Genomic DNA, 137,636 nt, shown 5'->3' with positions numbered 1-137,636 from the left:
ACCAGCACGGTCTCTTCATCTGGTTTTGCCTGGAGAGCTTGGTAAAAAAAAAAATAGATAACTGGGAGCAGATTGTTCTCCTGTTTCTGTAAAAACTGGTGTTGCCACCAACATGTCCTGTTGACTTACAGATGCTGCATCTGTGGTACCCAGTGACCATCTGCAAAACAGCTTCATTTCTGTAGACCTGTCAGCAAAGATTCTCGTTTAGAAGCACTTAGGACATATTTCCTGTGCAACCTGCTCTAGGTGGACCTGCTTTGGCAGCGGGGTTGGACGAGATGATCTCCAGAGGTCCCTTCCAACCTCAAATCATTCTGTGATTCTGTGGTGTTTCTAAAAGTATTTGTGCCAAAACAGGAAAACACCAAAGAAAAGAATTTCTTGATGTTAAATTCAGATATTGATATGGTGACTCTTTTCTTGTCTTCTCTCTTAATCGTATTTCCTTTCTTGTGGTAAATGTTTTTCTCCAATACAATTTGGGGAGGGAAGAGTGGATTAATCTTGAACGCCAAAATGATAAACGAGGAGACTTTAAATAGTGCTCTGCTTCCAAAAAAGTTGAAACTGCAGCAGTTAACGTGACTTCTTATCTCTCCATTCTCTGCCTGTCTTTTCTCCTTACGTGCGGTATGAGTTGGGTATTTCTAAATACTTCTGAGAACTGGAGGGTGTAGGTTTTATTCTGTCCAGTTTTTTTAAAAGCAGTATTCTTCTTCTTTAGCTGTGGGGCTCAAATAGCAAAGCCTGAGATGAAAGCTTTAGTAAGCTGGTACGATTTGAAGGTGTTTTTATACCTGCTTAGTCACTGGCTGCGATTAGCTATTTTTGTTTTTTAAACTTAATGAAAAAGAGGTGTTATTTATAGTGGCTCCCTGGGTCAGAGCCTGTAACTGCGTCACCGTAATGCTGGGAGAGCCAGGAGGAACTAATGGCTCCTCTTTTTCCCTTCAGATCCACGCGTACAACCTTGAAACCAACACCTGGGAGGAAATTGCCACAAAACCTCATGAAAAAGTTGGTGAGTCTGGAATTTCCTGTGTCTTTCCCTGTAAAGAAGAGTGGCCAAGATGCTCGAAGACACAGTTTTTCATAACCTTGTTGTACAGCGTGTGAATTAATGCTGGCTTCGAGGTCCTGCTTGTTTAGAGCTTTAACCCATCTGAAGCATATTTAGCAGTTTGGCTTCTTTCCCTCCCTGGGTGGCAAAGATGATAGGGGCTGGCTCTCCTCCCAGGAGAAGACATGCATCATCTCTGCTCCCTCTGAGGGACCACGTGCTGGCTTGGTTACCAGCAGGGGTTTCCCTGAAACCTTGGAGGCCCTTGGCTGCTGCTTTTCACTGAGCCAGAGGTGAGAGCTGGAGTCTGTGGGGAATGAGATTCCAGCACATTTCTTCCTTCCCTGGAGTACTGTGTCCAGCTCTGAAGTCCTCAGCACAGGAAGGACAGGGACCTGTTGGAGCGGGGCCAGAGGAGGCCCCGGAGATACTGGGAGGGCTGGAGCCCCTCTGCTGTGAGGACAGGCTGAGAGAGTTGGGGGGGTTCAGCCTGGAGAAGAGAAGGCTCCGGGAAGACCTTAGAGCCCCTTCCAGTCGCTAAGAGGGCTCCAGGAAAGTTGGTGAGGGACTCTGGATCAGGGAGGGGAGCCACAGGAGGAGGGGGAAGGGTTTGACACTGAAAGAGGGGAGATTGAGATGAGATGTGGGGAAGAACTTCTTTGGTGTGAGGGTGGTGAGAGCCTGGCCCAGGTTGCCCAGAGAAGCTGTGGCTGCCCCATCCCTGGAGGGGTTCAAGGGATGGTTGGAGGGGGCTTTGAGCAACCTGGTCTGGTGGGAGGTGTCCCTGCTCATGGCAGGGGGTTGGAACTTGATGATCTTTAAGGTTCCTTCCAACACAAACCATTCTATGATTCTGTCATTCTATAAACCTGAAAGAGCTGGTTGCTAGATTAGAGGTGTTAAACCTGTGATTGTAGGAAAGCAGAAGCCCTTTAGAAGTGAATATGTTGAGATATAATCACCACTTGCCCAAGCACTTAAAACAACTATAGTTGATACCCTATTTTTCGTTCTCCTCAGGTTTCCCAGCAGCCAGAAGATGCCATAGCTGCGTTCAGATAAAAAATGGTAAGATCTGCCTCTTGAAAATTGATGTATCTTACACAACCTCACAATGACAAGTCCATCCTTCCAGCCCGAGAGCTGCTGGCCTCCAACATGTGTTTGAGAGAACTGCAGGGCAAGCATGTCTTTTCTGGAAGAGGATTTCTCTCTTGTTAAGGGGCCTTAAGCTGCCCAGTTGGCACCACTTTTCATATGAGGGATCTTGCTGCTCTAGGCAAATTTTCTTCCGCACTGCACAGTACTGTCGCTCTCTCAAATTGTGCGATATTTTATGCAACACCTACATCTCCTTTGGATGTGTGGCCATTTCAGTGTAAAATACCACCTATTTTAGCCACAAGTGTCCGTGGTACTTTGTAACTTATTGGTTGCAAGCTCAGAAACAGGTATGAATGATGCTACTTCTACAGCTTGGTGACTGTCCTTTTAGCTTCACAGTCTGCTGTGAAAAGCAAAGTGGGGCCAAGTCCTGGAAGCTGAATTCTTTAGAGACAAGATGGTTCAGGGTTTTCTTTAATAGTGGGTCCTTTTTGTGGTGTTGTAAATCCAAGATGCTCATATGGAGTGGATTATGAAGCAGTAGCATAAGAGTTAGCACCTGAGTCTTTCCATTGAGGGCTGGTTTTATGTTAGAAGCTGTACGGGGCTTAGTAGAGTCTTTTGTTCTTCACTTTGATCCTCCAAATGTTTGCTGTAAATCACTTGTGCAGCGCTGTTTGAGGCTCAGTTTAGACAGGGCTCTGCATGTGCGAGCCCTGTTCAGTTACCCACAATTTTGAACGGTAGAGTGTGCCTTCAACTAGTTTTGAGCTTCTCCTGTAACCTCATTGTCCACCAAAAACACCTTCCCCCAAACTTGATACAAACCAAATTGTTCATAACGGACTGAAGAAGCAGTTATAATATTGATCCTTCTTTTCAAAACTTTTCCCTATCCCTGGAAGTGTTTAACGCCAGGCTGGATGGGGCTTTGAGCAACCTGCTCTAGTGGAGGTGTCCCTGCCCGTGGCAGGGGGGTTGGAACTCGATGACCTTTAAGATCCCTTCCACCTCTAACCATTCTATGATTCTATGATTCTATAACTCCTCAGATCAATGACTGAATGCTATATATTAAAGGATGCCGAGCCATGCAGAAGAGCGGTACACCAGATTATGTTTTTTAGGAGTGCTAATTGTGCCAGTAAAAGTAAGGGGGGAGCTGGAAGATGTTTCCAGTCACCTTCATCAGCAGTATTTTGCTGCAGTGCAAGCCTCTGAGTTGTGAACTTGGGCAAAGCTGGGAGCAAGGACCTGCTTCTGGCAGGCAGCAGGACGAGGAGCCGGGGCTGTGGCTGCTCCCTGTGGCTTTAAAACCACTAGAATCTGATCAAAGCTGTGAACTCAGGTTAACTAGGGCTTAATGCAGCTTCTTAAAGCGAGACTTGCTTCTCAATGGCATTTAGCTCTGAATGTGCTTTGGTAGGGCTGTGGTCACAGGCAGGCTGGGAAGTGGATATGAGCCACCAACATGTGCTGGTAGCCCAGAAAGCCCCCTGCATCCTGGGCTGCATCCCCAGCAGCGTGGCCAGCAGGGTGAGGGGGGGAATTCTTCCCCTCTGTTCCGCTCTGGGGAGACCCCCCCTCCCCAGTGCTGCCTCCAGCTCTGGGGCCTCAGCACAGGAGAGACATGGAGCTGTTGGAGCGGGGCCAGAGGAGGCCCCGGAGATGCTGGGAGGGCTGGAGCCCCTCTGCTGTGAGGACAGGCTGAGAGAGTTGGAGAGGTTCAGCCTGGAGAAGAGAAGGCTCCGGGGGGACCTTATTGTGATGTTTCAATATATAAAGAAGGCTAATAAGAAAGATTGACTGAGTTTTTTTACCAAGGCCTGTAGTGACAGGACAAGGAGCAATAGTTTTAAACTGCAAGAGGGGAGATTGAGATGAGATCTGGGGAAGAACTTCTTTGGTGTGAGGGTGGTGAGACCCTGGCCCAGGTTGCCCAGAGAAGCTGTGGCTGCCCCATCCCTGGAGGGGTTCAAGGCCAGGTTGGACGGGGCTCCGAGCAATCTGATCTAGCTGAAGATGTCCCTGTCCATGGCAAGGTGGCTGGACTAGATGATCTTAAGAAGTCCCTTCCCACCCGAGCCATTCTGTGATTCACATAAGCGGCCTCCGTGGGTCTGAACAGTGGGCTGGAACTGATCTGGGAGGTACCGAGAGCTTGTGTTGAGGTAAAATAAGTGTTGGTCCTAAAACCATTTTGCAAAGGTGACGGTTGACTTCGGTCCCCACACGTTCTGCTGTTGCTGAGTGAAGGATGGCAGGGCCTGTAAGCACCACGGGTTTCCTCTCTTACAGAGGTGTTCGTTTGCGGAGGCTATAACGGAGAAGTGATTCTGGGAGACGTTTGGAAGCTGAATCTGCAAACTTTCCAGTGGGTCAAGCTCCCAGCCGCCATGCCGGAACCGGTGTATTTTCACTGTGCTGCTGTCACACCAGTAAGTGACTCATTTCTTTCCTGCGTAGCTGAAGTTCAGGTCGTTTGTCCAAGCGCTCTGACATTCGTGTGGGCTGTAAATAGAGCTGAGCCGATGTTACCAAGGAGGTGACCTCCGCTGGATGCGGTGTCTTGATGGAGGCTGAGAGCTGCTGTGAGGTCACTGCGTTGACTCCTTCCACTCCTGCTGTTGTTTGAGGAGCAGCAGCACTTGGGTCGTTCCGCTTTCTAAAAGCAGCGATGCGGAATTTTAGCTTTTAAATTGCATCGGCTCCTAGGAGTAATTCCGTGTGTGAATTTCCCGTTTGCAAAAGGGAAAAAAGCACAAATAGCCCGCCAGGTTAAACTGGTTTTAGCCCACTGAGAACAGCCTGGGTAGAGAGATGAGCAGCCCTCTTTGGAAACCACTCCTAACGCAAAGGTTGGTATTGGTAGAGCTTTTTTGCCTTAACTAGAAGCGTAGAGGCCCGTGGTTGATAAGCAGCAGGCAGCAAAAAAATGCATTTAGCTCTGGCTTCAGCCTCCTTCAGCTGATCACCACCTTTGGGCAGCTCATGAGGGCAGAGATTGGGGTTCTTTGGCTATAAGAGCAGGTGTCACCTAGTTTGAAGATCGTTAACTCTTTCTTTTTGGAGATTTTTTTTTTCTTTTTGGAGATTACAACTCTTTCTGGGAAACTGTAGGCCTGCTAAAGGTGTTTCCCAGGCGGGTGGGTGACTGGACAGCAGGAATGCCTCTTCTTTTCCTGTATCCTAAAGAAACGCCTCTCTCAAAAGAGGCCAGCAGCTGAGCTTTCCGTGTTCATGTGATTCCTGGAGCAGGGTTATGCTGAGCGAGCAGAATGCAACATGTCTTTGTATGGTGTGGGTTTAGTTTTAAAAAAATTTTAGCTGAAAACTAAGTATGGTTCTATACTAATCTAGTAACGCTTTGCCCTACTCCTAAAATTGATTGATTGGGGTAGAATTCATGTAAAATTCATGTAAAAGCACTCTAAGATATGTGTTTTTGGATAAGACGTGTCCTTCAGCAGCGCGCCTTCCTCCCCTTGGCTATGAGGAGCGTGGGTGACTGGCTCAGGCGGTGACACTTCTGTTACCAGCTCCATCTCACTCTCTGATTCTCCAGCTGGGAATCTGGACAGTCAAATCCCAGTTTTCCTGGCAGTGTCACTCCTCAGCACCTTCTGGTGTTCCAGTTTAATCCACGCCCTACATAACTCCCCTCTTCCCCTTTTCTCATCCAGGCCGGCTGCATGTACGTTCACGGAGGGGTGGTCAACATCCACGAAAACAAACGGACTGGCTCTCTTTTTAAAATGTGGCTGGTGGTACCCAGCTTGCTGGAACTGTCATGGGAGAAGCTCCTGGAATATTTCCCTCATCTAGCAACCCTCTCCCGATCTCAGCTTTTGCACCTTGGACTGACGCAGGGACTTGTTGAGCGGCTAAAATGAGAACATCTCATGCTTCTGTCCAAGACACACTACGTTCAAGAAGCCCCCTCCTGCCCCCCTATTTATGGATACCATTGGATGGTCTTGCTAAGAACATGGAGGAACCTGCTCAACGCCTTACTCAGCTAATACATCGATGCCTTTCTAGAAATTTTTATTTTTAAGTTGTTGAAAATCCACTTTTTATTTATGGATCTCTAAATCACACCATTAATCAAATCTACTCTCTGGGACTAATCCCTAACATCCAGCCATCAAACCTGTCATCAGCACATGCTTGCGACTTAATTGGGGAGGGTGGGGAGCCTAACGAATGTCTGAGCCCACGCTTACACGTGGCGCCTTCAACTTAGTATTTTCACAAGATGTATCTTAACGGAGGACGCTCAGTGCAGAGCCACAGCCAACCTGGCCTTTTGCTTTGGACACCACTCATCCCCCCTGATGCCCAGCTGAGCTCTCCTTCCATAAAACCGACAACTCCCGCTGCTTTGAAGGCTTCGCATGTGTTTCAGGGGCATGTTCCCATCTCTTTGAGCTTCAGAAGACAGCTGGAACGTCGCACGGGGGGGGCGGCGGGTGAAGCTTTGCCTGTGCAGCTTTTCTGGTGCCGTGTTGCAGTGATTTGAAACAACCCCCCCCCGTGTCTGTGTTCCTCACCTTTTCATATTGAAAGGTTTGCTTAGGAGACTGGTTAAAAGTTGCCGCTTAATGGACTACTGTGTAGTTTACTTGGGGTGGTGAGGGGAGGGAAAAGGTTTTGCCAAATCTTTTTTTAACCCTTTCTGCTCATGTTGCACCCAGAAGGAGGTAACTGCAGAAACTCACCCCATAGATTTCAGAGCTGTCTTCGACCCTGCAGCGTGTTCTACCCCGTGCTCAGTCCTGGTTATCAACCTCTGACTCTAATATCTCCCCCTAAGCTTTTTGTTTCCTTCCTCCCACACACCATGCCCTTGGCCTTTCTCTAGTTTGCTTCATATTCCTCCAGGATGGGGGATGTTATTGCTGCCTGCGGTTTTCATGTGGATCCTCGGAAACTCCTGGATCACTCGTCCCAGGAGCCAGAGCATCAAAAGAAGGGGAGAGGGAGCATCTCTCCCTCTTGCTAGGAGCAGCGGTCACCTCTGCAAGGCAGGAGGGGAAGGGGTGTCTGTCTCTTGTCTCCTTGTGCTCCATATTCTGTGAAGTTGGCTCTAGAGACCATGTGCAGGTGACCATTGAACTCCAAGCAGCTCCCCTTGGCTGGCATCAGGTTTGGGCAAAGTCCTTTTCATTTGAAGACCATTTTTAAGTGCCTTTTTTTTTTTTTTTTTTTTTTTTTTTTCAAATCAGCTTTTCCCCATCCGTCATGAAAGGCAAAGGCTAGACTCTGGGGTTTTAGTTTCTTTTTAAGAGATTGCATTTATGTTTAAATAAACTATAGCATTGTCTTCATGGTGTTAATCTGAACAGCCCTGGCTGATCGAGTCACTGCCACCCTTCTTATGAAGTACCTACCCAGATGTTCAGCTGAAGTGTTACCACCCACCCCAATGTTAAGCTTCCCCTGTTCTTGGGGATAGATTTTTCCCCCCCCTTCTGTAGTGCCAGTTGCTGCTTTTTCCCCAAGCCCCGGAAAAATAAAAGGGCATTACACCTGAAGTGTTCTCTGGTGCTTTGGACCACAGAAGGTGGTGGCAGCTGCATGTAGCTCTGTTGTATCCGTCCCTTTTGTAGGGCATGGAGCTCACAGGGCAGAGCTAGGTTTCACAATCTCATCATCCCATTTTAACCCCTTCCAAGCCCCTCGCTGGCTGCTTGGTGCAGGATCCCACTGCTCCCAGCTCAGGGGCTGACCCCAGATCCTGCTGCCACCTGTGGGCGGGGTACCTGCTCTGCTGCCCCTGGTTCATGGTGTCCTCTTCTGCAAGACCACTTCAGGCCAACAGGCCTTTTCCCCAGCTCCCTCTGCTGACCTGAACTCAGTGGCTCTTGCCTCTTTCTTGCAGAGGCCGAATGTCTGCACTTACTGTTTGCCTCCTGGCCTCCAGTTCTGCTGGGACCTTTGTACTGGAAGAGCCTGGTCATAGCAAGTGCTGGTTCTTCCCTTACCTACTTTAAAGAACATCATCTCCCATCATCACCAAGGCAATATTAGGACCATCCAAGCCTGGATCCCTGATGAAGTAGATTCCTTAAGCTCTTATGTCTTCCTTGCTCTGACAGCCTTATGGGGGCAGCCAGGAGCTTTTCCCCAGGGAAGGTGGTGAGTGTTGATCTGGAGCACATCTGGCCTCAGTCTGGCTCCATACTGACACTGTCACTTAACCTTACCTTCAAATCTTGACGTGGAACACGTTCAGCCACCCAGTCCTTGATGTCCCTGTGACACACCAACACACTGCTGGCCAGCCCAAGCCTCTTCCGCTGGCTGGACCACTGAAGATGCAAGCCCAGAGCCCACCTGTGCCCTCCAGTGGTGGCCTAGAGCTGGTTTCACCCCTCTTACAGAGCTGTGCTGCTACGCCAGCACACAGGACTTACAGGAGCGTGGCCAAGAGAGCTACAGAATAAGGGACCAGGGACTTGCTTTTGCTGATAAAAGCAGATAGAAGCATTGTCCAGGGGCCTCTCCTCTCCCAGGAACCTGGGGCGGCTGCTGCACAATGGGAACAAGATCCTGGAGGCTGCTCTGCTGCTCTTCCTAAAGAAATGGCTTAAGCACTGCAAAGCTCACAGCTCCCTTCTGAGGGTTTGCTCGCGTTGCTGCTCGTCTACTGCATGTTGAGTCTTTGAATGATGGAAGCTGCTTGCTGGCTTACTGTGGCAGAAGCTTCGCTCTGGGATGTGGCTTGAAGGATATATGGCTCCAGGCTTTTCATACTTCATCTCCTGCTTGTCTTCACCTTCATCTCCAGCCCAGCCCAAGTACTGGTTCCTCCATTTTAAGGACAAGTTAACTCCCTCCATGCAATTCCATGCATGAAAGCAAAAGAGCAGAGTGTTACCAGCTCTGCCAGGGCAGGGCCAGTTCCCCAAGGGAGAAGGAAAGGATTCAGCATCTGCAACAACTGATGGAGCGAGAGGAGTTACAAACATCCACGATAATGCCCAGGATGGGGATAGGACACACCGAGACAGAGAAAGGCATCTCAGAACAGGGTTTTGTGGGACAGCCCTGCTGCCTTCACCCCACTACTTAGCCCAGCACCAAGCAGAGCAGCTGGAGGCCATGTGGGACCTCTTCATGGGATTCATGCAGCCACCAGCAGCTCCTGCTGGGTTTGCACTGGGAAAGGGACCTGCTGTGTACCCGGTTTCCCAAACACAAAGTCTGGATCCACCTCCAGGAGAAGTCCCAAGCATCCCTCAGCCCAAGGTAGATGCTTTCAGCTTAGCCTCAGCTGAGCTGTAGGAGAACCTGCTTGGTACCATCATCTTTTGCCCTCCCATCCCACACTTCTTCCGTCTCTTACTGCCCTGTGTCCATCTGCTGCCATCACCCAACTCTGGATGTCACCCAGGAACCTTCCCAGACATCCATATTAACGGCAGCAGGATTGTCTATACGGATTCTCTGCTAGGAGAACAAAAAAAGCTTGATAAGGCAGCATCATTAATTGCTAATGAGCAGCTGCCCTCCTTTGGGAAGGGGAAGGATCCCAGGCTACTGCCCACTGCCTTACTCTGGGATGTTTGAGGTCTAGTCCTGTTTCTCCCTTGACTATGGGACCTACAGCACCCCCCCCCCCCCCCCCCCCCGGTTTTTATGCTGAAGCAGGTCCCCAAGGGGCTGGGGAGGGAGATGGGGCACAGGAGCCACATTGCCTGTGTTTATGTATCTGTCAGTGTTTTGATTTTGGGTTTTGTTTTTTAAAGCTCTGCTAATAAATCAGTCCAAGCCACCTGCTTTGTCCTCTCACCTCACCCACTAGCATTTCCCTTCGCAGAGGGAGATGAGCAGGTCCCCGGCATGTCACACTTCATACCCTGCGTCAGCACCAGGAGCATCCCTGACCTTTCTCAGGAGCCTGTTAAAGACCTCTGAGCAAAGGTGATCCAGGACAATCGGGCAAGAGCAGGCTGGAAACAAGAGCTGGAGCTTAGGAAGGGTCACAGAGAAAGCTGGAGCCCACAGAGCTGGCTCTATCCCCGTGGCATGGTGGTGGATCTCCCCTGCCACCTGCTCTGGTGCTGTGACAAAGGACATTGCTGTCCTGCTCCACTCCCAGGGATGCTGGCTCCGGCTGTGCCATTGCTGGTGCCCAACACCCACCACATTGAGAGCCATCCTTTGTGGGCACCAAGCAGCCATCACCCCAAGACCATCACTAACCTGGGTGGTGGGCACAGAGGGGCCCAGACAGGCGACCAAAGGCTCGTTTAAGGAGAAACAAGCTTGTTTCTGATTTGTACAAAACTGCTTTAATGACAAAACAGCTGAAAAATACTTTTTGGTGCATTTCTAGTACCATCAAGAAGCCCTGTGTGATCCCCAGACCCGAATCCCTTTGAGGCCAGGGACCACCTACTACCTGGAAGGTCAAGAAGCTCTTCTCAGGCACTTTCTCCCAGTGCAACGTATCCCAAGGGGAGGGGGTCTGTCCTCGAGACCACACAGAAATCCCCTTCAAGACCCTCCACTAGGGACAATTTTCCTTCCAACCACACAAGCGTGGGCTAGAAATACCTCTGTGAAGTGCTCTGGTGTTGAGGCTCCTTCTTGGTTCAGGAGTGCTTCCATCGCCACCACCTTTCCCATCACTGAAGCTCCACTGGCACCCCACTGGGGGAGCCAGGCAGCAGCAGGAGCTTCAGCAAATGATGCTTCCAGACTGGATCCAGCCCAGCCGAATCCCTGAGACACCAGATAATGCCTTGATGGGCACTGAGCCCAACAAGAAGGTTGAAGAAAGCAGAGTCCAAACCTCAGCAGCCACTGGGCGATGGGGCGAAGAAATACACAGCCAGGAGGATGAAGTAGACCATCACCAGCACCGTGCCTAGGGCAGACAGAGCAGGTTGGAGGAGGTTACTCCCTGGAGCAAGGAGGAAGGTTGGTCTTAAGACCTTCTGGTGTGGTCCAGACTATCCCACTGTAGAGGACTTTCATGGTCCTCAGCAAAAATATCAATCATCAGAAGGGGTTTAGAACTCCCTCGTAAGGGTGAAAAGGGAGTGATCCCCCTCGGAGCTGCTGCAGGGTGGCAGCTCCAGCACCTCCCAGATGGTCAACCAAGACCCCAGAATTGCTCAAGCCACCACATGCCCAAGAGCCGCAGCAAGCAGATGACCCCATGGCTGTCTCCAGGAGCTCCCCCACCCCATCAGCACAGGGAAGGTGGGTACACCAAGTCCCACAGCAGCCTCACAGGTGGGCAGTCACCTTGGAAGTAGTCACATTTGCCATCCATGAAGATGTAGTTCATGAGCACCACGCTGAACATGCTGGCATAAACATGGAGGTCACTGAAGACAAGCGTGAAGTTGGTGGGCTGCGAGGCAGAGAAGATTTGGGGTTTATGGCCAATCAGGACATCCCCACACTGACTGGGGACTTGCATGTCACCCCTTAAATCCCTTCTGCCACATGTCCCTAGGGCTGGGGACAGCACCAGCCGAGGTAGGAGACATCTGACCCTGCTTTCCCCTGCACTGAGCAGAGGAGACACTGCGGCTGTGCCCTTGCCACCATGTTTTATGGAGTGCTGTGTGTCCCCAACCCCACTGCAGGAGATCACCAAGGGACTGTTCTGGGTCTACTCACATAGAAGATGGTGAAGAGCACCAGGATGGGGATCTGGAGCATGCAGACCTGGACAGCAATGCAGTTCCCAATCTCAATGCTAGAGAGGACAGAGGACTTCAGAGCTGCTGAACTCCAGGCCTCCAGCAGCCCTTGGGTTGCTCAGCTCAGGGTGAGAACCGCCCCCCCCCCGGGGAACCAAATCATGCAGCCCAACCTGGTTCTGGCCCCATTTTTTGGGTGGGTTTAGGTCTTCTTGAGGGCAAGGTGGCAGGGATCTGACCCGCCAGTGGCATGAAGCTGGGCAGCCCATCACTGGCACCAAGGTACAGCTATGGGACTGGGACAGGGACCACGCTGGAGGAGGACACCCCAAAACCCATCCTTTGAGCCGTCTCACCTCAAGCTGAGGTTGTTCTGCAGGGCAAACTGGATGCCGTTGACTATCTCTGGCAGCTCAGGCACCATCGCCAGCACAGTGACACCGATGAAATACTGCAGGAGAAGAGGTGACATCAGCACATGCATGTGACCTGATCCTGACCACATCCAAGCTGTGGGCAACCAAGCTCCTCAGCCCTTTGAGCATCTCAGTGTCTTTCCCCCAGCTTTTGGAACTCACAAAGGCAGGTTCTCATCCCTGCAGGGCACATCTTGGTCCCCTGGGTCACCCTAAGCCTGGTTCACCACTGTCCCACACTCACCTGTGAGATGGTGGAGTTGGTGAGGATGGGGCTGATGTGCTCCGTGGCCAGGTCAGCACAGGCTGACATGCAGAGGGTGGAAAGCAGGAGGATAACCAGGGCCCGCCAGCGAGACCAGTGGACCACAGCGCTGTGGTGGTGGCCAGGCACTGGGGGAAGAGCAGAGACATGGCAGGACATCCCAGGGAGGTGAGAAGAGCCAGCCCTGCAGCTGGTGCAGCCCATGGTTTGGGGACACTCACTGTGACAGCCGCTGATGTGGATGTCGTAGATGTGCGAGTGAGTTTTCAGGGTGAAGAAGAGGCCAATGAGGTAGGCGGCAGGGAGAAGGAGGGACACGGTGTACACCAGGGGTCTGTGGGACATGGGTGACATGTTCAGTACCATCAGGATCTGGCATGGAGACCCCAGAGGGGTTCCCTGCACCATTTGGGGATGAAGGAGAGGAGATGGGGGTGCAGGATTTGAGCCCTTCAGGGTGACAAAGAGGGGGACCTGGGAGGAATGAGGGGCCACAGCCCAACCTGGGAGGTGCCACCCTACTGTGGGGACAATGCTGTCCCCACCCCGGCAGACACTCACTGGACGTGACTGTAGTAGAGGGTGCCGTTGTTCTCCATCTGCAGAGAGAGAGCCTGTCAACGGGGATGCAGGGGACAAGGGACAGCCCCACTGCTACCACCAAGAGCAGGAGCCAGGTGGGCTTGGAGCACCCCTGACCCCAAACTCCATCAGAAGACCATGTCCCCGCTCACCAGGTCAAAGTGACAGTTGTGGCAGAGGTAGTGGCCCAGCGGGTTCTGGGTGACGTTGTGGCACTCGCCGCAGACCAGCTTCCCGTACACCTTGGAGAAGAGCGTCGGGGCAAAGACACCTGTGGGGATGGAGGGACATAGGGTGGGTGTCCATGCTGGTGGGACACACACACCCTACACTCCCCTCCCCCCAAACCTGGGGACACATCTGTCCCCAACTCACCTCCCACAGAGAGGAAGAGCAGGGCCGAGCTGACACCCGCCGAGCGGCTGTTGAACCGTTGCTCCTGGTGCCGGATGCCCCCAATGACCATGCACAGACCCTTGGGGATGGAGAAAGCCCCCCCCCAGGAAATCTCCATCAGCATCTCTGCTTGCAGCATCCTCCCAGGTCTCTGCAGAGACCAGGCACCTTCATGCCATGAACGTGCCACCCCATGGCTCACCGGGACGAAGAGAACACAGCCCACCAGTGTCCCCGTCAACGCTGACTTGACAATCTCAGCATAGCAGCGGTTGCCTTCACGTGTCCCCTTGATGAGGGCCGTGATGTAGAAGGTGAGCTCCGTGATGGAGCCAAACGTGGCGTTCACCACAGCTCCCACCGCAAAGTTACTCTGGGCCGAGATGCTGGAGGAAGAGGAGGGTGTCAGCAGGGCTGGCATGTGTCCCCACCTTGCCACCAAGCGTCCCCCCATCATCACCGCTCACCTGGCGATGGCCATCCCGATGTAGTAGGAGAGGGGCATGATGGAGAGCAGAGCCAACGTGAACTTGACAGGGGAGCTGGTCAGGTGGTTGTGGCTGTCCACGTAGCCCAGCACCAGTGTCACCAGCACCAACGGCAGCAGGTCTGGGGTGGCAGGTCAAGGAGATGACCGAGGTGGATGGGATTTGGGGCCAGCCCCCCAACCCCATTCCCCTGCAGCCCATGGAAGGATACTGACAGCGAAGACGTTGATGCCATCCACGGCGTATTTGTAGTAGTAGGGATTGATGGCGCGGTAGCAACAGAGAATCACCTCTCCCTCCAGTGGCACCTCCGTCTGTGGAGGGACAAGTGGGTGACACTGCTCCAAGCGCTGTCCCCACCCCAAAAAATCCGCCCTGGAGCAGGGTGCGGGACCCCAGCACAAAGGCACCCACCATCCTCAGGCGCCGGACGAGCACCCGCTCCGGAGGCAGGAGCAGGACACGGGTGGCGGTGCGGGCACTCAGCTTGGCCACGGGGATGAGGACGACAAGGAGCCACGCGGTGACACACACTAGTCCATGGGCCAGCACCAACACCGGGTAGCCCAGGCACAGCCACGCCACGGTGCCAGCACGCTGCTGTGAATTGGTAGTCACCTTTAGGGTTTGCCCAGCCCAAAACACCCACCCCAGGGGAGCAGAGGCACCCATGGGTGCCACCCCGACTGTGATGGGGAGCTCCCGGGGTCCCCACACCCAGGAAAAGGGTGTCACCGTGTCCAGCGCAGGGCTCACCCAGTGTCCACCGTCTGCCCAGCACCACGGGCGCCAGCGGCGTGGCACGGGACCACCGAGCAGGGCTGAGGTCTCCCCCGCACCACTCGCCTCCACACCAGCCTCGCACGCACCCAGCGCCCGGCGGGATTTGGGGACCTGGGGGAGATGAGGGGTGTCAGGGTGCAGTGTGGGGCACCCCAACCACACCCCCCCCCCATGGGGTCCCGATTTGGGGCACGCCGTTACCTCCACCTTCTGGATCACTTTGCCAAAGGGCCAGAGGAAATACCCAGCCAGGTCCCAGCAGAGCCGCCCTGTGGGGACACGAGCATCAGCTCTGTTGGGGACACGCATGTCCCCTCCAGCTACAGGGCCACCCTGCAGGGAAGGGACCCAGAAGGCTCCAGCACCCATCGGTGCCATTTTGGGCTCAGCCAGGAGACAGACAGCTCACCCAGAGGTCCCAAATTTGGGACTCACCATAAGGAGCCCCCACAACGGTGATGAACATCATGGCAGCTGTGAGGACATAGAGGAACGAGAGCCACCAGCCGAAGAGCAGCAGGTAGAGGACGTTCCCACATGTCACCGTGGACCCTGCAGGACGGGAGGCACCAGATGGGACCATTGTCACCTGCACCATCCCAAATCCACACTGCCAGCACACAGGGTGTCCCCGAGGCCACCCACCTCCAGAACCCCGGATGACGTTGAGGTCAGAGTAGAGCTCCTTGACGATCTCCGATCGGTCCTCCCAGGGCCGTGCCGTCACGTGGCTCTTCCATTTCTTGAAGCCAAACTGCAGAGAGATTGTTTTGGACGGAAGAGGAAGAGAAAACCTGTTACAGCCACCCAGGAGCACCCATGGGTGCCCCCAACCACACCGAGGACACCCACCTTGTAGTTGTTGGAGAGCTTGTTGGCCTCCACAACGTTTTCAGCCGTCAGGGTGGTTTTCACCACGCAGCTCTCACAGACCTCTTCGGAGTGCTGCTGGCAGCAGCACTGTGGGGACATGGCTGCGGGCGAGATGAGGGGGTGTCAGTGGGTGTAGGAGCGTGTCCCCCCCCCCCCAGGAGCCCCATACTCAGCCCATCCCATGGCCAACCTACCTGGGGGGACACGGGGACGGTGCAGGTGGCAGCCCAGGTCACTCAAGTCGCTCTGCACGTTGTTGATGGCGGCGCAGTGTCGGTCGCAGAGGGAACCCCGGCGGGGACCATCGCTGTCGCCCCGGGGCTCAGTGGCCTTGGGGACATCTGCGGGGGGGGGAGGGGGAGTCACACTGGGGACATATCCTGCCAGGTGCTGCTGCACTGGGGTGTCACCCTCATCCTCAAACCCCACAAGGGGGGACACAGGGCTCCCTGGGTGGTATCCACAGGTGATGCTTGGGATGGAGGGTTCCCCACCGGTGCCCAGGGTTGGGGGGGGGGGGATATGACACCCCCAATGCTCGGTGTGATGCTCAGGACGGGGTGGGGAGGAGGAGGGGGAAACACCTCAGTGGCCGGGGTGAGGATAACCCCCCCCCCCGCTGCCTGGTGTGATGCTCAGGATGGGGGGGGGAGCCTCCTGGTGCCTGGGATGGCAGGACACCCCCCCCACACACACACACACACACACCCCCCTCCGGGATCCGAGGTGATGCTCGAGAAGGGGCAGGGGGACCCCCCCGGTGTGATGCTCGGGAGGGGAGTGGGGAACCCCCAGGTGCCCGGGACGGCGAGACCACCCCCCCCCCGGGACCCAGTGCGATGCTCGGGAAGGGGACACACACACACACACACCCCCACCCCCCCCCGGTGCCCACCTTTCCCCGGAGACACCCCCCCCAGCTCACCCGGCGCATCCTGCGTGCAGCAGCGGCGGCGGCGGCCGGGCTCACCCTCGCTGGCCATGGCGGGGGCAGCGGCGGTTCCGGGGACGGCGGTCCCGGTCCGTCCCGACCCGCCGGTATTTAACGGGAGGTGCCGGGCATGCGCGGGGAGCGCCCCCGGGACCGCCCGCCCCCCCGCCCACCCCCCCCACTTCCCACCGGGAGGGGCCGGGGTCGACCCGCCTCCCCCGGGGGCTGGGATGCGCTGGGCTGGGGAGGGGGGAGGGTTAAAGTGGGGGGGGGGGGGACGCGGAGTAGCGGGGTGCGGAGGGAACAGGGTGCGCGGTATATGGGGGTGCACAGGGACGGGGATCCAGGGTGCGTGGGAGTCGGGCTGCGCGGTTTATCGGGGTGCACGGGGATGCGGGGCCGGGGGGCGTGGGAACGGGGGGGCGGGGTATATCGGGGTGCACGGGGACCAGGGTGCACGGTATATGGGGGTGCACAGGGAGGGAGATGCACAGGGAGCCGGGGTGCGTGGGGATCGGGGTGTGCGGGGATGTGGGGTGCGCGGTGTATCGGGGTGAACGGAGACCAGGGTGGGCTGTATATGGGAGCGTACAGGGACGGGGCTGCACAGGGATCCGGGGTGCGCCGTGTATCAGGGTACGCGGGGCTGGGGGCTGTGGGAACGGGGGGGGGGGGGGGGCGTGGTATATCGGGGTGCACAGGGACCAGGGTGCACGGTGTATGGGGGTGCACAGGACAACCAGGGTGGGCGGTATACGGGGGTGCACAGAGACGGGGACGCACAGGGATCCGGGGTGTGCGGGGATCGGGCTGAGCGGTTTATCAGGGTGCGCAGGGCTGGGGGGGGGCGTGGGAACAGGGAGGGGGGCGTGGTATATCGGGGTGCACGGGGACCAGGGTGCACGGTGTATTGGGGTGCACAGGGATCTGGGATGTCCAGTGTGTGTGGTATATTGGGGTGCATGGGGGTACGCAGGAACCAGGGACAGGGATCGGGGTGCACGGGGACCAGGGCACGTGGTGTATTGGGGTACACGGGGACAGGGGTGCACGGGGACCAGTGAATGTGGTGTATTGGGGTACACAGGGACCAGGGTACGTGGTGTATTGGGGTACACCAGGCCAGGGGTGTATTGGGGTACACAGGGACGGAGGTGCACAGGGACCAGGGTAGGTGGTGTATTGGGGTACACCAGGCCAGGGGTGTATTGGGGTACACCAGGACAGGGGTGCACGGGGACCAGGGCATGTGGTGTATTGGGGTACATGGGGATGGGGGTACACGGGGACCAGGGTACGTGGTGTATTGGGGTACACCAGGCCAGGGGTGCATTGGGGTACACAGGGACGGGGGTGCATGGGGACCAGGGCATGTGGTGTATTGGGGTACACCAGGCCAGGGGTGTATTGGGGTACACAGGGATGGGAGTGCATGGGGACCAGGGTAGGTGGTGTATTGGGGTACACAGGGACCAGGGTACGTAGTATATTGGGGTACACCAGGTCAGGGGTGCATTGGGGTACACAGGGACAGGAGTGCACAGGGACCAGGGTAGGTGGTGTATTGGGGTACACCAGGCCAGGGGTGTATTGGGGTACACCAGGACAGGGGTGCACGGGGACCAGGGTATATGGTGTATTGGGGTACATGGGGATGGGGGTGCACGGGGACCAGGGCACGTGGTGTATTGGGGTACACAGGGACGGAGGTGCACAGGGACCAGGGTACGTGGTGTATTGGGGTACACAGGGACGGGGGTGCATGGGGACCAGGGCATGTGGTGTATTGGGGTACACCAGGCCAGGGGTGCATTGGGGTACACAGGGACGGGAGTGCATGGGGACCAGGGTAGGTGGTGTATTGGGGTACATGGGGACCAGGGCATGTGGTGTATTGGGGTACACGGGGACGGGAGTACACGGGGACCAGGGTACGTGGTGTATTGGGGTACACAGGGACCAGGGTACATGGTGTATTGGGGTACACCGGGACAGGGGTACACAGGGACCAGCGTGCAAGGTGTATCAGTGCAAACAGAGTTCGAGGTGCACAGCGAATCAGGGTGCACAAGGACCGGGGTACACAAGAATTTGGGGTGCACAGGGGACCGGGGTTCACGCTGTACCGGGGCACGCGGGGCTCTGCGCTGGGACCGGGGTGCACAGGGTGCAGAGGGACCAGGGGGCACGGCAACAGGGACCCAGGAGAATCTGGGGTGCACAGGGAGGGGAGTGCACAGTGTATTGGGGTGCACAGGGAGCAGGGGGCACGGAATATGGGGGCGCACAGGGACTGGGGCGCAGGACGGACTGGGGTACGCAGGGAGCAGGGCACGTGGTTTATGGGGGTTCCCGGGGAGTGGGATGGATGGGGACCGGGGGTGCACGGTATTATCGGGGTGCAGTTTATCGGGGTGCAGGGCCCTGAGGCTGCGCAGGATCCTGGGGGTTCACAGAGAGCAGGGGGTGGGCTGCGGGAGGGGTTCTCCTCCGGAAACACCCATTTTTGGGGCAAAGAAGAAAATTTCTGCACTTAAAGAACCTTTAGCACCCCGGAATAACGGGGCTCCTGGGGCAAAAAGCAACGGGGCCAGCCCCGGGGTTGACGAGATTTGGGGTAAAACCCGGCTAAATCCGGTGTCCTTGAACGTCCCTCCTCGGCACGTCGCTGGATTCCGCGACGCTGAAGCCCAGGAAAAAAAAAAAAAAATAAAAAAAAAAAGACAAACCAACCCAACCCAAACAAGAAGTTGATAAAATTCATTTAATTCTGGGAAGCAAAGGAGCCGTTTTCGTTATCAGTCCCTCGGAAAAACCCTGCGCCTCCCGGAGTCACCAGAAACAGTCGGTTCACACCAAAAAAAACCACCACCAACAACAACAAAAAAAAAAAACAACCCCAGCAGATTCCCCTCCTCCAGAGATAAAAAAAACCGAGCGCGGCCGTTCCCGGCAAAGCACAAATTCCTCTTTTCCCTCCCGCGGGTGCGTGCCCGAGGCCGGCAATAAAAAAACATACGGTACAAAAGAAATGCCTATTATCATAAGAAAACACACGGTTGTTCTCACACACACACACACACACACACACACACCCCGGTGCCAAACGGGTGAAATTCCCACGTCTTTTATGGACGAGGGTTTCAAGGGTTTGTTGTTGTTGGGGTTTTTTTTTTTGGGGCGGGGGGCGGTTTCTAAGGAGGGGAACAAGGCGACACCCTCGTCTTGTAATCGCAGAGATCTTCATCAACTCAGGGCTTAGGATTTTTTTTTTACCCCCCTTTTAAAAAAAACAAACAAACCAACCAACCCTACTAAAACTAACCCTACACGCTCCTAAAAAGCTCCTTTTCGCCGAATTTCCAACAGATTCTCCCTCCCGTCCCCCCTCCCTTCGGCAAATAACGAACAACCCCTTCTTTGAAATAACTCCAAGGGTTTGGGTTTTTTTTCCCCAAAAGGTTCATTCCCCGAAAGCGAGGATTTTAAAAAGTCTGGGGGTTTGTAGGGCCTTGAAGGCACGTGCTGGTCCTTACGGCTCCCAAAATGAGAGGAAACCGGCCCAAAAAAGCTGCCGGGAGCCGTAAAAATAAATGAAAAGGCGAAGGCGGGGTGAGGCCGTGGTTTTACTGAAGGGATGTGGGATTTCAGAGCTCGCGAGCCCTCGGCGAGGAGGGAATGCTTATATTGTTCAAAAAAAATAATAATAAAATATCTTATTTACTGAAATGGGCGAGTTAAACACGGTTTTCTCCTCCCCTCCCACCCCCGTTAACGAGCGAACCCCGTTACACCAACAGCGATTAAAAAAACCTCATGTTTTTCTTATCGTACGTAATAAAATGAACCAAAAATGAGTCTAAACTTGGCTTTTCTGGTGCCTGTCTGGAATTCCTTGGATCCTGAAGTTGGCCGAATCGCTGGATCTTCCCAAGCGGCTCTGGCTTCCCCCGGGGGGGGACGGTCCGGCCCGTGGAGGGGTCACAGCTGAGTCCTGGGACCAGTTAAGCCCAGTTGAGGGGTGACGGCATCGATGGACGCGGGAAGGAGAACCAAGAAACGGCTTTTTGAAGAGGATGCGTTCAGGCGAGGAGGCGGAAAGAGAAACCCTGTCTGTCCTTCACAGGCGGGAGCGTTTCGACGGTGAAATGTTTTAAATAAGATCTTCAAACCCGCACAGGAATTACAAAAGGCTTCCCCTCGGCCCAGGAAGCGGAGCCGAAATTATCCCCTTCCGGAGTTCAGTGCGTGTTGAAGTCAACGCGTCGCGCCAGAGGAGCATCCTTAGTCTCCGAAAATCCACAGGACATTGACTCCCGATAAACCAAGATTTACACGTCTGCAAAAAGCAAAAAGTTGTCATAAGAAACGGTAAGGAAATTAAAGCGTCTGTTTGAAAACGTTGACCAAAAACCTGTCAATTCCCCTCCAGGGATGGGGCAGCCACAGCTTCTCTGGGCAACCTGGGCCAGGCTCTCACCACCCTCACAGCAAAGAAGTTCTTCCCCACATCTCAGCTCCATCTCCCCTCTTTCAGTGGCAAACCCTTCCCCCTCCTCCTAGGGCTCCCCTCCCTCATCCAGAGTCCCTCCCCAGCTTTCCTGGAGCCCCCCCTTTAGGGACTGGAAGGGGCTCCAAGGTCTCCCCGGAGCCTTCTCTTCTCCAGGCTGAACCCCCCCAACTCTCTCAGCCTGTCCATGCCTCAGCATTTTGAGGTGCAGGTGGGTGTCCTGCTTTGCCGTGAATCGAGCGCAGCTCCTTCAGAATGCCGGGGAATCTGGACATGGCTTTTATTGCTCATACAGGTAAGATTTCTCCAATTTTATAAAAAAGCTGCTGCTGTTTCAGATGAGAAGATGATTTTAACACCATTAATCATGGAATGGTTTGGGTTGGAAGGGACCTGAAAGATCACCCAGTTCCAACCCCCTGCCCTGGGCAGGGACACCTCCCACCAGAGCAGGTTGCTCCAAGCCCCATCCAGCCTGGCCTTGAACCCCTCCAGGGATGGGGCAGCCACAGCTTCTCTGGGCAACCTGGGCCAGGCTCTCACCACCCTCACACCAAAGAAGTTCTTCCCCACATCTCAGCTCCATCTCCCCTCTTTCAGTGTCAAACCCTTCCCCCTCCTCCTAGGGCTCCCCTCCCTCATCAAGAGTCCCTTCCCAGCTTTCCTGGAGCCCCTTTAGGGACTGGAAGGGGCTCCAAGGTCTCCCCGGAGCCTTCTCTTCTCCAGGCCGAACCCCCCCAACTCTCTCAGCCTGTCCTCCCAGCAGAGGGGCTCCAGCCCTCCCAGCATCTCCGGGGCCTCCTCTGGCCCCGCTCCAAGAGGTCATACGATTTGATGTCATCCCGCTGGAGATTTCAGTTTGAAACGCCTTCAGACAAGGTGCTCTGAAACGGGACGCTCCATTCACATCTCGTACGGAGCGCGATGACGCATATCCTCGGATACTCACCCCAGCATCCCGGATTCTTTTGTCTTGATGATGTACAGAAACATAAGCAAGGTGTGGAACATGTTGTTTCTGCCCTGAATCCATAAAAGAAGGAAAAGAACTTAGAAATAATGTCACTGATCAGAAACCACAGCAATATTTCAGGTAGAAGAAGCGATCAGAAGAAGCTTCCCCAGCGCTACAGGCTTGGGGAAGTGTGGCTGGAAAGCTGCCTGGAAGAAAGAGACCTGGGGGTTCTAATTGACAAGCGGCTGAATATGAGCCGGCAGCGTGCCCAGGTGGCCAAGAAAGCCAACGGCATCCTGGCTTGTATTAGAAATAGCGTGGCCAGCAGAAGCAGGGAGGTGATTGTGCCCCTGTACTCAGCACTGGTGAGGCCACACCTGGAGTATCGTGTCCAGTTTTGGGCACCTCAATCCAAGAGAGATATCGAGGTGCTGGAGCGAGTGCAGAGGAGGGCAACGAAGCTGGTGAAGGGCCTGGAAAACAAATCCTATGAAGAGCGGTTGAAGGAGCTGGGACTGTTTAGTATGAGGAAGAGGAGGCTGAGGGGAGACCTCATCACTCTCTACAACTACTTGAAAGGACACTGTAGAGAGGTTGGTGCTGGTCTCTTCGCACAGGTAATTAATGACAGAACGAGAGGGAATGGCTTCAAGCTCCAGCAGGGTAGGTTTAGACTGAACATTAGGAAAGAATTTTTCACAGAAAGAGTGGTCAGGCATTGGAACAGGCTGCCCAGGGAGGGGGTTGAGTCACCATCCCTGGATGTGTTTAAGAGCCGTTTAGATGTGGTGTTGGGGGATATGGTGTAGGGGAGAACTTTGCAGTGTAGGGTAGATGGTTGGACTCGATGATCCCGAGGGTCTCTTCCAACCTGGATGATTCTATGATTCTATGATCATAAAGACATCATGAAACGTCACTCTGGGGAGGGTTGTCGGGCTTTTTGCCTTAATTCTTTACTTTTTTTTTTTTTTTTTTTTTTTCTTCTATCTGGTAAATACCAGAAAAAGACCAGACATGAGTTTTGGCTGGATTATCATCTCCAAATACTTTAAATGCCGGAGCTTTTCGGAAAGCAGATTCAGCAACAGCCAGGGATCAATAAAAAAATGAAAATTCACAGGAGAATTTCACTGTTTGAAGACCGGAAGCTTCCCCCCCAAATTCTTACGGACAAGCATGGGGTGGGGGTCTTAAGGGGTGACAACACACGTGACGTGGTGTTTTAAAAGAAATTGTCCAAAAATAAACAAGAGGAAGCTACTAGCTAGGGATTTATGTAACTTAAATTGATATTAAAGCTATTATTTAGTAGCAGAGTAAGTACCATGTCAAAGACCGAGCTAACGTTTACTTCCTGCGGATAAACAGTCAATAAAAGTGGCCAATTCCTGAAAAAAATACCCCAAATCAGAGCTGTCAGTGATTTCCTGGCAGCAGGAGAACGTTCCCACCACCACCACCACCGTACCTTGGGCAGGTTGTAGACGTGGCGTTGGTAGATGAGCTCGTAGTGGGGCGGGTTGATGCTGCTCTGGTAGATGCAAAACACGTTTTCATTCGAAGTGTCTGCAAACGAAAAGTTTAAAAAATGAGGGGGGAGGAGGGGGGGCATTTCAAGGGTGACCCCCTTGACGTGATCCAAGAGGAGCTAAACGCGAGCGCCGGTACCTGGTTTATCCGGTGTTTGAATGAAGTGTTGGGAAGTGAAGGTTTTGCCGTCGGGATACTTGGGGTGAGGGGGCAGCCTGGAGTCGAGGTAAGTGCAGAAGACGTGCATGATGATCTGGGCAAAGAAAAAACAATCTCCCTTTAGCGTCCTTAAAAACACACCAGAATTTGGCCAAGTCACAGATCGAGGGGGGAGTCACAGAATCGAGGGGATCGAGTGCACCCTCAGAAAGTTTGCAAATGACACCAAGTTGGGTGGGAGTGTCGACCTGCTGGAGGGTAGAAAGGCTTTGCAGAGGGATCTGGACAGGCTGGATGGATGGGCTGAGGCCAATGGGATGAGGTTCACCGAGGCCAAGTGCTGGGTCCTGCCCTTGGGTCACACCAACCCCATGCAGCGCTACAGGCTGGGGGCAGAGTGGCTGAAGCTGCCTGGCAGAAAAGGACCTGGGGGTGTTGGTCAACTGTTGGCTGAACACGAGCCAGCAGTGTGCCCAGGTGGCCAAGAAGGCCAACAGCATCCTGGCCTGCGTCAGGACCAGTGTGGCCAGCAGGACTGGGGCAGTGACTGTCCCCCTGTACTGGGCACTGGTGAGGCCCCACCTTGAGTGCTGTGTCCAGTTTTGGGCCCCTAACCACAAAAAAGACATTGAGGTGCTGGAGCGGGTCCAGAGAAGGGCAACGGAGCTGGTGAGGGGTCTGGAGCACAAGTCTTGTGAGGAGAGGCTGAGGGAGCTGGGGGTGTTCAGCCTGGAGAAAAGGAGGCTGAGGGGAGACCTTCTCGCTCTCTACAATTCCCTGAAAGGAGGGTGTAGCCAGGGGGGGTCCATCTCTTCTCCCAAGGAACAGGCGATGGGACAAGAGGAAATGGCCTCAAGTTGCCCAGGGGAGGTTCAGGTTGGATATTAGGAAAAATGTTTACACTGAAAGGGTTATTAAGCCTTGGAATGGGCTGCCCAGGGAAGGGGTTGACGCACCATCCCTGGAGGGATTTAAAAGACGGGTTGACATAGTGCTTAGAGACATGGTTTAGTGATAGGTTTTATCAGAGTTAGGTTGATGGTTGGACAGGATGATCTTAAAGGTCCCTTCCAACCTGGACAATTCTATGATTCTATCTTATTTAGCGTATCCGGGCCGTGAACTCCAAACCATCTGTTTTAGCGATGGGTTCTGTACGAGCTGCGAGGGTTTGGCCAAGAAGGGCAGATTGAAATCAAATTATGGCTTCACCGACCCATCAGGAAAATTTTTCCTTTCTCCTCACAAAAGGCAAAATAAACACCGCTGGAAAAAACCGTAAGTCTTAATAAGAATGCCAAAATTATTGAAATAAAGTCCTAGAATAAGGATCCAGAAAACCACACCCCAACCTGCTGGGTGTGTTTTAACCCTTCCTGGAGAGTTCTCAACATTTTAATGTGGGCAACGTCACCAAATCAGCTGTAAGCTGGTACTTTCAGTGTCGGTTATGTACAGCATCATCTGCTTCACAGACAAAACAAAAGAGCTTCTCTGGGCTAAACGCCCCAAATCTCCAGAAGTCTGGGAGATGGACCTTGGAAATCACAGCTTCGTATTACCTGTAGCGTGATTTTAATGAAAAATCGTGGGTTTTTTTTTTTTAACAGTCATTGTCTTGAGTAAATTAATGTCAAACCTTCACAGCAAGGGTTTATTTTAATCTCTTATATCGGAATTTCTTTCCCAGAATTCTTAAAAAGTTTAACATCCTGCCCAACACCACCTCTTCCAGCGGGTTTTGATAAAAGGCTGCATTCTAGGGTGCGTTACTCTCGTCTCATGATCTTTAAAAACACCGTCGAGCTGTTCCCCTGCTGCCTGTCAGGATGTGAAGAGTTGCTCCGCGGCCAGTCACCGCTAAGTATTTCATCACCCTCACAAACAGAAAATCAAATCCTATTTCAAGACTGAATTTTGTACAATTTCAGCTTCCAGCAACCGGATGTCATTAAATCTTCGTCAGCAAAGCTGCGAAGCTCTGACGTTCAGATCTCCTGGGTTTTATTCTCCCAAGTAACCGAAAATCTATTTAAAGAGGGGAAAAAAAACAATAAAGCACCCTAACTCTACTTTCAGATGGAGCTGAACAGAAGGCTCACGCTGTAAAGCCTGTTTTCTACTCCCTGAATTGTTCCGTGGTCTTCCTTTTAATTATTTTAATGGCCTCAGTTGAATTTTCAAGTCATTGTTTTACACCGGGGTGCTGTTCCTCCCAACTTTTCAGATTAAGGGACTAAGCATCACTCCAAGTCTTCTCTCGAGTAGGACACAAAACAGGAGAGCCGGAGAGGGACTCTTTGTCAGGAGATGTAGTGACAGGACAAGGGGTAATGGTTTTAAATTGGAAGAGGGGAGATTTAGGTTAGATATTAGGAGGAAATTCTTTCCTGTGAGGGTGGTGAAGCACTGGAACAGGTTGCCCAGGGAAGTTGTGGCTGCCCCATCCCTGGAAGTGTTTAAGGCCAGGTTGGAGGGGGCTTTGAGCAACCTGCTCTGGTGGGAGGTGTCCCTGCCCATGGCAGGGGGGTTGGAACTCGATGATCTTTAAGGTCCCTTCCAACTCTAACCATTCTATGATTCTATGATCTTCAGATTTTTCCCCAAATATTACCAAATTAAACAGTTTAATCCGCCTTTTTCCCCTCTGTCCATTATAGCAAAGGAAAACGAGACTGATAGACACTTCAGAGGAGTCTAAGGAAGAGCCCGGCCCAAGACTAAGATACGCAGTTGCATTTTTGTGATCTACACAATGTCCAATCCCATTTACATTATTCCCTATGGAATCTCACCGACTGCTACGGGATTATCAGTGCGACGCAAACAGGATTTTCATCAAAGGATTTACTGGCTACTCCCTCCAAAACCTACGCGGAAAGACAACCCGCTTTAAGCCATCGTATCAAGATATCTTCGAAAACTTACAGAGGAGTCAGTGGGCAAGTCGGTGTCCCACTTGCGGCCTTTGAAATCCCCTCCTCTGTTCCATCGGAACGAACTCATGCACCCTCCCTGCGAAAGCTCTGAAAGCAATGAGATTTATGCAGTTACTGGGGGTTGGAAGTATAGGAAAGAGGTGTTTTATGCTAATTTCAGGGGTTTCGTACAGGTTTCCGGTGTACAAAATAGGAAAAGATCATATGAGGAGGGAAATTTACAGGATAATTTTTATTTCTAGTTAATGAAGAGATTAAATCCAGCGCTTTGCACCCCGAGCACGCAGGAGGAAAATGAGAAATAAAGCTTTTAAAACCATTCCCGAAGTTACATCCAAGTCCTGCATCATTACATGACTGTAAAAAGGGAAAGTTGGGAAGAAACATCTCTCCTGCTTAAAAGCAGCTCCCGTTGCTGCTATGTCTCCTCAGAGATCTCCACCGAAGGAACGTCTGATACCACCAAAGCTTGACTGCGGTAACAGAAGGGTTTTAAAGCCAGTACGGTGACACCACGTACCTTTGATCCTTTCGACCAAATACTCCTGGTTTGGTGTAAGATCCAAATACTGCACAATGGTGTTCAGAGTTGGGATGAGCGGAGCTTTAACGAGCGCTGCCTGCTTCAGGCTGCTGATGCTGGCTTCTGCAACACAAGGAGAGACAGCACAGGTCACCCGTGGCCACCACAAATCTCCAAACAGCCTCCCTTACCAGGCATCCCTACAAAGAGCTTTCCTTTTTGGTGCACCATTTAACATCCCAGAAACATTTAACGTGTGACACCACCCCAAACACTCATTCCAATTCCACTGAAGTAGCAGAAATCTGCTTTGTATCACACAATATAAAAGCTACAAGGAACCAACGTCTACTTTGAAGAGGAGAGGGAGTGACGAGGTGGGGACGATCAGTTTTTCCACAGGCATCACAACGGATGCGGCTCTTGAGGAGACGCTACAAGAAACAGCTGGCAAAAGGGAGATTTAATTTAAATGCAGCACATCAAATCCACTTCTTGGTTAGGAGGACATAGGTCTGAAGCAACAAGAGAAGCAGGTCCTTCAGGTTTGTATCATGACATGAAAAACAGAACACTCCATCAGAATTTAAAAAAAATAATTCTTCTGGAAAGCAGCTGATTTTAAGGAAAAGTTTGGAAAACCACATAGGACTCGAGACACTGAGAGTTTATAGGGAGATGCTGACAGTTTATAGCACATCTGTCCTTGAAATGTTTTCTGACAGTTTAATATGAAATAATCAATGATAATTTCATAGAATTGTACAATGGTCTGGGTTGGAAGGGACCTTAAAGATCATCCAGTTCCCTGGGCGGGGACACCTTCCCCTAGACCAGGTTGCTCAAAGCCCCACCCATTTAAGCCTGTAATTTCCCAGCTGTAAGTTTAGGGAAGGAAAAAAAAAAAACAGAAAAAAAAGAGAAAAGAGAGTTTTATGAATTTTGCACAAGTAAAATTTTACATCAGTGTGATTCCATCAGTATTTTCAGGAGTCTTATGAAGAACCTTTCCAGCTTAATGGAATGATGGGGAACAAAGGCCGCACCAATACAGACTGGAATCGGAATAGTAATATTTAACAGACCTGATTTATGTAAGGCCTCCCCAATGCCCCAGCTACGGAGCGGCCGGCATTAACCACGGGGAACCCCAAAGCCTCATCCCTACCTCCGATTTGCAGCTCGGGACACCCCATTCTCCTCAGCTGAGTGCTCACAGACTCGATCTCCTGGACAAGAGGCACTAGAATCGTCTCGTTAATCCACTAGGAAAGAAAAAATGTGAAAATTCAAGAGGTCAGAAGCAACAAAAATGTTAAAGAGTCCCCAACCTTTAGCTTACATCCTACTAATTATCACCACTATGATCACGACGAAGCTTAACAACAGAAACACTGAAGCCAACCAAGGAGGAAAAGTAATTAAGTTAGAATATCAAGTTAGGCAGAGTTTAAATGCCTCTCTAATACCTTCTAAAACGCCAGCAAATTCAATATAAAGGAGTCAGGAAAACAAATCTCTAGAAAGCATCAGATAAAGCTTTTCCGAACAATGAGGAGAGGGGAATTATGAAGCACAGCCCTCCCTCCATAAAGATAATTTCTACTTTGAGGGTTCACTCCCTCTCACATTTGTTTCAGGAAACCAAGGAGCTGACAAACACCACGTGTGGGATTTGTACGTGACAGGATTTGGGAGCTGAAACAAGCTGGCCCCAGGTTTAGGAACAGATGCTTAGGAATCTGGCGTGGATCTTATCCTAACCTTTGCTTTTCACCAATCTTACTACTTAAAAAAAACCCCACAAAACACACAAGCACAACTACATACTGGATAGCTGCTACGACTGAAGGGGCAATTCAAAGTTAGATTTATTAACTATTTTGCCACCGTGTGGAATTAAGTCCCCTCTGCTACAGCAATTCCTATTGATAAAATCAAGGTTTTGCTTTTTGCTTTTTATCACGCTGCTCAGGATTGTCAGAAATTCAGGGTCAGCCTTTGGGTTGGAATTTTCCGTGCTTTGAGCGCAGGAGGATGAGTTAGAAATACTGCATGGAATCATGGAATTGTCAGAGTTGGAAGGGACCTCTAGAGATATCTAGTCCAACTCCCCTGCCAAAGCAGGATTGCCCAGAGCACATCACTCAGGGCTGCATCCAGGCGGGACTTGAAGATCTCCAGAGAAGGGGACTTCACACCCTCCCTGGGCAGCCTGTTCCAGGGCTCTGGCACCCTCACCGGAAAGAGGTTTTTCCTCATACTTGAATGGAACTTCCCATGTTTCAGCTTGTGCCCGTTGCCCCTCGTCCTGTCACTGGGAACCACTGAAAAGAGTCCGGCTCCATCCTCCCTCAACCCACCCTTTAGACACTTGTAAGCATTAATAAGGTCTCCCCTCAGCCTTCTCTTCTCCAGGCTAAAGAGTCCCAGCTCTCTCAGCCTTTCCTCATAAGGGAGATGCTCCAGTCCCTCAATCATCTTTGTTGCCCTACGCTGGACTCTCTCCCGTAGTTCCCTGTCTCTCTTGAACTGGGGAGCCCAGAACTGGACACAGTATTCCAGCCATGGCCTCACCAGTGGAGAGTAGAGGGGGGAAAACAGAAACATCAATTTAGCAGAAACATCAAACAGAAACATCAATTTAGCAGAAGCATCAATTTAGCAATCTGAGTTACAGCAAGGAAAACCAAATCTTGTCATATCCGAGATGCATCCAAAGGTGGATGAAGTTTACACCTGAAGTTTTCAGAAAACAAATCACTGACGTCAGAGCAAAAATGCATCTCAGTGGTCCTTTCTTAAATCATGCCGTGTTTTTATCTCCTCGTGCCAGCCCACCCCGATCCTCAGACACTGCAATTTTTCCCACCCCTTGGGTATCCAGAGCACACGGAGGGGATTTTCCACTCTGCTGCATTTGTTCCTAAAAACCCTGTCTCTAAGCAGCCCTTAAAGATGGGTCTTACGTTTCTGAACTTAGCGGTCCAGGAGTCCATGTGATCAAGGAGCTGTCGGTTCATTGTCACCCGTGCCCAAACCTATGGAATATTTATTAAGTACAGAGAAGAATTTAAGAGAACACCAAGAGGTTTCAGGGTGAGTAACAATTTCTGATATTAACTACAGCACGTAACTCAAATTTGAATTTTACCCAAAAATGTTCTTATGACATCTGCTGGCTTTATCACGTGACTTCCACAGCAGCTTCACATAAGACATTCCCACTCTCTATTCACGGTACAATCATTTTGTGTGAGCCCAAATTCAGTTTTAAGCTTTCTGCTCTAGTAGGATAACACTGGCTGGAATTGTAGGATTGATTTAAGAGGCATGTGAATGGGAAACTTCATTAGGTTAATGCAGGAAAATTGATTGAATTTAATTGAAGGCACATGAATTGTATTCCTTTGCACCAGGCACAAGCGTAAAGGCTTTATGCTCAATATCCTTCAGCTGTTCCACTGGGTTAAACACGGATCAATTTCAACTCAATTTTTACGTCACAAATATATTTTATCCAGAGTACGCCTTGCTCTTTGAGGGAGAAACCATTTTCCAACTAAAATTCGGAATTTGAATAGTCTTAGAGTGAAGCTGTATGAAGATGGGTAAATGCTAGAGGATTTCTCTCTAAAAAATTTTTGATACAGCTCAAATCTAAGCTTTTGCACAAAGCTTTTTATTTTAGAGGCCTGTTTTTCCCTCTCAACCACTTTGCTCCTGAATTTACCTCTTCTGCAGCCTGTTTCGAGCTCAGATCAGCATCGTCTTTGTGTGCTGACGGAGCCTGGGACCTGCAAGCCGGCTGATACTGGAATTTTCTCAGCATCTGTGCGTTGTCTGCCATGGAACGGCTATAGTTCCAAAAAGTTGGACTGGTGGAAGGAGAGCTGGAGTCTGAACTCCCTGAAACGATTCATTCATTAAACAAACACGTATGATTATTGACGAATAATTCTGGAAGTAACAGCACAGGCAACACAGAATCACAGAATCACGTGGGGTTGGAAGGGACCTCTGGAGATCATCTAGTCCAACCCCCTGCCAAATCAGGTTCACCCAGAGCAGGTCCCACAGGAACGTGTCATGGGGGGTTTTGAATGGCTCCAGAGATGGAGACTCCACCACCTCTCTGGGCAGCCTCTTCCAGGGCTCTGCCACCCTCAAAGTAAAGAAGTTCCTCCTCATGTTTAGATGGAACTTCTAATATACAAGTTTGTGCCCATTACCTCTTGTCCTGTCACTGGGAACCACTGAAAAAAGACTGGCCCCATCCTCCTGACACCCACCCTTTAAGTATTTACAGGTGTTGATGAGATCCCCCTCAGTCTTCTCCAGACTAAAAAGACCCAAGTCCCTCAGCCCTTCCTCATAAGAGAGATGTTCTAGTCCCCTCATCATCTTTGTGGTCCTCTGCTGTACCCTCTCCAGCAGTTCCCTGTTGAACTGGGGAGCTCAGAACTGGACACAGCGCTCCAGGTGTGGCCTCCCCAGGGCAGAGCAGAGGGGGAGGATGACCTCCCTCGACCTTCTGGCCACACTCTTCCTGATGCACCCCAGGATGCCATTGGTCTTCTTGGCCACAAGGGCACATTGCAGGCTCATGGTCATCCTGTTGTCCACCAGGACTCCCAGGTCTTTCTCCTCAGAGCTGCTCTCCAGCAGGTCAGCCCCCAACCTGTGCTGGTGCAGGGGGTTATTCCTCCCCAGGTGCAGCACCCTGCACTTGCCCTTGTTGAACTTCATCAGGTTCCTCTCTGCCCAACTCTGTCTGCTTGGTCTCCTGTCCAGGTCTTGCTGGATGGTGGCACAGCCTTACATCAGTATATTAAGGCTTTGACAAGCAACACAAACACCAAAGTCAGACTGCATAGACACTGATTTCACCCCTGATTGTATACACAGGACAAAACTGCCTGCAGGTAATTCACCCCCTTTATCTGAAACGCCTTTTCCACAAGCCATCCCTCTCATTAAGGTGATAAAAGCTCATCATCTTATCATGGTCAACCAACCACGCCACAGAGATAATCTATCAGCACATATATCCCATCCAAAGGAATACTCTGGAGGAAAACTTTCTGAAGCTCCCAAGACATGGAGATGTGTGGAAACAACGGTGTTCTACCTCACGTCCTAATTACTTGGTAATTATTAGCACAAGTCCACTGGAATCCTTTGCAATTTTTCTAACCCAAAAAAGCCAATCTCAAATAAAACCAACCCCTTCTCCTTCACCAAGCTTTTCCGATCAAATCAGTTTATTTACCTAGCTGAACTCTGTAGTGTTTCTCTTCTTCGTTTCGAAGGAAGGTGTCCAGTGATTTGAGGTCTGTCATATAGTCTTCTTTGCCAGTCGGAGAATTATAGGGAATGGGTGAAGAGCGGTAACGAGACCGTAGCCCACCGCTTTCCACTGGTCCAATACTGGCTGGGTACGGTGACCCACTGGGAGAGGGGCTGAAGCTAGAGACCTTGGGTGAATGAAAATGGTTATGTCATTTGAGGACAGAATTCCACCTTGATTTGTAAACGACATGAATATAAAAGAGTTGGGGTTGTTTTTATTCTTCTCCTTTATATTTACATTTTGGTTTCTTATTTTTGCTTTGTCCTGGAACAAAGCAGCCACTCAAAAACAGGGGAATTGACACTGGGGAAAAAGGACAAATCCCGATTTGATGAATTTCCATCTACTTTGCAAAGGCTCTGCTGGCGCTGCTCACCTTCAATGGCACATGGGACAACACTTGGGAGCTGTCTTGGTCCTTACCTTATTGTAGCTGCTGCTTGGCGAATAGGTTACAGCGCCACCGTAAGAAGCGCTGCTGCTTGACAGAGCCTGTAGCTGAGGGCTGTACCCTGCGATACAACTGGTAGTGAACTTCGGACTGGCACTGGGGGAGCGGGATGGGCTGTAGCTCAGCACACTTTGACCCTGGATCGGAGGAGAAGGTGTAGAAGACGGGACTTTCTTTGCTGCCAGCTCACGCGGTGGAGTTGTTTGTACCGCTGCAATAAGGAAAAGCAGAATTAGCATTGTGGATACAGCAGCCCCTGACTCTCCTCCCCACTTTCAACACACACAGAATACTATCTTAAGGCAATTTTATAAAGATGATAGAAGGGACATGAGAAAAATCTGGCCCCTACAGAACTCAGCAGTTCATCCACTGACAGGACAAAAAGAGAAGACTGAGACACAACCACAACGCAGTACAAATCCTACAGCTTCAGATTTCGGTTAAGTGTTACCAGGCGCCTCGCATAACCCCGGGGCGCTTCTCTAAACTATTGTATCAGCTGCTCTACCTGCCTGTTTCATGCAGCCATAGCACGTTGAATGTCTTAATTTATCTGTGCGAATAAACATATAAGATCCTTGAACTTTGGTGAATCAGCATTACTCCTGTCTGACTCCCATTTTCTAGGGGCAGACTAGCTGTGTGTAATATTACTGCGCTAACATTTTGCTTTTGGTTTCCTTACCGTGTCAGGTTCTGCTGCACGTTAAAACTCTGCTTTGATGCTCAAAAGCTTTCTGAGCGACTGCTCTCCAGGCTGTCATTTTCAGACTTCACATCAAGGTCTGTCCATCCCTCTAATTCGGTTCTCAATACTCAGTGTCATATTAGTAGGATATCAAAACTGTATCTATAAACCCGCACTCTCTGCCTTGCTCCCAATCCCACGTACAGGTTACCGATTCCTTGTTCAGCCTCACAATGTTCGAGTCCCTCACTGTCCTTCAGCAGCCGCTGTCACCCTGTCCTTTTTCACCGCGTGTGTTTGTTTCCCCTCCAGTTCTCCACTTCTTTTGATGCAGCCCAGGGTGCGGGGGGCTTTCTGGGCTGCCAGTGCATGTTGCCGGCTCATGTTGAGCTTCTCATCCACCAACGCCCTCAAGTCCTTCTCCTCAGGGCTGCTCTCCAGCCATTCTCTGCCCAACGTGTGTTTGTGCCTGGGATTGCCACGTGCCAGGTGCAGGACCCTGCACTTGGCCTGGCTGAACTTCATGAGGTTTGCACGAGCCCACCTCTCCAGCCTGTCCAGGTCCCTCTGGATGGCATCCCTTCCCTCCAGCATGTCGACAGCTGCACACAGCTTGGTGTCGTCGGCAAACTTGCTGAGGGTGCACTCTATCCCACTGTCCATGTCTCCGACAAAGATGATGAACAGCACTGGTCCCAGTACCGACCCCTGAGGAACATCACTTGTCACTGGCTGCCACTTGGACATTGAGCTGTTGACCGCAACCCTTTTGAGTGGGGCCATTCAGCCAGTTCCTTATCCACCGAGTGGCCCATCCATCAAATCCATGACTTTTCAATTCTGAGACCAGGATGTCGTGCAGGACAGTGTCGAATGCTTTGCGTATGTCCAGGTAGATGATGTCTGTTGCTCTGCCCTTGTCTACCAAGGCTGTGGCAATAGTTAAAGGCCACCAAATTTGTCGGGCATATCCTGACATTCCTGCCATTGAGCAAGATACCATCTCGACACAAAAAAAAAAAAGAATAAAAAAAGATTGCCAGTGATATTTATTGCACCCACCTGCGTTCTGCAACCCCAGCAGGGTCTGCTGGCCAGGACTCATGACCAAGCTCGTCGGTGCCACTGTGTATTTGAAGTACATCCAGAAATCAAACAAGGCATTCAGGCTGAACAGAGATGCAAGTGCAAGTTCTAGAAGAAACAAAAACACACAAGTTTTTACCACAGCTTGAGCATGGGGTATAATAAAAGTATATTAGCTGCAAAACCAGGCATATCAGAATCAGAATCAGAATCGTAGTGGTTGGAAGGGACCTCAGAGATCATCGAGTCCAACCAACAGTAAAAAAAAAAACCCAAACCCCCCCCAAAAAAACAAACAAACAAACAAAAAAAAAAAAACCACCACAAACAAAACCACCACCCACCACCTGAACACACAACAACAACAACCAAACCAAAAACCATCACCCACCCACACAGCACCCCACTACAAACCAGTAATCTTGGACACTAGAGCATGCCCTGAAGAACCATGTCTACACGTTTCTTAAATACCTCCAGGGATGGTGACTCCACCACCTCCCTGGGCAGCCCATTCCAATGCCTGATAACCCTTTCAGTAAAGAAATGTTTCCTAATATCCAACCTGAACTTCCCCTGGCGCAACTTGAAGCCATTACCCCTTGTCCTATCATCTGTGACTTGGGAGAAGAGACCGACCCCCGTCTCTCTACAGCCTCCTTTCAGGTACTTGTACAGAACAATAAGGTCTCCCCTCAGTCTCCTCTTCCCCAGACTGAACAACCCCAGCTCCCTCAGCCTCTCCTCGTAAGACTTGTGCTCCAGACCCCTCACCAGCTTCGTTGCCCTTCTCTGGACCCGCTCCAGCACCTCAATGTCCCTCTTGTGGTAGGGGGCCCAAAACTGGACACAGTACTCGAGGTGGGGTCTCACCAGTGCCGAGTACAGGGGGACGATCAAAAAATAGGTCATTATTACTGCTATAAATAGGTACCAATTTGGGGAATTATCCAAGATTTCTTCACCTTCTTATGCAAGAACCATTAGAGATAATTTTCCTTGCTATATTGAGACTACTTTATATCACTAAAATTGATTTTTTTTTTTAAATGGACAGTTATCTTCCAAAAAGGACATAAACTACTGCAATGAAGTTTCACGGTATTTCTCAAAAATCATCTTCCATCAAATCATGTCATTCATCTCATGATTTTTTCCCCCTCTCGCTTCATCCTCTAATATTTGATAGGGCCAGCTTAGAGTCTATTCATCCGAGACCTTCAGCCTGCCATCTCACTTGAAGTGGGAGATGCTGTAAATACTGTAACAAAGGCATGGTCTTGCAGAGAGGGACCAAGATCCCCTGAGACAATAGGGGACAGAAGTGTATTTGGCACAAAACATGTTGGGGGATCAGTGGAGTGCCCCTCTAAGAAGGAGACACAGCCAGCAGACCGACTAAAGTGTCTCTACACCAACGCACGCAGCATGGGAAACAAACAGGAAGAGTTGGAAGGCATCCTGCTACAGGAAAGCTACGACACAGTAGCAATTACGGAAACTTGGTGGGACGAGTCCTACGACTGGAGTGTGGCCATTGATGGCTACAAACTATTCAGAAGGGACAGGAGAGGAAGAAGGGGTGGAGGTGTTGCCCTCTATGTGAAGAAATGGCTAGAGTGTGAAGAGTTGTTGCGAAAGAATAGCCATGAGCAGGTAGAAAGCTTGTGGGTAGGAATTAGAGATCGGGACAACAAAGGGAACCTTGTGGTAGGAGTCTACTACAGGCCCCCTGACCAGGCAGAGCCTGTCGACGATGCCTTCTTACTCCAGCTGAAAGAGGCATCACGATCACAGGCTCTCATCCTGCTGGGTGACATTAACCACCCTGACATCTGTTGGAAAAGCAACACGGCTGGCTGCAGGCACTCCAGGAAGCTTCTAGAGTGCCTAGACGACAACTTCTTGAGACAAGAAATCACCAGCCCTACTTGAGGAGATGCATTGTTGGACCTGTTGGTCACAAATGCAAGTGAGGCCATCAGGGATATCAAAGTTGAAGGCAGTCTGGGCTGCAGTGATCATGCTCTAGTGCAGTTCACTCTCTTAAGAAGTTTGAAGCCCAAGAGGAACACCATCAGGACGCTAAATTTTAAGAAGGCGAACTTCCAACTCTTCAAGGAGTTAGTAAATAGGACCCCATGGGAAACTGCCCTTAGGGACAAGGGAGCAGAACAAAGCTGGCAGATCTTTAAGGATGCTCTCCATAGAGCACAAAAGATCTCAATCCCAACATGTAGGAAATTGGGTAAGGAAGGCAAGAAACCACCATGGTTGAGCCAGGACCTGCTGGTCAAACTAAGGCGTAAGATGGGGCTACACAGGAAATGGAAGAAGGGACAGGCAACCTGGGAAGAGTACAGGGATGTTGCCCGGCTGTGTAGGGATGAGGTCAGGGAGGCCAAGGCACAGCTAGAATTGGACTTGGCAAGGGACATAAAGAAAAACAAGAAAGGCTTCTACAGGTACATTAATCAGAAAAGGAAGGTTAAAGAAAATGTACCCCCCCTAATGAGCAGCAGTGGGGAACTTGTATCAACCGAGGAAGAGAAGGCGGAAGTTCTCAATAATTTTTTTGCCTCAGTCTTCACTGGCAACCCCTCTCCTCCTAGCTCTTGTGTTGATGGCCCACAAGTTGAGGATCCAGGTGACAAAGTCCGTCCCACTATAACTGAAGGCATGGTACGTGATCACCTAAGGAATCTAAAGATATACAAGTCCATGGGACCTGATGAAATCCATCCCAGAGTCCTGAAGGAACTGGCTGATGAAGTTGCAAAGCCACTTTCCATGATATTCGAAAAGTCATGGCAGTCAGGTGAAGTCCCTGCAGACTGGAAGAAAGGAAACATCACACCCATTTTTAAAAAGGGTAGAAAGGAGGACCCTGGGAACTACCAACCTGCCAGCCTCACCTCTGTGCCTGGGAAGATCATGGAGCAGATCCTTCTGGACGCCATGCTTGGGCACATGGAGGACAGGGGGATGATTCAGGACAGCCAACATGGCTTTACTAGGGGCAAGTCCTGCCTGACTAACCTAGTGGCCTTCTATGATGAAGTGACTAGGTCAGTAGACAAGGGGCGACCTATGGATGTGATCTATCTGGACTTCTGTAAGGCCTTTGACACAGTTCCTCACAACATCCTGCTTGCCAAATTGGAGGGATACGGATTTGATGGGTGGACGGTTCAATGGATAAGGAATTGGCTGAATGGTCGCACCCAGGGGGTGGTACTCAATGGCTTGAAGTCCAGATGGAGAGCAGTGACAAGTGGTGTCCCTCAAGGGTCCGTGCTGGGACCAGTACTGTTTAACATTTTTATCAAAGACAGACAGAGGGATTGAGAGCACCATCAGCAAGTTTGCAGATGACACCAAGCTGTGTGGTGTTGTCGATACACCGGAGGGACGGGATGTCATTCAGAGGGACCTGGACAGGCTGGAGAGGTGGGCCCAGATGAACCTCATGAGGTTCAACAAAAGCAAGTGCAGGATTCTGCACCTGGGAAGAAACAATCCTCAGTATAAATACAGCCTGGGGGATGAGGTATTAGAAAGCAGCCCTGAGGAAAGGGACTTGGGGGTGCTGATTGACGGGAAGCTGGACATGAGCAGGCAATGTGCTCTCGCAGCCCAGAAGGCCAATCACATCCTGGGCTGCATCAAAAGAAGTGTTGCCAGCAGATCCAGAGAGGTGATTCTGCCACTTTACTCTGCTCTGGTGAGACCTCCCCTGGAGCACTGTGTGCAGGTCTGGAGCCCTCGATATACAAAGGACATGGACCTGATGGAGCGGGTCCAGAGGTGGGCCACCAAAATGATCAGGGGGCTGGAGCACCTCTCCTATGAGGACAGACTGAGGGAGCTGGGGTTGTTCAGCTTGGAGAAAAGGAGGCTTCGGGGAGACCTCATAGCGGCCTTCCAGTACCTGAGGGGGGCTACAGGAAGGCTTGGGAGGGTCTGTTTACAAAGGCCTGCAGTGACAGGACGAGGGGCAATGGCTTTAAGCTGGAGAAGGGGAGATTTAGATTGGATATTAGGAAAAAGTTCTTTACCATGAGGGTGGTGGAACACTGGAACAGGTTGCCCAGGGAGGTGGTTGAGGCCCCTTCCCTTGAGATATGCAAGGTGAAGCTCGACGAGGCCCTGGGCAACCTGGTCTAGTTGGGGGTGTCCCTGCTGACTGCGGGGAGGTCGGACTAGATGACCTTTGGAGGTCCCTTCCGGCCTGGACCTATCTATGAATCTATGAAACAAACTTTAATTACCATGAAATGCCATCCACACCCACACAGTACAACACAGGAGTAAAACCTGCAGTGTTCTCCACACATGAAACAGATTTAATGCACCAAACAAGTTCCTCATGCCCTTTCGTGATATATCTAAGAAAGCTGTTAACACTCCTTACCTGTCACTAAAAAGGATGAAATTCCAACGGTTTCAAGGCACATAACAGAAAGCAAAACAAAGTTTCGGTTTAAATTAAAAAAAAAAGGAGAACAAAAAAGGCTCGCTTAAAAATGACCTCCCCAGCAATAAAACTGACAAGTGAAAAAAGAAAAGAACCTTGGAAATTAATTGAAATGCTGCAGCGACTCACCAATGTACCAGAGTGGCCAGTACGTGATGTTGTAATATGAGCTTATGAGTTTTCCAGTCCTGAAAAGAAAACCAAGAAGTCATCATTTTGCAACTATTCAGTCCCGGGAAATATCACAGAATCACAGAATCACAGAATCTTAGTGGTTGGAAGGGACCTTTGAGATCATCGAGTCCAACCACATTAAAAAAAAAAAAAAAAAAAAAAAAAGCAAGCAGCATCCATCAACTAAACCCCACACACAACACCCCACCACAAACCAACAATCCCGGGCACTAGATCATGCCCTGAAGAGCCACGTCTACACGTTTCTTAAATACCTCCAGGGATGGTGACTCCACCACCTCCCTGGGCAGGCTGTTCCAGTGCTTGACCACTCTCTCAGTAAAGTAATTCTTCCTAATATCTAATCTAAACCTCCCCTGCCGCAACTTCAGACCATTTCCTCTGGTCCTGTCGTTATTCCCTTGGGAGAAGAGGCCAACCCCCGCCTCTCTACAGTTTCCTTTCAGGGAGTTGTAGAGGGCAATGAGGTCTCCCCTCAGCCTCCTCTTCTCCAAACTAAACATGCCCAGTTCCCTCAGCCTCTCCTCATAGGACTTGTTCTCCAGACCCCTCACCAGCTTGGTGGCTCTCCTCTGGACCTCTCTCCCTAAATATTTAGGGATACACAAAGTAGGATGCTTTGCTTGTTTGAATCAGATGTAAGATTTAACGTACATTTCAGTATATATCATGCCTGCAATAGACACGTTAAGGAGTCCCCAGGCCCAGACCACTTTCCGGGCTTCAGTCTCCTTCTTCATCTTGATGGTCCTGTCGATGAGGGAAGTCGCTGGACTCTGTTCTGGTGTCATTGTCTCTAATAACAAACACAGAAGACATAATATCTGTCAACTTTTATACAGGAAGATTCTCAGTCAGAAAGACATGAAAGAAAACACAGTAATCCTAAATGAACGATATAAACGTTCTTTACCTTTAGCCACTGAGTCATGTTTACATGTTTTAAAAAAAGCAGATTCTTTTTACCAGTAAAAATAGGTAATGTTTCTTCAGTGAACTCTACTGTCAGCACTGTCACCTCATTACCGAGGAACAGTGCCGATCTCTTCCAGTGAGGTGCAGATAAGAGGACACAGACCAATTCCAACCCCATTTTTGAAAAATAACATCCTTCAGATCACTTCCTTTTCTCTGAACTGAGGGGAAAAAATGATATAGTTTGCACTAATCATAAAGAACAGATGCAAAATCCCAGTGCTGAGATGTGAGAAACTGTGGTGCAAATATATTGGTGATTCAGGAGAAATGGTGAGTTTAACAAATATATTCCACAAGCTGGAACATGGGAAGTTCCATTTAAATACGAGGCAAAACTTCTTTCCGGTGAGGGTGCCAGAGCCCTGGAACAGGCTGCCCAGGGAGGTCGTGGAGTCCCCTTCTCTGGAGATCTTCAAGACCCGCCTTGATGCAGTCCTGAGTGATGTGCTAAAGGAAATCCTGCTTCAGCAGGGGAGTTGGACTAGATGATCTCTAGAGGTCCCTTCCAACTCTGACAATTCCGTGATTCTGTGATTCAGAAGCGAAAGAAAAGAAAAGAACTGGGAGTCCTGGTGGACAACAGGATGACCATGAGCCTGCAATGTGCACTTGTGGCCAAGAAGGCTAATGGCATCCTGGGGGGCATCAGGAAGAGTGTGGCCAGAAGGTCGAGGGAGGTCATCCTCCCCCTCTGCTCTGCCCTGGGGAGGCCACACCTGGAGTACTGTGTCCAGTTCTGGGCTCCCCAGTTCAAGAAGGACAGGGAACTGCCGGAGAGGGTACAGCAGAGGACCACAAAGATGATGAGGGGACTAGAACATCTCTCTTAGGAGGAAAGGCTAAGGGACTTGGGTCTTTTTAGTCTGGAGAAGACTGAGGGGGATCTCATCAACACCTATAAATACTTAAAGGGTGGGTGTCAAGAGGATGGGGCCAGTCTTTTTTTCAGTGGTTCCCAGTGACAGGACAAGAGGTAATGGGCACAAACTTGAATATAAGAAGTTCCATCTAAACATGAGGAGGAACTTCTTTCCTGTGAGGGTGGCAGAGCCCTGGAAGAGGCTGCCCAGAGAGGTGGTGGAGTTTCCGTCACTGGAGACATTCAAACCTTCCTGGACACGTTCCTGTGCAACCTGATTTGGCAGGGGGTTGGACTAGATGATCTCCAGAGGTCCCTTCCAACCCCATATCATTCTGTGATTCTGCGAGAGCCAAAGCTCCTGTTTTCTCCAGGCAAAGGAAACCAGAGGAAGGAAAGGCCTTACATGGCTCTGCAGTTTTCCTACTGAAAATTCCCACTCACTTCAGTTGGTAACAGAGTATTTTCGGTCTGTACAGCCACCTCCTGTGGGTTCAGTATATCTGAAAGGTAGCTACCTTTACCCCCAGTAACACCTCACGTGAAAGAAATAACCCTGGGGACTTTTTCTGCTACTCCCATCACCAAAATACGCTACAGTTCTTTCCTGCCATTCGCTTAAAAACTTGTCACCTGATTCTTCACTAGATGGGAACATAAATAATTTGCTTTTTGGGACAAATACTTCCAACTGTACATTGCTACCTTAAAAAAAATATAAAAATACAAAACCCAAATCAGACTACCCGCTTCTTACTGGTACAATGATTCAAAGGTGAAACAGTTAACATGAGAATTACTGGAAGAATTATAAAAGAACACATTGCCTGGTTTGGTTTTTTTTTGACAAGTTTTTCATCCAGTTTGAGCCCCAAGACTTCCCTTCCCACACTGACAAATATAGCAGCCCTAAGCAGAGATCCTCTCCCCCATCCTCACACTCCCAACCTCTATCCCTGAACCATGTCCTCCTGCAGAAGTTGTACTGTTAGGGCACTGAAATAAAAGTGAGATTTGGTGCTATTCTACTCACTTAGGAGGGATGGGTGTGAGGTTTTCACCTCCAGACTTTAATATGTCCTCACATACTCCCTTGCCCTCTTTTACTAAGGCACAGTAATGAGGGAAGGCATCACATTGACAATCCATAAGGCACTGACCCCAGTGCCACACATGGAAGTCCCCCACACCTCCCCTTGCCACAAAACCCTCAGCTTCCTCCACATGCCCCTCTGCCACACACAGCCCCAGCATCCCTTTCCCAAGACCCCACAGCACCCTCCACCCAGATCTCACTGTCATGCCCCAAGAACCCCCACAGCTTCCCCTGCCACACACAGAGACCCTCAGGGCTCCCCCTACCCACACCCCACCGTCAAAGGCAGGCAGCCACCACATCTCCCCCCCCAGCCAACACCCCAATGCCACCCCGGGGCGTCTCCATAACTCCCCAGATTCCATTGCGTTACACACAGGCAGCCCCACAGCTCGCACTGCCCACACCCCTGTCACACAGAAAAGGCCTGACATCTGCGCCCTCCCTCCGCCCCCATCCTGTCCCCTGACACAATGAGGCGGCCCCACAGTCCTGTCACACACGCCTGGCTGCCACACACGGCCCACTCGCAGCCTCCCCTCAGAGCCAACCCCCGTGCAGGCCCGAGGAGGAGCCAGGCGCTGCTGGGGGGGGGACAGTCACAGTACCTGCCGCCGGGCTGAGGGTCAGGGGACGTGAGGTGACACACAATTCCCCTCAAGGAGGACAGGGACACCCCCTTTCCTCAGCCGGGGGTGTAGGGGGGGAGGAACGCACGGCAGAGCGCTCCCCTCACACACCGCCCGCGCCGCTACGGCCGCCCGTCTGCGCCTGCGCGGGCGCCGGTGTAGCGCGTCACCAACTGCGCCGTACGGAGAGGGCGGGGGGAGCGGGGCCCGTTGCTATGGGGACAGCGGGGGCGCTCGCGCCGCGGGTGTTTAGGCGGGAAGGAGCGCGTGAGGCGGGCGCCGGGGCGGCCATGTTGGGCGCCATGTTGGCTGTGGGAGGTGGGGCGTGAAGATGCAGGAGAGGGTTTGACTGGCTGACTTTCTGTCCCGTACGGCGTTGTAGTGGTGCAGAGCCACGCATTGCCGCGTTTCCCCCAGTTATAGCTAAATTGATTGATTACACACAGTAGTCTGACCACACCTTGCCAAGGCCAACAGTTAAAACTAAGATATTTTGGGTCTGTTTGCATGCTGTACAGGTGTAACTTCATATTTCTTTTCTGAAATGCCATAAATTATAGAATCATGGAATGGTTTGGGTTGGAAGGGGCCTTAAAAGATGCTCTAGTTCCAATCCCGTGCCCTGGGCAGGGACATCTCCCACCAGACCAGGTTGCTCAAAGCCCCATCCAACCTGGCCTTGAACTCCTCCAGGGATGGGGCAGCCACAGCTTCTCTGGGCAACCTGGGCCAGGGTCTCACCAACCTCACAGCAAAGTTCTTCCCCGGATCTCATCTAAGTCTCCCTTCTTTCAGGTGATGGACCTTGCACTTGGACTTGTTGAACCTCGGACCCACCTCTCAAGCCTACTAAGGGCCCTCTGAATGGCTTCCCTCCCCTCCAGCACGTCAGCCCCTCCACACAGCTTGATGTATGAATTTCATACTAAATCGGTATATCTAGAAGGTATTACCTGAGGTAAAGATGGTCCAAATTGACTTGGTGGCTTTGGGTGACGTGCTTCTCTCATTAAATCTGGATGGTGAATCATGCAGCATTCTCAGTGTGGTGATACACTGATTTATCTGAGTGTCATTTTCATGTGAGACATCCTTTCGAGTCAAGAAGAGCAGGGTATGTCAGCAGACGGGAAGAATCAGGAGGCAGCAAAGCGAGAGGAGCTGGATAGAGAAACCGGACCTGGAGGGGGAGGCACATTGAGCTGAGGTGGCTGCAACAGCTCATACAAGACAGGGGCAGCAGCTTTGCAAAAGAAAAATTATCTGAGATACCTGGATTATCTGGGATATTCAGCCTACTTCTTAATTTTCCCCACTGTGGGAAAACACACTGTTTTCCCCACTGTTTGGGTACAAACAATAACTTTCAAGTTGTCCCAGTGTCAAGGCTGTTGGAAAGTGTTACTCTGTTATAAAAAGCCGGTTATAGGGAACATATGGTCATAAAAAATCCAGTTGGAGAAAGGGAGGAGAAAAATTTAAACAGGACGGAAGTTGCTTCGGTAGACCCTCGCCAATGGGTGATTTCAGTTGGTTTGAAAGATCTCTTGACTTTGACTCATTTCCTAACCAAGAGAATGAGAGCAAGAAAAGTATGAAATGGAGATAATATTGAAGGACTGTTAAAGGCCTAATTTGGCCTTCCAGTATCCAACAGATGTTTGAGGATGGGGTGAATTGCCCCTTTTCAGGTACACAGGAAAAAGAGCCTTGTTTTGGTGCGATTCCCAGCTTTGGCACAGCTGGAGTGAGAGGAGATGAATCCCACCCAACATCCCCCAAGCACTACGGACCAACAAGACTTGAGGGCGCTCCAGCCTTCCCCAAATCACAGCCGAAGCACTTTAATGGGCAGAGAAGAGGCCACTTTGCCATGCTGTCATCCCTGTGACTCCTTCGGGTGCTGTTGGCCGAAGTGTTGGGGCTTCCTGAGATGGTTGGCTGGACAATGGGTTGCCGAGGGGCTGTTCCCAATGCAGAAATCCTCGCCCCACATCCAGTGCTGAGCCTCCATGGGATACCCTTTTTCCTCTCTTTGGTGGCATTACTGGCAGAATGACCCCTTGCTCTCTGGCGCTGCTCAGAAACCAGATGAAGGGGAATATGATGAGGATGAGGAAGGCTTTAGGGGGGTTCAGAGAGAAAATCCTGCACTGGCATTTTGATTATCCGTCTTGTCTGCTGTGCTAGAGTCAAGCTATTATTTAATTCTGTGTTTTCTGCTGACACCTACTGGCCCTTAGCAGAAGGTTATTGCCTTCCTGCCTAAAAGGCTTTCACAACCTCGGAAGTTGTTATTATTTATAACTACCTGATGGGATGATGTCACTGTTAGAACCAGTCTTTAATCTCCAACTATAGGTAATTGATTGTATCTCTCCCAGCACCCTTCCCATCCCCTTCTTGTTATTACCAGTTACAGTTCATCCATGAGCTTGCTGTCCTAAAATGCAAAGCTGCGGCACAATCCGGTGGAGCGCGTGGTGCAGTGTAAACTGCTCCATGACTCAGACAGTTGAAATCTGGGGGAAATCCTGGAAACTTGAGGGTCTTGATGTCCTAATTTAAGGAAATTTGAGTTGGAAATAAGTAGTTCCACTGCAGTTGGTGTTACTACACTGGTATATAGCTGCAGATTTTCCAGAGAGATCAAAATGAGGGTTCTGCTCCTGAAATGATGCCATTCACATCCACAAGTGGTGAGCCACATGCTGAAATCCCTACTCATTCTTTATCTGGGGCATTCCTAAAGTGCCCTGCAGATTAGGGACGTGGAAATAATCCATTACTTACAGAAATAATAGTTCTCTCACCACTAATCCAAAATGAATGACGTTACAGCCAATTAACTTTGTGCATCTGGGAGACAGAGCCCTTCGCCATGTTGGTGTTACTGGTGTAGCTCGAGAAGATGAGAAAAGAAGGATTTTTATCCCCGGCTGAAAAGTGTATGGGATTTCTGAGGAATTTGGGCTTGTTGAGGGTCTCGGCAGAAATGGTGAGGGCATTTTCCTGGGGCTGGGGCTGTAGCTGTGCGAGGGCCAGTCAGCCTCGTGCCCCAGAGCCTCACGTACACTGTGAGAATTAGCATTAAATAAGGAATTAACATTTATATGTTGTTCTAAGCAACATTACGTGTACAACCTTACTTCCCTGGAACAGGTCCTCCAGGAAGCCCAAGATAAAAGGTTATGTTCTGACAGAAGGGAGAGCAACTCAAAAGGTAAATATGAGTTTTGTGAGTTACATGTAGGGTTCAAAAAAGCATTTTAGGAAATGCCCAAGACCCTGTGAGAGAGCAGGATGCGATGCAGAACAGATGTGGAGAGGGCGGAGGGGACAAATGAGGGACCGGGAGGACAAGGAAGGGCTCATCTCCCCTCTCCTCCCCTTTCCTACTGAATTGCCAAACACTGATTTTGAGAAGATGGGAGATGAGGGGGACCACAAGCCATGGGCTTTCTTACCCTTCCAATGTGATGGGAGAGACCACTATGCTGTGTCTTGGTTGCAAGAACCCTTTTTAGATAAGGAGCAACAACAGAGGGTCCAGACTTTACAGAAAAGGAGTTACTCCACCTAAATTTGATGACTTTTGAGGCCTTCCTAGTTGGAAGGGGGGGTCGTATCCACTCTGTCCCTCTGTCAATGACAGAACAGGCAAATTGTCTATATATTAAGGCAATTTTAAGCAACGAGACAAAGATTGGTTAGATGACATTAATTTAGCCCTCCACTTCTTAACGCGTCACCAGGGTGTTCACACGTGTGTTATTCACAGCGTGATACCACATCCTCTTCAGACAGGGCAGAGGGTACGTCCCACCCTGCCCACGTTAGTGTGCCAGGGCCCTGAGCGCGCTAATTGGGACTAATGGGGGGTTCCCACCCACACACCCTCCACCCCTTGGTGTGGGAGCTGCATTTAAGCTGAGGCCATTTGGTTTTTTGGTCCTTGTTTGAGTTGCGGTGGGTGCACGTCGGACTTGGGCTTGTGGCTCTTGACATCCTGGCTGTGGACCTGCTGCATGACTGTGGACTTATCTGAGGACCTGGACTGAGGCTGTCCCTGGTCAGTGCCACCAGACCTGCTCTGCTCCTCTCTGTTTGGGTCCCGTGGGGCCGTGCTGCTTGTGGTGAGCTCTTCACTCCCACATTGCCTTGCTGTCACCTTTGGCTTCTGGCTTGCTGGGTTGTGCACCCCTGCTCTTGCAGCTCCCTAATTTTCTCAGGTGTTTTGGGCCCTGAGCACTACAGAGGATGACTTTCAGCCTGTGCAGGACTTCATCCGTAGGTTACCCTCCGGTTTAAGGCTGATCTCCAAGCTCTGTAGGACCTTATGGACCTACATAGGACCTTATAGGCCTACAAACCCTGTAGGACCTATGGGAGGTCACAGTGCTGCTGGATTCTGTAGCCCCTACAGTGGGGATTAGGAGTGAGTACAAAGATTAAACGCAGCTCCTTAAATGCAATGGGTGGAGGCCCCAGATGAGGTTGGTCAGGGCACTCAGAGCTTGTTGGTGTACTTAAGACCTTGACATCATGTTTGGCGGGATCTCCTGGCAGCCTTTAAGTCCATGCAGGGTGTAGCATGAGTAATGAGGCAAGCTGTAATTTTGCCCTGAGCTAAGTCCCTTCTTCCTGTTTTCAAAGAGCATGTCCACCGGAGGTGGTGTGGACAGTCTGTCGGTTCTTTATGAAACGTCAAAGGCTGTAAGCTACAGGTGGGATTTGACTTCCACCAGAATTACTGTAGCTCTAGAAGCAGGAAATTCTCGTGATAGTTCCTGTCTCTCACGATAAAGTCGCGTTATCTGATTTACGTTGAGGGGAGATCCGCTTGTTTCCCAAGAACTGGGTTAGGTTAAATGTCAGAGACCTGGAGACTCGCAGGAATGTACCTTATCTCCTTGTAGAGCATATGTTCTCCACAGTATGGCCCCAAGTTACAACAGTCGCAGGATGACTAATTCCTCTGTGTCAAAACAGGCAGAATCCCTGCCTGAGGCTGCCCTTGTTCCCAAAAACATGAGACTTGGCCGTACAAAAGTCTGGCTTGGACTCTGCTGTGAACCCATGACGAGAAGCCACTGCCCTGGCTGTGGAGGGGTATGGTGGGAGTGGAGATTGGGGCAGTCTCCTCGGGGAGTTGCTGACAGATGTTGAGAGCGGTACAGGTGAGATCTTCTGGTGATTGTCAGAGAATTCTGAGACTGACTGCAGAGTAGCTGAACCATTTCCCTCTGTCCTGTGTTGGTTCCCAGGAACCCCACCTGCAGGGTCAGCACCTGGCTCTTCCTCGGTAACATTTCATAGAATCACAAAATGGTTTGGGTTGGAAGGGGACCTTAAAGATCATCTTGTTCCACGCCCCCTGCCACGGGCAGGGACACCTCCCACCAGAGCAGATTGCTCCAAGCCCCCTCCAACCGTCCCTTGAACCCCTCCAGGGATGGGGCAGCTGCAGCTTCTCTGGGCAACCTGGGCCAGGCTCTCACCACCCTCACACCAAAGAAGTTCTTCCCCAGATCTCAGCTCAATCTCCCCTCTTTCAGTTTAAAACCATTCCCCTCCTCCTATGGCTCCCCTCCCTGATCCAGAGTCCCTCCCCAGCTTTCCTGGAGCCCCTTTAGGGACTGGAAGGGGCTCTAAGGTCTCCCCGGAGCCTTCTCTTCTCCAGGCCGAACCCCCCCAACTCTCTCAGCCTGTCCTCACAGCAGAGGGGCTCCAGCCCTCCCAGCATCTCCGTGGCCTCCTCTGGCCCCGCTCCAACAGGTCTCTGTCCTTCCTGTGCTGAGGACTCCAAAGCTGGACACAGTGCTCCAGGTGGGGTAATGGGACAAATGAAAAGCTTATCCAGCTCTGCCTGTCATTCTGGGAAAACCGCAGCTGCGTGTTCCCACAACCAAAGGAGAGCCAGATGGTTCCCAAAGCTTAGCCAGGAGAGCGCCCGTCGCCATTACTCCTTCAGTGTAGATAATGACACCTCAGATATCTGGGCACCTAGGGAAGGTGATGAACGAGAGGGAGGCTATTCCAGCACTTCTTCAAACCCGTGTCACCTTTTCCTGAGAAGGATACTTCCTTAGCAGAGGATTCCTAGGAGAAGGGTTTACCTGCACAACTGAGCTCTGAAGGTCTTGTCCACCCAAGGCTTTTTTCTCCTCCTGCTCTACAACTTGCTTTCATGTGGATCTTGCTGCAGCCTTGCTTTGTTTGAAGCACCGGCTGGCTGGATCTGTGTGAAACCATCCCAACTGAAGATCAGAGGGATGCTAGTAATTTCAATAAATAAGATATTTAAACTATCTGGCTTATATCTAGAAGTGTGTAACATATATAAGAGGGATTTTCTAGCATGGCCTTGGCCTAGTCTATCAGAGAGAACTTGTTGCATAGCAGGCAGGACCCAGAGCATGCATGCTATCCCCGGAGTGATTATTTCACCCAATTATTTCAATTATTTCTTCAAAATAATCACTCAGATTGAGTATTTCTGCCGGAGTGAGATCTTTCTGCTGGCTGCCTCTTTGTAACAAGGAGCGGGCTACTAAAAATCTATCGGAGGAAAACCCGTGACCGAGAGTCAACTGGTAGAGCTCCTCACCCCCAGTGAGAGCTGGGACGACGTTCGGTCTGACTCTGTTTTCCTCTACCTAGAAAAATGTGTAAAAGGACACCAAGGAGCTTTGTGGACAAAGCTTAGAAAACAGCTCCTCCCTTACGGGTTTGAAGGTGTCAGCGGAAAATATTTTTTTGGAGGTGAAGTTGGCCTCCTATCTCTTGGTTGCCTTGAAAGCTCTGATAAATGTGAGAACTTCGTCACATGGGTTCCAGATACGCTTTATCTGAAAAAAAAAAAAGGGTTTCTTACCACGTCCTGTATAAATTCGCCTTTGCCAGGCTGAACTGAACTTCGTGTCAACCATGAAGCTGATTTTGATCTTCAGTGCCCTCATCGGGGCTTCCTTGTGCCTGGAAACCTTTGTTAGGTGAGTTATGCTTTTGGGGAAGACCTTTAATTTAAGGCTGTGTTTTCCAGTTGTTGTTTTTCACGATCTTAACTTCACAAAATGGCCTTGGGGTGCAATTCTTTGCTTCTTATGGCTGACTTGTCTTGCTCTTTGGTACTGCGGTATTTGAAGGACCCCCTCTCTTTAGTTTCATTTGGGTTTTCCAAGGAGAAGGGGCTATCTGAAGAGCTGAGCTCCTCAATTTATGTTCACCCAAGGCTTTGTTTTGGCTCTGACTGTACCTAGGGAGCAGCCTCGAGCCTTGATCTGGAGCTGAACCTCGCTGCAGAGCTCGAGTGTTCAGCTTGACAGATCTGGCCCCAGCACAAAGCAGAGCAAAAAGACCAAGAACCTGGCTTCAGATCGGAAAGGTCACTAGTTTCCCTTTGCTTTTGAAGTTTCTTACTTCTCTGTAAATGCTTAATCTTCTTCAGAGCCTTTCTAAGCAATTTGAGTTCTTATTTCTAACCGTTATCTGTATGTTGCATTGCAAAATTATCTCCTGGCGTATTTCCTCAGTCTGCCTGACTGTGTAAGAAGATGATAGACAGAACAGAAGATGATAAAAAACATGATAGAAACTTCCTGAGATGTAGTAACTGAGCACTAGATTCTACTGAGTAAGTCTGTATATGAAGACGTAAAGGATTAAGAATAAGAAATTATATACATAATTTACTAAAACTCTAGGATTTGTAAAGCCAGGAGAAGCTATTTTGAGCATTTAATCTGGGCTCTGGCATAACATAGGCTGGATTCTTGGGAATTGATTCCTCGGTCACATCCAGTAGCTGTGGTTAACGAGCCTCATCTCTTCACAGAAGAATCCAATCCAGAAATAAAGCTGGTGGTGGTGGATAATCCAATACTAAGTTATTAGTGTGGTAAAGTGCCTTCAGTGTTGATTTAACTTGGTCTATCGAAAGAATCTATACCTTAATTGGCCAGACTGAGGAACCTGGTGTTAATGAGTGTCCCTTCTCAGCCGCTGAGGCCACGGTAGTAAATAAGCACACAGATAACTGGGCTCCCACGCTGAGTCCCTTGTTTACCCTCTCTTAAGACGTGTTTTCCAATTCTGCAGTTACTCACCTCGATTCGCTCTGAGTCATCTCCCTTTTTCAGCGCTGCTTGCAGCGGGTGCCAGAAGAGCAGCTGGGCCAGCTCAGGATATGGAATTCTGTGGACTTTTTTCCCGTCTCCCACAGTAGCCAAAGGCAGATGCCTCGGGAAGAGAATGCAAACAAACACACCAAATATTTTAACCACCAAATGCCATTTGCAAATGTAGCATTAACGCTGGGCTCACTTGCAGTAATCCCCAGGCTCTACAGCTAAGGAGCACGTCTGTACTTTTGGCTACAGCATTGATCCTGGCCTGTACTTCCAGTTGCTAATTCATTACGGCTTCCCGAATTCCTTCAGAATCCTCCCTGTTTCTCCAGAATAGGATCAGGCTGCCCAGGGAAGTGGCGGAGTCACCATCCCTGGAGGTATTTAAAAGCCGGGCAGTCGCGGTGCTGAGGGACATGGTTTAGTGGTGGATTTTGTCAGTGTTAGGTTGATGGTTGGACTCGATGATCTTAAAGGTCCCTTCCAGCTAGATGGTTCTACGATTCTATGATCTTCTGTCCCCCAGCTGTAGCATACACTTGTTGTTCGTAGATCCTTTTGTCATTTCATAAAAGCCGTTGGTGAAAGGGACCTCCAGAAATCTTTAGTCCTCCCTCCTGCTCAGAGCAGGGCATGGAGCTGTTTCCCCTTATCATCGTCTGCCCCTACTAGAAGAGTTTGTCATTTTTTTTATGACTCCCCTTCAAGTTGTCGTAGCCTGTAATTAGATCAGCCTGGACAAGCCTGGGTTCATCAGCCTCTCCTCATGGTACTGTTTGCTTGTACCTATTTTACCAGGCAGCCTGGAACATTGTGTTTTCATAGAATCATAGAATCATAGAATCGTCCAGGTTGGAAGAGACCCTTGGGATCATCGAGTCCAACCATCTACCCTACACTACAAAGTTCTCCCCTATGCCATATCCCTCAACACCACATCTAAACGTCTCTTAATTTTGCTGCTGGAGCTACAGTAGCCTCTGGAAAAGTGCAAATATTACCACAGCTTTGCAAAAGTGGGATTTTAAGACAAGAATCAAAACACACCGTGACATGATATGCTTGATGTTTCCCTGTAAACTGGAGAGTATACACATTATTACACCATGTAGTCTCCGTTCATGGAAGATCCCAAATCTGTTTTCTCTGAAATATTAAGACTATATAAACACCTTGGTAGACTGCAAGGACTTTCTTCTTTCCCTCCCTCCCATAAAATACTATTTATGGGTAACACCACCTCTTAGCTTCAACCAGCAGCACATCCCACGATGATGACAGGAGGGAAATAAAGAAGTCCTCTACCCACCCTCATTTCAGAGACCAAGGAGCCCAGCTCCTTGTTTGTGTTTATGTTGCTCAGAAGAGTAAAACAACTTTTACTGCGACACTCGGGTCCAAGCAGACGCCGTTTGAATTTTTGCCTACAGAAGATTCTACGAAAACAGGCATGGTATCAGGGAATTTGGACAAATTAATCATACTTAAAGAGTAATCAGAACTTTCCACTGGTTGAATGCAGCTTTCTCTGAATTTGTCTTTGGTGGATTTGTACGGAAAAGCAGACTCAGAAATATTGTGCAATCCCTCTCCATTAATTATGCAACTGGAAAACAAGCCCGTTCCCTGTGAACTGTTCTTCCCTATATCATATCCCCCAACGCCACATCTAAACGGCTCTTAAACACATCCAGGGATGTGTTTGCTTGTACCTATTTTACCAGGCAGCCTGGAACATTGTGTTTTAGTGATCTACAAACCACGTAGAGACCGTACACTGAGATCACTAGTGCAGTCTAAGTTAATCACTGAGGTTACCCGTGGAGTGAGGTACTTCCAGACGGTGATTCATTCCAGCTGGAATGGTGCAGGCGACCTTCTGATGGTATCAGCTTCCGACAACACAGGGAAGTTTGTCCAAACTGAAGAAAGGTGAAATTAATCCCATATTTAGCGTTTGGTTTGCTTTTTTATATAGTGCTCCCGAAACATTTGATCATTTGCAAACTCAGCCAGAGGTTGTTTTTTTCAAGTTGTTGACAAAAAATAACTAATAGGTGCAAGAGTGATCCCTGTAAGCAATTAAAACCCCAGACACTTGATGTCTTGTCATAAAAATTACCGTTTAAGTAGTTACTAATCTAGTACACGTGTAGGGGGCTGGCCCTGCAGGTTGTTGGTTGAACTCTTGGGTGACACTAAGTCAACTGCATTAAAGAAGTCCGTATCGGCTGGTAGCACGCAAATAACTACCCAGCAAATTAATAATAACAAGCGAGTTCCAGACCCCCTTTTTGAGGCTGTTTCTGAAAACTTACTGATTTATTTCAGGGACCAGGTTCTCCGAATCAAGACAAGAAATGAGGAGGAGGTTAAGCAGTTGCAGCTTTTGGAATCGCTGGAACACCTTGAGGTATGTTATTACCACAGAGGCGTTTTTTAATGTTTCAGGCTGGGGTAGGACTTACCAGGGCAGGACTTTACATCATGTTTGGAAGGTTCTTACCTTACTGTGGCAGCTGCCATAAATAAATTTACTGTCTCGATATTTGGTGTTTGATCTGCAAGTCCTAGTACCAGCTTGGTATTCAGGAGTGCCTGCATTTATACATTCTTCCTACTGGGTTTACAATCATATTTGAATTGATCTGCTCTTAATCTTAGTATCAAAAAGCTTGTTTTTAAAGTAGAGATACTAATGTTTTTATACTTATCTATGTTGTGGGAGGAATTTATTAGTTTGAGTCTACACTGTATAGAAACAGGAAAACACAGTATAAAATTCTAGGTTATTACTGTTCTTATTGCCTTTGGTGAGAATTTTTATTATTGCTTTCTTTAAAAATATTGATTTAAATAGTGTAGAAACTAGAATTTAGAAAAGCCCCACCAAAGGAGAAATAAAAACAATGGGTTTCATATTAGCTATAACTGTGATATGGAGATTTTTTGGTAACTATTTCTAGTAAAAGGGAAAATAGTAAAATCATCATAGAAGACTAAAATTCCATCTTGCTTATATGACTGAAGCTCTGAAGTCAGTGAAAATGCTGACTTTAGCCTCCTGCAGATCTTTTTTTATCATTAACGGATACAAGGTTGTGGTGAGGCCAAGCTAAAGAATGGAGCGTGCTCTAAGCATGATGGGGAGCCGTTCAATTTGGGAGAAACCAGCGTTTCTAAAGCTTTAGAAGAGCTGTTTGCAGAATGCTTTCCCCAAACCAAATCCATTTTCCTTTCTCTTTTCAGCTTGATTTCTGGATAAATCCCTCCACTGCCACCCTCCCTGTGGATGTGCGAATCCCTGCTAACAATGTCCAAGCAGTCAAAGCCTTCCTGGAGTCCCAGGGGATTGAGTACTCCATCCTGATCGAAGACCTGCAGGTAGGCACATGATTAGCTTTTAAATCCTGTGGAAAACAAACAGTGGTTCCCAATCATTCATTAATTCACGGACTCTTCTATACTCTGCTTTCCATGGGGTCCTCCCCTTATTTTTGTAGTCTGTGGATTAATTTCTCGAAGACAATCTGTGGGTCACTGCTGCTACCTGGAACCATGTAGAATAGTGACATCAATAAACTCATGGGCTCCATGGGGCTCTTCTTCTAACCTCTGAGGAATTTTGTGTGGTCTTTTGGCCTCAGACATTTGGAAATCAGAACACTCTAGTTACTTATAATTCAGAAAACTGTGTTAAGAGCAGCTTTGGATCATAATCCGAAAGAACTGTACCCCACTGTGTGAGTTAACTCACCCCTTTGGGCACTAATCTGACATTTCTTCATGAGCAGTTACCCCAAAATGACACTAAAATAACATTAACACTAAAAATGTGCCTTTTTTCTCCCCCCCCCCCAAGCTTTTCAGTGCTATTCTTGTTCATCTTAACAAGCATTTAAAAATTAATACTGACAATTTAAACACTGGTTCTCACGTCCAGTTTCTCACACCCACTTCACTAGGGATACATTCAGCAGAAACATCCCTTTGCTCCTGGGGCTGGGGCTGGAGCCAACGAGTGACGCCATGATGTTGTTATTATTAATTAAGCAGGTGTTTTTTCTCAACATTTGAATGGCTTCTTTTAGGCTGTTCTCGATAAAGAAAAGCAAGAGATGGCCTACAGTCAACAGAGGGAGCGCAGCAGCAACAGCTTCAACTATGGAACTTACCACACTCTGGATGACGTGAGTACCTCAGCTTTGGGAGAAGAGGATTCTTTTTTCCTGCTGTCTTCAATTAAACATCCTATATTAGGGTGTAAAGTGTCTTTCCAGCTTCTTTTGGCGTGTGGCTTTGTTTTTAAATGGATTAATTTTGTGGTCAGCGCCATGAGCCAGTGCTTTCCCTGATGGAGTGTTGGAACAGAGAAGTGTTGATCGTAGTTTTTCATAAACTCTTCTGCAGAGTTCTATTAAAACCCTTCCTTCTGACAGTCAAAAGAGATTGAGAAATAAATTAATCTCAAAATAGGGAAATACAGGAAGCTGATAGCCATCAAGCAGAGCAGAGTGTAAGGTATTTTTTTAAGAACCAGAAGTTGTTAAAGAGGGTTTTGAACTTATTCCTGAAATAAGTAGATCTTGACAGTATAGCAGTGCTGCTTTCTACTTTGTTAGGAAGAGCATTGACCACACGGACGTAGGGTGAGATGGGGCTTTGGAGAGGTCGTAGTACTGAAGCCAAAAGGAGAAAAAAGTAGATTTCATGGGGTCCTACAATTGTTCTGGGCAGTGCTATACATAAATCTAATGTAAATGCCATCATATCTTTTCATTTCAGATTTATGCAGAACTTGATCATCTTGCATCCGAGTACAGCAGCTTTGTCAGCAAGCACCAGATCGGGGAATCCTATGAAAAGCGGCCTTTGTATGTGCTGAAGGTACATATATCTGACATATAGCACAGAACGTGTGCATACGTATGTGTATACACATTATAGATACAGCACAATCCAGTCCAAAGCATCCCCAGTCTATACGGGATGGGCTTTTGTCTAAAAGGTGTCAGTGAGAGTTTTAAAACTTTCTGGTTTGTTTTGACAGTTCAGCACCGGAGGAAGCAACCGTCCCGCGATCTGGCTGGATGCCGGGATCCATTCCCGAGAGTGGGTTACTCAAGCCAGCGCCATATGGATAGCTAAAAAGGTTATCTCAGCAGTGATGGATTTTGGTTTTAATTTATTTTGGGAATGCCTCTGACTGTTTAAAAGTGTACCACACCTGTATGTGTTGAGCCAGCTCTGCTCGCTCTCCTTCACCCCTTTTAAAACACAACCGACTCCAAAGAGATTATGGCAGCTGCTTAGACAAAGAATTGAAAAATGCTGTGTATTGTTAGAGCAGCTGGGAGAAGGTTAGGTAGACAAAACGTAGTAGCTCAGGTGAAATTGTTGAGGACTGCATGGTTGATAGTTGTACAAATGGAGAGAATGGGTGGAGAGCAGCCCTGAGAAGGACTTAGGGGTGTTGGGTGATGAGAAGCTCAACACGAGCCGGCAACATGTGATGGCAGCCCAGAAAGCACCCCCGCACCCTGGGCTGCATCCCCAGCAGCGTGGCCAGCAGAGCCGGGGTGGAGGGGGGCATTCTGCCTGGAATGGCGTGTCCAGCTTTGGAGTCCCCAACATAAGAAGGACACGGATCTGTTGGAGCGGGGCCAGAGGAGGCCAGGGAGATGCTGGGAGGGCTGGAGCCCCTCTGCTGTGAGGACAGGCTGAGAGAGTTGGGGGGGTTCAGCCTGGAGAAGAGAAGGCTCCAGGAGGCCTTAGCGCCCCTTCCAGTCCCTAAAGGGGGGGGCTCCAGGAAAGCTGGGGAGGGACTCTGGATCAGGGAGGGGAGTCATAGGATGAGGGGGAAGGGTTTGACACTGAAAGAGGGGAGATTGAGCCGAGATGTGGGGAAGAACTTCTTTGCTGTGAGGGTGGTGAGAGCCTGGCCCAGGTTGCCCAGAGAAGCTGTGGCTGCCCCATCCCTGGAGGGGTTCAAGGCCAGGTTGGAGGGGGCTTTGAGCAACCTGGTCTGGTGGGAGGTGTCCCTGCCCATGGCAGGGGGTTGGAACAAGATGATCTTTAACGTCTCTTCCAACTCAAACAATTCTATGATTCTATGAAATAACCAAGAACTTTTTGAAGATGAGTTTGCTGCTTTGGTCTGCAGACACAGAAGAACACCGTGTTGTTGGATACCTTCCACAAAAGGGAAAAAGCTTCCAGCTTGATCTAAACAAGCATTTAAATTCTGCTGAAAATGATTAAGCCACCAGAGAAGGGCAGCACCGTTGTGTTTTCCCAGCCTGGCTAATCCGTCTCAATCTTAGTGCCAGCCTTGGCCCGTTCTTGGGGACAGGCAGGAGAAAATTTTTGGGCCCTTTTCCATAAACTTCCTGTCCTCAGAGTAAAATAGTAGAAGGTTCATTGCTGTCTGCAAGCTCCAAGTCTGACGAGGAACAGTTATGGCCGTCAAATAATGGTTCTTGTTCGCCTGCCCCGAAAGCCAAACTTGCCTCTGCACGTAGCTGGTAGAACCTACACGGGAAAGAAATATGTCAATAATCACAACGTACCGTATTGTCTCTGCTTAGATTGCCTCAGACTATGGGAACGATCCTTCCGTCACCTCTCTGCTGAACAAAATGGACATTTTCCTGCTGACCGTCTCCAACCCTGATGGATACGTGTTCACTCACACCACGGTGAGTAAGCAGGCTGCGTGTCTAAGCTGATTTAGGAAGCTGTCGTGCTCTTGCAAGTGAATAATAAACGCGAGGGACGTAGGCTCTGAAAAGTCCATTTCTTCACGCTGTAAAAAGGAGTTACAAAAGAGCTGGGCAGCCAAAGATACTAATTACTTGTTGAACCCGTCTTAACCCTCCGTAAATTCACCAGCCCTTCCATTTTTGTCCATTGGCCCATCTTGGCATCAGCCCATGAAAAATAATCTTAGGATTGTGCCTGGGATGGCTTCCTGGTGAACAGCAGCTATTTCTGGGTGGCGGTTTTAATGCAAAGACCCAGATTTGCTCTGTTTTGAAGCCGTCGTGTTTCTTTGCTTTAGAACCGCATGTGGCGGAAGACCCGCTCCAGGAACGCCGGCAGCTTTTGTGTTGGAGTTGATCCAAACAGGAACTGGGATGCCGGTTTTGGAGGTAGGAATAAAGTTTCTGGATTCTGGCTGTCACTAAGAAGAAAAATTCCCGGATCCTGTTACACGGGACAAGCAAGTGCCTTAATATAAGGCATCCAGAAAGAAAATGGTCCAATGGGATGGAAGCTGTGTTTTATAAAGATAATTTGGCATTGATTAATTGCCAGTGAGCACAGGATGAAGGTGGCAATCTGTATCATCGAGAAGTATGTCCCTTGATTCATGCTCCATGGCTGCGGTTTGAGCATTTGTCAGTATTTAAGGCCTTGCCCTTGGCTGAAGGCCTGTTCTTGGGAAAACCCGGCTTTGTGCTGGTTTGCTTTGACCTTTCACGAATGCCAGTTCTTACAGGTTTGCCTTTGTTCCCCCGTTTGCACCTGACAGGTCCTGGAGCCAGTAGCAATCCCTGCTCTGACTCTTACCGTGGGCCCAGTGCCAACTCCGAGGTGGAAGTCAGATCTGTGGTCAACTTTATTAAGAATCACGGAAACATCCAGGCCTTCCTCACCCTCCACAGTTACTCTCAGCTCCTGATGTATCCCTACGGCTATAAATGCACTCAACCGGCCGACTACGCCGAGCTGGTGAGATGACATGACTTGGTTTTAGCTTCCTCTCTTCTGTCCAGCTGCCTTTCTCTCCTCGAGTATTTACCGTGAGATACCAGGATAAAAACGAGAGGCTGAACTCTGCCGTCCGTAACAGTAACCGTCCGGGACAACGACCCAAAACCCGGCGCAATGCCTTTTAAAAGAGGAATCTTGGTCATATGCGAACACGTGCCATCCCCACCCCTTCTCAGCCCTCTCTGCTCATCCGCGTTTCCTTCTTTCTGCTTTAAAGACAGCATCGCAGCTGTGACAATATCTTTGAGGAGATACGGCTCTCGCAATCATCATTCAAATGGAAAAGACCCCTTGGAGGTCTCCACTCTGACCCTCTGCTGAAAGCTGGCAGGCTTTGGAGTCACAGCCAATTCCAAGGTTGCCTTGGGTTGCTTAGGGCCTTGCCCAGCTGTCTTTGGATTGTTTTGATATTTCTAAAGACAAATTCCACAGCTTATTCAAGCCCGTCCCAAAGTTTCCCCATCGCCGTTGGGGATTTTCTTCTTTCCTAAGTGCAATTTTCCTAAATGCAATTTTCCCAAATGCAATTTTCCCCCGTGGCAATTCGTTTGCTGCCGCCCATCCTTTTGCCCTGCTCCAAGAAGAGCCTGGCGCTGTTTTCTCCGCAAAGTTGAAGCCAGCACAAAGCTGACCACTGAGTCCTGGGAGATCTCATAGGTTCATAGGTTCATAGATTCATAGATTGGTCCAGGCCGGAAGGGACCTCCAAAGGTCATCTAGTCCGACCTCCCCGCAGTCAGCAGGGACACCCCCAACTAGACCAGGTTGCCCAGGGCCTCGTTGAGCTTCACCTTGCATATCTCAAGGGAAGGGGCCTCAACCACCTCCCTGGGCAACCTGTTCCAGTGTTCCACCACCCTCATAGTAAAGAACTTTTTCCTAATATCCAATCTAAATCTCCCCTTCTCCAACTTAAAGCCATTGCCCCTCGTCCTGTCACTGCAGGCCTTTGTAAACAGACCCTCCCCAGCCTTCCTGTAGGCCCCCCTCAGGTACTGGAAGGCCGCTATGAGGTCTCCCCGGAGCCTCCTTTTCTCCAAGCTGAACAACCCCAGCTCCCTCAGTCTGTCCTCATAGGAGAGGTGCTCCAGCCCCCTGATCATTTTGGTGGCCCTCCTCTGGACCCGCTCCATCAGGTCCATGTCCTTTCTATATGGAGGGCTCCAGACCTGCACACAGTACTCCAGGGGAGGTCTCACCAGAGCAGAGCAAAGTGGCAGAATCACCTCTCTGGATCTGCTGGCAACACTTCTTTTGATGCAGCCCAGGATGCGATTGGCCTTCTGGGCTGCGAGAGCACATTGCCTGCTCATGTCCAGCTTCTCCTCCATCAGCACCCCCAATCTCCTACAGCCTTGGGGTTTTCTGGTATCTCTTGAAGCTTCTCTTGGCGAGACAGTTGGTGAGATGAAACCTTGGATGATCAGATACAGAACCTGCTACAATTTCATTCACCCCCAATGTCACCTCCCAAAAATACTGTGGAAGTTGTGGGTGCTGTCACTAGAATAAGTGATTAAGAAATTGATTGATTTGGCCCCAGTTTATTGGGGGGATGTGAAAGATTGGAGATTTTGTGAAAAATTGTGGAGATTTCCCTGAGTGTGGTTCAGGCTGGTGAAATCTTAATGTTTAATCTCATTAATTGTGGCTACTTTCTGACTCGTCATTCATTTCCTCTTCTCCAGGATGCTTTGGGAAGAGCTGCTGCCAGTTCCATCCGGTCCCTGTACGGCACCACCTTTACGGTGGGGAGCATCTGCTCTACAATTTGTGAGTATTTTGCTTATCTGAGCTTTTACGGGCTGTCCCAGGGCAACAGTCTCTGTCCACCCCCTCAAGGTTTCTCCCTCTTGGCGATAGTGATGCTTCTGCAGAGTGACACCACCTCCGTCAAACATCAGAACTGAGCGACAGCATAAAAACCTAATACTTTTCACAGAATCACAGAATGATACGGTGTTGGAAGGGACCTCTGGAGATCATCTAGTCCAACCCCCTGCCAGAGCAGGGTCACCCAGAGCAGGTCACACGGGAATGTGTCCAGACGGGTTTTGAATGTCTCCAGAGAAGACATTCTCCAGACAGTCTCCAGACTCCACCACCTCTCTGGGCAGCCTCTTCCAGGGCTCTGACACCCTCACAGGAAAGAAGTTCCTCCTCATGTTGAGATGGTACTTCTTATGTTCAAGTTTGTGCCTGTTTCCTCTTGTCCTGTCCCTGGGCACCACTGAAAAAAGACTGGCCCCATCCTCCTGACACCCACCCTTGAAGTATTTATAGACGTTGATGAGATCCCCCTTCAGTCTTCTCTTCTCCAGACTAAAATGACTCAAGTCCCTCAGCCTTTCCCCATCAGAGAGATGCTCCAGGCCCCTCATCATTTTGATAGCCCTTTGCTGTGCCCTCTCCAGCAGTTCCCTGTCCTTCTGGAACCGGGGAGGCCAGAACTGGACCCAGTCCCTCACAAATACACAAAGTAGGAGGGTGGAACTCAAACCAACCCTCTCTTCACCCCTCCGGCTCTTCTCCCTTTCTCTTTCAGACCAAGCCAGTGGAGGCAGCATCGACTGGAGCTACGATTATGGCATCAAATACTCTTTTGCCTTTGAGCTGCGTGACACCGGTCGCTACGGCTTCGTCCTGCCAGCCAGCCAAATTATCCCCACCGCGGAGGAGACCTGGCTGGGCCTGAAAAAAATCATGGAGCACGTGCGAGACAATTCCTACTAAAAGCCGGGGTGGGATTTTATGAGGGTGAGCAGCGAGCTCGTAAATCCTCTTCCCTCGGTGTTGCTTGTGACATCCCTAACGATGTGGCACCTGGCTGAATAAAAACCCCGTGCACGTTCCTCCTACGGCAACACGTGTCTGCCTGTGACAAAAGCTTTTAGGGCTTGTCTTCTTCACTGCAACTCCGTGCGCGTGGGAGACCCCTTTAGAAGATTTCTTTTAGGACACGGTTGTGGTCCACCTCGATGAGACGCAGGAGGAGCAGTGACAAGAGGAGGATGGAAGGTGTGGTGGGAAAGGAGGAGATGCTCGTCCCCAAGGTGCATACTGTCCTGCCTGGTGCCCTCTGTGGCTCCGTCACTGTTAGTAAATCCAAAATATGTTTGCTCCGAGCAACGTGAGCCCTTAGCGGTGCGTTGGAACCTCTGCAAACCTCCCTGTCCTCACAGCAGCCCCCTCCTCACAACCAGCCCTGTCCCCCCGGCAGAAACTGGCTCCCAAGGGAATGAGGGTGTGGGATATTTAAAATATTTCTGAAATTTGTGGATTGAAAGCAGTGTGAGCTCTTCAGAGCTGCCGAAGCACTTGAATGATCATCTAGATCATCTAGAAAGTTAATTGCTCTGCTACTGGGGTGCAACTACAGCTGGGGGGATTACCTGAGCCGGCTTTATTGTCTGCTCCAGTAGCGTCCAGTGGCTGTTTTGGAGGGGACAGGGAAGAATTTAGGGCCACGGAGATGCTGGGAGGGCTGGAGCCCCTCTGCTGGGAGGACAGGCTGAGAGAGTTGGGGGGGTTCAGCCTGGAGAAGAGAAGGCTCCAGGGAGACCTTGGAGCCCCTTCCAGTCCCTAAAGGGGCTCCAGGAAAGCTGGGGAGGGACTCTGGATGAGGGAGGGGAGCCCTAGGAGGAGGGGGAAGGGTTTGACACTGAAAGAGGGGAGATTGAGCTGAGATGTGGGGAAGAACTTCTTTGGTGTGAGGGTGGTGAGAGCCTGGCCCAGGTTGCCCAGAGAAGCTGTGGCTGCCCCATCCCTGGAGGGGTTCAAGGCCAGGTTGGAGGGGGCTTTGAGCAACCTGCTCTGGTGGGAGGTGTCCCTGGTTGGAACTGGATGGTCTTTAAGGTCCCTTCCAACCCGACCCATTCTATGATTCTATGAACTTGGGTTTTTTTTGTGCAAAACAACTCCGTGTTGCTGCTCTTGTGAACTTGGGGGCTGCAGCAGCGCTGGCTTCTGGGGGCAGAACGGGCTCGTGCAGGGGGCCCTGATGTTAAAGCAGCGTAATCCAGGCTGTGAGACTAATTAAAGGAATTTAATTTCCTTTATCGAGCCTCAGGACGCCGCCAGGCCACTGATCGCTGGTGGGAACGGGGGGGGTCTCCTGGCTTAATGTTCCCATATATTTGTCCTGCCCCTTTTTCCCCCTCCTAGATTTGCCCAGTGGGCACAGTTGGGGGGTGGAGGTGGGAGAATGCCCACTTTCACCCAGCATGGCCAGTCGGCCGGTCCTTCAGGTAGCCCACCTCCTTCCTTCTGTTGTTCAACCTGCTAATTTCTTGGGGATTAGGAGCAAACGGCTCAGGGCCATCCGAGGGATGGGAGATTAGCAATCCCTGCTGCTGTTGCGGGTGATTATCGAGTCTAACAGGTTTATCTCCCTGTCCTGTGACACTCCCCCCCCCCGCCCCGGGCCAGCAGCTGGCTAGTTACTCACCACCCCCCCGCCGTGGGTTGGCAGGAGATGGAGGACCCGGGTGAAATGTCAGTTCAGACCCAAAGGACACACGGCTCTTGGCAGGGGAAAGGGAGGTGAAGGTGCAGCTGAGGCATCGGGAAGCACCACGTGGGGTTGGTTTTGGGTGAAGAGCAGCACTACTGAGGAGAAGGATCTGGGAGTCCTGGGGGATAGCAAACTATCCATGAGCCAGCAACGTGCCCTTGTTGGCCCCAAGAGGGCCAGTGGGATCCTGGGCTGCATAGGGAAGAGTGCGGCCAGTAGGTAGAGGGAGGTCATTCTCCCCCTCTGCTCTGCACTGGTGAGGCCACAACTGGAATACTGCGTCCAGTTCTGGGCTCCCCAGTTCAAGAGAGACAGGGAACTACTGGAGAGAGTCCAGCGTAGGGCAACAAAGATGATTGAGGGATTGGAGCATCTCCCTTATGAGGAAAGGCTGAGAGAGCTGGGACTCTTTAGCCTGGAGAAGAGAAGGCTGAGGGGAGACCTTATCTATGTTTACAAGTACCTAGAGGGTGGGTTGAAGGAGGATGGAGCCGGACTCTTTTCAGTGGTTCCCAGCGACAGGACGAGGGGCAACGGGCACAAGCTGGAACATGGGAAGTTCCATTCAAATATGAGGAAAAACTTCTTCCCGGTGAGGGTGCCAGAGCCCTGGAACAGGCTGCCCAGGGAGGGTGTGGAGTCCCCTTCTCTGGAGATCTTCAAGCCCCGCCTGGGTGCAGCCCTGAGTGATGTGCTCTGGGCAACCCTGCTTTGGCAGGGGAGTTGGACTAGATGATCTCTAGAGGTCCCTTCCAACTCTGACAATTCCGTGATTCCATTTTGGAAAGCAAACCCAAGCACCGGGCAGCTGGCGCTCCCTGCCTGTGTCCCCGTCCCCTCTGCTCATGGCCACAGCTGGTGGCACCTGCTTCCCAAACTGACCCAACCCTTCCAGAATCCCATCCTCTAGCCAACAATAAAAACATCCCTGGTAAAACCCTGCTGATGGGAAGGGCCCTGGACACACAGTTGGCTCTTGGACACGGCCAATCTTTCTGCCACCAGAGCAGGGACCTTGTGGCAGGCGGTGGGCAGGAGCTGCAGAGCTGAGGAGCCTCAGCTGGGGTTGTAGACCTGTGGCCTCACCCTGGCTCTGAACCTCATTCCAACCATCCAGGTCTTGAGACCACCTGGCCCCTCTTCTTCTAAGTGCGTTGCTTGATGACAAGTACATCCAGTTTTTGGACCCCTGGCACCAAAGAGACCTGAAGCAAGACCGATGGAGGACACCACGATGTGTCCCATGATGGGATGCTGAGGGAGATGGGCTGGTTTGGCCTGGAGATGAGACAGCTTTGGGGTGGGGTGATGTAATGGGGACCCTCCCATCCCCATGAAGAGGTTATTGAGAAACCAGAGCCAAGTTCTTCACCATAAAGAGACACGGCGGCACCAGCTGAAAACAAGAGACAGCCGCGCTGGACATGGGGAGATGCTTTTTCACCAGGAGGACAGTCCAGCAGTGGGACACATCACCCAGAGGAGCTGCACAGGGACTCCCAAGACCCAACACGGAGGGACCTGGTCTGCCCCCAGAACTGACCTTGCTTTGTCCAGGAGGTTGGATACAGACCTCCTGTGATCCTCCTCAACTACCCCATGATCCTGCCTCGATGAGGACCTCCACCCTGGCTCCACCACCCAGGAGCAGCTCACCCAACGTCACCGGTTCCGCATTATGAAGCCGTAACGGAGCCCCGACCGCGGCACCTTCCCTGCCCCGCACCCTGCTGTGGGCGCAACCAGAGAGACGACCTGGTTTTAGTGAGGGGGGACAAAAAAAAAAACCCCAAACAACCACAGATAGAAGATTTCTGCTTAAATAGTGACGGGAGATGGTGTTTGCCAACCTGGGAACCCGGCCCGGGAACCCGGAGCATCCTTGACGAGCGCAGGTGGGAGCTCGGGGACATCGTAGATAAGGGCGCAACAAAGACGCTGCTGTAACCTGGGGAACAAAGACGCTGCTATAACCCACGGAACAAAGGGACCACTATGAGGAACTGACCTCCTGAGACGGCAGAAATCAGCAAGGGCTGCTCCAGGAGCTGCTGTCCCGCACCCACCCCTGTCCCTACACTAAAGACATAAAAAAATAACTCCCTTTCTACCCAAAACCGAGCCCCTCTTTCTCTCTCTCTCTCTTTCTCTGAGCGTTACCCTCAGGTGAACGTACGTCCCCGTGCGGCCCCTCGGATCCTCGCCTGGCTCCGGCCTCCGTGACACCCATCCTCTTCGAAACGGGACTTCATCCATCATCAACTGGCCCCTCTCCTGGCAGCGGTTTGGTGAGCGGCACCGGTAATAATTTGAACGATATAATTTGAATTTTAAAGATAGATAGACAGGTGTGCATAGAAGTCATTAATCATAAACATATATTTTTATACATACTTACTTTCCTGCTGGCACTTTTGTAGCAGCTTGTAACATGCGCTTGTTTACTAATCATCATTATACTTTCCTAAGATTAACCCGTAATAAAGGACATTGATGGAAACAACGCGCCGTGTCCTTGTGTACCACGGGGTCCTACGACCCCACCGTCCCCACGCCCGGGGGGGTTGGGTGGTGACTGTGACCGTTGACACCTCCTCGCACCGAAGCCGGGTGCGCGGGCGCGCGTCCTGCTGGAAGACGTTGTTAGATCCTCCCTAATTTGGCTGCTCTTCTATCGCCTTCGCCAAATCAAGCAAACATTTGGGCTCCCGGGAGCCGTTTCCTGGCTTAATCTCTTTGTCGCTGCCGGCTCCGCAGGGACAGCAGATGTGGCCTTGGTGAGAAGGTCCAGGAGTGCCCCCCCCAAGAACATTATATAGGGGGGCTGTAGATGCCCTCGGAGGAGGGGAGCGCTGAGGCTCCTCTGCATCCACTCGCCATGAAGATCCTCCTGGTCTTTGCCGCCCTCGTGGCAGCCGCCGGCACCGAGCAGCTCTTCGTGGGGTGAGTCCTGCTGAAAGCAGGGGGCCATGGGGCACCCTGGGTGGGGACGGGGATCGGGGTAAGAGATGCCCGGCCCCATCTTGCCCTGTTTTGGGTTCAATGAGAAGGGTGACATCCCTAAGGAGGGAAATCTGGCAGCTTTTGCCGCGTGGACAAACCAGGAAAGATGTGGTTTCACCCCGGCTTTGGAAGGAGGTTTTGAGCACCCCCCTGGCTGCTGTGGAGGGTGGAAATTAGGGGATGCTGAATCCTGGGAGCATCATCCTAAGCTTTTCCAAGGGAAGGACTGAACTGAGAGGGGGAAACTTTGCTGCTGGGGAAGGAGAGTACTTCCTTCTCTGCTGGGGACTGCACCCATCCCCAGGGCAGCCCAGCCGGGCTGGAGCAGAGGCTCTGTTAGGAAATGTCTATAGTAGATATTTCCTAACATTTTTGGGAGCTCTCGTGATCAAAGGAAGGATGGAGACCACCATGGGCTCTCCGGCACTTGCTCTTTTTCCCATCACGGCTGTTCTGAACCTGCATTTTCCATTCTTGACCCCAAACCTCCAACAACTGATGCCCTTTCCAACCCACCGAGCCGGTGTGGACCTTTCACAGCCTCCACCCAGCCCGTGATGGGGGCCACGTCAGCGCTGGAGGCTCAGCTCCTTCCCCTCCCTGCCTCGTCCTGTGATCCCTCCCGCATGCCCTGATGGCTCTGCCTCCCTGCAGGGACCAGGTCCTCCGCATCACGGCCAGCGACGAGAAGCAGATCGCCCTGCTCAGGGTGCTGGGCGAGGGGGCAGAGCTGCAGGTGAGCTGTGACGGGGGGCCCTGAGCATCCCCCAGCGTAAAACGGAGACCCCGTCGACATCCAGGGCTTCCTCCTCTTTTTGACCTCGCATCCAATTTTCCTTCCCATTTTGGATACGTGTAATTTATAACGATGTAAATACCATATTTATCTTGGGGCACCTTGAGCCCTCCTGTTTCAGAAGAAGCAGAAACCCCCCGGCCACTGCAGCATCCTTGTTCCCAGGCTGAATATTCAGGTTGAAAATGTCATTGCAATATTTTTTTTTGGCTTGAATTACGATGTAACTCTGCTCCCGCCGCGTTTTCCCTGGTGGCTTCGGTGGGGGGTGAATCCCAGCGAACAACTTAAGCGGTGGGAGCAGCAGGAGAGAGGTGGGTGGTGGAGAACAGCTTCTGCGCTGCAAAGCTGACGTAGGGAGATACCTCTCTCAAATTAAAGAGCGAAAACAAGAACACAGTGACCCTGGTGTCTCTTCGTGTCTGCTCAAACCACAAGGATTCACCGTTCAAAGGGACATTTGCAGCCAACAGGCAACTTGGGCTGAAAGATGTTTCCGTAGAAGATCCATTGAGTGAGGCAAAGGGATTCTGACCCATCCTGGTGCCCATGTGTGTCCCAAAACTCATCCAAAGACCTTTTTAAATCCTTCAGTGGAAACTCTTATGAGACCCTTTTGGTGCCAGGGAGCTGAATGGATGAGCACAGCTGTGGGATGGGGCTGAGCTCTCTCCTCTCCTCCACACCAGGTTGACTTTTGGCGTGACCCCACCAGCCCTGGCCACCCGGCCGACCTCCGGGCGCCCTTCCCCAGCCTCCAAGCAGTCAAGATCTTCCTGGAGTCCCACAATATTTCCTACAGCGTCATGATTGAGGATGTGCAGGTAAGGGCTGCTGCATGAGCTCCCAAGGCTTGGTCCCAACAGAAGGCCCAAAAAGTTGGAAACCATGAGATGGAAGAAAAACCCAATCCCCAGTTCCTTCCAGCCTGTTGGTGTTTGGTTGGGTTTTTTTTCTCCTCCTAAACAGGAATTGCTGGATGAGGAAAAGAAAAACATGATGAAGTCCAGGAGGACAGAGAGAAGCACCAGCACCTTCGATTTTGCCTCCTACCACACGATAGAGGAGGTACTTTGCTCTTCAGAGCATTCGCTTTGTCTTGCTGGGGGTGACGCTCAGCTCGTGCCATGGTTGCATCCATGTGGTGAAGTTCATGGTGGCAGTGAGACCCCTCCCAGGACACATCTCTCCTCCTTGGGTGGAGGTTTTAGCTGAGCTGGGAGACCAGGCACCCCTCCACATGCAGCATGGCCTCTCCTGACATCTCCTCACCTTGCTGGAAGACATCTTCAACTTCATTTTGGGGGTCAAACCCTGTGCTTGGAGCCCAGTGGGTGGCTGATGGAGGCTGTGATGGTATTGGGGCATCTCAGAGCTTTTTTCCCCACATCGTTCATTCTGCTTTTGCAAAAGCCTTTGCGATGTGTACCTCCCTGCTTGCACAGAGGTCCCAAGCACCTGGTCTTCTCCAGGGAAGCTCTGCATGATGCACCTGGTGCTGGATACCCTAAAAACCAAAAGGAAAGCCAGAGTGAGCCTCATGACCCAGCAACTCCTTTCAGATCTACGACTGGATGGACATGTTGGTGGAAGATCATCCCAGCCTCGTTAGCAAGATCCAGATTGGGCAGAGCTACGAGAAGAGATCCCTGTACGTGCTGAAGGTGGGTACCAGGGGTACCCTCACCTTGTCCAGCCCTGGGAGGGCACGGGGCTGAATCTCTCCCCTCTCTCTACAGTTCAGCACCGGGGGATCGAATCGGCCGGCCATCTGGCTGGACACCGGCATCCACTCACGGGAATGGATCACCCAAGCCACCGGTGTCTGGACGGCCAACAAGGTAACCACGTACCCTGGGACCCCAATTCTTACCCCCGCCCCCCCCAGCCCTTCTTTAACACAGAATCACAGAATGATATAGGGTTGGAAGGGACCTCTGGAGATCATCTAGTCCAACCCCCTGCCAAAGCAGGTCCACCTACAGCAGGTCCCACAGGAACATGTCCAGGTGGGTTTTGAACATCTCCAGAGAAGGAGACTCCACCACCTCTCTGGGCAGCCTGTTCCAGGGCTCTGCCACCCTCACAGGAAAGAAGTTCCTCCTCATGTTTAGATGGAACTTCCTGTGTTCAAGTTTGTGCCCGTTATCTCTTGTCCTGTCACTGGGCACCACTGAAAAAAGACTGGCCCCATCCTCCTGACACCCACCCTTTAAGTATTTAGAGGCGTTGATCAGATCCCCCCTCCGTCTGCTCTTCTCCAGACTAAACAGACCCAAGTCCCTCACCTTTCCTCATAAGAGAGATGTTCTAGTCCCATCATCATCTTTGTAGCCCTCTGCTGTACCCTCTCCAGCAGTTCCCTGTCCTTCTGGAACTGGGGAGCTCAGAACTGGACCCAGTGCTCCAGCTGTGGCCTCGCCAGGGCAGAGTAGAGGGGGAGGATGACCTCCCTGTGGTGCAGCTCGGTCACATCCCTCATCCCCGCGGGGCACCGAGGCACCTCCCACTCCCCTCTCCACATAGATTGTTAAGGAGTATGGCCAGGACCCCTCTGTCACCGCCATCCTGGACAGCATGGACATCTTCTTCGAGATCATCACCAACCCTGATGGCTTTGTCTTCACCCACAACTCTGTGAGTGTGGGGACACTGCAGGGGAACACGCTTGGCAAAAACTGTGGCTGGCCATGTTTTTTGTGTAGGGAGGTGGTTTCCACCCATCCCTGGAGATGCTTGGGCAGGAGGGCATCATCTGTCCCCCAGGGCTGGGGGATTGTGACAATCTTGCCCCCATCTGCTCCTAGAACCGCCTGTGGCGCAAGACAAGGTCCATCAACGCCGGCTCCCCCTGCGTCGGTGTTGACCCCAACCGAAACTGGGACGCGGGCTTTGGAGGTGAGAGCTGGGCCGCTGGGTCCCCATGGCAAGCATCGCTCATGCCTCAAGCATGAAGCTTCTTGCTAGAGGGGAGAAACCTAGGGGATAAAGACCTTTCCCCAGGGCAGTCTCCCTGCATGGTGCCGCCTCCACCATGTCCCAGGATCTGGCTCCAGCAGTGACCCCTGCTCCGAGACCTACCGTGGCCCCCACGCCCACTCCGAGAGTGAAGTGAAAGCCATCGTGGACTTCATCCGTGGCCATGGGAATGTGAAATCGGTCATCTCTATCCATAGCTACTCTCAGATGCTGCTTTTCCCCTATGGCTACAAGAGAGTTCCTGCAGCCCACCACCAGGAACTGGTGAGATGGCCCCAAAACGTAGACATGGGGCTGCAACCTCCAGCCCTGCTGGAAGAGTCAGGTTGGATCATTCCAGGACCCTCCTTTCTCTTCTCGTTAGGTGGAATCTGCACATTGAAACCCATCACCTGGTTCTCAGAGAGAGGGTGATTGCAAGATGTCTGTCAAAAATTAGGGGGGGGTTATTGGAGGGGTATCTAGACCACTCTGCCCCAGGTTTTCTGCTGCCCCAAGGTTTTGGTCCACCAGGTCTCACCACTTTTGGGCTCTCCCTTGCAGAATGAGTTGGCTAAAAAGGCGGTGAGCGACTTGGCTGCCATGTACGGGACAAAATACACGTATGGCAGCATCGCGGACACCATCTGTGAGTGTCCCTTCTCCTTCCTCCGGCGTCGTGTCCACCATGAACACTCAGCGTTGGGGTCATATCTTCCCTCCTGTCCCCGCAGACTTGGCAGACGGCACCACCGTCGACTGGGCCTACGACAACGGGGTGAAATATTCCTTCACCTTCGAGCTGAGGGACACGGGACGTTACGGCTTCCTCCTGCCCAGCACCCAGATCATCCCCACCGCTACCGAGACCTGGCCAGCGCTGCTGGACATCATGGTCCACGTCCTGGAGCACCCATACTGAGGCTGGTGACTGCCACGGCATTCCCTCATCTCAATAAATAATCCTGGAAACTGTTTATGGTTTAAAGCTGGCACCTTTCTTTTTTGTTAGACTTCAAAAAAAACGGTGAAAGAGGATTCCCAGCCCTGCAGGTGTCTAATTCCCCCCTCGTGGCTTTGGCCCTACAAGTCCCCATCCCTTGGGGCCAACAGCCCTGAAGAACTTGGGAAGGGATGAGTGTCTTTTTGGGCAACCAAACCCAAATTTGTGGTTTTTTTGGGCAGCGTTGCTCAATTGTCCCTTCCCCAGGGGCTGGGAGGGGGGACTCTGGGCACCCCCAGGTCCATCGCTGGGTGCAAAGTGCTTTCCGGTATTTGCTGTTCTGTGTTTTTTTCCACCTGGGGTGACCTTCACCTGCTCTGACTTCTGTCCTGTGCCAAACTTTAAACCAATTTCATCACCACCACCCCAAAAGTGGCCATGGTTTAGGTCCCCAGCTTGCTGAGCCCCACCCCCCCCATCCCAAAATCCACATCTTGCACTTTCTTGACCCAATTTTGCCCTTTTCCTCCCCGCAGCTCCGAGCCGGAGCCGTGGGTGGTGGGATTTTGGCACCTCCCTGTCTTTCGCCCTGCCGGCGGGTGACTCACCGACGGCTCTGGCCGGTTCCCGGGACGGGTTTGGCTGGGACAGGGAACGCGGCAGAGGGGGGACGGCAGTGCCCAACCTTGGCTGGAGCCAGCCGGAGCCTTCCCACGGCCCCGGGAAAGGGGACAGCTGGAGGGGACGGGCTGGAGGCCACCATCCTGATGGGATTTAAGAGGTCCCGGGGTGCCGTCAGGACACAGGACAGGCTCCTTCGGCTGACGATGAGGGCCCTCGTGCTGTTGGCTGCCCTGGTGGCAGTGACCGCTGGCACCGAGACTTTTATTGGGTAGGGGGTCCGGCTGGCGGGGGGGTGATCGGAATGGGGATGGTGGCACCGGTTGGGGCAGGAAGAGCTGGTTCAGCCCCAAGGGGACACAGACAACCCCGAGAAAAGGCTCAGTGTAAATCCCCAGGGTGGGGGGATGGATGGGGTCGGGGATAGGCTGGACCCACGGGGGGTCAGAGCTTGGTCCTGTGCCCCCCAGCACCCCTTGACCCCACAGGCACCAGGTGCTGCGCATCGTCCCTACCAATGATGAGGAGCTGCAGAAGGTGCAGGAGCTGCAGGACCTTGAGGAGCTGCAGGTACCAGGGGCAGCGGTGGGGGCGGCTTTTGGGGAGACCCCCCCCCAGCCCGTGTCCTGTACATTGCACCCCCCAGGACACACTGTAGAGCAGGAATGCGGCTGGGGTGTGCTGGATATGGGATAAAGGGGCTGGATATGGGATGATAGGGACCAGCTGGTGAGAGGCTGGTACAGGGGGGGCAGCTCAAGGCTGGATTCAACCCCCGCATCTTATTTCCCCCCCCTCCAGCTGGATTTCTGGCTGTCACCCCGTGGCCTCGGGCACCCAGTCGATGTCCGCGTGCCCTTCCCCAGCCTGCAGCCCCTCAAAGCCCACCTGGAGTCCAACGGCATCTCCTACTCCATCATGATCGAGGACGTGCAGGTCAGCAGTGGCAGAGGGTGGAACTCGGGGGCTCGGTGTGGTGGAGGATGAGGTCTCATCTGGCCCCGTGTCCCCCAGGCGTTGGTGGACCATGAGCAGATGGAGATGCTTCGTGGCCGCCGTGGGCTGCCGCTCTCCACCAACACCTTCGACTATGCCACGTACCACAACCTGGATGAGGTGAGAAAGCGCAAGATTCGGGACATTTTGAGGGGAGAAATCACATCCTGGAATTGCTCTTGCAAAGCCCTTTGCTCCATGTGCAACAAGGGCAGGGGATAAGCCAGGCATGACCCCCCCCAATCCCTCTCCCTCACCTCCAGATCTACGCCTTCATGGACCTGCTGGTGGCCGAAAACCCCACCCTGGTCAGCAAGCTTGAGATCGGTCGTTCGACAGAGAACCGCCCCCTCTACGTGCTCAAGGTCAGAATTTGGGGTTCATGGGGTGACTGGAGGGGGGAAGCAGGGCCAGGGTCAAAGCTGACACACACACCCCACCCCGTCTCTGCTCTTCCAGTTCAGCAAAGGGGGGACAAACCGCCCGGCCATCTGGATCGACACCGGCATCCACTCCCGTGAATGGGTGACGCAAGCCAGTGGTGTCTGGTTTGCCAAGAAGGTACAGACACCTCTGGACACGTCCTACGTCCCCAAAGGGCCACAAGGTCCTTCAGCCACTGTGGCTGACCTCATGGAGAGGACGGTGCTCCAGCACCACCAGGGAACGTCAAACCACCATTCTCTCTAGATTGTCCAAGATCATGAGAATGATGAAGGTCTGGCCTCCATCCTGGACAAGATGGACATCTTCCTGGAGATTGTCACCAACCCTGATGGCTTTGTCTTCACCCAAACCCAGGTACTGCCCCATATTTCCTCCCTCCAGGTCCTACAGCCATGCTGGATGGGGCTGGGGAGCTGGATTGGGTGGCTGAAAGGTCAAAACCTCCCTGTCCACATTTCCATGGGACGGGAAGGGGACAACCATGACCCATTAGCCCCGCTAGATTTCAGCCCCTCCCCGTTTGCTTAAGGCTGGTGGAGCTCCAGCCCTGGACACCAGCTGAGATGGCTCTGCCCTTCCAGAATCGCATGTGGCGCAAGACCAGGTCCAAGCATTCGAACTCCATTTGCATCGGTGTGGACCCCAACCGCAACTGGGACGCAGGTTTTGGAGGTCAGAGCTCTCCCCTTAACCCTATGGGAGAATTTCCATCCTCCAGGTGGAGATTCTGAGGACGTTTCTGGCTCATAAAGATCCATTGATGTCCCGTGGTGAAGATATGGGATTTGCTCTCCATGGCAGAAATGTGGGTTTGGGCTCCACCAGGGCTTTGGTGTCCCCTAGTGACTAGCATGGTGGTGACCACAAATGAAAGTCATCATACAAATGCTTAGGAGGAGCTACAAAGAGCTTTCCTTGCTGGCCACTAAGCAGCTGAGGGGTGGAAAAAGCTCTTGGGCTTGGAAATGGAAAAGGCCCTTCACCCTTGTGACTCTCCAAGCCACCCAACGGCCACCAAAGTCACCAAACACCCACACTGTGTTTTCACTTCTCCCCAGGGTCTGGGGCCAGTGGGAACCCCTGCTCTGAGACCTACCATGGACCCTATGCCAACTCGGAGCCCGAGGTGAAATCCATCGTGGACTTTGTGAAGAGCCATGGGAACATCAAGGCTTTCATCTCCATCCACAGCTACTCTCAGCTCCTGCTCTACCCCTACGGCTACACCACCACCCCAGCGCCTGACCAGAAGGAACTGGTAGGGCTGATGCGGAGGTTTTCAGGGGGGCTGGGATGATGCGAGGGTGCTCTCCTCCTTCTCCAAGGAGGAGCAACTTCCATCCTGCCACCATGAAGGGGGCACTGGGAAGTTGGGAAGAAGCCCTGGCTCTTCTGTCAGCCCCTGGGGACTCACCCAGGCTAAAACTATTATGCTTTGGCATCCTTTTTGCCTGCACCATGAGCAAAAAAAACTTCTCCTGAAGGCTATATCCCACAGGATTTCCCCTTTTCTGGCTCATCTTTCTCTCTTTTGTGTATTCCCAGCACGAGATTTCCGAGAAGGCGGTGGCAGCTCTGTCTTCTCTGTACGGCACCAGCTACGAGTACGGCAGCATCATCACCACCATCTGTAAGTAACCGGGGTGGGGGGTAGCAGCGGTGCCCCCAAAATAAACCAAAAATCATCCCTCACACCTCAGCTTAGACAAAAGGTCCCATGAAAAAAATCCATATGATACAGAGCGACTAACGTTTTGCAATCCCTCCTTTTTCCCCCGCCCAGATAAAGCGAGCGGAGCAACCGTCGACTGGACCTACAACCAGGGCATTAAATACTCCTTCACCTTCGAGCTGAGGGACACGGGGCGCTACGGGTTCCTCCTCCCCGCCAAACAGATCATCCCGACCGCCGAGGAGACGTGGCTGGCGCTGAAGGTCATCATGCAGCACGCGTCGGACCATCCCTACTAACCGGGGCCGAGCGAGGGTTGAATGAGCTGAAAGGGAAAAAGAACGCAATAAATAAACGTAAAGAAGGATAAGAAACACCTTTTGATGTTTTCCCTTTTTTCAGTCGCGGTGAAAAGGTTATTTTTAGAGACTGACTCTGCGCTGCTGCGGGTACAAGCGGTGATGGCCAACATAAACAGCACGTGCTGGCCCAGCGGCCACAAAAGGGCATTAAAAGGGCACAAAAATAGTGGGACACAAAAGGAAGGAAAGTTTTCCCTCTGTCAGAGCAGGGGAAAACGTTTGACACTTACTGGGTAAGCAGAGACCTCGGACACCACCGCTGTGGGTGGTGCCCACCTTCCCCGTCCCCTGGTGGCTCTGGGACATGAGGAAATCAGGTTGAAGCGATTTATTTTGCGTATTTTTGTGGTTGAAGGCTAACTTGCAGCGCTGGTGGAAAGGTCTCTCCTCACCCTCTGCAATCCCATGGGAAGGGGGAGCCAAGCTCCTGATTTCAGTGGCGCCCAGTGACAGGACAAGAGGTAACGGGCACAACCTTGAAGACAGGAAGTTCCATCTAAACATGAGGAGGAACTTCTTTCCTGTGAGGGTGGCAGAGCCCTGGAAGAGGCTTCCCAGAGAGGTTGGTGGAGTCTCCTTCTCTGGAGACATTCAAACACCCCTGGACACGTTCCTGTGGGACCTGCTCTAGGTGGACCTGCTTTGGCAGGGGGGTTGGACGAGATGATCTTCAGAGGTCCCTTCCAACCCCGTATCATTCTGTGGGTCTCCACACTCTCCTTTAGCTGTCAAAACTCAAACCAAAGTACTCAACCATATGGTGTCATTTATTTTTTATTAAATTAAACAATTAAAACTCCCAGACAACATAGTTCGACACTATTCTCCAAACAATACCAAGTTAAGTGTCCAAAACCGTACAAATCCATCAAGACGACGGGGAAAAGTACATTCAGTTCTTCCTTCGATGGATTTGGAGGATCTCAAACAGCTTGGATTGGTTTTGTCCGTCTGTTTCAGAAGGGAGGTTTCCATGGAAAGCAGCCAGGGATTTTGGATCCATCTCCCAGAGCTGGACAGCCAAATCGGGACTTTAAGCCAAGCCAATGACCACTACTCATGTCTGTTTTCAGACAGATGCATTTCATACACTTCCAAGCGCTCACAGAGCTGAAAGATCCTACTGGTGTGCGAGTGGGAGATCTTCTGGGCTGTACTGGTCCCCATCTTTCAAGTAGGTAATAAATAGCTCTCACGTCTTGGGTGCACATCAATCAAGCAGTATAATTTTTCACGCAATAAGGCTAGGCAATCTATCCACTGAATTATGCTTCTTTTGATTTTTTTTATTTAATTATGACATAAAAACGGAGGTGCTGGACAGGGCAGGAGCAGCGGACTCAGGACACCAAGATCAGACCAAGCAGTTGCATGAGCCGCATTAAGATGTTCAAAGCTAAACGGGGCATTTCTGCGATGCTTCCGTACCAGTAACTCCTTTGAAATCTTTATTTAGCTTTTATTTATTCTTATTAGGCCACCTAATAGCCTCGCCAATCAGTAATTAAAGCCCCAAGAGGTGAGTCAGCTTCCCAAGGCCGCGAGTGAAGAAGAGCGTGGACAAGAACCAGGTCCCTGCAGCTCCCGCTTTGGCCTCAGACCATTTAGAAAGTGTTTTTCTCTCAAAAAGCGATGCTGCCATTCCACAAAGATCCAACCAAGCCTGACTTAGGAGGACAAGCTATTTGGTTCAAAATAAAAATGGCTACAATTAAACCAACAAGAAGGCTTCCAGAAATGCAATCAAGTAAGAAAGAAGAGAAGTTACCAAGACGGTGAGATGTTTCCTAAGGATGGGCTAAAATAAGATCTTTAATTTTTTTTCATCTTCATACCTGACCAGCCCAACATATTTACACACACACACACATCCCATATGGAAACCCAGGACATACGCAATCCTTAGTGGAGGGGTTGGAAAGGCAGTTTGTACTAATTAGAGCTGGTCTGTACAACTTTAAACACCCAAGAACTTCTCCAGGAAGCCGAGAGCTTTAAGTTACCTCCCTGCAAGCAGATTTTGTTACATATAAAAAAAAAATATATAGATGGACATTTGAACACACGGGAGCATTTAGCTCTTTGAAGGACTTTGTTCAGTCCATTTTAAATGCTGGTTCTGCCCTTTGCCCCTTGATTTCTCCCCTTATTCTCCCTCCGGGGGATCCCGACACAGCATCAGGGGGTTTGTGCTGATCACCTTGCTCTTCTCCAGAGAGGACTGAAGTTATGGCACTCATCGCAATGCGACTGCCAGTCCCTGTATCAGCACTCCTTTGATTTAAGACTCACGGAGACACAATAAACATGATAAATGTGCTCACGGATGTTGAACGTTAAACTGCCAGACTGGAAATTATCCACAATTTCTCTCACCTTGCCCTTTCACCAGAATTATCCCGATGATCTGCACCAGGGGTGAATTTTGGGATCTGTTAAAGATTCCTTGTCTACTTCAAAAAGGAGACAAAAACCACACAAACCCACTAAAATTCAAGAAGCCAAAGCTGGACCAAGCTGAATCTCTCTGTAACCACCTACAACGTCTCTAGGAGGCAACTCTGCTTCGTCACTGGGTAGTTTCAGATGATTTTTAGGTCATCCAGCCAATACTGGTATGGTGGAAGCACAGATTTGATGACAGCTGTGACACTCGTTTTCTATGAAATCTTCACGCCCTGTTCAGTTACCAGATTCACGGTCCCTGCTGGGTTTTAAGGAGAGAAGAAAATTTCCCTTCAGCCACTCTATCCTTGAAGGAACTACTCCAAAAACGCTGGCGAGGGCGTAACTGGGAATAAGTTTCCAGCCTCTGTCAGGCACTGGGACTGCAGAGCTCTTTGGTTCCAGGCATCACAAAATCATTTTAAGAGGGAAAATGACGTTCTGCTCCCTAACTCTGACTCACAGCTGCCTGTATGATGGCTCGGGACGTCACCTTTGTCAGCAGAAGAGCAACTGGCTCCTCCAGTTGTAGTTTTCTGGAGCTCCAGTGACCTGCTCTGGCAAGTCAGAAAAGGAGCAAACCACCAGTTCACAGCTGAACTAAGGAGACACCCTGCCTGCACACCAAGAAGAAGGGCACAGCAGTTGATTCTGTCCTAAGAAATGTCAGCTAAAACCCCGCTCAGCACATCTGGCAGCCTCACTCTTTCATTTAATCTCATTTAGAACCAAAACCACCGCACAGTAGCTCTAACCACGGCAAGGAACAAAGCAAAAAAAGCACAGAAGCCAAACAACAGTAAGGGAAAAGAGAGGGAAAAAACACTGTTATTCTCTCCTCCAGCTCGCCTTTAAAAATACAGAACTGTTTCACAAACTGTTCACAGCTGCCAGGTTACAGTGCCACGCTGGGCGTTATTTCCAAAAACATCTTTATTACAAATACTTCTGTTCATTAACATAAAAATAAATAAAAAAGAACCCAACAAAACAAACCAACAAACTTACGGAATCCTCTCTCCAGCGTTTTGGCAAGTTGTTGAATGTCTTTATCTTTGCTACAAAACACCATGGTTTTTGCTCACAGATGATTTCTGGCCCATTTATCTTCACGTGTGTTCTCCTGGTCGCACAGTCTGCGGTTCCGGGGGCACAGCACAGGAGCGTGTTACAGACACAAATTCATTCTTCTGAACTAAAAACTTCGCAGAACCGTTTCTACTGGTCACAGGCTTTACTACCGGCTTCCTCCCTCCTCTAAAAAAATATCAGTTAGGTAACTCTGCCCTGACACCACACCTAAAATTCCGCCTTGCCAAAGTGATCCCATTCCTGCTTCTACGAAACATCAGCTGTTCAAGCTCCCCCAGCCTTACCCGAGCTGCCATTTACACACCACTGCTGCTTTTCCCTGCGGATTCCTAAAACGACAAACGGGCTGCACTGCTCGAGGTTCCCAGAACCTGGATGTCCGTTTAGTGAAAGACACCGCTGCTTATTTCCATGGCCTGTTCTGGAGGCTGCTCTTGCTGAATGAGCGGGCAGTGAGGGATCCCACGTTGCCAGCGGCGCTGCTCCTCGCTGTTGTCACCTTGGAATTACGGCCTGAAGAACCACGGCTAAGATGGCCTGGGGGAAAGAAAACAAATGACAAAAAAAGATAAGAAGCTGTCTGAATGGAAGAGTCACAGAGATGATCAGAAGGTTGGAGCCCCTCTGCTGTGAGGACAGGCTGAGAGAGTTGGGGGGTTCAGCCTGGAGAAGAGAAGGCTCCAGGGAGACCTTGGAGCCCCTTCCAGTCCCTAAAGGGGCTCCAGGAAAGCTGGGGAGGGACTCTGGATGAGGGAGGGGAGCCATAGGAGGAGGGGGAAGGGTTTGACACTGAAAGAGGGGAGATTGAGCTGAGGTGTGGGGAAGAACTTCTTTGCTGTGAGGGTGGTGAGAGCCTGGCCCAGGTTGCCCAGAGAAGCTGTGGCTGCCCCATCCCTGGAGGGGTTCAACGCCAGGTTGGAGGGAGCTTTGAACAAACTCGTCTGGTGGGAGGTGTCCCTGCCCAGGGCAGGGGGTGGCACTGGATGATCTTTAAGGTCCCTTCCCACCCAAACCATTCTATGGAGTGCAAGGACACACAAATGATCCGTTGCCCCTCACTGGCTCTCTAGCTCTGCCTGTGAACATATATAGTCATCATTAATTCAGCAGGGGTTTCTAGGCAGTCTCTATCTAGCTGTGCAAGCCTAAGAATTTGAAAAATCTACTAATTGATAGTAAAACCTAGAGATTTTTAAATATAGTGGGCAGAATGGTATATGCCCAGGATTTTGCCATCATGTAGCTATGTAAGATTAAATCCTCTGGGATCAGCATAGCACAGGTTTTGGTGGATCTTCTCAGTGAGTTTGGAAGAAAAATTCTCCCTGTTCCAGCAATCTCATAGAGAGAACACAGCAAAGCAGAGAACGGCTGCAGGGCTGGCTCAAGAGCTACAGAAAGCGGCTGCAGCATTTGCCCTGCAATCTTACTGGCAGCATCTGAAGGAACGTGCTCCTCTTCCAGGTAGAACTTTATCTTTTGTAGATCATCTGCAGAGAATCTCCATTTATTCTCAGCACGGGTGGGTGGCGCTTTGGGAGAGGTCTTTTTTCGGGCAGATCCAGTGGGAGCTGCCACTTGGCAGGACACAGGAAGCGAGCCGGTGATCAGTCCTTCAGGGATCTTCTGTGCCAGGACCTTCAGGCCTGCAGACGTACAGATCACACACTATCAGTGATTTTACCAGTCGCAAACACTCAGAGCTGAATATCCAGCTTTTTCCAATCTCCAGCTCACAGAACCTTGCTCTCTGCTCTCAGTCTACCCATCCGAGATCTCAGGGAGTCCTGTCCATCCCCGCTTACCTCCAGATAACATAAACAAGTTCTCAAAGCCCCTCTCACACATGGTTGTCGCAGCCTGGCTGGCTAACCTCTCATCGTTGTCGTACAAAATGATGATTTTTCCATGCGCATTTTTCTGATAGGCAGAAGAGCTAAGGATTCATTTGTAAACTGAAGGTGAACCTTAATATATTTTAGAAAGGAAAAAAAAAAAAAAAGAGAGAGACAAACAAATGGGACTGGAGACCGAGTGATTCCCTATTTGATTCGCAAATATCAGGAATGCCTTCCCTCAAGCTATGCTTTAAAACTGATTTCTCAGTAGCTGAGGTTTGCCAGAGGCTGGAAAGGACACAGCCTAATACCCACTGGAGCGCAGCCCCTGCAGCAAACATCCACCAGTGTTTTGCAGATTAGTTAGTAACGGGCAATAGCAAGAAGCACCTTCATTTACAATCTCCCCTCTCCCCTGCAACCCCCAAGCTAATGACCCAGGAAATTATCAACCTAATCTTAGCTAATAATCCTCTTTCTGTCCTCCACAGAAAAAGCCAATTCCCATTAAGGTGCTGAGAGGAAGCCAAAGGATTTGATGAACACATCCCTCAAGAAGCCCAGCGCTCCAGCAACAGCAGGAGAAGGGGGTCCAAATAGTATGGCTTTACCTCCCAGCAGCCAAAAACCCTCAAAAAAGCCAAATTCAGGCAGCTACCATCAGTGTTAAGAGGCGTTACAGCCTTGAGGAAGTAAAATCCAGCATCTGATGGTGGCAGCGGAGCCCCACCAGGTAATTGCAGCCAGCATAAAGGACCTCCTCTCTCACCCTCCTTGAGATCCCCAGATTTTGTTGGTTAAGCATTGTCCCGATCACAGCAAATGCTATATCTCCAATTGTTTTTGGAAGCCTCCACCGACGACCCCATAGTTTTTTTGTTGGGTTTGTTTGTTTTTGTTTTTTTTAAATTCCAGCACTGTATATGTAAAGGATACATATTCCAGAATATTATTTGTATATGGGTTCATTGTTCTAGAGAGCGTTGCAATAGGGTACGAATAAGCTGCAAAGGAGAAAAAGAGAGACAAATCATCTAGCAGCTCAATGCCAACCATCACACAACCTAGAATACAAGTGATACAACAGACTTGAAAACCGACTGAATAAGGGATTAGCATCAGCTCGGTCCCTTCATCCCCTTCCCAGGAAAGATGGATGTGCTAGATGAGCGCTGAGAACATTCTGTACCCAAGCGACATGCCACCTTGCGGGGGGAAAAATGAAGCCAGCAGGAATATGGCACAAAAAAAAGCTTAATATATGATCCCCAGTTGACACTAGGCTGCTGTGGGATTCTGGCCTCCTCACCTCCAATAATGTGACATTGGTCGTACGCATCTTGGTCTCGTACATCCAAAAGCAGGAAGGGGCAGTCAGGATAAGGCATGTCTTTAGCCTGAGCGTCCACTTTCTTTGGAGTGTCCTTTTCTATATCAAGTTCGCCAACACCACTTATCACACTACAAGAGGAAAGAAAAGATTATGGTGCAAACTGTCACTCTGAACACTTCACGGAATTGTCAGAGTTGGAAGGGACCTCTAGAGATCATCTAGTCCAACTCCCCTGCCAAAGCAGGGTTGCCCAGAGCACATCACTCAGGGCTGCACCCAGGTGGGTCTTGAAGATCTCCAGAGAAGGGGACTCCACACCCTCCCTGGGCAGCCTGTTCCAGGGCTCTGGCACCCTCACCGGAAAGAGGTTTCTCCTCATATTTAAATGGAACTTCCCATGTTCCAGCTTGTGCCCGTTGCCCCTCGTCCTGTCACTGGGAACCACTGAAAAGAGTCCGGCTCCATCCTCCTTCAACCCACCCTCTAGGTACTTGTAAACATAGATAAGGTCTCCCCTCAGCCTTCTCTTCTCCAGGCTAAAGAGTCCCAGCTCTCTCAGCCTTTCCTCATCAGGGAGATGCTCCAGTCCCTCAATCATCTTTGCTGCCCTACGCTGGACTCTCTCCAGTAGTTCCCTGTCTCTCTTGAACTGGGGAGCCCAGAACTGGATGCAGTATTCCAGTTGTGGCCTCACCAGTGCAGAGTAGAGGGGGAGAATGACCTCCCTCGACCTACTGGCCACACTCTTCCCTACGCAGCCCAGGATCCCATTGGCCCTCTTGGCGACAAGGGCACATTGCTGGCTCATGGATAGTTTGCTATCTACCAGGACCCCCAGATCCTTCTCCTCAGAACTGCTTTCCAGCAGGTCCACCCCTAACCTGCCTGGTACTTCTGTACCTCTTCATCAGGTCAGAGCGATGGAAAACATCACCTGTTCCAAAAGCCCAATTACCTTCCAGTACAGCCAGACACCCCATAAAAATGGAGAGATTCTATTTCAGCCTTCCCAGCACCTCATAAGAGACTGATTTTACTTTTATCAATATAATTAAAAAAAAAAATAGAGTTCAGTCTTGCTATGTGAACATACCATACTCTTCTGGATCAGTTAATTCCAGGTGTTTTATGCTGTAAGGGACTTTGAGGTTGAGGGAGAATAATTCTAAGAAGCTGCCAATGTCGAGATCTCAGTGAGTGAGACAGACTAAATAACTGTCAGTCATCTACAAGCAGCGCTGTGCAGAAGTCTTCCCACTTCATCACTAGACTGGATACAGGACACGAAAAGAAACCTCCAGATACTCTTACTGGTGACTAAATTGATGGCTCTGATATGCGATCACCAAACCTGTCAGGCTGGTGTCTCAGCTCTTCTGTTAACAGCAAGGGAAGGGCTGAGACCAAGCTTCCTCTTACAGTGTCTTCCTGGTATCTCTGACCTCAACTAGTGATGCAGTGGGTTTGGAAAATGGACTTTTATTCTCAATCATGGGACAACCCATTAAGACCATCACAGGAAGGCACATTACTGAGTTTACCAGAGTAGTTTGTAACATGGATTCTTAAATCCAGGGGTCTGGATCGAATCCTACAAACACATTTCCCAGTCAGACACTTAGACAATCATCAGGTGGCAACAGTTTTGGGTTACAGCCTCAAACCAACCTCACTCAGACAGGAAAACCCACCAACCCTCTCGCTTACATCCCCGGACCTGCAAAATCAGGCTTTAATGAGAAATAAAGCCACTTAGTAGCAATTTAAAATAACTAGCTGAATAAAAATAATTATCTGCTAAGACAGGAAGAAAATTGTCTATTAATTATTAGGCACCTCTGCAGTGTGGACCGATAGGATTCCGCAGCCCCTGTGTTGTTTATGAACAGGACGGGACTAGGTGTCCCATCGGGGCTTCCTTTCCCATTTGTCCCCGCTGTTACTTCAGCATCTGGAGCAGCGGAATCACCATCTGGGGAGAGAACAGGGTACAAAGAGTTAAAATGCTGCAGGAAATAAACAGGTTTTAAGCCCAGTTTCTATTCTTAGAAGAAAGTGTGTCTCTTAAATACAGCCTTACCTTCATCCTCTTATGGGGATGACTTACTGAAATAATAAAGAGCCATGTGATTTTTAAGGGCTCAAGATCTCATTTTAAGAATTCAATAAAAATGTAATTCTCGATGCACGATATCTACCGAGTTACTACAATAAACTTGGCAGCACGAGGCCTTTCTTATTTGCAAGCCTTTCTGTTTTAGGAGCGTTTCTGTTCGCAAAGTGGAATGGTTGCAGGCCACAGGTTAAGTTATTTTTTCCTCCTGATTTTTAAAAGACTCGCTGAATAGTCAGCTATGTCTGTCAGGACACGGTTCACCACATGACAGCGACCTCCAGCTCTTTCTCTTTGTGCTTACAATAAATATTGTTACCTTCCAGCTCGTGGATCTCCTCATTTGTCACTTCTAAGGTTTCATCAGATAGAGAGGCAACCTGGATGACCTGCAGGAAACAAAAGCAAGCGACGATACCTTGATACGCATGCACCGGCAATGAAAGACAGCGGGGATCAGCTTAAGGAAAAACAATCCTCAAGCCAAACTACGTTTAACTCAATGCAACTTCTACTGGACTTCAAGGTCACATATAGGATGCCTGCACTGCAAGCGTGTCCTTTTATTAAGCAAAAGTTGTAGCAAAAAAAAAAAGAACGCTCAGCCTTAGAATAGAGAAAAGCCAGATGTGCCACACGGGCAGAGTGTTTTCTGACTTTAATGAAGTTTAGTCACCGAAACATTTCAGCATTACGGATAAAATCGCATATGGTTAATTGGTCTGCGAGAGCAGATCCTGTGATATTCACGAACTAAATCAGTTCATCAACCAGTGAGAGTCACAGGAATTGGTCTTAACAACCCAGTGGAACTAAAGAAATGAGTCTACAGAAACCCACTCCTTCAATATCTGAGAGTTTAACCTTCCTTTTCTTTCTCTCCTTAGAGGAAAGCTTGTCTTTTTCTAGTTTTTACTAATTTTCTTAAACCAACATGTAAGCAACACACAGCTTTTTATTTATTGATCACATTTTCCATTTTTTAATATTTAGATTAATTTCTTTTAATTTAAAAAAAATACACAGAAAACCTTGCAGTCACAACCTTCCCACCTTCTGCACTTAAACCCGCTGTTAGGGAGGGCTTCAGGCTGTGACTCCTTGACACAAAGCTCGACAGGATCAGATTTGAATGCTACTTTACGTAGCCCTTTTCTTTTGTAAGAGGCTTGAAGATCCTCTTAAGTCAATGGACAAAAACGTAGAGAACAAATTTCAAACACAGAGTCACTACAAACTTCAATTTCTAACTAAAAGCATTTGACTACCCTGAAAACATTTGGCCTGAATGGTTTGCTTTTATTTAGGGAAATCCATGAGGGCAGGAAGAAGCTGAGGCAGAAGAATTATACACTGAGGCTACATAAATACATAGAAAGCTTTAGACAAAGCAAAAATGCTGTTTATAAAAAAATAACAACTTTCAGAGGCCAGAAAGGGAACTATACATACCAACTGGGCAAAAGTAGTCACTTTCAGCCTTTTAAACAGCTCATCCTTTTTATATCTGTAATCTTCAAAAAGAAAACAGAAGAGGACAAGGTCAGTTTTCAGTTAATTGCCAGCTTTTGCGAATACCGGGTAAGGGGCTTAGTCCCAGCTCTTCTCGCAGACTCCCGTCTCCCCACAAGGCAGGGTTTCTAGGCACGAAGCTTGCGCTGAAGAATCAGAGGAGCAAACCTGAAGACTTTGTGAAAAGTAACACCAGTTATAAAGAGAGATCTTGTCCAGATGCACTTAAAGTGGAGAAGGCAGATTTAGTTGGTTTTAGACCCAAACCTGTATTATTTTGTGCTTTCCATGCTCACTGGGGGAAGGAAGCAGCTTCATGAATTTATCACCTCACCTGCTGTTCTTCGAAGCCTGCTATGGTCACAAAGCCTCTTAAACCAAAAGATTTCATTTACTCAAATTTTTAATTTGTGTAAGTTCCAGCAGAATTGGAGCATAGAATCATAGAGGCACTGCATCTCAGACTATGTCTTTCCAAATATTAAGCTAAATATGTACGCTTAATCTTACCGATTAAAATGCTCTAGGTTTTTTTACTTTATCTGACAAATTCCGATTCCTATAATTTGCTAATGCGGATAGCTAAAGGACAGAAGGTGTTTAATGCAGAAAATCGAACAGCAGATCAGCACGGATGCCAGCTTGAAACACACATAATTGCTAAGGAGAAGCTGGACTAATTGAGTCTTAAGCCCGAAGACAAAGCTTAGGCAGAGAGAAAACTGAGCGGTCTGTTGGAACGACTGGCAAACCACCAGAGCAGAGATTACCGGGGCTAAGTAAGTGATGACAAGGATGGAAGCTTGATTGCATGCAGATACTCGAGACGGATAAACACAAGGAAGAGAGAAGCCTTCTAGTGTGAAACAAAAGGGTGTATGTGGTAGGAGAGAGAAGCTCAGACGAGTATCAGTAGGAACATCTTGATATGAAATAGTCTCCCACGGGAAGTAATGGAAGCCTCATCCTTTGGGAAAGTTACAGGTAGAAAGAAGATCGCAGAAGAGGCAAAAAAAAGGAAAAAAAAAAAAGAAAAAAGTCTATCCTGCACTGGCAGGGAAAGGCAAAGAAGATGGACAAGGTTCCTCCGGTGTCAAGCTCTGCAGCTGTAACCAAGTTCTGCACGCAGCTCTTGAAGCCACCCTCTAATGAATCTAAAACTCTCTCAAAAATAAAACTGCTCCTCCTTTTTTTTTTCCCTCCTCCTCCCTTACTAGGTTCCACCTCTGAAGTCACCGATTTTTATTTTTAAAAAAAGAAGAAAAATCCTTTGCATTTTTCTAACAATTTTAGTAACTGTTGGAGGATATTCCAAACCGGTCTCTCTCTAGCTGTTCAGCTAAGAGGACTAACAACGGAGAACAGGACCTTTAGCAAATCCAGCCAGTTAAGCAATTCTAAATCCTCTAAAACCATCTGCTGAATGCTCCGTTAGCTTAAGCCAGGGAAGATGGGGGAAAAGGGGGAAGGGCTCCAATCCATATTCCTGTAACCACCACACAAAAATTTACCGCAGAATTAGCTTATGGAAACTCTCAAACTGACGTGTGTTTAGAGAAGGAGCCACGCGAACGCTGGAGGCTGAGATCTCTTCCCAATACAAGCGGTGATCAGGAGCTTCCCGACAGACATTCTGCTTGGAAAAGATTCTCCCTGTACACAACCAACGGGCACATTACGGTAGCAAAACAGACATAAAAAGAGATATTGTGAGTTTTCTCTCTGGGTGTTTTATTCCTATCCTTTCCCTCTTAAATATATTTCCTGCAGAGGTAGCCCAGTTAATTTTCAGCATTCACAGCAAACAGAGTTTCCAAATTCAACATCCTACCCTATATAATGTTTATTAAGCTGCAAAGCAATGTCTGCTCGTGACTAAACAATTTGTCTTAGAAAGAAGGAGTCCATCCAAAATACCCCCGTGCACTGCAGTGTGCGCTACGCATTTCAAACCCTGGGTCTGAAGTACAAGACCTGCATATAAATTGACATTCTGAAGTCTAATAAACTTGAAAACGACCCTTATGGTTCTTGCAAAAAATCCTGGTTTCAAGCCTCAAGTTCAACTTGCTAAAGCCTCCCTTTATGACTCGGAAATAACAGCAACAATTGTCATTTTTACAGCTCATCTCATCTGCCTGACAAAACCCGTGCGTAGCCCGTGTCCAAATGATTGAAACTCCCCAGCCACGGACAAAAAGAGCCCTTCAGCCACGCGAAGGGCAAGAAATAAATTTAATTTAGAAGGACAAATAAAAGCAGTAAAGCTTATGAAGTGCTGGATGTATGCATAAACACCGACAAAGCAGAACTGTTGTCACAGTGCTTATACAAAACAGCTGCCGGCTGCTTTCCTCCCACCTCAAGCAAGGATTATTTATCCCAGAATAAGCCTTTATGACCTAGATCTTGCCTTTACCACCCAAAACTATTTCTGTCAAGAAAAAAAAAACCCAAAATCGCCACAAAACTGTTGTTATTACAAAGCCTGACCTGGAGCAGACCAATCTGAACGCCTGCATGAGCCTCCCAGAAGTTACCAGAAAATTCAGAAGAAGTGCTGCTTCGGACTACAAAAGCAACACGACGTACCCGGTTCTATCCTGGAAGGTCCATTCGGATTTTCTGACATTTTTTGCTTCAGCTACGAAGCTGTAATTATTGTGTATTCAAGGAGATGCTCCTCGGGGCTTCGGAAACGACTGAAGGCAACACCAGAGAAAGGTAAGAGACTGTGTGTCTCTCCTCAAGTCAATCCTCCGAAGCACAAATCATCGTGGTTCCAGCTCTCTCATCGTTTTTGATTCCACAGCGGACTCGCGGTATTAAGTCCCACTCTCTCACATTACACAAGAGACAGAGAGTTGACTGTGCTGGGTTATTTAAAATTGTGTCCAAACGGTGTCATCTATCCATGAGAAATCAAGGGGGAGAAGTTTCTAAACTGCCCGGGAACACAAGGTGTCTATTCAGCCCAAAGATAATGAGAAAGTTTCTACTGGACTCCAGAACCACGATTAAACAAAAGATCTCCTGCACGAAAGGAAATCAGATTCACAGCAGAGATTGAAAACCAACTAGACCCACACAACAAGATTTTCAGCAGAGATAAAAAGCGATGGCGATCCAGTGTTAAGCGCTGAAATCTTAGTCTGTCGACACAGGATTTTGGAAAACAAGATCATTTCTCTTTCGATTTTCCCCAAAGACCTGCGGTGTTTAAAAAAAACCAACAATACCAACAAACAAAGCAGCTACAAAGGACCTTTTTGCACGGAGCCAAACACAAATATATTCACGTGACAGATTAGTGACCTCCCGTATAATCTGAATGTTACCATCTTAGAGGAACACGGTAAGCAGGTCTAAGAACTAAAACTGAACATTCAAATTCCTAATTAATCCTCATTAACAGGGACGATTTTTCTTTCACATCAATAAATGCAGCTTTTGGGTTTAATAGCTTTCCTGGTTCTCTGTGTGAAAATAATCTGGACAGTAGCTGAAAATAAAGTAGTAAAACATTAGATTTATTAGTAAGAATTTTTTTAAGCGCCTGTTTTCAGTGGGAAAACGGACTGAAATAAAAATCAGTTTGGCTTTCATTAGCCTGAATGACTCAAAGTCTTCAAAACATCAATGCTGTTCTGGTAAACTCGATGAGTTCCACAGGAACGAGCCTGTTTCTTGCCTGCCTCGGAGCATTCTAATAGAATTTTAAGTACGCTACAATTATACAAAAGCGAAAGATCTCGAGCTCAATCATTTTGTTACTTAAAAGTGAACTAAAGTCTCAGAAGCGCAGTCTTGAGTCTTCCCAGATGAGTCTGGTCTAGTTTTCTTAATCCAGAGAACTTCTTCCTACCTGTTTTCCATTCGATAAGAAAATTTGCACAAAGAAGGATCCGGAAAGACCCCCAGACCTGCCTGCCTGGTATCTTAAGTTAAATCTGTAAAGCACTGTGAGCAACACAAATAAGGTGGAGGATAAAGTGGAGTGCGCCCAGCAAAGAATCAAGGTAGAAACATCTTTCCAGGCTACTGCTGTTTGTTCCTACAGTTCATTCCTGTGGAATGTGGCTGTGAAAATCCTCGGAGTAGAGATTTCCAAGCCTGGGATTCATCACTCCTCAATGCTCTCTCCATTTTGAACTAACCCACTGTAAGTTACATTCTGCTCCTCTACAGATACTCACTTCTTTTGATCTCTTCCAACTTCTCAGTGTATTTTGTCAAACTGTTCCCTGTAACAAAAACATAAACAAACATAAATAAAATAAATCCACCAGTTTGTTACAAATTTTTTTATTAGTCTTTGTATTCAGCGCTGCTAAGGCTTACGTTTTATCTTTTGAAGGAAAAGATCAGACTATGACAACAAGTGTTCCTTGCAGATCCTCTTTCACTACAACAATGCAAGGCAGCCATAAATCCAGAAGCACCATGATTTTCTTCTTAGTGCTTTTTTCTCACAAGGATGGCCCAGCTAAATAGCAAAGTCAGTCAAAGGACTTGCTGGACCCCAGCTGCCAACAGTCTCTAGGAACAGGCAGTGCTCTGTAGCTTAAAGCTTCTGTATTGGAGGGGGGAAGTCACTGTGAACGGTCATGACCAGAAGGAGCTCAAATCTTCTGCATGTACTCCCAGCACTATTTCAGTTCTTCTACAGAAGGCACCGGAGTTTGATTTTACAGGATTTTCAGTAAAGGGTGCAGAAGTACCCGCACCCTGACAATCAGAAGAGTGATATTTGCAAAAAAAAAAAAACAACCCAGCCTTGTACACCCTTTCCATTCACAAGTTCCGCATCAAGCCCTCTCTAATCAAAAGCGTGAGTTGTTTTGACAACACTTTGGAGAACGAAGTCATTGCCTTCAGAAAGTCACAACCTAAAACTCAGGACCTTACAGAGTCCACACGTTACAGCTCTGTCTCTAAGGGTATTCAAATCCTGCCTCCAACACACCGCTCCGAGCACAACCTTCCCTGATGTTTTTGTGTAGATACTATAAGCCAGTGTTACCAGATAAAATTCAACCATTTTAACAACAAAAAAATCCCCAAAGACACCTCCCAAATGATTATCTTGACTTACACCCTTGTCAAGATAGTAGCTTATACAAGAAAAGCCCACATACAGAAACACCAAGCCCAGTGATTTCTACGGGAAAGGTCACAAGCTGCAGAGCCTCTGGGGTAGAGCAGTTCAGGACAGAGGCAGCTAAAGCATTCAGCATATTTTTGTACACTCCTACATCCCCATTTAGTGTTTTCACCCTCCGATGATTTCACTTACCGGTATCGAGGCGGGTTTTTATATGTTGGTATCTGGGATTCTGAGGGATGCGCCTGGTTAAATACTGTTTTAAAAAAGGAAAAGATAAAAGGAAGTCAATATAGAGCCAGGTATTTGTTTTAAAGGCAAAGAAACCTTAACAGAAAAGGCAATTTGAAGAGCTCTAAGAGACAGCAAAAAGACAAGTGAGACCACAGGTGTCCTCTGCTCTCAGGCAGAAAGACAGACCTCCAAATCACAGAATGATATGGGGTTGGAAGGGACCTCTGGAGATCATCTAGTCCAACCCCCTGACAGAGCAGGGTCACCTACTAGAGCAAGTTGGACAGGAACACGTCCAGGAAGGCTCTGAATATCTCCAGAGAAGAAGACTCCACCACCTCTCTGGGCAACCTCTTCCAGGGCTCTGACACCCTCACAGGAAAGAATGGAATTTAGATGGAATTTCCTGTGTTCCAGTATGTGCCTGTTGCCCCTTGTCCTGTCACTGGGCACCACTGAGAAGAGTCTGGCCCCATCCTCTTGCCACCTGCCCTTTAGATATCGCTCAGCATTGATGAGATCCCCTCTCAGCCTTCTTTTCTCCAGGCTGAGCAGCCCCGGGTCTCTCAGCCTTTCCTCAGCAGAGAGATGCTCCAGTCCCTGATCATTTCCATAGCCTCCACTGGACTCTCTCCAGCAGTTCCCTGTCCTTCTTGAACTGGGGAGCCCAGAACTGAACACAATTGGAATCTCCAACTCGGTGTTAAATCCCTGCCAAAGCGCCACTTTAAAGCCTTAAAAGGAGCATTTCTCTCCCTTTCTGCCACCAGCCGCAACCCGCCCGGCGCCGGGGTCCGCAGGAAACCATTCCCTCCCGCCCCCCCCGCCTCGAGTGACGCCTCCGGAGGCTGCGCCGGCCCACCGAGACCCCCCCAGAGACCCTCCAGGCCCCCGGGCACCTCACCGAAACGCTCCCCACCCCTGACAGCCCGGGGACCCTGCTCCCCACAGGCCGCCCTCTCGGGAGAGGAGAAAAAGGAGGAGGCCGCCACTGCCCCACGGCCCGCCCCGACCCCCGGATCCCTCCCGCTCCCCGCCGGGATAGCGACGGACAGAGGACCGGCCCCCGATCCCACCTCCGGATCCCCGACGCTCCTCCTGCTCGACATCTTGCTGCCGCCGCACCGCTCCCTCACCCCTACCCGTCCACCCGCCGTCCGGTTCAGGCGTCCCACCCCGCAACAACCCCCGCCCCGATTGGCCGCCCGCCGCCCCCGCGGCCAATCAGAGGCCGCCTCAAGGGGCGCGAGCCGGCCGACGGCGCTCAACCGTCGCCGGGCAACGGGAGGGGACGCCGCGGCTGCACGCGCCGTGACGCGCGGGAAGCGGGGCGGGGAGGAGGGGGCGTGGCCTCCGGGCGGCGCATGCGCGGGGCGGGGCGCTGGCCCCGCCCTCAGAGCGCCGTGCGGGCGCGCGGCCGAGGCACCTGAGGCAGGTGAGGCGCGCGCGGTTTCCTCGCCCGCCCCGCGGACCCCGCCGCGCGCGGAGGCTCCGCCCACCGCCGTTGGGAGGGGGCGCGCGGCGGGGAGGGAGGGGCGTGGTCGAGGGGGAAAGGTCTGTCCCGAGGGGCGGGGCCTGGTCCATGGAGGGGCGGGGCTTCCTCATGGGGGCGGGGCTTATCGAGGGGTGCGGTCTGGGGGCGGGGCTTTGGCGGCAGCTTCCCCCCCCCCCAGCCTCAGGTCTCCCCAATGGGGCTGCGCACCCCCTCAGACCCCCATGGGGCCCACGTCCCCCCTGGGATCCCCCTGTAGAGCCCATGTTCCCCCTCAGACCCGCTATGGAGCCCATGTCCCCCCTCAGATCCCCTGTGGAGCCCACATTCCCCCTCAGAGCCCCAGTGTGGCTGCACAGCCCCTCAGCCCTCTTATGGAGCCCATGTTCCCCCTCAGCCCTCCATGGGGTCTGTGTCCCCCCCTCAGCCCCTCAACGGAGCCCATGTCCCTGCTTAGACCCCTATAGGGCCCACATCCCCCTCAGACCTCTTATGGGGCCAGTGTCCCCCCCTCAGTGGAGCCCTTGTCCCTCCTTAGACCCCTACAGGGCCCACATCCCCCCTCAGACCTCTCATGGGGCCCACATCCATCCCTCAGACTCCAAATGGGGCCCGTGTCCTCCCTCAGACCCCCTGTGGGGCCACACTCCCTCTCAGACCCCTTATGGGGCCCACACCCATCCTTCAGATCCTCAATGGGCCCCACATCCCCCCTCGGACTCCCCTTTACTGCAGAGACCACTTTCTGCCGTGGACCTGCCACCCCAGGGATGTGCAGGGTATGGGGACGTAGGGTTTTGGGGACATGGAGGTGGGTTTTGGGGGTATGGGGGTTACGGGACAAATCCCCATAGACAGGGACCTTGCTCTGTCCCGCAGGATGAAGGAGTGGTGGGTACAGGTGGGGCTGCTGAGCGTCCCCCTCCTCGCCGTCTACCTGCACATCCCGCCCCCCAAGCTCTCCCCGGCTCTGCTCTCCTGGAGGTCCTCTGGAAGCTACTTTATCTACAAGGACCAGAACATCTTCTACAGAGGTGACGGGGCCACGTCGAGCCATGGGGACACACGGTGGGGAGCGGGGCTGAGGGCTTGGTGGCCCCAGGTGATGTCCCCAAGGCCAGGCGGGGTGTTGGCAAATCCCTCCCAAAACGTAACGGCTTTAAGGGGAGCCACTGTGTGGATCAAGGCGCCGTGTGGCTGTCCGTTCTTGTTCTTGTGAAGTTCTTGTGAAGCACTGACAATACCTTGGTGTCCATGGGGAAGGATCTCAAGAGCCTCCGATGGGTCACGGCAAGGAAAAGACATTGAAAACCTTTTTGCTGGAGCAATTGTTAGCAATCATAGCAACTTTGAAGCAGCTGCAATTAATTTATTCTAAATAAAACCCTGGTTTGCATCAAGTACCTGGTGCTGGTGGCTGTGGTGGCTTGTCTGGATGGGTTTCCGAAACCACGCCGGCACTGGGAAGCTGTGGTGCGAGTCCAACCCATGCTTGGTTTTGGTGGAGCACAGGGAGAGGTGACACTGTGCTGCTGGTTTGGCTCCCACTGGGAGGGGAGGAAATTGAGGGGTAAAAAAGCTGACCCTGAGGTTGCCCCCTTCCCTCCCCAGATTCCACCGGTGCCGTCGGCAGCTCCGACATCGTCGTCCTCCTCCACGGCTTCCCGACCTCCAGCTATGATTGGTGCAAGGTGAGGGGAGCGAGCGCACGGAGGGGTTTGGATGCTGACACCAAACCCTGTGGTTTCTCCTGGTGACAAAGTGGTGGCCTGGTGTGGGTAATGCTTCGGAAGAGTTTCTGCTGGGGGCACCACCGCATTCTGGGATATCAGCCTTGTCCCTCTCCCGACTCCTCACATGGAACCCAAGCTCTTTTCACGTTGCCCTTTCCCACACTCCACCCTAATGCAGGAGGAAAATTCCCACAACTATTTATTGGGGTGGGGTTTTTTTTGGGATGGTCTTGCTGTTTATTGGGAAATTTCAACCTCCTGGGGGTTTTCCTGGAGCTGGAAGGTGCTGTTTGGGGGAGCGGAGAGGAGCGTAGCCGTTCATGGCTGTGTGTTGCCACAGAATTTTCCTTTCTCCGTTTCCATCAGACATTTTTTTAATGCATTTCTCCTCTCTCCAGATCTGGGAAGGGCTGACCCAGCGGTTTCACCGGGTGATTGCTCTGGATTTCGTAGGGTTCGGTTTCAGCGACAAGCCTGTGAGTAACCTGTGAGGAAGAATTTCACAGCTGCTTTTGGCCCAGAGGTCGTTCTGCCGTGCCAGTGTCCCCAAAAAATTGATGTTTGCCAGTTTCCTCACCCATTTACATCTGGAAAAGGAATAAGACATTGTAATAGTGGAAGGGATGGGGAAGGTGCGTGGTGGAGATAGGCTCTGTCACCGTTTTGCCTTTACTTGGGTTTGACGTGACTCCAAAGCACACCTTGACCCTTTTGGGGCATGAGAAGTTCTCCCATCATCTGGTGGATGTAGCTGCTGGCCCAGGACATCCTGACTGCTGTTCCTGGGGTTGCAAACTGCTGGTCTCCAACCCATATTCCTTCATGTGGGTGTTTATTCTGGAGGTTGTAGGCTCATGGTGGGTCAGGCTCTCACTGTGGTTTCTCTCCCACTTTGCAGAGGCCCCACCGCTATTCCATCTTCGAGCAAGCCAGCATCGTCGAGGGGCTGGTGCGTCACCTCGGCCTCCACCACCAGAAGATTAATCTCCTGTCCCACGATTACGGGGATACGGTCGCACAGGAGCTGCTCCACAGGTCACTGCAAACACTGATGGTTGCTCTTTGTAGTCCTCATCAAGATTATTTCCAGCAGATAAGCGGAAGAATGTAGCACAGAACCCCCTTCCCTCCATACCTACAGCTGTTAACGAAGGCTGGGAGGCCTCAGGGCATATCCACGGTAGGCAGATCCGAGGTTCCCATCCACCAGTTCCCGGCTGGTGGAATGTTTAACTTCCCTCCTGAGCTCCAAACTCAGGACAACAGAGGAGCAGGGATGATCTGATGCTGTTAATTTGACCTGCTGGTCGGTCACTTTTTGGAGCCTGGAGAGGTCGTAGTTGTGTTTCACCTTCTTCTCTTCTGTCCCCAGGTATGAGCACAATAAAACTGGAAGCATCTTGATCAACAGCCTCTGTTTATCCAACGGAGGTAAGGTTTGCCTGGTGTGGTGGGATGGGAGGGATGAGGATCCATGGGATGGGATGGTCTCCCTGTCCCCATCACCCTAGGAAAAGCAATTAAGGTTCTGTAATTAACCAGAAGAATCATTCCTTGGGCTGCCTGTGCCACCTTTCATGGCACCATGGAGAAGGGGAGAGACTGGGAGATGTGGAGCAAAACACTTGTAATGTTACAACTCTGTTTTCTGACGTCCTTCCAGGGATTTTCCCCGAAACGCACTACCCCCGGCTCATCCAGAAGGTGAGCTGCCACCCCCTCTAGTCATACTGAATCACTCCTGACTCTGTGAGTTTGGGGTTTTGCCTGGCTCCGATGCCCACTGCTTTTCCTGCATCTCAGCTGCTCGTAGGCATCGTTAGAGGCAGTGGGGAGAGGCAGGGGCTGTCGGGATGCGGCTCGTCTCATCTGAACATCCCGGCTAATTGCCCCTCGAAGCGCTGATGGTGGATGAGAAGGTCAACATGAGCCTCCCACGTGCGCTGGCAGCTCAGAAAGCCCCCCACATCCTGGGCTGCATCCCCAGCAGCGTGGCCAGCAGGGCGAGGGGGGGGATTCTGCCCCTCTGCTCCGCTCTGGGGAGACACCCCCCCACCCAGTGCTGCCTCCAGCTCTGGGGCCTCAGCACAGGAAGGACATGGAGCTGTTGGAGTGGGACCAGAGGAGGCCACGGAGATGCTGGGGGGGCTGGAGCCCCTCTGCTGTGAGGACAGGCTGAGAGAGTTGGGGGGGTTCAGCCTGGAGAAGAGAAGGCTCCGGGGAGACCCTTCCAGTCCCTAAAGGGGCTCCAGGAAAGCTGGGGAGGGACTCTTGATCAGGGAGGGGAGTGATGGGACGAGGGGGAACAGGGAGATTGAGATGAGATCTGGGGAAGAACTTCTTTGCTGTGAGGGTGGTGAGAGCCTGGTCCAGGTTGCCCAGAGAAGCTGTGGCTGCCCCATCCCTGGAGGGGTTCAAGGTCAAGTTGGATGGGGCTTTGAGCAACCTGATCTGGTGGGAGGTGTCCCTGCCCAGGGCAGGGGGTTTGGAACAAGACGATCTTTACGGTCCCTTCCAACCCAAAGCATTCTATGAAGTCTTGCTGTCAAGAGCTCACATGCATCTCGGCATTAACGAGGGTCGGGACTGAGCTGGGAAACTGCTGTGATATGGGCAGACAGCTTTTCCTGCAGGAAAAGCCCTCGGGGGAGGCAGGATTTACCCATCTGTACGATACTGAGTGGTGCCGTCTCCTTTTTCCCTTCTGCCCAAGATCCTCAAGGATGGGGGTTTGCTGTCCCCAGTCATCACACGGCTGATGAACTTCTTTTTCTTCTCCAGAGGGTGAGTCGGGTCCTGGTCCTGCTGGGCACAGTCCGTACGGGGGATGTGAGCCAAGTGGGGAGGGGGCGAACATAGGAAGGGGAGTGGATCCCCCGGCGCTGTCCCTGGAGAGATTTGCCCCTGGATTTGAATGACCTTGGTCCTCCAGGCCATGCCCTCCTCCAGGCTGGCAAAGCTATTTTTTCGAGTCATACATTAACACGGCTCCCGCCGTTCCGCTCTGAACTCTTTTATTTTCAGGCTCGGGGCAGTCTTTGGGCCCTACACGCAGCCTTCGCCAGCAGAGTACTGGGATATGTGGACAGCGGTGCGGACTAACGACGGCAATCTCGTTGTTGACAGGTTCGTTGCCATTAATTGCTGCATGAGCTTAAGTTTTACACCCGCAGGGCCATGCTGTGGCTCGGTTACTGGAGCTCAGCCAGGCCCTCGGACACTGGCCTCTCAAGAGCCTCCAGCTGCTTTTGTTGGGGTCTGGAATCATCATCGCACCCCCAAAAAAAAAGCTGGGGTGTGATGTAGGCCCAGGGGTTCTTGCTGGGATGATGCAAGGCAGGTAAATGAAGTCTGGAATTGAGGGGATCTGAGCTTGCACACAGTGGGAGAAGGGCAAAGCTGGAGATGTACAATGTGGGGTGGTTTTTTTCTTCTTTGGAAATTAGGGGATTAAATTTGTGTAGTTTTGTTAACAACTGGAGCTAAATCTGGTTTTCTCCAGTTTGGGACTTTTGGAAGGACCTGGTGGTTGTGAGTTGAGTATCCCTGTTTAGTGGGGCCTGTGTGTGTGTCCTTCTCCCCCGGAGTTCAAACTCCTCTCTCCTCCTGCTGGGAGAATCTCCGGATAAATCACAGTAAGGACCAAATAGCTCAACCCCTCCAAAGGGCGCTCGCTAATTGCCTCTTATAACGAGGGATACTCGCCTGAGCCCAGCAATGGATACACACTTGACACGCTGCCCACTTGGCAAGTCCCGTTCGTGGCAAATTCTTGCAGTGTCACCTTTGCCAGTAGCGCAGCCGTGGTGGGAAGCTCAGTGCCAAAATACCCCCAGCCCCTTAGAAGTCACATGTCAGAGTATCAGTAGGTTTATTTAGTGTAGCTTCCCATCCTTGGAAGGCTTTTTATAACCCAACTGACTTGAACCCGAGAGCTGGGCCGAGCCACCGGGAGCTGCTGGCTGGGATGACGAGACAGGCTGAGGAGCCTTTAGCAGTTCAGATTTCCACTGTAAGACCCGACCAGTGCAATTTATCTTCTCTTGCATTCCTCCACACTCAGTAGCTGAGCATTGAGTCCTCTTCTGCGGGGCGCTGGAATGGTTTCAGAGCTGCTGCACCACCGGAGAGCCAAGCATGGGAGTGCTCAGACGGAACTGCCTCTGTGCCGGCTTTTAGCAGACCGATTTCTGCCCCGTTTCGTAGGAAAAATCTGCTTTTTACAGTGGGGAGTTTGCCAAGGGGGCTTGGGAATAGTCAACTTTACAGTGCTCATTTGCTGGCTGTCTGCAGCCCGCTGGGACTTACTGCACCGCCTGGAACAAGGATTACAATAATTCACCCCTTTTTCCAACCCAGTGGCATTTGACCGGGAGCAGAGGACCCAAATTTGATTCCATCTCAGCTGGGAAGGATTCAAACCTCATCCTCCCCAGATTATGAGCTGTTTCCTCCTTCCTAAATAAACTTGGATTGTCCTCCAGCAGGACTCTGGACTTTGCACTTAAAGCACGGAGCTGGCAGGGGTGAGACCTGGAGTCAGTGTCCCAACCTCGTTTGCACTTTAATTTGCTGACTACCTAAATAAATAAAACCAAACTTGGGCAGTTCATTAAGTTCACAGATGATCAGCAGACTGATTTTTGTCTTGCTGCTGCCCCGGGGAGGCTGTTTGTAGGAGATGCAGATTCCACCCAAGAGCAATTTCCAGGCTGTGCAGCACCTGGAGGCACCATCCACTGCGTAACAACAGGTTTCTCTTCAGTATTTTGCAGTACATAAACCAGAGAAAGAAGCACAGAGACCGCTGGGTTGGGGCTTTGATGTCCACCTCTGTCCCACGTGAGTAGGAATCAGTTTTCTTTGATTGACTGATCGGGATGTTGGGAATCCCCTGCAGGCGCTGGAGCGTGGTGCTGGCTCCTTCCACTAATGGCTGGAGCCTCTCGTTATTCTGATGAGGACATGGCTCAAATCCGGCTTGTGCAGAGGATAGTGTCACAAATGTCCCTGCTCCAGCTTAAGGCTCGGTTACAGCAGAGAGCTGTGAGCTTGTTAAGGTAAGAGGAAAAAGTTTGTTCCATTGAGCACAGGTGACTTTCCCGTAGAGGCTGGTTCACAGCCTCCGGATTCTCCAGCTGCTGCCCCAGGGAAGCCGAGGTGCTTTTCAAGCTCAAGACAAGTTGCAACCGCTCAAGGCAAGGTTTGGTGTTTGCAGGAGGAGGGTTGGAGGCTGAACTTGACCCCAGGGCAGAGAAGCAAGAGCCCTTTCGGCAGCTGGTTTGCTCCTCCTTGACTTGATTTAGGGATGTCCTCGTGTATAAAAGCTCTGTCTGTGCTTCTCTCTTGCAGTACATCTAATCTATGGGCCCCTGGACCCCGTGAATCCGCATCCGGAGTTTCTTCAGCTTTACAAGTAAGACAACAGCGGGAACACACAACCAGGGTTTCATTTCAAGCGAGACTTTTGTCTCAGACTTTTCCTTCAATTCCCTTTTCATTGAGGCTGTTTTTAATTCCCACCTGTAACCTGCACAACCAGGTGATTCAGCAGTTTAGAAATCACTTCCCCATTTTAGGCATCAAAGTCACAATTCTCGGACAAATCAATCATGCGTTTTAAAACCACATCAGACAGAGAAAAGATTTATTGACTGAGGTAGTCTCCTCCAAACTAACTTGAGGTAAATCCAGCACTTGGAAGAGTGGTCGGCTGTAGCTGCTACAGGTTCTTTTTAGTGCCAAAACCATGTTACGGGCAGAATCCAAGCTGTGCAACAGGGTATCGTCCTCCTCGCCGGTAGCTGCAGGCTGAGCTGCAGTTCCTGTGCTTAAGCCTTGCCGCATTCTTCCAACAGGAAGGTGCTTCCCATGTCCACGGTGTCTGTGCTGGATGACCACATTAGCCACTATCCGCAGCTGGAGGATCCCACAGGCTTCCTGAACGCGTATCTGAACTTCATCAACTCCTTCTGAACTGCTGTGGCTTCGTTCTCGCTGTTTACAAGTCAGGCTTTGGGGGCAGGAATAAACCTTGATATTTTTTTTTTTTTAATCTCCAGATCTAACACTTTGCACTAACCCCCTCATCTTTGGCTGCCAAACTGCTGCCTTTACGCCGTTAAATCCTTTGAGCACCGGAAAAGATTAGCCTGCAGGGAGGCACGGAAAAAACTGTCAACCTAAGTAGAGCTACAGGGTGGCAACAGCTCTTCCAGCCCTGCGCTCAACTTGTTTCTTGCCTGGCCTTGTCGTTGTATTTAGATCCAGGAGGGCTCAAGGGAGAAGAGAGGAGGCAAGAGTCCTTACTTGTCTTCCCTGCTGGCTACGTGCCACAGGTAGACAGGACCACTAGCAGCCAAGGATTGATGCCCCTATACCCAAGATGAATGAATGTTGGTTTGGTTTTGGAGTTGCTGCACAGGCAGTTTAAATTCTATCCTTCTGCTAAGGCTTGTAAGTCCTTGTCAGGACTGAAGAATTTGGAACCGAGTTTGCCTACAGTGAATACAACAGGAGAGCTGTAATCCACCAAAACACGGGCAGTGATGCTCTGCTGTATCTACACCCATAAAGGGACAATTAGTTTTCAGTAATTTCTTTTTAATGGCCAGTTACCCTTAGGAAAGCTCTAAACCTTAAGTTTTTCCCACATCCCTTGTTCTTCTGATTTTTCAGTTCAAGAAGCAGTCACTCACTGACACTACACCCTTGGGACTGTCTCGGGAGCTTCCCCAAAGAGCGAGTCGAATATGCAATACTGGCACTAGCAAAAGCCAAGGTGTTCTTCTGAGCAATAGCTATTCCAGCCACAGGGAGCTGGGACAGGACAAATTACCACAAAACCAGTATTTCTTCCTTCCTCACCCTGACTTGAGAAGTAAAAGAAACAATTCATCATCAGCAGAGAGATGCAGAACTTCCCTCACAAGGAAGTCACCACAAGGTCTCTCCTCTGGGCTGTAACTCTGTTGGCATTATCTGACACAAGGATCAGAGAACTGAATATGCCTCAGTAGGTGAAGTTTAATCTCTCTTTCTCTCTGTACATTGATTTTTCTGTGTGGAACAGAGGAGACAACAATCAAGAAACTGTAAATTTGCAGGTTAGAAGATTCTGCAGGTTTTGTGTGGTTTTTAACTGCTGCTGTTTGAAATTTAATAGCATCCCTTTAGGAATAAGGGGTTTTTGCTGAGTAAACAGCCATTGTAGGCTACTTTTTCTGTAGTGAAGCAGAGAGAATTAGAACAAGAAATTTCTATTTTATTAACAGTAATACATATGAATTCCACTACTTGGACCAGTGTTTATTTTCTGTTAATAAAAATCAGTTTTGACAAAAGTCTGATTCCATTTTCTTAACCACCTGCATCTTTTATCTTCCCTGCTTTACTGCAAGTGGCCAGAGATGCAATAAGTTAGACGGGAATGTGTAAGTGACAACGAGGGAAGGGACACAAGAACGGCTCAGTACCAGGCAGCCACTATTGCCACTACTGTAACATCATCCAAAATATTTACCAAATTGAGGAATAAAAACTACATGCAGAAGGACAGACAAGGCTGCTCGATACCCGGTAAATACCCAACCGCTGCTTGCAAAGGTTTCCACCGCAGTCCACGTGCTGTAACGCTCAGCCTACAGAAGCCAGGATGACATCTACGGGGGTTTCTTCTTTGCTCCTAACTGTCACCTGCATGGTCACGCCATTTCCGAGCGCAAGCCTGGACCTCACCAGCACATCGCAGCCGCCTCTGTATACACCTGGGGGACAAAGCAACACTTGAGCGATTGCTCTAAGAGACGCTCAGGGATCTAGTCCCAACCCAGGAGCCAACAACTTGGTGAGACCAAGACACATTCACTCTGTGGCTGGTTGCGGAAAGAGAGGAAACAACAAAACAACAAAAACAAACCACCAAACCCGCAGAATCCCGGAATGATATGGGGTTGGAAGGGACCTCTGGAGACCATCGAGTCCAACCCCTTGCCAGAGCAGGGTCACCCAGAGCAGGTCCCACAGGAACGTGTCCAGGGGGGTTTGAATGTCTCCAGAGAAGGAGACTCCACCACCTCTCTGAGCAGCCTCTTCCAGGGCTCTGCCACCCTCAAAGGAAAGAAGTTCCTCCTCATGTTTAGGTGGAACTTCTTATGTTCCAGTTTGTGCCTGTTCCCTCTTGTCCTGCCACTGGGCACCACTGAAAAAAGACTGGCCCCATCCTCCTGACACCCACCCTTTAAGTATTTATAGGCATTGATCAGATCCCTAAATCCTCTAAGCTCTTGAAGCCAAGACTGAAGATAACAGATACTGTCCTAATTAATCAGTCTGCAAGTGCTGCTGGAGGGTTGGGCTGAGTTAAAGAGGTGGAAACCAGAAAATGGGTAGGTAAAAGCCCACTTCCAGTTTGAGAAGGCAACACATGTTGTAATTCTGCCGTGAAGGCACAATCCATTGGCCCAGTGCCTCTGCCATTAAGGGAGGAATAGTCCTCCTATGCTTTTACTAGTCTGGTTGGAAGTGGTGCTCCTGGAGACAATTCAGACCGCAGGAGAAGCCATCTCTAGTCCCACTTTGACACCACTATGCAGACAGAGCTGGAGTTACCGATTCTTCCCCCTGAAATAAATTGAGATCCAGCCCTTCTGTCAGACCCCCATGTGCAACGTTCACTGCAGTTTGGCTTTAACAACTGCAAAAAAATTCTGTAGAGCACTTCCAGGGACTGACCCGAACCGTAAGCCGGGAGCACAGTCACCGAATGAGAAGTCAGTTCAGGATGTGTCTTTAGTGACAGGAACTTGAAAACAAGATGGTCCTAGGAACCCCCTTTTGAGATAAAAACTGGCAAGAAATTTAATTAGGTGCCTGCTCTGGAAGTTCTTCATTCAAAGGATTCACTACCATTCCCATAGGTAGAATATCTCCATTCCAAGAGACATCCGCAACAACAGGCTCTAAATTAGCACCAGCTGGTTTCATCTCACTGGTTCACTTCAGCTTTCTATAGAGAAAAAAAATCTCTATACAAGAGCAGAATCTCCTAACTCGTTTCCTTCCATTTAAGTAAAAATCTGTGGGGACACAGAACCGTGGAGTTCAACAGCATGAATACTTACCAGCTAAGTAGAGCGTGTGAGAATTTTTGTTCTCCGGCACTTTATCTGATCTCTCACAGGGCTGCATGCCCAAGAACTTGATGATGTTATTGACGGCTTCTGCATTCAGACATTGAAGAAAATTACTTCCAAAAAATTACCTCCAGAAAATTGCTTTCTGTGAGAACTAGTTTGCAATTAAAGAACATTCTCTAAGCACCCACGCAGCTTAACCATTTCCATTCATTATCTTGGTTGCAGCCCCATCAACACATCTACTTTGCCATGTCCCTTCTGCTGTCTCTACAGCCTAAAAATTCACCCCTCCTTTCAACCAGCCTCAAGCACTCCCAAACTTCCACTCGCTATAATCCCAACATTCCAGCGCAAAGCTGGGACATAACATCATGTGGGAAGGCACCAAATTCTCCTCCTACCACGCTAAGTATATCCTGAGCGTGGCAGATTTACCGGGATTACTATATGGGTCACCAATGAACAAGGAGAGATCATCTCACCGTCAAGGGTTTTAATGGAACTAAGCGCAAAGGTTTCTTCTTTCTCAAAGTCATCTCCCACTTCTTCCCACGCAGCCGCGAAGTTCGGCTTTAAAACCTTCTGAATATGGTCAGACACGGTCACCTCCAAATCTTCCAACTGACAGAAAAGCAAGAGAGATTTTCAGCTGCCAGTTACAGAAACAATCCAAATCTCAGAAAGGGAAAGAAGAGAGACAACAGCATTCTGCCAAGGTAACTCTGGTGACTGGCTTTAATTTCAGGAGAAGCACGTAATAATAGCATCTAAAAAGCAAAGGGGAAAAATAGTATTTACGGTGGCCATCTCTAAAGATAAAGACATTGACATAAAAACAGCGAGACTAAAAGAAAGCAGAAAATGGTGCGATGGCTTTGTGAGTCAAAGCTCATTCTACCCATTCCTGGGCATCTGAGGAGAGACACTTTCTCAGGATCCAGAGGAGCCTTTACATCCTCCAAGCCCAAAAGACGGGCACTTTCCTGAGATCTGACTTGTATTTCTGTGATTGAGAACATGAACACAACAAACAGAACCGCAAACCCTTGGGATGGAAACACTGGGCCGCAGTTCTGAAAACAGAAAATGGAAGGTCTTCCTTCCTTCATAGAATCACAGGATGGGTTGGGTTAGAAGGGACCATAAAGATCATCAAGTTCCAACCCCCCTGCCCTGGGCAGGGACACCTCCCACCACACCAGGTTGCTCAAAGCCCCATCCAGCCTGGCCTTGAACCCCTCCAGGGATGGGGCAGCCACAGCTTCTCTGGGCAACCTGGGCCAGGCTCTCACCACCCTCACAGCAAAGAAGTTCTGCCCCAGATCTCAGCTCCATCTCCCCTCTTTCAGTGTCAAACCCTTCCCCCTCCTCCTATGGCTTCCCTCCCTGATCAAAAGTCCCTCCCCAGCTTTCCTGGAGCCCCTTTAGGGACTTGGAAGGCTACTATAATGTCTCCCCGGAGCCTTCTCTTCTCCAGGCTGAACCCCCCCAACTCTCTCAGCCTGTCCTCACAGCAGAGGGGCTCCAGCCCTCGGATCCTCTTCATGGCCTCCACTGGACCCGTTCTAACAGGTCTATGTCTCTCCTGTGCTGAGGACTCCAGAGCTGGACTCAGTACTGCAGGTGGGGTCCCACCAGAGCAGAGTAGATAGGTAGAATCACCTCCCTTGACCTGCTGTCCCCACAAATCCTATCTTCATAGAGCAATAAATTAAAATAACCTTTGGCAGAAGGATCTAAAGGTACAAACTACAGTATTTTGGAAATGGTGTTTTGGGCAGGCCTGATGTTCTCTCCTACTGGCTTCAGATCCGGAAGAAAACTGTCAACCCAATGGCCACATGTATTCAAAATTAGTGACAAGGACAAAAAAGCGGTCCTGAACTTACCACATATTCATCATCATAGCCGTCATCTTCTGGCATGCCTGTGTTTGGGTCACAGTCTCGAACAGTGAACTTCATCGTGCAGCTGAAAGTACAGGCAACTGGGGAGGAGAAGAAAAGCCAGTATAGGTTAGCGGTGCAGTTTCTTCTGCTTGAAGCCCCGCCTTCCCAAAAAGGGACTGGAAAGAACAGAACGTGCATTAGATTTGCCCAAAAAGATACAACACGGTCACAGGCAGATCGTTTTTCAGCTTCAGATAAAATTTCCCCCCAGACTCTAAGATGAAGGGCAAAAGAGGGTCTCAGGGGAGGAATATTCCAAGGCCAGAGTGTAACAAGCCCAGGGTCACTGACTCAGGGTGTTGCAGTGAGATCCAGTCGGCACTGGCTCCTGGGAGAAACCCTGCAAGGGTTTATGGCAAGTGGATTATGATCCAAAAAACCACAGTTCAAGGAGTTCAGGCTCGTTCTAATCTTCTCTGGTATTAAAGCGATAACCAATGAATCCACCCCACTGATGAGGTGAGTCATGTTAAACCAACTGCAAATCCAATGGAGTTTCCTTTAAGCGTGATGAATATAAACAAGAAAGGGAAGTCTTATGCCCAAGAAAAATCTCTCATTCCTAAATTTCATAGTCATTTCTAATTCTCCAAAGAGATGAAAAATTGCATTAGCCAGATTATGTAAAGGACCAAACTACCAATCTTTTTTCCCCCGCTACGTGTATTTTCTTTTTACCAATTCTGTTCCTGACTCCTACCAACAACCATCCATGTTTTCAAGGGTGTTCCTTTCATTGTCTCAAAATAATAAACTCATTTTCCTGTATTATCTACACACTCCCCAATCCTCTTAAACACCCCATTTTCACTCATCCATTACCACTGATTAGTTAAAAAGCGTGTATACTATTTTGCACAAACACAGGTACTACATAAAAACCAGCACGTGTGACACGTGACAAAGACACAGTCCCAGAACCTCAGCATGCGCTCGCCAAATCCCACACCCTAAACATTTTATCATCTTCATTTGAGGGATTTGTCGTGCAGAGCTACTCCCTCCCAGCGGGTACCTGCGGTGGGGTCATCCTGGGGAATGCGGACCAGGGTGTAACACATGCCCGGCTGGTTGTAAGCCAGGCTGGGCGCTGGGATGCAACAGATCACGTCGTAAGCATCCGACGGCTCCATCTGCACCGTGACTCTCTCCAAGAGCTGATCATTTAACGTGTTTGTGCAATCAAACTGCAGAAGAATACATTGAAAAGGACTTGAGCGTAGAAGAAACATTTCTAACCAAGGATTTTTCCCCAAAACAGCTACAATACTCCACAGCAGACATCCCGCACCTTTGATCAAGCCCACCGTTCTAACTAAACAGCTTTTCTCTCCAATTTTACTAGAATTCTTTAATAGATGGGGTCATAACCTCCATCTTTTTTTTTTTTTGACTGTTGAGCACACACCCTCTTAACTCTACCTTGCAACTTCCCTTAAAAGAGAAACCGCCCTCTCCAGGGCACAGCAACAACACTGTTTATGCTACACCCAGGCATCATTAAGAGCCAACTCCTATTGCACCCTGGCAAAAACGTGTAACTCCTCTTACCTGGAAAACGATGTGATTCGTGAACACGTGTTTAATACAACGAACAAAATACTCCGTTTCTGCTTCTGTGAGTTGCACTGGTTCCGAAGACTTGAATAATGGACCCAAGCTCTTAAATTCTGGAATGGCCGCTAGTTGTTCTGGAAAACAAAAGGAAGGGGAAAGGAGGGGGAAAGGAAATGACAGACACTTAGTGACAGGCTTGATCCCGCCTGACCTGTCTCAATCCTCCTAGAGCTTCAACTACTGGAGACCCACTGATCTTCTCTCCTACCTTGGAATATATCCTGACGTGAAGGAGCAACTTTCTCGGGTTTGCTGGTCACTAGGGCAATCTCTGTGAAGAGAAAAGCAAAGACATCATGCTGTCAACTACACCGTGCAGGAGTTTTAAATGCCTTTATATCTCCACCAAAATATTCCTTAACATGTAGCATTTCACACATTCTGCTGCAAACCATTACCAGTCTGGTTCCTCACACACCCCGAAGTATTTTTTCTGCTAGGCAATGCTGGATTGTAAGGAGAGAAGAGGAAAGATGTTCAAGTGATGATGAAGAAACCCCGCTTTAGTCCAAAATAGCCAGAAAAAAAGCTGGAAGAAGAGGGAGGGGAAAAAAAAAACATCCCCAAACTTTTTCTTAAAAAGTTGTGCAAAATCATGGAAAAAAGCCAATGAGGTGACTAAATGCTTCTGGACTGTACTTTTTTCAGCCATCTATGAACTAATAAATGCTGATGTATAAACTTCTCTCTGATAACAAGGTTAGCGGAACGAATAACGGCATTTTTGCCAACCCACATTCCTTCGGAAGAGGCGCTGTCTTCCTTTATCTGTGAGGATCAGGCAAGCTTGTTTCTGCAGAGCCAGTGACACTGTCACCTGCATGGCATTTGGCTGAGTCCCCTCTGGTCTTGGCCTGACCCTACCAGGACAGCAGCCAGTTTACAGATGTCAAATATCACTGTGGCAACTGGAATGCTTACAGCCTTGCCCACAGCCTATTTAAACTTTATCATGGAGTGTAGTGATAGGACAAAGGGGAATGGTTTTAAACTGAAAGAGGGGAGATTTAAATAAGATCTGGGGAAGAAATTCTTTAGTGTGAGGGTGGTGAGACATTGGCCCAGGTTGCCCAGAGAAGCTGTGGCTGCCCCATCCCTGGAGGGGTTCAAGACCAGGCTGGACAGGGCTTTGAGCAACCTGGTCTGGTGGGAGGTGTCCCTGCCCAGGACAGGGGGTTAGAACTTGATGATCTTTAAGGTCCCTTCCAACCCAAACCATTCTATGATTCTGTGACTCTAAATGAAGCCCAAGTATTACCTGCTTTCTGCTCAAAGATTGGTGCAGTAGCAAGCGGAACTGTTTTCATATCAAAAGGTTTGTCTGAAGGCTCCAGTGTATATTGATGCAGGGCTTTCTCCATGCCAGGAACAGAGACGGTCAACCCTGAAAAGTAGAAGCACAGGCAGAAATTTTCAGTTTTAACAGCAGGAAACAGTCAGAGGCCTACAGGAACTGCAATCCAGCACGAATTTTGGATTGCCCACTGCACCAAAAGCAACAGGATGCCAGAGTCTGAAAAGCTTCTATCTTAATTGCCTCCCTCTTGACATATAAACAAGGGAAATTATTTAAAGCGCTCTTCCCTGTAGACATTGGCTCAGGCTGCAGAGAAAAACTCTTGAGGAATCTAGAATTCTACAGCTAGACAGATATTGTTTGGACTTTGGCTAATGAAAAACTGGTAAGAGCACTTCCCTTTCTCAGTAAACACAAAATACACACTAAATACTTCAAGATACTGGGTAGGGGAAAAAAAAAAAACTCCTGTGAAGATGACACAGTGTCCTGGGTTGAGAGACACGGGACTAACTTTTCTTCTAATGCTGGGGAAAACTGCACTTTTAGAAGACTCTAGTGTCTGAATTTGTGAAAATATTTACTTTAGAGCCAGCCAGGCTCTGTGGGATTCAAGGTTGGTGCTTCCGAGCCTTGCCAGGTGCAGGGACAAGGAGGAGCAAGGCCTGGACATTTGACCCGGGCTGGCCAACAGGATTATTTCATACCATGAACGTCACATTCAATATAAATTAGAAAAGTTTGCTGCGTCACTGGCTCTCTCCCTGATGGAGGCGGGTCCAGACAACTCCTTGCTCCGGTACCAGAGCCCTGAGCCCTTCCCTTCCTCCTGAAGCCATTGCGCTCCCAGTGTCCGATATTTGCTGTCCCTACTGGGAGCGCACGGCTTCCTACTGATAGAATTGGCTGAATATAATTCCTGTATGGATTAACACTGGTTCTTTAATATTATTGTTAATTATTTAGTCTTAGTCTACTAAATCTATTTATATTTCAACTCTTGTGTTTCTTTGTGTTCCCCGATTCCCCTTTCCAGGTGGGGAGGGGTCGGGTAATAGAATAATTGTCTAACGAAAATAGATTGTTACGGGTTCTCTCAAACCATAACACAGAAAGCTGCCATCCCAGAGGGTACTGCAGTCTAAAGAGTTCATTCAAGAAAAGTCATCTTAATAGTCTTAAATACATTAAATACTCTGCTCAAGTAAACTTTCAACTACAGACCATAAAATATTTTTATAACCAACCCCGGGAACAAGATGTGTCATACTCATTTTCTAATGGAGAAGATGGAGCAAAGGTTAAGAAACTTGCCTCAAGTGAAGGAAGAGGCAATGATGAAAAAAGCCCAACCCATACTTCCACACTTGCTACATCTGCCATTCTTAGTTAGCACAAGTTTTCACAGGAAAGCGCTAAGGCCAGAAAAATCACACGGTTCTGTTCTTCTGAGTTGCTCTGACCCAAGTTACATTACAGAAAACTGTTCTTGCAGCAACGAAGCTGACTTGTATTAGAGAATTGTGAAATAACAGCTCAGACTTCTTCCTTTTCTATCACTGACCATTAAAAATGTAGGCAGCGTTCAGTGCTATCTGTCTCTGTTGCAGCACATTCAAATAAAACGTTGCTCTGTCCCGAACTTCGTCATCAGTGTCCATCATGCACCTGTTTTGGGGAAGAAGACGACAGCAGTCAGCTCAGGACATCAGGAGAGCTAGCTAAAAATGGCACTGATCAGACTGGAGTCAATCCTTCAAGGACAGTCTGAGCTCTCTCAATGGCTGTGCAAAATACGGGAAAAAAAAAAAAAAAAAAGAGTTCGTACATTTTTCAGTGGTGCCCAGTGACAGGACAAGAGGGAACAGGCACAAACTTGAACATAAGAAGTTCCATCTAAACATGAGGAGGAACTTCTTCACTTTGAGGGTGGCAGAGCCCTGGAACAGGGTGCCCAGAGAGGTGGTGGAGTCTCCTTCTCTGGAGACATTCAAGCCCCCCTGGACACGTTCCTGTGGGACCTGCTCTGGGTGGACCTGCTCTGGCAGGGGGTTGGACTAGATGATCTCCAGAGGTTCCTTCCAAACCCACATCATTCTGTGACTCTGTAGCAGACTAGTTAAACTTCAACTTGAAGTTTAAATGCAAGTGTCACTGCAGAAAACTAAGATTAAAGGAGATGTGTATGAGAACTGTCAACACCAGGCACACTTGCTAGATTATAAAATATACACCTGCACGATTCTATGATTCTATGATTTTCTGGCTAATAATTCTGATGGGCACCATGTGGTTGCACTATTTTATTTTTCTTTTTTTACAGCATGCTTTCACAATAGAACAAAAGCAGAAGACAGAGAGAAGATTACAAAAATAAACATGTTAAAGCTGCTTTCTATTTCTATTTCTATTTGGAAAAAGTGGCACTGCTCACCTAGTTTTTCAACTATAGCAGGTGGTTTATAAAGATTTTTCCCTCCTGGCAACTTCCCTCCCTCCTCGTGTTGCTCAAGTCACTTCTTGCAGTTTTAACCTACACTGAGGTTGTTTTCCGACTGAAGCAATTCATAATTTGAATTATCCCTCACACCACAGAAGCCAGATGTGGCATGGGTTTACACTACAGTGCTATACAAAGGAAGAACATGGCATTTACGGTACAGGCAATTTCAGGAGGTTGAATGTTCTTAACGAGACACAAACCTGCGAAATCATAGAATCATAGAATGGTTCAGGTTGGAAGGGACCTTAAAGATCATCCAGTTCCAACCCCCTGCCCTGGGCAGGGACACCTCCCACCAGACCAGGTTGCTCAAAGCCCCATCCAGCCTGGTCTTGACACCTCCAGGGATGGGGCAGCCACAGCTTCTCTGGGCAACCTGGGCCAGTATCTCGCCACCCTCACAGGAAATAATTTCTTCCTGATACCTAATCTAAATCTCCCCTCTTTCAGTTTAAAACCATTAACCCTCATCCTATCACTACACTCCCTGATGGGAGCACCTGAAATGGGAACACCATGTAGATCACTACACAGCCGTATATAAAAGTTATTTATGAGTATCATGGAAATATATTTTCTTGCTTCAAGGGATGCAAAAAAAATGTAGAGAAATACTAAATCACTGTAGATTTATTACCCACTGAGGAATGTTCTCAGACCAGATTACTATCACACACTTTCATGACTAGTGACATCTTTCATTTGCTTATCATAGAATGGTTCAGGCCAGAAGAACCTTAAGGACCATTGAGTTCAAACCTCCCACACACCATGGGCAGGGACACCTCCCAGAATCACAGAATCACATGGTGTTGGAAGGGACCTCTGGAGATCATCTAGTCCAACCCCCCTGCCAAAGCAGGTCCACCTACAGCAGGTTGCACAGGTGGGACAATCTCCCACTAGACCAGGTTGCTTATCTCCAGCCAAGAAGGAAAGAAGGAAGATGGCCATCTCCCAACTCCTCTGCTGGCACGTTGTAAAAACCCCAGAGTTCTGTCCTGGTCTGACCACACTTCTTGTGTGGAGCCAGGTTGCCCAGTGTCACCAACCAGCTCAGTCTACGCACAGCACGGTGATACCCACTCACCTCTGCAAAAGCACCAAGATGCTGGGAAGAAGATTCTCATTCTGGGCACCAAACTTTGCTAGAGCACTTACAGCGGCTAGAGAAGAAAACAGAGAGATGTCAGAGGTGCTCAAGCTACACGCAAACACATTCTCACAGTCATGATTCAAAGCACAGTGCATACTACGCAGGGCTTTCACTACAGAGGTTTTCACTTCCACACCACAAACCTTTCAGGCATTAAGGAAAGACTAAACTATATCCATATTTTCAAATGGAAGTAGTTTTGTGTCAGGGAATAACAGAACAAGATCAGCTTAACAGCCCTGCAACTTTGTTCTGAGAGAATTCTCTATCAGAAAAGGTTAGTTCAAGCTCCGTGGCTCACTCCAGTTGTTGGCCCCTCTGCCATTAATTGTAGCTCACAGCCCCAGATAAATCTTTTTTTCACACACAGGGGTGACAAACATCCAGTGGTGACCAGGGCCAGATTGCATCCAGTGACTTTGCAAGGAGCTGAAACCCCTCAGCAACCACTTAGAGCTGCCCGCCCGAGCTAATCCAATTTCAGCTCAGCATTGGCTTAAAGAAATTCCATATAGAAAGAAGAGAAAGCTCTGTAAGGAAGTACAAGCTTTATGGCCTTGGTGGTTAAAAAAGAATCCATATTTTCACAATGACAAAGTTTCTATACAGCATACGCTCTCTGAGGGATGCTCTTCATGTGCTTCCAGGTCACAATTAGGAAACTGTGACCAAAAGAGCTGTCACCAAAAGTCACATGCAATCTGGACCACGTGAACTGTATTTGTGAGCTCATTTTGCCCCCTCTTTCCCAGAAGCACTTCCTTTTCTAACATGCAGGAGACCAAGCCAATGCTGATACCCCTCCCTCCAATGCCAAGTCCCAAGTGTAAAAAGAGGCTGAACACTCTGAAGAGTGTCATAAAGGCTCTGCAGGAAGGAAGTATCAATCCACAACACGCTTCCAAGAAGGAATCCCTATCTTGTGGAGGGGAGAATTCCCTAAAAAAAGATGACAGCAGACAATTATGCTTCTTAGGGAAGTAGGAGCATCCCCTCCTCATGTATTGCCTCTCGAGTTTTGGGAGGCTTTCAAAGAAGGGACTAGAATCATAGAATGGTTTGGGTTGGAAGGGACCTTAAAGATCATCCAGTTCCAACCCCCTGCCCTGGACAGGGACACCTCCCACCAGACCAGGTTGCTCCAAGTCCCATCCAACCTGGCCTTGAAGCCCTCCAGAGATGGGGCAGCCACAGCTTCTCTGGGCAACCTGGACCAGGGTCTCACCACCCTCACAGCAAAGAAGTTCTTCTAATATCTCATCTAAATCTCCCCTCTTTCAGTTGAAAACCATCCTCCCACTTCCTATGGCTCCCCTCCCTCATCAAGAGTTCCTTCCCGGCTTTCCTGTAGGACCCCTTTAGGTACTGGAAGCTAATTTATTACTTGTGTTATGCAAAGCAGGAGAACCAAGTGATGATGCCGAGATGATACGAGGAGTTTTAAAACACACTGTAGGATAAAATCACCTTCACAGCTGATGCACATAAGAGCTAGCTCTTCACAGTGCCTGCGGAGCAACCATTGCCTCCCACCCCCAAACCCAGTTTCAGCCCTGAGATTTCTAGAAGAGCCGACATGAAACCACCAAGCACTGGAGCTGAACTTACCAGCCCTCACTGCCTCGTTCTCCAGCACCACCCTGTTGAATATGAAGCGGATGTACTTGGACGGGGACGGAGTCCTCGGCCCCTCTTTCCCCAGCAGGTGCAGGATCTTTGTGGCCAGGACAGTATGTTCACAGTCTTCAATGAACTCGCAGAGGTGAGCCAAGCCCGATTCCTTACTCTCGGGATTCTCCTCAATGATGCTGATTATACAGTCCACAATGGCTCGCTTGTACTCAAAGCCACCCTGGGAAAGGAAAATCAAGGACACTGAGCTGGCAGGCAGAGCTTAGATGGCAGCGCTGCTCAGTTCCCCTCACGCTTCAATTACCTCCTTCCATTGAGAAAAAACAGCATTTGCACATAAAGAGAAAAGATAAGGTGGGCTGGATAACCTAACAGGGTCTTCCTAGTCCGCCCCGACCCGTAAACGCACATCATTTGAGCATCTCTTTAGGTTTTGATGTACCAGCTCTAATTAATAAGCACATTTCAGACAGGTCTGACCCACAAGATAAACAAAGTCTGGGTAATCAGTCAGGGCCCACCATTGCTGTTGTACCCACTGACGTAAGACAGAAGAGACCCTTCGTGCCGTTTATCAGAGCTACCTGCCAATAATCACACAAAGAAAATATCAAACATACATCATCCCTGAGCATATTGGAGAGGAAGGTCATCATGACGCTGTGTTTCCGAGGGTATTTCTGGCACAAAGCACTGATGGCCTGTACTACCACTACCTGCAAAACAACAGAGAAGGACGTTAGTCACGTGCATTTATTTTTTTCCTATAAAAAATACAGGCTTCTCACTATTTCAAGCTGTCACCTTGATAGATTAAATTCGTGTAGGAGGAGGATAAAAATCAGGTGGTGGACTCTCAGGCTAAGCGTGCTAACAACCTCCTGTTAGCATGCTGCAAGAGCCGGCTCTGTTAGAGGGACTTTAATTTAGGATGGACTACATTAATTCAAAGGCTTCTACTCACTTCCTGTGCCCACTGATGATCCTGACCCCATTCTAACTTCACCAGTTACATGTTTGTCATTAAAACTCTTTGCAATTTTAAACTTGTCTAATACTTACTTCCTTTTCTCATAAAAACAAGAATTTAAGACCACCATATGCTAGCGGACAATGAACTTTGCAGATACACATCATACTCCTCAAGGCAACTCCATGGTGTAAAAGGGATGGGTACAAGTGAACTACCATCCTTCACCAAGTTTTAACCTCAGTTTATAGTGACTAAACTTGACAAAATAGGTAAAAATTTACAGTTCACATTATTTCCTAACTACAGATCAGACCGCAGTGATATAGACTCAATCAGCACACTTAAAATCCCTCTTCCTCTCCAAAGAGGCAACCGGAAAGCAGTACAAGGTTTTGCAGGATGCTGCAGAGGAGCCAGGAATCCACTAAACGACATTTATCATTTCTTGGAGTGGTGGGAGGAAATGACACAGTATATTTAAGTTGGAAAGCAGAGAACTACACTTTCTGAATTTCAAGCTGGCTTCGTTCTATCAGACTAAGTCCCTGAAGGATTAACAAATGGGAAAAGCTTCATAATAACAAGAAGGGGAGAAAAACCTGCAGCTGGAAAGAGCAGAGGCCTCCAATGCCACACCTTAAACTCATCTGATATTTCTGACACGAAGGAAGAGATCTGTTTCATGAGCCTGTCTACACTGCTCTCACTGCCTGTCTTCAGCAGGGTGGTGATGGCCAGGGTAGCGATACTGCGGTTGGAGTCAGTGATGAGGTTTTCCAGGTCTAGGTTGCAGGCAGTGACTGCAGAGGGATGTTTCATGGCCACCTGTAAAGAACGCAATTCCAAATTATATGGGAGCAATAACATCCTCCAATTCAAAGCTTTCGATGCGGCAAGGATTAAAGCCCGTCATAGGACTGCTGGCAGGATGCAACCAAATCTCAGGTTCTTTTGTTTCTGCGTTTCAAATGAACTCCTCTAACTGTAAAGTTACAGCTCAAGGGTTTGGCAGTCTCAAACTGCTTCTGTCACGGTGTGCTTTGAAATCAGGATGTTATTTCCTTCACATACATCCTATTCACGCTTTTCACAGTATTGAATAGCTGGAACTCCGCTTCCTTACAGCAGAGAGCTCACAAGCTATCAAACTCCAGCTTTTTATAGCCCTGTGGTCCAGAAATGAGCAGACACAGCTTGAGTGCAGAAAAGATTTCTGTCACACCAGGAGATTTGGCATGGAAAAGCCAATTCTCCAACATGGAATATTTCCAAATACAGTAATCACAAGAACAGTCGCTCTACTTTAGGTAACGCATCATTAGGCACCGAAGTCTGGCTTCCTCTGATGATCAGAGATTTCTGCTTCTTTAGAGGTTTTGAAAGCACTCACTTTATTAAGGGTCCGTACGGCTGCATATCTCAAGACAGGTTTTGGAGAACTACAGAAGAGCTGCAGCACTGAAAATAAATTAAAAAAAAAAAAAATCAAGAGAAGTATCTCACAACAAAATGTTACAGAGTAGAGAGTGTTTAACAAAGACTGGCTCCCAGTACTGCAGTTCTAGGCACCAGTAATGTCTGGGGAGGAGGAGGTGAGAGTCCTCACGACCACACCAGCTGAGGAAAGGGAAATCGCTTTGTGCCAGTGCTTTGCTATTGAGAGATACAAATAGTTTAATCAGAATTCACCACAGCAGAAAATCAGATATGGTCTCTTTCAAAGAGCGAGAATAGAGGAAAGCCAAATGTATCCACATTCGACTACACACTGCTAAATGCTCATGCAGCTCTATTCATAATTTATCACTAGCTTCACAAGCAAGTTAAAAATAACCTCCTGGTTTTCATCTTATATCAATAACACGTGGTTGGTGTAGTCATCTGTGGCACATCAAGGTCTTCTCTACCTTCCCTCCCTCCCTCCCTCCCACCCCAACTTCCCACAGCTGGAAAAAGGCAAACGTTGCCCTGTGCTATCTCTAGAATCCATTCACTACAGCTTCGGATGAAATGGGAAAAAGGGAGCAAGACATTTCTCATCCCCAAGCCTCTAACTTGGGAACAATCAGAAAATTCAGGGTTTGAGTCCAGTATTTTAGTTACGCTGTACTGTTTCTGACGTGCTTTCTCACCCTTTCTTTCAGCTGTATCGGCGGTACAAGGGATTCTGTGACCAACCTGAAACAGCCGGTGCCAGCTCCCTGGCTGTGCAGTTTGGGAGATGGATGATGGCAGAAGCAGCTTCGTAAATAACCATTTCATGCTTATTCCGCAGACAGCTCTCAATGAAGTCAAACAGTGGACTTTCATGGCTACAAACAGAAGACATGTCACAGCCTGAGGCTGAATTACGTACAAACCACGAATACCACATTTCTGAGAACTTGATAGAAAGCACAGTTAATGCACCACATTGCGCAACTCATACTTGAGCTCTAAACTTCCTATTTACTCTCATTCCATACATCTTTACATTATCTTCTTCAAATGCTGCACTCCAGAAATATATGGTTAATAATAAAGTATGTATCACACCACTAACAAAAATTTCCACTGATAAAAGAATTTCATCAGGAGGTGAATTTCTCAGGTAATTATACCCTCCTCTGCTAGTGTGAGATCAGAATAAGACAGATCCTTTTATTTATATCCCCACAACATAAGTAGATCATTATTGCATTTGAAAATGCATCTGAACAGACAAAGTACAAAACCATTCCAGAGATTTTTCTGCAGTTTTAATCCTACTCTCAGCTAAGTTTTGGTGGTACAGTGTCAAAATAAAAATCCAAACCCCACCACACATACTCATACTCAGTTCAGCCTAGCATTCTGCTTCTACCACGTGGCCAGAAGGTCACGGGAGGTGATTCTACCCCTCTACTCTCCTCTGGGGAGACCCCACCTGGAGTACTGCGTCCAGCTCTGGAGCCCTCAGCACAGGAAGGACATGGACCTGTTGGAACAGGTCCAACGGAGGGCCATGAAAATTATCAGAGGGCTGGAGCACCTCTCCTATGAAGACAGGCTGGGGGTGTTCAGCCCGGAGAAGAGAACGCTCCGGGGAGACCTTATAACAGCCTTCCAGTACCTGAAAGGGGCCTACAGGAGAGACGGGGAGGGACTCTTGATAATGGAGTGGAGCGATAGGACAAGGGGTAATGGTTTTAAATTGAAAGAGGGGAGATTTAGATTAGATATGAAGAAGAAATTCTTTCCTGTGAGGGTGGTGAGACCCTGGCCCAGGTTGCCCAGAGAAGCTGTGGCTGCCCCATCTCTGGAGGGGTTCAAGGCCAGGCTGGATGAGGCTTGGAGCAACCTGGTCTGGTGGGAGGTGTCCCTGCCCATGGCAGTGGGTTGGAACTTGATGATCTTTAAGGTCCCTTCCAACTCTAACCATTCTATGATTCTATACCTGCATTTTATTTTTAATACTACAGTTCTCTCAGACTATGTGTGGATTTCCACAAACTTTAAAAAAAATAAAAAGCTAAATTCCTAGCTACTGTTTGCCTCAAACTATAATTAGTTTGGTAATTCCCATGTTGCCTCTCACTCACCCCTCTTCAGATTCCTTCAAGAGTTTGCTTGCGATTCGGATCAGCATGCAGTAGGCAAACTGGGATTTCAGTCCAGATTTCGTGAATTTATTCAGCATCTTGGAAACCGCAAGGCGATCGATTTTTCTAAGGTGATAGAGCAGCCCCAAAGCATGGTACTAGGAAATAAGAAACACAGATGTGCAGGTATTGAATACACACTGCATGTGGAGTGGAAAAAAAAGTCAGATGGAAAGACATAAAAGAGGGCTAATAATCACTATTTCCTAGCAGAAATACCTTCTAATCTCAAATGATCCAAGTTTCCTAACAAATTAGAAAGATCTACAGTATCTCCTTCCCCTTCCTGTCCACCCTAAGACAGCCTCATATATCTGAAGATCAAAAGAGCCATGAAATTAGTTTACTCCTTTTTCTCTCCGTTAATAGTCAGAACTTCAAAGTTTTACCTTACTAAATTATACTGCACAACAGCACTCGCATTTCTAGTACACTCAACATCCAGGATATCCCAAGGCCTTTAAATGACAGCTGACCTTACAAAAATCCTTGAGGCATTTACAGTAAAACTACAAAGGCGCATTTCTAGTCACTTTGCCAAGTTGTTTTGGTTTTTTTTTGCTGTAAGACTGATTCAAAGTAAGGCTTAACAAAGCTGCAAAGTGGGCAAGAACAAACCTGATTTTACAGATTTGTTTCTGATGGTTAGTCTGTAATGCTGACTGAACACACAGAATGCTTTCATTTTCACAGCTGTCTGGAATATTCGTGCAAAAATTTTGCTGATATGGATATCTTACTGATATTCAGGCTAATCTCTGTGGTCCTGGAGCAACTGGCACATTTTCTGAAGGACAAGACAAGAGATACTGGTGTTCTGGGAGATAGTGAGATAATTTCTTGAGCTTTTTGAAAACTCAGATTCAAAGCCCTTCTGCAACAACTACTGTGAAACAGTCTGTGGCATCCCAGCTCTCAGAAGGTTGGCAGGGAAAGGGCAGAGGATTGCACTAAAGAGCCAACTCTTAATTAAGAATCTTGCGCTGGGATCACAGAGAAACATCGGTTTTTGAAACAGTCAAGTCATTTCCCTCAAGTCAAAATTCCTGTTTTTAAAAGAATAAGGGAAAAAGGAAAATCAAGTTACTTTTTCTAAGGTTATCTTAAGAAGTCAGAGAATACCATTAAAAGCCTGTAGTGTGTTTAGAGGTTCCTGGAGCAACCACCCTCAAACGTACCTGCACCATGATGTTGTCACTAGAAGCTGCTTCTTGAGCTTCGTTGATCCATCGTTTGACTACGTCATAACTGATCTTCATCATATGCTGGAAAAAGCCACAAATTGAGACTGCAGACAAACTAACGTTAGAAGCACGGTGAAGTACCAGGAGCCTTGTTTTCAGTTTTTAAGTTTAAAGAGTTCAAGACAATCTAGGGCTTTGTTACGTACTACAGGTAATAAAGACTAACTCCCAAATACACAGTTTGTACGGATGCATTTGTTTCAATAAAGAGAAAAGCAACTTGGAGAGGTTTTGTCTATGTTCAAAAAGGACAAGATAACGCTTGGACAATTCACCTGCCTATGGTTAGTCCAGCAGGAAGACTTTGGTTGTCAGTATTAATACAGATTTGTTTGCACCCTCAGGGTCCTAACCCAGGCTCTGCTCCACCTCATCAGCTGAAGCTCTTACCTCCTACTCTGCCTTCTTCATTTACCAATGCAACCAGTCTCTTTATCCTATGCACCTATAAACCACTGCTTTTCTTACATCTCAGGCTCAGATTACCATGCTTTTACTTGTATTCTCTCTCTTTAATAAAAATATTAACCTAACAAGATCTTTGCCAACCTCTTCTCCTAAACAAGGGCGAGAAAAACAGTGAGCTACTTCATCTTGCCCTCCTACTACCTCATTGCAAAAATAATCTTGAACTGCAGTCTTATCAGGGCATTTCAGGAATTTGGGTGGTTTTTTTTGCAGAGCACAAAGCAGACTGCTTTTATTACCAGTTACTGAACTCTTACAGTCTTTTACTGTCATCACTGTTAAGTTCTTTTACAGAACGGAACAGGTTGTTTCTGCTTACTCTCACCAACTGATAAGCACTTTCACTATCCATATGTGCTTGACTTTCCAATATAGACAAGGCCCCTCCCCAAGGAAACTAATGTTCTACACTAATTGCATAGAGAGATGACTGAGCACTTTGCACTTCAAGTTGTTACAATTGATGTACTCTAAAGCAAGAGAACATTAAGGAAGGAATTTGAGAAGAGAGAGTCTGCTTGAGACAAAGGAAACTCCATTGCCACTATTTTTTGTTTATTTTCCAGTGAGGAGATGAAGAAGAAACATATCAAAGGAAAAGGAGATGAAAAAACAACAAAACAAAGGTCAGGCAGAGCTACACATGCAACAGACTACCCTTCCCAGCCACAACACAATACACAGATTTACAATAATCTACCACTTTACTTACTAAGGAAGACACCAGTGCAGAACTGGACACACTGGGGACTCTATCCACAATGGCTTGCTTCATGTATCTCTCAATGGCTTGTAACATTGTACCCTATGAAAGGGAAAAAGAAAAAAGGTGTTGATACTTTGGAAGCAGAGCATAAAAGCAGCATTAAGGCAAAAATATATGCAGAGCGTATTCAAAAGGCCCTCAAAAAAGTAATCTTGAGCTAATTCTGAAAACACATGGCTCTGCAAGGGAGACATGAGTATCAGCTGCCCACTCCTGAAGGTTCAGTGACATGATCAAAGTCTCCAGCAAAGCAAGCTCAGATCAGAAACAAGAGCTCCAAAGCTCCTGTCTTCTAACTCCATGTTTAGAGTGCTGCAGCTCCACAGTGTTCCTCACAGCTGCAGAGGGCTTCAGAGCAGCCCTCCCTAAAGCAGCAGTTCCATCACTACTGTAAGAATACACCCTGTAAGAGAGTAGATTTTCTGTTTTGAAGGCACTCATCACCTGTACTGGGCACTGGTGAGGCCCCACCTTGAGGGCTGTGTCCAGTTTTGGGCCCCTCACCACTAAAAAGACATTGAGGGGCTGGAGCAGGTCCAGAGAAGGGCAACGGAGCTGGTGAGGGGTCAGGAGAATAAGTCTTACAAGAAGAGGCTGAGGGAGCTGGAGGTGTTCAGCCTGGAGAAAAGGAGGCTGAGGGGAAGACCTCCTCACTCTCTCCAACTCCCTGAAAGGAGGTTCTGGAGAGGTGGGGGTCGGTCTCTTCTCCCAAGTCACAGGCGATAGGACAAGAGGAAATGGCCTCAAGTTGTGCCAGGGGAGGTTCAGATTGGATATTAGGAAAAAATGTTTACAGTGAAAGGGTTATTAAGCCTTGGAATGGGCTGCCCAGGGAAGTGGTTGAGGCACCATCCATGGATGGATTTAAAAAAGACGGGTTGACAAAGTGCTTAGAGACATGGTTTAGTGGTCTAGTGATTGGTTGTTTTGGGGTTTTTTTTAAAAAAAATATTTTTAATTATCTGATTTAATTATCAGAGTTAGGTCAATGGCTGGACTAATGATTTTAAAGGTCCCTTCCAACCGAGATGATTCTATGATTTGTACTTACATCGGTGATCCTGCAGAGCGCTCTGATGGCCGGGCCTCGATACACATCTTCCTTCCCTGTCATGTCCTTGGTCAAACTGAAATAATCAAAGACACCCTGTGAACACTTCTTTAATATCTTGATGCCTTGGTCCTTTTGTGACATTCACCCCATCTCATTTAGCTGTTACCTTGTAATTGCTAAGCTCTAGTATTGGCCAGAAACAACTTCTTAATAATTAGCTATTTGAAAATTATTAACATCAGATTCTGTGGAAATGCAGAACATTACAAAATGCGTAGTCCATAATATTGCTTTGCCACAGGCCTGGTTTGTTTAGCTCAGCCATTCTACTTCTTGATGTTGCTCTTCTTTCTACCACATGAAATTTTGGTTTAGTAAGAGCAAGGTTTAGTTTGCTGAACAGCATTAAACAAATCTAAAATAAAACAATTGCTTAGCACATGCCACAGAGGCAATTTTTGCTCTCGCAACAACTGTAACATCTACTCTGTAGTCAAAAAAATTGCCAGTTCCGTTGGCAGATTGAACTGAGTTTTGCTCCGCTTTTCCCTAACTGCCCCGAAAGCAAAGTGGAACAGAAGTCACAGCCTATGTTTCCACAAAACCATTAAGCAAGGATAACTTTCAAAGAACAAACAAGAAAACAAAGTAGCAACCGATTGATAGACTGTAGGCAAACCTCTTGCTTTTTTAGAAAAGTGTAACAACACAGAAAGAGGAAATTAAGGGTTCGTAGGGTGACACATACTCTGTATCATGAATAATTTGTCTTCCCTTATGAAGCTTCCCCTTTATGAACCGTAAGTACAGAAAAAACAGCAGCTAAAACAAACACATTAGGATGCAGCTACTTGTTTCAGAGCTCTGATATTGTGTTTTCTGTAGGTTCTACCTGCTTGTGACAATGATGACGTCCTCAGAAATATTGGCCATCTCTTTGATAGTGAGGTAACACATTCTTCTAAGGGTTTGCTGTGGAAGCGTATTGCAGAAAACCATTAAACCCAATGGCAATTATGAATAAACACTTCGTCAAGGTTTTAAAAGTTAAATAAACTTCGAAAGTTAAATATTTTATTTAAAAGTTAAATAAACTTTTAAAGCGGAACACTCTGCTCCCCTCATCTATACAAAAATCATAAACACATAAGTAAAATCATGTTTGATAACTGGATAACAGCCTTACTCCCTGTTATAAAAAAAAAAAAAACCCAGGAGGAATAAGAGAATATCTTGTAAAATGATAAGACTAAAAAGAAAAAAAATCCACATCATGAAAAAAATGATACATCGTTTCTGTATGCAGAAGCCTTACAATTATCAGTTAAAAGCTTTAAAAAGAGCTTCCTCTGTCAGTGCTCCCCGCATATTTCTTTCTTTTACAATAACATGTAGATAATTTTAATTTTTTGAAAGCAAATAACATATTTACATTAAAAAAACAACCCCGCTTTCTAAAATGTGGGTAACAGAACAGTCTCAAACACTCTGTACTTCCAAAATTTTCATTCCATCATGTGCAACCTTCCTCGGCCAAATCTCTAAAACCTGAAGTGCCAGTTAATTTTTAACAAAAAACTAATGAGGCTCATCCCATGAAATATACTCCTCTGATTTCTTATACTCTCTACAAAAGAGATCAGAGAAGGACTTAACATGGGATGAAGTCCAAAATTTAATCCAGCATTTTTAGGATGGTCTCATCCCTTGACTCCATGTCGATTCATGAATCAGGGCAACTGAGCTGGTGAGGGGTCTGGAGCACAAGTCTTATAAGAAGAGGCTGAGGGAGCTGGGGGTGTTCAGCCTGGAGAAAAGGAGGCTGAGGGGAGACCTTCTCGCTCTCTACAACTCCTTGAAAGGAGGGTGTAGCCAGGGGGGGTCGGTCTCTTCTCCCAAGGAACAGGCGTTGTGACAAGAGGAAACGGCCTCAAGTTGCACCAGGGGAGGTTCAGATTGGATATTAGGAAAAATGTTTACAGTGAAAGGGTTATTAAGTCTTGGAATGGGCTGCCCAGGGAAGCGGTGGAGTCACCATCCTTGGAGGTATTCAAAAGATGGGTTGACATGGCGCTTAGTGACATGCTTTAGTGATGGTTTTTATCAGAGTTAGGTTGATGGTTGGACTAGATGATCTTAAATGTCCCTTCCAACCTGGACAATTCTATGATTCTATGAATAGAGCAAGTTGTTCTAGAGAATTGCAGTATTTGATCTACAGGCAACTTTTAAATTCTATTTTGAGTTAAGCAGATGGCTATTATTTGCAAGTGTAAGAAACAGCCATAAAATTATATTGATTTGTATATTAAGGCTTTGTCATTATTCACATTCTTGACAACAGTAATTCAACTCAGAAAAAAAAAAAACCACGACCAAAACCAACCTGCAGGAATAGCCATATGTTATTATTCAGTCATTTGTTTCCAAACCATGAATTGCCTTCAGCAAGTACTTTGTGTGCAAAGCTTGTTCTCTGAAGTACTTGCCTCACTCTCCTCCCACCTCCCAGTATCCAACTGTTTTGCAATTACTGCAAATCCAGACAAAACCAGGCAGGCAGCAAGTGGTAAACACTAGGTACTTACATCATTAGATTGAAATAATCTGGTCATCGCAAAAAAAGCCTCTGTGGCTTCAGTGGTTCCAAAGTGTTCACCCTGAAAATAGCACAAAAGCAGCGAGAGAAAAACCACCGTCATTATCTAGCCACCTCCAGCTTTAAACCCCCACTTATAATATCTAAAAACACACGAAGAATCTTTCCTCTGAAGACTTTTTCTCATGTGAGAAGCAGTCCCTCCCTCACCTTATGTTTCCTGGGGAGCACGTGCCAAATTTACCACTTTTATCTACTTGGTTTCAATAGAAATGCCATCCACAGCGGCAGAATAGTTTGTCAAGTAGCCTGTGTTTCCTCTTTTGACATCAAATTGTCAGCAGTTAGTTTTGTGTCGTGCTTGTTAACCAGAAGGATCCGCCTTGCTTAAAAGGAATTTACTTAAAGACAACTGGTGCCAATTAAGACTGAACACAGTGGTGAACACAGACCAAACAGCACTTCTCACTTGGCTCTCAAAGAAGTCTTACAAGCTTCAGTGACACACATCTCCCTCATCTCAATGGCAAAATTGGAAAGGAGAAGAGAAAAAATTGAGTGTTTATGCTGTAGTATTATCTCCTCAAAAGCAACCTCCCAAGTCTGAAGGGAGGAAGAGGTATGAAAATTTCACACTGAAAGGTATCAGAAATTAACTTCAGGAATATTCATTCCGGCTGGGAAGAAATGGTAAATTACCTGGTTCAGCAAGTAAAGGATCTTGGTAAGGATATGCAGGCATCTTCGTGGATTTATAGGGGTCTCATTAAAGATACGTGCCTACAAACACAGAATAAATACTGTATTACACTGTAGCCCAACAATAATAATTTCTCTTTCACCATAAAAAGTAAAGAAATTTGTTTTCAACCAAGTAGCTTATAACTTTTTAACATTCTAAAAATGTATCCCAACGAGCATATTCCTGTCATTCAGCTCATGCATGTTTAGTTTGCCGGATGGGCAGCAATCTGAACAAAAGAGGACGACTCACTTTAACATCTGAAACTAGCAAAAATACTTTAAAATAAAAGCAAAACAACTTAATTCTTTCCATAGCATCAGTAGACAAAACACTACTTAGCGCTAGTCCGTAGGAACACAAAAACTTTACTATAAAGTTCCTACTTATATCTCCTTGCACCACGTATTGACCCCACCGCTTGCAATCATTCTTGAAGGATTCAAAGAGAAACAGGAAAACCCATTACACAGTACAATGAACGAGCACAGGAAACAAGGTTCAACAAGGCCAGGTGCCACGTCCTGCACTTGGGTCACAACAACCCCATGAACGCTCCAGGCTGGGGACGGAGTGGCTGGAGCTGCCCAGTGGAAAAAGACCTGGGGGTGTTGGTCGACTGTCGGCAGAACATGAGCCAGCAGTGTGCCCAGGTGGCCAAGAAGGCCAACAGCAGCCTGGCCTGGGTCAGGAACAGTGTGGTGAGTAGGACTCGGGAGGTGATCATCCCCCTGTACTGGGCACTGGTGAGGCCCCACCTTGAGGGCTGTGTCCAGTTTTGGGCCCCTTACCACAAAAAAGGCATTGAGGTGCTGGAGCGGGTCCAGAGAAGGGCAACGGAGCTGGTGAGGGGTCTGGAGCACAAGTCTTGTGAGGAGCGGCTGAGGGAGCTGGGGGTGTTCAGCCTGGAGAAAAGGAGGCTGAGGGGAGACCTTCTCACTCTCTACAACTCTGTGAAAGGAGGGTGTAGCCAGGGGGGGTCGGTCTCTTCTCCCAAGTCACAGGTGATGGGACAAGAGGAAACGGCCTCAAGTTGCACCAGGGGAGGTTTAAATTGGATATTGGGAAAAATTTTTATATTGCAAGGGTTATCAAGCCTTGGAAGAGGCTGCCCAGGGCAGCGGTGGAGTCACCATCCCTGGAGGTTTTCAAAAGATGGGTTGACATAGTGCTTAGTGACATGGTTTAGTGATGTTTTGGTGTTTTTTTATCAGTGTTAGGTTGATGGTTGGACTAGATGATCTTAAAGGTCCCTTCCAACCTGGACAATTCTATGATTCTATGAAAACAGGCAGGTCACCTCTTCAGAAAGAACACACCGATATCCTTCACATCCACACGGAAGGCAGAAGCCACATATAATCTAATTACCATACATAAACCCCTCATGGAATAATTTCACATGCACTTAATTTATATACCCTGTGATTTTTAGTTAACTGTAACAACTTAGCCATCCACATTTCCCGAGAGCTGCACTGTAAAACTTCCTTCTGTTGCTAACAGTTACTGATAAAAAGAGTTAAACAGTATTATATTATGATTATTCATACCTCCTGAAGCACAGCACTCTTCTCCAAATGCTGGAAAGGATTAGAGCCGCTACCTGAAGAACAGAACAGACCTCTCAGTTAGGGAAAAGAGCTCTCCACAATTGGCAGTAACTAAAAACAACAGAACTGAACGTGTAGGAACGGACCATCAACTTTACAGAAACACCTCAATGCTACAGTGACATTGTTAATGTTCTATGATGTTCTATAACTGATGTTCTCCATCAAAAGCTTTGAATCCACTTTCTTAAGTCACACATTCAGAATTACAGAAAAAAAACCCAAGGGGAATAGTTTCAACACAGCTGGAGGGCGAGGAAGAAGAAAGTATTAGGATCCGCCCTTAATATAAAATTTTTACTCTTTTTTTCCTTGTTTTTATTCCTTAAGCCACAAAAAGCACTGAAGGCATCAGGGCAGAGCTGCTAATCAGGATCTGAATTAGAAGTATATTGATCGATGTACCACTAAAACAATCTACTCAGCAAACTCCAAAAACAGTCTGGCTGCAGCACATCACAAAACCATTAACACCGGTCTATCTCCATACTGTACCTTCTCAGCCTTTCAACAGCCCCAATCCAACCACTGAGAGTTATTCATTTCTTGGAGATGACACTTCTCTGTCAGCAGCATACAGAGGAGACCAGCCATCTAATCCACATACACAGCGAAACCACCTCTCAGACCCACCATTAGACACGTAAAACCTTCCAAACCCTCACTATTGCTTCTGACCCTCTTCTTCTGGCAGTAATTTTTCATTTTCAGTTCAATCATTCTTCAGTTCTTACACCCCAAGCAGAAGGAAACTGAGAACGCAACAGAGCTGGGGTTGTTCAGCCTGGAGAAGAGAAGGCTCCGGGGAGACCTCAGAGCAGCCTTCCAATATCTGAAGGGAGCCTCCAGGAGAGCCGGAGAGGGACTCTTTGTCAGGAAATGTAGTGACAGGACAAGGGGTAACAGTTTTAAATTGGAAGAGGGGAGATTTAGATTAGATATTAGGAGGAAATTCTTTACTGTGAGGGTGCTGAAGCACTGGAACAGGATGCCCAGGGAAGTTGTGGCTGCCCCATCCCTGGAGGGGTTTAAGGCCAGGCTGGATGGGGCTTTGAGCAACCTGCTCTAGTGGAGGTGTCCCTGCCCATGGCAGCGGGTTGGAACTCGATGGTCTTTAAGGTTCCTTCCAACTCTAACCATCCTATGATTCTATGAAAATGTGCACTTGTGGCCAAGAAGGCCAATGGCATCCTGAGGGGCATCAGGAAGAGCGTGACCAGCAGGTGGAGGGAGGTCATCCTCCCCCTCTGCTCTGCCCTGGGGAGACCCCATCTGGAGCACTGGGTCCAGTTCTGGCTCCCCAGTTCACAAGGGACAGGGAACTACTGGAGAGGGTACAGCAAAGGGCTACAAAAATGATGAGGAGACTAGAACATCTCTCTGATCAGGAAAGGCTGAGGGACTTGGGTCTTTTTAATCTGGAGAAGACTGAGGGGGGGATCTGATCAACGCCTATAAATACTTTAAGGGTGGGTGTAAAGAGGACAGGGCCAGTCTTTTTCAGTGGTGCACAGTGACAGGACAAAAGGGAACAGGCACAAACTTGAACATAAGTTCCTCCTCACGTTTAGATGGAACTTCTTCTTTCCTGTGAGGGTGACAGAGCCCTGGAACAAGCTGCCCAGAGAGGTGGTGGAGTCTCCTTCTCTGGAGACATTCCAAACCCCCCTGGACATGTTCCTGTGGGACCTGCTCTAGGTGGATCTGCTCTGGCAGGGGGGTTGGACTAGATGATCTCCAGAGGTCCCTTCCAACCCCATATCATTCTGTGATCCTGTGAAACTCAACCCAGCTGGGCACATCTTGCTCTCAGAAGACCTCTGAGCAGCAGCAACAGAAAATTCAAGATAGCATCAATTACTACAGGCAACCTGAGCTTAATTTCCCAGCGATTTTGTGGAAGGAAAAGGTGCAGGTGATGGCTTCATTCACTACATCTTTGCCAAACGTGCTGGGTTTCTTTCCTCTCTGGTGGGGTACCTGCACAGAGATGCTCCTGACACAGTCCAAACCACACTGTATGCGTGTCGGGACGGCTGCTGCCCCGTTACCCGGCAGACGAGACGACGTCGAAAGAGCCCTGCAAGCACCGCTCCTCCTCACCGCGGCAAGGGTGGGAAGAGACCGGCGGGGCTGCGGGGAACCGGTTCCCTCCGATCGCGGCCTCAAGGGGTCGGGGACCACCCCGAGAGAGGCCATTGCACTAGAAAACAGGCGAAGGCTCCTTCCTCAGCGGCCGTTACTCCCCTACCCGCACCTCACCTCACCTCAGCGGCCGCTACCCTCCTCCCTCACCTCAGCGGCGGTTACAGGCCGCGGCGCCCACTAGACGCCTAACGATCTCTCCCCTCGGGGCCGTGCCGCCGTGCCCGCCCCTGGGCCCGCCTCCGGCTCCCTTCCCGCCGCCGCCAGCCCCGTACCGGACTCCTCGTCCTTCTTGTCAAACTTCTTTATCATGTCGCCGCCGATCGCGCGCGCGCGCGCGCCCCCCCCCCCTCCTCCCTTCGAGCGGCACCGCCGCGCGAGGGCCCGACGGAAGACCCGCCTCCCCGGCTCAATCTCTGCCATTTCATTGGGCCTTGGTACTGTCACTCAACTCTTCCACCCACTCAGGGACGCTGAGCGCTGTCTGTGCCTCCGAGCCACGCCCCCTGCCCCGCTGCTGAGGGGGCGGGGCTGAGCCGGGCCAGGGTGAGGGCGCGTCTTAAAGGGGCCGCGCCGCCATTTTATGAGGGGATGCTTAGCCTTCATTGACTGGCAGACAGACAGACAGACAAACCATCTGAGCCCCTTGGCAAAAAAATAAACACACATTGCAGCCACCAGCTCCCCTCAGAAGGGAGAGGTGAGGTGCCTTTGCTTGACTACTCAGGTATTTCAGCAGCAATGGCCTCGCTGCTGCGCTCTGAGGGGGCCTCTGCTTTCCTCCTCCCTGCCCCTTCTAAAAATAATAAAGCCAAAAAGGAGCTGTCGTAAGTTATTAACACCTCCACAAGGTCTTTTTGAAAGATGGAGTGCAAACAGTCTCCTTCACGGCGATGAGACCCCAAAAAAACACCCAGAGATGATATGGACACCCCATTGTGGCACCATTCCCCACAGCGATGGCCGCCCGTGAGGTAATGGAGGGGTTTATTGGGTGGTGGGTGCTGCTGGGCCTCTCCGCAGCTGCCGTCCCTGCTGGAAGCCATCGCTGCTGGGCACGGGGATGACTCGGTGGGTCTGGAGAAGGACGGAGAGGGACAAGGGCTCTGGTAAGCAGGTTGATATCTTGCTTCACAGCTGGGCCGGCAGCGGGCCTGTAAGGAAGTACAGATGTTTGCTCAACGAGGCGGCCCCAGCATGTGTTCCCCAGCGCTCAGTATTGGGTCTGTTTGATATCTTTATCAGTGACCTGGACAAGGGGATTGAGTGCACCCTCAGTAAGTTTGCAGACAACACCCAGTTGGGCGAGAGGGTTGACCTGCTTGAGGGTAGAAAGATTCTACAGAGGGATCTGGACAGGTTGGATCAATGGGCCAAGGCCAATGGTGTGACGTTCAACAAGGCCAAGTGCCACGTCCTGCACTTGGGTCACAACAACCCCATGAATGCTCTAGGCTGGGGACAGAGTGGCTGAAGCTGCCCAGTGGAAAAAGACCTGGGGGTGTTGGTCAACAGCTGGCTGAATATGAGCCAGCAGTGTGCCCAGGTGGCCAAGAAGGCCAACAGCAGCCTGGCCTGTGTCAGGAGCAGTGTGGTGAGTAGGACTCGGGAGGCGATTGTCCCCCTGTACTGGGCCCTGGTGAGGCCCCACCTCAAGGGCTGTGTCCAGTTTTGGGTGCCTCATGACAAGAAAGACATTGAGGTGCTGGAGCGGGTCCAGAGAAGGGCAACAGAGCTGGTGAGGGGTCTGGAGCACAAGTCTTGTGAGGAGAGGCTGAGGGAGCTGGGGGTGTTCAGCCTGGAGAAAAGGAGGCTGAGGGGAGACCTTCTCACTCTCTACAACTCCCTGAAAGGAGGGTGTAGCCAGTGGGGGTTGGTCTCTTCTCCCAAGGAACAGGTGATGGAACAAGAGGAAATGGCCTCAAGTTGCACCAGGGGAGGTTTAAATTGGATATTGGGAAAAATTTTTATATTGCAAGGGTTATCAAGCCTTGGAAGAGGCTGCCCAGGGCAGTGGTGGAGTCACCATCCCTGGTGATATTTAAAAGACATGTAGGCCTGGTGCTGAGGGACATGGGTTAGTTATGGGTTTGGTAGTATTCGGTTGATGGTTGGACTAGATGATCTTAAAGGTCCCCCCCAACCTAGACAATTCTATTATTTGATGATTCTGTGTCTGTCCTTCATGTCGGGGCAGTCTTGGGTGTGTTATTTGGGCACATTTCGGGGCCAGCTGAAAAACCGGCTCCTGCCTACCTCAAGCACCCGCCATGTGAAGTGGCTGAGGGCTCCCCTGGCTTTAGCCTGCCCCTTCTCACAATTGGTGTGTTGCTTTGCATGTGGATTGTCTTCACATCAAAACCTGATGGTCTTTTGGGGCGAGAGATGGAGATACAGAGTGCTCGGCAGGCATTATTACTGAGTATTATCGCAGGTACTTTTTGGAGCATTTCAGACTCGGAAATTCCCTGGAGGAGAGTGAGAAAACCCCCGTGCTCAAGGTCCTCCCAGGTAATCAGAGCAGGGATTTCTGTTTCTAATTTCAGATTAGCACCACTCGTGAGCCAAATGTTTTCCTCTCCCTCCAAAATCCCTGGGGCTGCAGCTGAAGCCTTGGAAGGACTGATCCTGGCAGTTGGATGCCCATATACAATAATATCCAGCACCTGCTTGCCAGTTTTCAGTGGCTGGATTTTTCTGTGTCTTCTCCTGCCTAGAGGAGAGGGCCATCTCTAGCACCTGCTCCTTTTCCCTCAGACTGTGAGGGAAAGAGATGCTTTCCTTTAAGGGGATCTCATCAATAAGGCTTTCTTTTCTTCATGCTCCATCTGATACTCTCAGGACAGACTCGTTAACTTTCTACAGCAGCCATCATGTCCCTTTTCTCAATGCTCCTACAGACCCTAATTTTCAACAGAGGATCTTCTGCTTTCGATTGCTTTCGGAGGTGATTCCTTTGGCTCCGGGTCCACCTGCTCCTCTTTGTATAAAATGAAAAGCCCAGCTCTTGTCAGAAGTACTGAGGGAATGGATCAGGTCTTGGGATTGAAGATGAAGTGGTACCGAGCGTGGAGCTTGACATTTACAAAGAGGGGAAGTGGAGAGCTCTGTGTAAAGGGAAGAGCTGCAGATGGGATAGGGGGGCTCTGATAATTGCAATGTTAAGGTCTGGGTGCTAAATTAGCTTGATATAAGTTAGGAGAAAAGGCTGAGAGGCGGCAGCAATGCTGAAGCAAACAGAGGATGGAAGAAAAGGAGAAAGAGAAAGCAGGGAGTGTAGAATTGGTTGTCCTGGTAAAGTATTCAAGATGGCAAGTCATGTTTTACCTCACCTGTGAGGTGCTTGTGTCTCATCCTCTAGGAAATGTTGGCCCTTGTGCCTGTAAAAGTTTAGCTTAATCAACTTAAAAATAGATGTCAAGCTGACATAGCTTCTTCACAAAGCTCTAGCGATTACATAGAGGTCTGAAATGGTGGCCAGTGTTATAAGGGATGATACATATATGTTCTTGCTGGAGAATTGCTGTATGGGTTTAGGATGACTACAGCTGCCAGAGCGGCTTTTATTCAGGGGGCTGAGAGGTATCTTTGCTCACCACCAATAAATCTTTACTGATGGCAGCTTTGCCACAGATGAATGGAGAATGATTGGTGGACTTTTATAGATCTTGTAAAGAGAATGGCTTGTAGTAAAATAGAAAAGGAGAATCATTTATCTTATTGTGGATTATTACCTGTGGACTGGAGGGTACCAACACTGTGTCTCACCTTCCCCGCACCCTCTGGTTCTCCTCCTACAGCTTCCCAAGGAACTAGACACTGGTTTCTCTTTGCTTCTGACCTAATAAAAGCTGTGCAGTAGGTGATGGCTGGGTGCTGGATTTGTTCAACCCACCCTTCTCTCCCTTTCTCAAGGAACAGTAATTTCCCACCTGGTTCAGGGAGGGCTTGGTAGCGGAGTTGGGGATATTGCCTTTCTATTTGCTTCCTGGCAAAGGTTTTTGAGAACTGTCCTTCAGCCTCAAAGTCACTCTCTTTGGAGAACCTAGGGTGTGAAACGAAAAGCAGACTCAGGAAAGCAGCCTGAGGTCCCCAGGATAGTTTTGTGTTACTCAATTATGCTTCTGAATGCTCAGAGGGGGAAAATCATGCAAATAACAAAACGAGCAGCCCTTTTCATGTGTCAGGCAGAACAGGATGAATGGGTCTTGCATGACCTTGGGCCCAGCATGTCCTGTTCCTTGTCGGGCCAAGGCTAAGGCAGACTTAATGGTTTCTCTTGCAACCCCGAGTGCTGAAATGACTCCGTAAGTGTTGATTTAGGGTGAGGTAGAGCCCCTTAAGTGCCCTTCTCCAACTATTAAGTGCCCTAGTCCAGCTATTACCCTGCTGGGAGATTTATTCTTGGGCTCAAGACCTGTGCTGTGCTGGGAAGAGAGACTCCCACCACAGCCCACCCGAGCACCATTTTAAAACCAGGAATAGCAGCCATGGTGGCCTGGGAGAATGGACAGCAAAGAAGGATGAGAAGCCATGGAAATACATAGGCTAAAACATTTATGCAGGGTTGTTCTTTCTTATCAGTCAAAACTGTTTGAGGATCTTAATCATCACTTGAAAAACACTTAAACGGCTTCCTTTTCTCCTTGCATTTAGAAGAGGTAAATCATAGCTTTGCTATGTGCTCTGGGTCCCTTTCTTAGCATCAGGTCAAAGTTACAGCTCAAGATTCATGGTAGTGCTCTGGCAGGGATTATGAAGGAAAGGAAAAGGTTTCAACTGCACCTGAACATAAAATGTTTCCCAGCCATTTCCTCAGGAAATGCCAGAGTCCTTGGCTCTGTCAGCTCCTTCCGTTGTGACTTCAGCAAAGTAAAGTGAATCGGAATCCTGGGAGCAATCTTCTGGAAGAGAATGGATAGTGAAACTGAACTAGAAACTCTGAGGCAGGACGGAAACATCAACTGTAACACAAGAGCTAAGCTTCTGGCAGTTGTTCAAGGTACAACAAAGAGATTTTGTATCAGGAGTGAGGAGGTGTGGGTGGGCACGGTGTTTCTGTGAGAAAATAAAAGTAAATGGAATAACTGCTAAAGGAGGGAAGCAATGGAGACCGAAGAGGCTTAAGCTGTAGGGAAGGCAGTAACACAGCCATCCTAATGCATGCAGGTGTGTTTTCCAGAACTACCATGTGAAGCCAGCTGAGATACAGGGTCATAGAATGGTTAGAGCTGAACCTTAAAAATCATCCAGTTCCAACCCCCCTGTCACGGACAGGGACATTTCCCACCAGACCAGGTTGCTCAAAGCCTCATCCAACCCGGCCTTGAACACCTCCACAGATGGGGCAGCCACAGCTTCTCTGGGCAATCTGGGCCAGGGTCTCACCGCCCTCACAGTAAAGAATTTCTTTCTAGTATCTCATCTAAATCTCCCCTCTTTCAATTTAAAACTACTCCCCCTTGTCCTATCGCTACAATCCCTGATAAAGAGTCCCTCCCTGTCTCTCCTGTAGGCCCCCTTCAGGTACTGGAAGGGCATTATAAGGTCTCCCCGGAGCCTTCTCTTCTCCAGGCTGAACCCCCTCAACTCTCTCAGCCTGTCCTCACAGCAGAGGGGCTCCAGCCCTCAGAGCATCTCCTATGGCCCATGGCAGGGAGTTGAAACTAGATGGTCTTTAAGGTCCCTTCCAACCCAAAACATTCTATGGTTCCATGAAACAAGCAAGCAGACTCAGAAGACATGAGTGAAACTCCACGCTCAGCACTGATCTGAGCAGTGACACCCAGGTCCATTTAGACTCTTGTTATCTCCGTTTTGCAGTCAAGAAATGGAAGAACATGATAACATGATGTGCTTGCCAATCCTGCAGGAGATGGAGGCATTAGAAACTGGTTTTACCATAACCCCTTAAGCAACAGAACCAGTTTTGTTGGTTTACTTTTTTCCCCTGGATGTGCTTTTTCCACATTACCTGCATATAGCTGATAGCAGGCAGCTGAGCTTCCCAGCCAAGGCCATGCGGAGGTGAAGGCAATCAGGGAAAATGGGGTGGAAATGGCTTGTCTTGGCAGCATCAGTGAATTCTCTCAGACTTTGACCCTACAGCCAGGCAGAACTGAACCCGCGGGTATGGTTTTGTTATGTGTAATACAATTTTAAGTGAGGACCACCCCAAAACCCACATCCTCTTCCCATTCCTAACTCCATGCTCTAGAGGACTCCATTGTATAGCAAGGCTAAGGCATCAGTTCATTGATCATGGGAAGTGGACCCAGTGGATACAATTTGATTTCCATTAAATCCATTGACATGATCTACTGCACTCAAAACCACACAGTCTTCGGTCCAAAGTTCAAAATCAACTTCCCAGCCCACTGAACATTGCCTTAGAGTTGTGACCCTCTAGCCTTCAAAAGACCTTCTAGATAGTTTAACGATTAAGCTCATTCCTTGTGTATTGATTAACTGTGGAGTATTTTACCATTCCAAGTTGCTTTTCGGAGTAAAACGCCATGGGGTTACAATTCAGCTCAGGGAGGGGATTGTTTGTTATGATCAGTGTTGTCTTATCTTGATTGAAGAGTGAAGATCTGACCGTAAGTGCCGTGAGTCCTCTGAAGCTATTGAGATGTTTCTGAAATGCATCGCTGTTGAACCGTGTAAAGTCTCTCTCCTGTACCAGGACAAAAGAGAGGGCTGAATTAGGAGAACCAGCTCCACATACCCATTTTACAACTGCAGAAGGAGGAGAACTGCCCTCCTGCACCAACCTTAAGTTGCCTGGGCCCACTTTTTTTGCCGAGGGGATAACCTGGAGAGACCCCTGTCTCCAGCAGAAGCACACAGAGTATTAGAAGAATCACCCTCACTCCAGCACTCCAGTGGTCAGGTTTACTGATTTCTGTAGCTCAGCTGTTGCGTTTCATAGGCATTAATGTCTCTCTTGTGGAGTTGTCAAGATCATGTTGATTCTGCCCCTCTATTCTGTTCTGGGGAGACCCCACCTGGAGTACTGAGTCCAGCTCTGGAGTCCTCAGCACAGGAAGGACATGGACCTGTTGGAGCAGGGCCAGAGGAAGCCACAGAGATGCTCCATGGGCTGGAGCCCCTCTGCTGTGAGGACAGGCTGACAGAGTTGGGGGTGTTCAGCCTGGAGAAGAGAAGACTCCGGGGAGACCTTAGAGCCCCTTCCAGTACCTGAAGGGGGCCTACAGGAGAGATGAGGAGGGACTCTTTATGAGGGATTGAAGCGATAGGATGTGGGGTAATGGTTTTAAATTGAAAGAGGGGAGATTTAGATTAGATATGAAGAAGAAATTCTTTGCCGTGAGGGTGGTGAGAGCCTGGCCCAGGTTGCCCAGAGAAGCTGTGGCTGCCCCATCCCTGGAGGGGTTTGGGGCCAGGCTGGAGGGGGCTTTGAGCAACCTGGTCTGGTGGGAGGTGTCCTTGCCCATGGCAGGGATGTTGGAACTGGATGATCTTTAAGGTCCTTCCAACCCAAACCATTCTATGATTCTATGTTTGAACCAGCTTCTATTTATCTGAGTTGTTCTTCAGAGGAAGTCACTTAAGGGTTTAGGTGCTGCCTCTGCTGCAGCCTGCCTGCTGGAATAAGTAATATTTTATCTTGAAGGAACATGCATTAAACCTTCCATTACACTGGTGGAGCAACCTCCCATGGCTGGCAGATCAGTGAGGTTTGATCCTGGGACCTCCAGAGGTCAGTATGGGTGACACCTCATCTAAAGAAAAATGCCCCGAGGCCCGCTCTGCCAGTCTATTTCCTTTTGAAGCATCTAATCCCAGGGCATTTATTGTTTTTTCAATTTTGGTGGTGTTTTTATGCAGACTTAATGGCAGCAGCAACTTTAATGAGAAGGAGTAATATGAAAATACAACCCACTCCTTGTTTGGTCACACTAGGGAAGGACCGTGCCCTGAAACATTCAGACTTTCATCCACAGGAAAGATCAGTAAAATGAAAGTTTGATATGTGTCAGCCCCGTAGCTGCCTGGGACTGGACAAACTGCCTCTGCCCTGGGTGCTGTGTCCTAAAAAGTGACGAATTAATATCAATAATGCCATTTAAGATGATGCTGCTTCCAAGTGGAAACAGCAGGAACAGCTTTGCAGAGCTGGGACGTTAATCCACTGGTGTTGCCAGCACTTTTTTCTAGCAGAGGAAATGACGCTGCCTTCACTTACTGTGTTGGGAACGTTGGGATGCTCTTTCTCGTGACATAAGGAAAATCTTTTCATGCTTGCCACCTCTGGGATGAAATGAAAACAAGGTGATTTATTAGCAAACATGGTAACCAAAGCCTGTACCCTGCTAAATGCAGCAGCACTGAGCTCTGCAGCTGCTTTAGGTGACAGAGCAGGCTGAGATGACAAAACATGAGGTCATGGTTCCCTTTATAAACAAATTCCTTTTCAAAGTTGGACTTTTCGTAGTATTTTAGTAACACAGTCATGAAACAGATCTTAATTTCATCAGAGTTTCCTGCTTATAATGCTGTCTCTTTATCTTTGCACGGGTTTTTTCACAATCAAGAAAATTATAAAGACTTTTGTAAGGTAATGTACAGGAATTTATACTTAACCATGGTTCTTTCATGGGCCACCGAGCTGCAGCCAATTTTGAGCCAGGTTTAATAGTACACATAGTAATTTTGGGCAAGACACAAAGAACAGAGTGGACATTTCTGAAATGTCCTATTCAACTACTCAAGTAGGAACAAGGCCAACTCCTTACATTATTACTTTTTCCTGAAGAATTCCCAGAGAAGAAGTTAAGATAAAGACAGCTGGTTTCCGGCTAAAAAAGGCAAATAGATTGGAGTGATGGATGAGTTAATTCAGTGTCTTTTTTCCCTAAAATTGCAAAATACATAAGAAGAAAACAATCTAAAAAAAAAATGTCATGGATATCACAGAGTTATTTCAAGTATCTGTTTTTCCTTTCCCATAGTTTGTCTTTAGTATTTTCTGGCTGTCGTACACAT

General features: G+C 49.2%; 9 protein-coding genes across 13 annotated transcripts in view; 5 read left to right on the top strand and 4 right to left on the bottom strand.

Annotated features, from left to right (window-relative positions):
• KLHDC10 (kelch domain containing 10) overlaps positions 1 to 6,770 on the top strand; it is a 25,737-nt gene extending 18,967 nt beyond the window's left edge. The window contains exons 6-9 of the mRNA XM_074168333.1: positions 958 to 1,024; positions 2,084 to 2,131; positions 4,466 to 4,605; positions 5,851 to 6,770. Of these exons, the coding sequence (XP_074024434.1) occupies positions 958 to 1,024; positions 2,084 to 2,131; positions 4,466 to 4,605; positions 5,851 to 6,060 (465 nt within the window). The 3' untranslated portion in view covers positions 6,061 to 6,770. The remainder of the gene's footprint in view (positions 1 to 957; positions 1,025 to 2,083; positions 2,132 to 4,465; positions 4,606 to 5,850) is intronic.
• Positions 6,771 to 10,971: 4,201 nt separating this feature from the next.
• LOC141479722 (uncharacterized) lies at positions 10,972 to 16,618 on the bottom strand. Its single transcript, XM_074169012.1, has 20 exons — positions 16,561 to 16,618; positions 15,830 to 15,976; positions 15,615 to 15,736; positions 15,408 to 15,516; positions 15,198 to 15,314; positions 14,964 to 15,031; positions 14,736 to 14,873; positions 14,394 to 14,579; positions 14,191 to 14,293; positions 13,959 to 14,100; positions 13,694 to 13,877; positions 13,471 to 13,570; positions 13,248 to 13,366; positions 13,075 to 13,127; positions 12,735 to 12,847; positions 12,493 to 12,641; positions 12,189 to 12,283; positions 11,810 to 11,888; positions 11,429 to 11,537; positions 10,972 to 11,045 (listed from the first exon to the last, which is right to left on the bottom strand). The coding sequence occupies exons 1-20, from the start codon at positions 16,616 to 16,618 to the stop codon at positions 10,972 to 10,974; spliced, it is 2,265 nt and encodes a 754-aa protein (XP_074025113.1).
• Positions 16,619 to 19,318: 2,700 nt separating this feature from the next.
• On the bottom strand, positions 19,319 to 43,140 carry TMEM209 (transmembrane protein 209). Its single transcript, XM_074168397.1, has 15 exons — positions 42,980 to 43,140; positions 40,093 to 40,234; positions 39,373 to 39,431; positions 34,743 to 34,874; positions 32,962 to 33,200; positions 32,458 to 32,662; positions 30,919 to 31,094; positions 30,155 to 30,226; positions 28,354 to 28,450; positions 27,183 to 27,308; positions 26,652 to 26,749; positions 23,703 to 23,817; positions 23,503 to 23,600; positions 22,026 to 22,099; positions 19,319 to 20,905 (listed from the first exon to the last, which is right to left on the bottom strand). The coding sequence occupies exons 2-15, from the start codon at positions 40,227 to 40,229 to the stop codon at positions 20,851 to 20,853; spliced, it is 1,683 nt and encodes a 560-aa protein (XP_074024498.1). The 5' UTR covers positions 40,230 to 40,234; positions 42,980 to 43,140; the 3' UTR covers positions 19,319 to 20,850.
• A 2,016-nt stretch (positions 43,141 to 45,156) lies between these two features.
• LOC141475549 (carboxypeptidase A2-like) lies at positions 45,157 to 61,767 on the top strand. 3 transcript variants are annotated; one of them, XM_074163996.1, is made up of 13 exons: positions 45,157 to 45,191; positions 46,163 to 46,223; positions 49,907 to 49,995; positions 53,461 to 53,542; positions 54,379 to 54,513; positions 55,221 to 55,319; positions 55,915 to 56,016; positions 56,180 to 56,281; positions 57,717 to 57,827; positions 58,190 to 58,280; positions 58,664 to 58,863; positions 60,594 to 60,678; positions 61,451 to 61,767. In XM_074163996.1, the coding sequence occupies exons 3-13, from the start codon at positions 49,931 to 49,933 to the stop codon at positions 61,636 to 61,638; spliced, it is 1,260 nt and encodes a 419-aa protein (XP_074020097.1). In that variant the 5' UTR covers positions 45,157 to 45,191; positions 46,163 to 46,223; positions 49,907 to 49,930; the 3' UTR covers positions 61,639 to 61,767. The 3 variants fall into 3 exon arrangements, with proteins under 3 accessions (XP_074020097.1, XP_074020089.1, XP_074020081.1); XM_074163988.1 differs by lacking the exons at positions 45,157 to 45,191; positions 46,163 to 46,223 and adding an exon at positions 47,007 to 47,136; XM_074163980.1 differs by lacking the exons at positions 45,157 to 45,191; positions 46,163 to 46,223; positions 55,221 to 55,319 and having other exon boundaries at positions 49,931 to 49,995; positions 61,451 to 61,638.
• A 4,508-nt stretch (positions 61,768 to 66,275) lies between these two features.
• LOC141475355 (carboxypeptidase A1-like) lies at positions 66,276 to 71,097 on the top strand. The gene is made up of 11 exons (XM_074163701.1): positions 66,276 to 66,361; positions 67,076 to 67,157; positions 67,907 to 68,041; positions 68,187 to 68,285; positions 68,780 to 68,881; positions 68,957 to 69,058; positions 69,744 to 69,854; positions 70,025 to 70,115; positions 70,261 to 70,460; positions 70,740 to 70,824; positions 70,910 to 71,097. Exons 1-11 carry the CDS (start codon positions 66,297 to 66,299, stop codon positions 71,095 to 71,097), a joined length of 1,260 nt encoding a protein of 419 aa, XP_074019802.1. The 5' UTR covers positions 66,276 to 66,296.
• A 788-nt stretch (positions 71,098 to 71,885) lies between these two features.
• Positions 71,886 to 75,153, top strand: LOC141475927 (carboxypeptidase A1-like). Its single transcript, XM_074164501.1, has 11 exons — positions 71,886 to 72,010; positions 72,228 to 72,309; positions 72,541 to 72,675; positions 72,754 to 72,855; positions 72,999 to 73,100; positions 73,195 to 73,296; positions 73,426 to 73,536; positions 73,764 to 73,854; positions 74,241 to 74,440; positions 74,728 to 74,812; positions 74,966 to 75,153. The coding sequence occupies exons 1-11, from the start codon at positions 71,886 to 71,888 to the stop codon at positions 75,151 to 75,153; spliced, it is 1,323 nt and encodes a 440-aa protein (XP_074020602.1).
• An 842-nt stretch (positions 75,154 to 75,995) lies between these two features.
• Positions 75,996 to 92,045, bottom strand: CEP41 (centrosomal protein 41). Its single transcript, XM_074168710.1, has 11 exons — positions 91,964 to 92,045; positions 90,846 to 90,909; positions 89,746 to 89,793; positions 85,490 to 85,551; positions 84,357 to 84,426; positions 83,761 to 83,896; positions 81,901 to 82,052; positions 81,528 to 81,595; positions 80,559 to 80,673; positions 80,184 to 80,399; positions 75,996 to 79,290 (listed from the first exon to the last, which is right to left on the bottom strand). Exons 1-11 carry the CDS (start codon positions 91,994 to 91,996, stop codon positions 79,157 to 79,159), a joined length of 1,098 nt encoding a protein of 365 aa, XP_074024811.1. The 5' UTR covers positions 91,997 to 92,045; the 3' UTR covers positions 75,996 to 79,156.
• Positions 92,046 to 93,259: 1,214 nt separating this feature from the next.
• On the top strand, positions 93,260 to 101,451 carry MEST (mesoderm specific transcript). Of its 3 annotated transcripts, none has more exons than XM_074168916.1 (11): positions 93,260 to 93,368; positions 93,988 to 94,070; positions 94,511 to 94,588; positions 95,011 to 95,147; positions 95,485 to 95,543; positions 95,776 to 95,816; positions 96,826 to 96,896; positions 97,137 to 97,238; positions 98,878 to 98,954; positions 99,465 to 99,528; positions 99,971 to 101,451. In XM_074168916.1, exons 1-11 carry the CDS (start codon positions 93,260 to 93,262, stop codon positions 100,086 to 100,088), a joined length of 939 nt encoding a protein of 312 aa, XP_074025017.1. In that variant the 3' UTR covers positions 100,089 to 101,451. The 3 variants fall into 3 exon arrangements, with proteins under 3 accessions (XP_074025017.1, XP_074025015.1, XP_074025016.1); XM_074168914.1 differs by having other exon boundaries at positions 93,260 to 93,413; positions 93,991 to 94,070; XM_074168915.1 differs by lacking the exon at positions 97,137 to 97,238 and having other exon boundaries at positions 93,260 to 93,413; positions 93,991 to 94,070.
• On the bottom strand, positions 101,116 to 128,997 carry COPG2 (COPI coat complex subunit gamma 2). The gene is made up of 24 exons (XM_074168913.1): positions 128,903 to 128,997; positions 126,423 to 126,475; positions 124,827 to 124,907; positions 124,117 to 124,188; positions 122,421 to 122,500; positions 121,526 to 121,601; positions 120,421 to 120,513; positions 119,175 to 119,261; positions 117,937 to 118,094; positions 116,555 to 116,688; positions 115,767 to 115,834; positions 115,013 to 115,201; positions 114,024 to 114,119; positions 113,380 to 113,623; positions 111,706 to 111,781; positions 109,677 to 109,780; positions 108,074 to 108,199; positions 107,024 to 107,086; positions 106,750 to 106,889; positions 106,214 to 106,385; positions 105,139 to 105,236; positions 103,732 to 103,870; positions 103,235 to 103,333; positions 101,116 to 101,878 (listed from the first exon to the last, which is right to left on the bottom strand). Exons 1-24 carry the CDS (start codon positions 128,937 to 128,939, stop codon positions 101,748 to 101,750), a joined length of 2,616 nt encoding a protein of 871 aa, XP_074025014.1. The 5' UTR covers positions 128,940 to 128,997; the 3' UTR covers positions 101,116 to 101,747.
• Positions 128,998 to 137,636: the final 8,639 nt, after the last annotated feature.

The sequence above is a fragment of the Numenius arquata genome, chromosome 2 (genome assembly GCF_964106895.1).
Source record: "Numenius arquata chromosome 2, bNumArq3.hap1.1, whole genome shotgun sequence".
Lineage (NCBI taxonomy): Eukaryota > Metazoa > Chordata > Aves > Charadriiformes > Scolopacidae > Numenius > Numenius arquata.
This window is presented reverse-complemented; position numbering and strand designations above follow the sequence as displayed.

What these genes read in the sequence shown, in the direction of transcription:
- LOC141479722 (XM_074169012.1), bottom strand. Translation starts at nt 16,618, where the DNA reads ATGGCCAGCGAGGGTGAGCCCGGCCGCCGCCGCCGCTGCTGCACGCAG. An exon ending in ACAACTGTCACTTTGACCTG is followed by an intron (nt 13,128 to 13,247) that starts GTGAGCGGGGAC and finishes CCCCGTTGACAG; the next exon opens with GCTCTCTCTCTGCAGATGGA. An exon ending in CAGAACAACCTCAGCTTGAG is followed by an intron (nt 11,889 to 12,188) that starts GTGAGACGGCTC and finishes TGTCCTCTCTAG; the next exon opens with CATTGAGATTGGGAACTGCA.
- TMEM209 (XM_074168397.1), bottom strand. Translation starts at nt 40,229, where the DNA reads ATGACACCAGAACAGAGTCCAGCGACTTCCCTCATCGACAGGACCATC. An exon ending in TTTGGTCGAAAGGATCAAAG is followed by an intron (nt 26,750 to 27,182) that starts GTACGTGGTGTC and finishes CATTGCTTTCAG; the next exon opens with AGCTTTCGCAGGGAGGGTGC. An exon ending in TCAAACACCGGATAAACCAG is followed by an intron (nt 23,601 to 23,702) that starts GTACCGGCGCTC and finishes TTTCGTTTGCAG; the next exon opens with ACACTTCGAATGAAAACGTG.
- LOC141475549 (XM_074163996.1), top strand. Translation starts at nt 49,931, where the DNA reads ATGAAGCTGATTTTGATCTTCAGTGCCCTCATCGGGGCTTCCTTGTGC. An exon ending in GGCCTTTGTATGTGCTGAAG is followed by an intron (nt 56,017 to 56,179) that starts GTACATATATCT and finishes TTGTTTTGACAG; the next exon opens with TTCAGCACCGGAGGAAGCAA. An exon ending in CCATATGGATAGCTAAAAAG is followed by an intron (nt 56,282 to 57,716) that starts GTTATCTCAGCA and finishes GTCTCTGCTTAG; the next exon opens with ATTGCCTCAGACTATGGGAA.
- LOC141475355 (XM_074163701.1), top strand. Translation starts at nt 66,297, where the DNA reads ATGAAGATCCTCCTGGTCTTTGCCGCCCTCGTGGCAGCCGCCGGCACC. An exon ending in ACCGAGCAGCTCTTCGTGGG is followed by an intron (nt 66,362 to 67,075) that starts GTGAGTCCTGCT and finishes GCCTCCCTGCAG; the next exon opens with GGACCAGGTCCTCCGCATCA. An exon ending in CAGCATCGCGGACACCATCT is followed by an intron (nt 70,825 to 70,909) that starts GTGAGTGTCCCT and finishes CTGTCCCCGCAG; the next exon opens with ACTTGGCAGACGGCACCACC.
- LOC141475927 (XM_074164501.1), top strand. Translation starts at nt 71,886, where the DNA reads ATGGGATTTAAGAGGTCCCGGGGTGCCGTCAGGACACAGGACAGGCTC. An exon ending in GCCCCCTCTACGTGCTCAAG is followed by an intron (nt 73,101 to 73,194) that starts GTCAGAATTTGG and finishes CTGCTCTTCCAG; the next exon opens with TTCAGCAAAGGGGGGACAAA. An exon ending in CAGCATCATCACCACCATCT is followed by an intron (nt 74,813 to 74,965) that starts GTAAGTAACCGG and finishes TCCCCCGCCCAG; the next exon opens with ATAAAGCGAGCGGAGCAACC.
- CEP41 (XM_074168710.1), bottom strand. Translation starts at nt 91,996, where the DNA reads ATGTCGAGCAGGAGGAGCGTCGGGGATCCGGAG. An exon ending in GGAGCGTCGGGGATCCGGAG is followed by an intron (nt 90,910 to 91,963) that starts GTGGGATCGGGG and finishes TTTTTAAAACAG; the next exon opens with TATTTAACCAGGCGCATCCC. An exon ending in CCAATGTCACATTATTGGAG is followed by an intron (nt 81,596 to 81,900) that starts GTGAGGAGGCCA and finishes TCTCCTTTGCAG; the next exon opens with CTTATTCGTACCCTATTGCA.
- MEST (XM_074168914.1), top strand. Translation starts at nt 93,260, where the DNA reads ATGAAGGAGTGGTGGGTACAGGTGGGGCTGCTGAGCGTCCCCCTCCTC. An exon ending in TCGGTTTCAGCGACAAGCCT is followed by an intron (nt 94,589 to 95,010) that starts GTGAGTAACCTG and finishes CCCACTTTGCAG; the next exon opens with AGGCCCCACCGCTATTCCAT. An exon ending in GATGTCCACCTCTGTCCCAC is followed by an intron (nt 98,955 to 99,464) that starts GTGAGTAGGAAT and finishes TCTCTCTTGCAG; the next exon opens with TACATCTAATCTATGGGCCC.
- COPG2 (XM_074168913.1), bottom strand. Translation starts at nt 128,939, where the DNA reads ATGATAAAGAAGTTTGACAAGAAGGACGAGGAGTCCG. An exon ending in CGCTCTGCAGGATCACCGAT is followed by an intron (nt 120,514 to 121,525) that starts GTAAGTACAAAT and finishes TCCCTTTCATAG; the next exon opens with GGTACAATGTTACAAGCCAT. An exon ending in CGAATCACATCGTTTTCCAG is followed by an intron (nt 106,386 to 106,749) that starts GTAAGAGGAGTT and finishes ATTCTTCTGCAG; the next exon opens with TTTGATTGCACAAACACGTT.